Here is a 120,000-nt window from a genome sequence, read left to right on the forward strand (position 1 = left end):
CTTTGAGATATTTCTCTTTAGTGATTATTATATAGAAAGGCAGAGAGAGAGAGAGAGAGAGAGAGAGAGAGAGAGAGAGAGAGAGAGAGAGAGAGAGAGAGAGAGAGAGAGAGGAGAGAGGAGGGGGTTTGATTCCAGATTTCTTCCTTAATTGTTTTTTTGAGTTAGAGAATCCCATTGGATTTCAAGCTCACTTATTTAGTTAGGTTGAGTGACCAGAAAGCCTGGAACCTACCTCTCTCCTCCTTCCCAGGTAGGATTGTAAGTATACACTGCTACCACCCAGCTTTCTATTTTTGTGGTCTAGCCTCAGGTTCTTGAAGTTACACAGAAAGGACTTTACTAGCTCTCCAGCCCCTGTATTTATTTTTATTGATTTCTTTATTTCCTAAGATAGGCTAAACCTTTTATAAGTGTACCGAGATCTTAAAAGACAATTTCTTTTTGAGAATTTCCTGCATACAATGTGTCTTAATGACCACCCCGACTCCTCGCCTCCAACTCCTCCCAGCCCCCCCACATCATGTCTCAATTTAATGTTCTTTTCATCAGCTAGCGCTGCCTAGGTGTATGGGTGTAAGGCCGCTGACTAGAACACTAGCAACCAGGAGCTGCATTCCTGAAGAAAGCTGACTCCCCATCCCCTGTACCTCACTCCAGCAGCCATGGTTTTCCTTAGCATCTTAGCCAGGAATGGAACTTCGTGGGGCCTCCATTATCAGCCCTGGAATGTTGTCTAGCTTGATCTTGTGCAGGTCATGTGCGAGCCACCTCAGCTGCTATGAGTTCCTGAGTACAGCAGCTGTGTCACATCCAGATTACAGTGTTGCAACAGTCCCCTAACTTCAGGCTCATACAGTCTTTCTCCATGGATCTTTTATGACCTTCCCTGACTCTTGGGATAGGGGGGTGTGAGATATGGAATCTATAGGTGAACACTCTCAGACTTTTATTCTCTGTATTTTGACTACTTGTGAGTCCCTATTTTCAACGTCACCCACTGTACAATAGAGCTCTTTGGATGGGGGTCTGAGAGCTGTGCCATTCTATGGTTACAAAAAGTAATTAGCATTTAGAAGGCAGTGTGATAATGTGTCCATTTAGCAGAGCAGTCTTAGTGGTAGGTTCTCCACTAGAGACTATGAGCTCCCAGCTATACGTTCTTGGTCAAATTTGTAGTACCAGGCACACGTGCTGAGTTTTAGATCAACAGATGGGAGACGTGGGCTAAATAGGAAATGACCATTCTCTAGTGCTGCTTTGGATAAAAAAATGAAAATCGTCTTCTCTAAAACCACTTTCACCAATTTGCCACAAGGTAAAAGAAAAAAAAAGAAAGAAAAGAAAACTGAGTGGCTATGGCTTTGAGGTAATGACAGGAGAAAGGGTTCTGGGAGCCTCTTTCCAGGGCTTTCTCCATGTATTGGCATCGATTTCTGCTCTTCTAGAGGACAGACCCTCTAAAGGCTCCCTTAGGGTTTTCTATGCTGCCACTGCTGCTCCCTTTCCTCTCCCACAGTCCTTGTGTTCCTGCAGTGGTTTAGCTGCAGTTTGTCCTTCAGAGATGCATAAACTGGAAACATGGTTTCGGTGTGGTTGTGCTGCACTGTGGAACCTCTGAGGCACATGGTTACTAAGACACTCGTACCAGAAGGAATTAACGCTGGTGTCGCAGAATGATTCCGTTCTCTTGAGACTGAGTTGTTATAAACCAGGCCATACTGTACATTTGTTGCCCCCTTTTGCATGATGTCTGATCCCTGATCCCTCCCATGTTGTGATAAACAGTCTAAGGGACATTTTCAAACAGCTGAGACTACCCAGTCTTGAAGGTTTCCTAAAATTTGATTTAAAAAAAAAAAAAAAAGGAAAGCTGCCACCTTTATAAAGTATTTATAGTTATTTGCACAGCAACAGAAAATGTAACAAATACACACTCCAAAGGAAAATTCTGAAGTTGTTGAAACAAAGGCATAGGGAAAAAAAACATTCCTCTTCTTTTTTCGGCATTCAAAGAGTCTCTGCCCTGTCCTGACTGCCTGGGGCCTTGCTCCAGCCTGGAAAGTGCTTTTCAGAAGGACAACCCAGGGGAACCAGCACCTTTGCTCCTCACTGTGGCTTCAGTCCGGTAGGATCAGGCAAGCGGAAGAGGAATGGCCTTGTCCTGAGTAGCAGCTGACTTTGTGGCCAGAGAAGAAAGGAAATTAACAAGCAACAGTAAGCTCGTCCACTCCAAGTTAAATGACTGCGTTATTCATCCTCACAGTTTCTATTCATTATAGTGGAAAGACATGGTCATGAGAAGAGCAGCCTCGGGCCAATTGTGTAACCTTGGATAAGCTGCAGGATCTCTCTGAGGCTTGATTTCCTAAGTGTAAGAGGAGGGTGATGCATGGTCTGGAGTTTATCATGAGGACATAAGGAAAAAAAAAAAAATCCAAGTATGTGACAAATACGCCAATGACTATTAGGAAATTAAGCCCCTGCTTGAGAAAGGCAGAAACTTTAGGTTAACCTGAGTAAGTCAAATGACTAACAAAATGACAGCATACACCGTGTTAGAAACTCTGAATTGTTCTACCTACACTTCCCTCAGTCTTCTGGTTATAACCGTGACGCCTGCAGCTTGTAGCCGAGTAGTCTTCTTGTCCTTAGCATTGGACAGGCTTGGTCCTCTCCTTAGTGTCTTAATAGAAAACATTTCTAGAGATGCAGACATCAGTAAATGGCAATCAAAGCCACTTCAAAGCATTGCATACTGGAAGGACCCACTTCTCACCGTCATCCACAACCGAAGGCATAACTATTCCTCCATTTATCTGGCATTGTCTTTCCTTTAAAGTCAGGTTTCCTAAAATGGGTTATCTAGTGAACTAATTTCATAGGAAATTACTTCTCTGGGCATTAAGAGCACAGGAGGCATTCTGCAATGAACTAAGTTTGGAATATGGTAGGGGGAGTGAAGCTAAAAAGGATTTCCTCTTTGTTCTGTTCTCTTTTCTCTCCCACAGTCTGAATTTCAGAACTTTTACTATTCTAATGTACATGATGTATGCTCCAAAATGTAATAGAAACCCTTCATTCCCAGACTTTATTTACTCTCAGAAACAGCAAAAGGGGCTGTCATCTAAATCTTCTATTGGTTTAGGTGTAATTGTTTTCTTGGACACTGCAACAGAAGAGATATGGAGGGGGAGGTGTAGAACCTGAGGAGCAGGAATGCACAAATAAACACAAGGAGGTCAAGGTCATAGATTCTACTCTGAAACCGGAGCATGGTGTCAAGAGCCCAAATCTGCACGTGTTACAGGAGATGATTATAGGTTGCTGACAAACTGAAGAGGCCATGCTTTTTCTACCACGATTTGGATTGTAAGAAGAAAAAGAAATCAAACCAACAAAAACTTTTTATAAACCTATTGTGTCTGTGAGCCCCCTTCATCACTTGCAGGCAACAAGACTTTGTCCTAAGGAAGTTACCTCCACTTGTATTTAAAATGGCACACCATGTAACAAGAGCTTGAGATCCAAGCTTTGATGTACCGAAGCTAGTTAGAAAGGATGCAGCGTAGTTAGAGGAAGAGGTGGCAGTACCCATCTCTCTTGACCAAAGCTACCCTTAGTCCCAACTCAAGGTTAAGATGCAAGTTTGTAACAGTTTAGCTCTGTGTGTTATCTACAAGACTGTAGACAAGAAAACATCCCGGTTTTTGTCCACTGATATTTTGCCAGATGCTGGGAGGCATATGTTACCACAGTTAGCTAGCAAGAAGTAGAGAAAAGACTCACTCAATTCCTGATCCCTGACTACTATGCAGATTCAGCTTAGGGAAGGAACACCTTGCTCCCATTTCAGGGAGGATATCCATTCTGAGTTCTTTAAAGATGGTAGGTGACAAAACCCTGGCTATTAGTGTCTGGTTAAACTGTTTTTCCCACAAACACGAAACCTGGGAGCAAGCCTGTGTACATTAGTGTCAGCAATAACTTCTTCCATGGTGAAAGAACGGCTAGCTCTCCTTTAGACAATACTTCTGAACTCAGGAAAGCGAGAAAACGAGGTGGCACCAGCTGCATCTTCTCCTTTAAGCGAGAAACTAAACCCCTTTCTAAAGGCACCATCAGATTTCACCTTGGACTTCATTGCCAGTGTGACAGACATCACTTGGCTCTAACTGGTTGCAAGGGATTCTGGGAGAAAGTTTTTCAAGACTGAGAAGGGAAATCAGGGGGAGGGAAATCTGCTTGGAAACAGGTGCTGGCTTAGCTAGTCAACAGCATTAGCCACAGAGGTTTGGTCGGTCAGGAAAATACCAGTAGAACTTCATCACCCAGTGTGTCACCCATGCCACAGACGCTAAGAAAGTCAAAGAACAATTAAAGTTTGCTGCAAAAGCTTGGAATTGGGGACAGTCCTGCCATCTTTAGAAACTATCTGCTTCTAACATTCTAAAGATGGGAAATACTTTTTCTAATAAACGAGTACAGGTAAAGTGTGAAAGTTACACAACTTTCACAGTCATTCCTTTAATTGTTATTTTTAGCTAGCTTTATAAACTATTATTATCTTTGGTTTATGGTTAACATATCAAAAACATAATTTTAAAGCCATTTTTTTTAAAAACTGAACTGAAATTTGTCCTTGAGTAGAAAGCATGGAAAAATTCTATTCTAAAAAAACCTATAATAGAATGCTTGCATGTATAATCCACTTTTCGGTTTGTTTGTACTGCCTTTTCAGAGTCTTTATACAACTTTAATTGTTTTTGTTGTTGTTGTTGTTCTGTTTTTCTATTTTTAATCATAGCACTCAAACTTGGAAAACCTGTTAAGGCAACTACATGGGATGTTAAAAAAAAAAATCCAGTTAACATATTGCTATGGAAACCAGGAAATGGAAACAGCATCCTAATCATTCATTTAGACAACTATGGTGTATGTGTGTGTGTGTGTGTGTGTGTGTGTGTGTAAAATCCAACTATTCACCTTCTACTGAAAGATGTTATAAACTTTCAAGCTAATCAAGATGGCTTTTTAAAGGCCCAGGGCCTTGTAACCAGTAACGCCAGAGTTTCAGAATGAGCTGCAGCCTTCATGAATATAGCATGATATTTGGAAGGACCGCTTGGATCAAGTTTGCTTGGCTGGAGCCCCTGGACATAGTGTAGACCCTTGAAGGAGATTTGAGAACTGGGTTCTAACCCCGGCTCTCTTAATACCAGCTGGGTGACCTTCCTAGGAATTCGTAGGGGCTGTTTTATTCATCTGCAAAATGATTCCGTGCAGGCCTCCAAAACTGTAATAGGAACTTTCCTTTTCCATCAAACTGAGGAGTGGTGAGTTAAACAGCTCTTGGGACTGAAATAGCTGTCTAGTGTCTGGTAATGTACTGAACACATAGCGCAGTTATAGGCAATGTATGAGACCTTCTTTGTCTTCATTCTGTGTGTAAGAGGTGCCCCCTGCACCTGTATAGTGCCTGTCAGTTGAATGACTCTTAATAACTAGCGAATACATACCTCTATTTCCTTTATCGAATCAGCTCTTCTGACAATTGGAAAGAACTCACATTCTGAAAGGCAATGGAATCCTTAGATCCTTTCTCCTTATTGTATCCTTGTAGGGAAATGCAAAATTTTAGAAATGATTCAAATAAAGGAATCTTCCTAAGCAAACCCTTTACAATTTCTTTTAATATTCGGGATTTGAACTTATCTATTGGATTTGTTAGTTGCTATTTGTCTATGTAACCGCCTTGTATCCATTTGTCTATTTAATTAGCCTGTGTCCGGCTATGAGAAAAAGTGAAAATTAACTAGAAGCTTCCCCTGGGTTAAACTCCTAGGGTTCTTCTAGAAATCCGAGTTATTATACTAGGGGGATAATTATTGCAAAATGAAATCATTGGGACAATCCTTCCATGCACTCCCAACATTGTCTGTGACAATGAGCGCCTTGTTTCCGTGGCGCCTAGATCTCTGTCCACGCGGGTGAGTGCTGGGCCGCCACCTCGGGCGTGGGAGAGGCTGCAGCTCCAGGGTGCGCCAGGGGGTGCGTGCGCTTTGCGCGGGTGACTTTAGAGCACCAGGAGGGGGAGACTCGGGGCCGCTGATCTCCCTCTGCGCTGGCTTCTGACTCCAGAGCTGGGGAAGGAAGAGAAAGCGCGTGTAGCCGGGGCGAGGGAAACTTCTCCACCTAGAAAGTTTCACCTTGCCGAGGGCGGGGGTGGGGGGTGGGGCGGGGCTTGAGGAAGTGCGACCCCCAGGGCTAAGCGTACTGGCTGCGGGAAGGGCGGGGACGCCAACCCCCCCCCCCAACCCNCCCAGGGNGGTGCCAGTCCCCATCTCGGCCCCTCGAGGGACCGCTGGGGACAGACCTAGAGCGACAGGGACGAACAAGACACGTGCTGGGGCCGGTGCCCGGGTCTCTTCGCCTCCAGCCCAGACGCGCCCGGGCGCCGCCGTTGCCCGGCTGAGTCACGGGCCGGGCAGGGCGCGTGTGGGAAGGGGCGGAGCAGTCCGAGGGCGCTCGGCGGGGTTCGGCCCGGGCCGCAGGTGACCCGGACGGCCTCGCCGCCCGCAGCGTCCGAGAGTCCCGGTGACCCCGTGCGGAGCCAGATGCTGGGCGACCGCTGACTCGCTGGAGAAGGGCGGAGCGCGCGGGTGGTCCCCGGGCCGGCTGACTTCGGCGCCGCGCGCGCTCCGTGCACCCCAAGGTACAAACTCCAGCCGCGTCGATCCGGCACCCAGCCTCTCCCAGCCCCTCTGCTTTCTTTGTTCCACTAAGGGAACTGGCTACTGCTCCGGAGGACAAGACCACCGAGGTGGGTGCGAGCCCGGGGGTCTTAGGAAACTGAATGTATGGGGTCGGGGAGGTGCAAACTAGAATTGAGCTTGTTGCTTTAGGAGGAGTGTTGTTGACGGCCACCTGTGTGACTCAAGGGCGCCAAGAGCATTAGGTGCTCCAGGGCTGCCGTAGCACTGCAAGTTTCACCTCTGGGATCTGACTCAGCCCTTACAAAAGGGATCGGTCACCCTGTCTAGGGTGATGCAGCCGGCAGGGTTTGAGCCCAGCTATTTCCTTGTTCCTAACCCTCCCTGCTTTATCTGCCTTGAGGGAGCGCGCGAGGAGGGGGTGGGGGTGTCTTTCCCAAAGGCAGGTGTTTCTGGGATGGTCTGAATTTTTTATTCCTGGCAAACACACAGAGTGTGTGATCCATCATTTTCTATCCCACTTTATCTTTTTGCTGGGACTCAGTGGAGGTGAAATACATTATAACCAGAGGTCAGGTAGTCTGGCTAGAAGCGGTAATTATTAAAAGACCAAAGAAAGTACAATGCAGAATTTACTCCGAATTGTGGTTTCCCATTTCCTACCTTTTTATGTTTAGAAGAGCCATTTGCTAATTTGGCAGTTGGCAAGGGTTCTAGGGACTCATGCATGAATGCTCGTCCAGTGGCTTTTCCCTTATCACAGGCTTCTGTTCAAAGCAGCTCTGGGGCAGAATGAAATATTGTCAACTTTCTTAAGCAAAATAATCAGGAGGCTCTAATAGCCAAGTTAAAACAGTCCATGACTATGAGGAGCTTGTAAACGCTGTAACTGGAGAGAATATAGACAGAACTGTAGGAAGACTGTCTGCGCTTTGTAGCATTGGGTGGAGGTTTATTCTATCGCTTCCAACAGCCAGCCACACACACATACATTGCCATGCAAATGGATTCAGAAGAACATTATTTTCCTTTACAGCTCAACTATTATAGCTGACTAATGAATTTCTTCTGCATGGTGATGATCTGAAAACGATGTACACGCTGTTTCCCTTTACTACTGGGACATAAATTGTGCTTTTATGGGAGCAGTGTTAGTGTTGCCTGGATTATTTACAGGTATATAGCTTTCCTCTCCAGCTGGAAGCTTCCTCGGCTTTGTTCGCAAGTGTAAATTTCCACTGTGGAAAAGGAGTGGGTTCTGTTACACATTACAGACTTGTCACTGTCATTTCAGGTTGTGATATACTCACTGTTTATCTCCTCTGAACAGATAAATAACACACATGAGACGTACATCTTCAATAAGAGATTTGATGGTACCAAAAATGTGTTCCTACATAATGCAATAGGTGCTTTAAAATTTGTGGTCAGTTTTCAAACTCAGCAGGGCCTCAGTCAATAGTTATTAACTTAGCCACATTCCGCTGTAAGCAAGATGGATTTATGGCATGTCGAGGATGATCAGGCAAGTACTGCCTTTCCCAAGACTGCTTTGTTCCTGATCATTGGCAACAGGGGACTTACGCCAGGGATGTACTACGGGCTTTGTGGATCCGAAGGCAAGCTTTATCTATAAAATTAAAAAGTACAAATAGCAGGCAGTCAATACATAAGTCTAACATTTGTACTCCTTTTAAGTCTATAATGAGAGGGAAATAAAGTGTTTATAGCTCATCTCAAAAAGGCAAATACCTCTAGTTTATGATTTCTAAGACCATATAAACAGTGTCCCATGTTTGTCTGAAACTTTTTTTTTTTTAAAAAAAAATGAGGACTGCACTTAGAATTATATTTGAAAAGTCAATTTACAAAGCTGATGATGGAAATAATTCAAAATAGGATGCGTCTGACGTTTCTCTTACAAGTTTATGTGATAAGGTAAAGGTTTTCTCAGATGTGCTTTTCACAGAACAAAGAGGATAGCGCCTAAGGGGCTGACACTCTGTGTGGCTGCCCAAGTGACACTGGCTATTGTGCCTACTGCATATTATTGAGAGTTGCATGTTATTTTGCACTGAGAAAAAAAAGATTATGAAACTCTGTCCTGAGGGCTCAGTATCTGACAGAGTAGTGATCTGCTGTCATGCCCATGGTCACACAGGACTAATCATACATCCAGATGCCCCCTCTGTACCCCTCTGCTCCTCATCTCTGTAACTCCCATTTCACACAGCTTTCTGGTTTCTTCTTCACCGACATGAGGTTTAGGGATGGTCAGGAGGGGGCTGGGGTGTGTACAGGTGTTTTGTCTGGATGCATGTGTGTGCCTGTGCCCACGGAGGCCAGAAGAGAACATCAGATCTCCCGGAACTGTAGTTAAGTTAGTCGAATGAGCGGCCATGTGAGTACCGCGAACCAAGCTTGCTCCTCTGTTAGAGCAATCACTGCTCTTAAATGATGAGCCATTTCACTAGCCTCCCTTTACCCTGTGGCCTGTTGTGTTTGTGCCTGGAGCACCTAAAGTTCTTATCATTATCCCTTAGCAACAAACTGAATGCAGAAACCCAAGTGCGAGGGAAGCAGTTTCCTTTCCCTGACCGGTATATGTTGCAACTCCTGTCAGATTCTGAGCCCTCAGGACAGAGTTTCATGATCCTTTTCTCAGTGCAGAAGAACATGCAGCTCTCAATAGTATGCAAAAGGTACAGTGGCCAGTGCCAGTTTGGAACCATTTTGACTATGAGTTCTTAACACATATTGATTCATGACTAAACTCATTTTTTTTTCTCACCAGAAATAGCAAAGACATTTTACTGTGAGCATTAGCTGTGCTGGTTCTAGGCAAGCATCTGAAACTGGGGAAGGGAAATGAAATGTATCTGCCCTTGAAATGCTTACAGTCTGATTAGGTAGACAGATATTACCTATACAAAATAGAGCTAAAATCCATAATTTTAGGGAACATAAAGACCTTAACATAGCTAAACCTGCTTCTGCTTATTTAATTCTTCATACCCTCCAAGCTGAGCCTGGCTCATCTTAAGGTCTTCACAGTTTAGAGAGCCTCACTCTGTGCTCTTTAGTCCATTCCCAGTCACCAGGTAACATCCTTGCACATGCGCACGCGCACACACACACACACACACCTTCTCTCCCTCCTTTCCTCCTCTCTCCCTCTCTCCTTCCCTCTCTATCTCCTCCTTTCTGTTTTTTTTATTTACTTTCTCTCTTTGTAGAAAGACTTTAAAAAAAAAATCCCACCATTTATTCATATGTGTGGGGTCTTCAGCCCCAAGATCAGATTAAGAGCTGTGAGTGACTTTGTAATCTGCCCTCCCATCAGAAAGCCCGTTCTCAGATATTTCTTCAGCTGCGTTAAATTGTTTAACGTTTATATTCCCCTTGGGTTTTGTTTTAATAAAAACATCCAGTAAAATCTGACTACTTTGCTTTTCAAGGGACAAAATGAAGAAAGTGTTTTTATAAGCTATAAAACATAATTGAGAGAAAAAAATCACACGCGTGGCATTTGTACCAGGAGGTGTGAGCACTGTAAAATGAAGAACAATCAACTTTGGAAATCCAGACCCAGGCATGTGTGTTTCTTTCTGTGGTTGTATGCCAGGGTGTGTATGCAATGGAGAGTACAGATTACTCTCCGTTTTAACTTGCATCAAAATCTGTAGCTACAGGGCCATATAGTAATTCTGTAAAGACCTATGGGCCAGATAAATTATATCGTCAGGGTGAAAACCTGACTGTACTTCTGAGACAGCAAGGCAAAGAAGATGTGAGATGTGGTCAGGGAACTACGGGTGCTAAGAACGCCAAGGTCTTATTGCCCTGATTCATGGTATTTCCCAACATTTATCAGGTCCAACATCAGAAATATTGGTCCATTAGGTTAAGGTTCTTTCTTACTTTCTGCCCTGAGCATGGCCCACTGAAATTTGTGGACAGTAATACCATTATAGTCAATGCTGGTCCTTTCCAGGGTGACAAGTGGATGTCAGCAAATAAGGCAATTGCTGAGGGCGTGCCTGTGTGCAGTGTTCTCCCATCTCCTGTATCTGTGGCCTTTTCCGTTTCCTCTGTTCTGCCTTTGCCCGGTATGAACATTTGCAAACAGACAGTTTAAATGAATGAGACCATCCATTTTTCTTAGGTACTGATGAAAGTTCTACCCCAGAAGAGACAGTCCCTACTTGGCATCCATCATTGGAGCTGTCACGTGACATCTCTGTGTCATGTACCAATGTGTGCTTCTCCTCTGAATTTTCAAGAGAAGCCACACAGCTCCCAATTTTCAACTGTTGACTTGGTATCTTTAAAGTACTATATATCCCAGAGGGATGGAGATTCTGCAGACTAGATTTGGTTCTATGGGGCCTTGGTTGAGCCCTCCCCTACTGTGTGACTCTTTCAGGTACTGTCCAAATGAGCAGCACAGCTAGAGAGGCTTAGCATATTTTCTAAACAAAGTGCTTAGTTTTTTCTAGACTTCTTTAAAAAAAAAGAGAGAGAGAAGAATCCCACTGTGGAAAATTAAGTCAAAAAAGAAAAGGATATTTTATCAGTCATCACCTATTAGTGTATAGTTCTCTGAACTGATTGGTCCTCATGTTTTGCATCAGGCTACGGGCATTTCTAAGCAATGGGATAATCTAGTTATTTTGTTCTTACACTGAGGCCCTAGTTTTCTGAAACCTGAATCCATCATAACTCTGTATGTGAACTTCATTTCATTTCCAAGTTCTCTCCTTCAGAATAAGACTCTCCTCTTGTAATATTGGCTCTTTATTTTGGATCAGACTGCACTCCCCCCACCCCCTTTTTGCTTCTCCTGCTATTGAAACTCAAAACATGCGCCGCCTTGCTAGCTTTGAGGGCCCTTTCAAAGCAGCCAGTGTTGCAATCTATTTTTCTAAAGGAATAAAGGTTGTGTATCACAGGTTATGTACGGACCTGTTTGCTTTAGTCCAAAAAAACTAGATAAAGTGCCCAACTAGAAAGCCATTGTGTAAGAAAGGAAGATTATGAGCTCTATGTCTTCCTACTATTTTAAATACAAACATAATAATTCTCCATAAAGCAGTGCACATGTTAAGATCACAGCCCATTTCCTGTTTTGAAGTGATTCTGTGTTGCCTACTAGTTGGAAATCTGAGATAGCGCCTAGGAGCTCAGATCCAGTTTTGAAGTTATATGTTACAACAGCATGGCCTGGGGATCTAAAAATGACTCCAACTGCTGGCCTTTAACATAAGGTAGTCACGCAAACTCTGAGAGAGAGAGAGGTGGAGTAAATCTGTGTAGCAGAATTAGGGGGGCTGGGCCATCCCCTCAGAGGCCTCTCATGTGAGAAAGTAAAGCCCCACCAAGTTTTGGGTCCCTAAAACAACTCAAACTGACTTTAAAAAAATAAGTTTTGGCTTAGCTTGAGACCAGAGCATTTTTACTCTTTGAGTTTTAAACCTAGGGTTCTTTTAAGGGAAATTTAATCCATGTGTTTTTGATTCACTAAACCTTAAACCATTACCCATAAACTGGATGTCTCTCTGACCTCTTTGATGTCTATAAAATCTTTCAAACCATGGAACTACCCCCTGTTTTTCCAGAAAAGAAATATGAAGTTGATTTTTGCTATGGGTCAGTAAATGGTATCTTTAAAAAATCTGGAATAGTTGTAAAGTATCAACACAGCTTTCTGCTTGGGTACTAACAGGATTCGAAAACTGCTAATACCTTAAAGACCTGCTCCCCATGCTTATCAGTTGATGTCCTTACCAAGGCCAAGGAAATATTTTTGACACACCTCGTCTTTCTTACACATGTATCCCAGATATTCGTCTTTTTTTTCTTTTATCCCCAAGTTAAGCACACAGTAAACAAATACTTAGTTGAGTGTTAAGTAAATGAACTTTTATTGTGGCCCAGAACCTTTTGCCTAATGCCAATCTTTGTATTCAATATCAATATCCATCTGTCATGTCTTGGAACAAGATCTATTCTGAGTGGGTTGACCTGTTTCGGCAAATTTCAAGAATAAGCCATCTAACTAAATATATGACATTTATTGAAATTCATTTTGTACCGTGAAGCAACTGCCTTGCAAAACGTGCTGAAAATAGGAAGGAATTTCTAGGCTAATTTGATTAAATATTCTGTTGTTACCATATGCTTTCTGAAAATTGATTTTCCCTCTCTTACTATTCCGGTCGTCCCTCCCACCTAGACACGTTGACTGATTGAAAGCTATGCACAGAAAAGGAAAGGTATATGATGCATAAGAAGAGCAGCAAGGTGAAACTGGCTCAGACAACATATACTATAGTTATAAATTACTGTCACGTACAAGGCAGGGATAAGGCTGCTCAGTGGTAATGGTGCTATTGGGTTTTATCCCAAACAACAGGGATGACACAATCCTGGAACTGCATTGTCTGGAGAGAAACACCTTGCTGTAGCTGGATTTCCTGTGGGTGATTTCTGGTAACTCTATTTCCCATATGAACTTAACACAAGCATGTAGCTTTAAATACAGTTGAAATGCACATGGATAAAATGCATGGCTGCTTTGGAGAGATGGGGAAGGTACAGGACTTGAAAGGGCCATGAGATCTGTTTCGATGTCAGACTTAGATTTTCTAATTGCTCATTATACATTATCCTCAGAAATCGTTGTTCCTCATCCAGAGCATGCAACTTGTGAGGGAGCAAAATTTGGTCATTTCTTATATTTTGTGAGGATGGGAGAGAAGGGGGGAATTATGTTATTACAATTATAGATTTTTCAGTTGAATCTGAAGGTTTACTGCATCCATACATCATCAGTAAAGCTTGTTTTGACATTTAGTTACAGATAACTGTATATAAGGAGTAACTTATTTATATAAGTCTGATTTTGTTATTGTGCTTGGCTAAATCACTAATAACAATGATTTTTTTATACAACTATGTTGCAAATATTTTAAATCTCCAATTAAAAGGCCTTATACCTTGATAACTGAAGAAATGTGTCTTATATATTTCAGGCACTATAAAATTGCTCAGTTTAAGACATTTGGGGGAATAACTTTTATCACAGATGCAGAAAACCAGTGATAACTGGAGTTTGTGTTCGGTATTAAATCACTGAGAAAGCAGAGGGAAATGATAGGAAAATACTTGAAGGGTCAAGGTGCCATGTATGTCAGTGTCCCATGAGGAGCCAGTCTGCCTGCATCCCCCCTCCCTCCCTCCCTTCCTCCCTTTCTTCTTTCCTTCCTTCCTTCCTTCCCTCCTTCCTTCCTTCCTTCCTTCCTTCCCTTCCTCCCTCCCTCCCTCCCTCCCTCCTTCCTTCCTTCCTTTTTTATAGGTAGTTTTGTTCTTGATAACTTTAATATATTTTAATCATGTTCATCCCAAATTCTTCCCCTTAACTCCTTTCAGATCCATACACACCTCCCTGCACCCTACTTCCTGTCCTTACAAAAAAAAAACTAATAGCCCATCAATTCTGATTTGTAGTGTCATCCTTTTCAGAGCCTTACTCTTAAAGAAAACAGATTCTTTCTCTCCCAGAACCTATCAACTCTCAATAGCACTTCATCTAGGAATAGGGGCTTGTGGTGGACCCATTTCTTCTCCATCTAAAATAACAAGTGCCCTATCTTGTGCCGGTTTGTGCAGGCAACCACAGCTGTTCTGATCTCCGGAGCCCAGTGGTCCTGTCATGTCCAGATGAGACTATTTTGTTCTAGGACTCCCCAGACTCTGATTCTTGTGTTCCCCAGGTGTTTCTACCCGACTCTTCTACTATGCCCACTGAGCCATGGGTAAGGGTGTGATGTAGATGTCCTGTTTGTGGCTGTGTACTCCACAGGCGCTTTGGGTGGCTGTGTTATGTTCTTAACCACTATCCACCGCATGGAGAAACTTCTCTGATTAGATCAGAGAGCTGCATTAATCTGTGGCTAGAGAAATACAAATTTAGAGAGTAATTTGATGCCATGACCATTGATAGAAGTAGGTTCACCATTTGAGCCTTCATAGGGTGAAGGCTCCTGATTATGGGCTCTCAGCCAGATTTGCAGTTAACAGGCATGTGTGTCCTCCTTAAATGAAATCAGAACAAAGTTGTTTACCCATACTATTTGTTGCACAAATGGGTTTATATTGCCTGTTACTGCTGTAGCTCACAGGACTCACAGATTGGGAATGACGATAACTTTTTCTCCCCCAAACCAAGAGGAAAGCCACTAATCTAAATTATTTCATGGACTTTGGGACATCTCTGACCAACAACTCAAGAGGGGGTATCTCACACCTGCCACTGGGCTTTTTATTTGGGTAACCATTGTCTTCTGGGGGGAGCACTGTCCCATGTGTAGTGTAGATCCACCTTAACCTTGCAATGTGAATACATATAGGTGTGTATGAAAGTTATAAAGTAGATTTCTGCATTGCTTCCTCAAACATCCTCATTATCAATTGCCCCCACCCCAACCCCTAACCTCTGCCCTACCCTCCCATCCCTCTTTCCACTTAAACCTCCCTCCCAATCATCCCTCTTTCCTTCTTTATATCATCGGTGTTCTATTAGCCTTCCTCCCTTGGGATGATGAGTAAAGATGATGAACACTTATCAAAATATTTCTTAGCCACTTGTATGTCCTCTTCTGAAAACTCTGTAAGGTCCCAAAGCCCACTTTGTAATTATTACCTTCATTCTAATAGGAAAGAGGAAGATCAAAGTGGGAAATCAACAATGAAATCTCGCTTTATCACTCTCTCTGTCTTACACACACACACACACACACACACACACACACACACACACACACCAGGTTGTGGGTAGAATATAAGCTTTCCTTCTCTTCTGTCACACATGTCTTAATTCTTATAGAAGGTAGACTACCCTCTGTATTATTATTTCAATATGGTTGTGTCACTCAGAAAGTACTGAAATAAGGAACCCTTTCCTTAAGGTGGAAGTAGGTTGAGGTGGTGTAGACCTTAAAAGATGAGTCGAAGCAGGAAATATGTAGTTCACTGGAGCCTTATGGAACATCATTATCCCTCTGACTGTTGGCTTCAGATGTCAGCACCCAGTTTAGACTCTCCATACTGTCATCTGATGTCCACCATGAAATCCTCACCAAAACTTCTCCATGCGCAGGACCCTATGAGGCTTATAAACCATTTCTCCATAAAGTCAGCTGCCTTCTTTATTCTATTATAACACTTACTAATGTAATGATCCAGATTTGAGCTGACCTTTAAGTTTAGCTTGTCTTTGTCTACTAGGAAGAATAGCAGGGATGTAAGACAGAAGCACAGCTATAACTGTCATTGGCATGTTCCAAGCACTCTGCAGCCAACCCTCTACATGGGGTCAAGTTCATCTTGTCAGAGAAAGTTGTTGGCAGTCAACCACACAGGATTATAAAATTTTATACCACTGTCACAGGAAAAATTTATCCTATATAATCATTATAATGTATGAATTATTATTGTGAACAAAAGCTATGTATAGTCTTAAGAACTACATCTATGGTCATTGTCCACTGATATATCATCTGTTCTGGATGTGAGTTAGTGTCCATTCCTCAATGTATCTTGAAGCCTTTCTTGTGGGGTTCACTATAACAGTCCATGCCAGAATGTGTCAGGAATGAGAAATTGATATTTTAAATAAATGTAGACAGTGATCTAAAGATTTGAAGAAAGCTTATCTTACTTCCTGTTTTTTGTTTTTACTTCCCATATTTTTCTTCTCTAAGAGTGTGAAAGGGGCTGTTATCATTTGACCTTGGCCTCACATTTGGGCATAAACCTCTCTCTCCCACCTCCGGGTAAAGGTCACACTGCTCAAAGAGCCTGTGGTTTTGCATACTATCCAGTTAACATACAGACAGCAAACAAATATTTATCATTTAACAACTAGAAGAATCTTTAGGTTTAAACATTACATTAGTTATTGTTGGTTGACGGGAGAACTTCAAGCAGAAATGAATATACATTTTTGGGCTCCTCAAAAATGCATTTTCAGACTAGCCAAAATAAAGGGACTTCTCAATTTTATTTCAGCCCGACTAGCACATATTTAGATTGTCCCTTGACATCTGTATGTCAAGGTTCAGTGGGTTCTAAGCACTGGTCTTCAAGGAGCTTTTTAAAAATGCTCTTTATGTCACCAGAAATGTACAGAAAAAATCCCAGGCAGTTACCCTAATGTCGATGAAAGGTGACAGCTCTTGAATCTGTGTCATACGATGATTAATTACTTTCCAACTGCCATCAAACATTCTGAGTGACTAGATAAACTGGAGTTCAGGATTGAGGCCTCCCGATTCCTAAAGGGTTTTGGTTTTCAGAGTTAGATGATCATTATATCTGATTCATTTCTTCAAGCTCTTTAAGCTGTTACCTCTATTGAAGAGAGAAGAGTGTCTGTTTTGACGTGTTTTCCTTCCCCAGACGTTATTTCTTCCAGATTTTGCTAAATCTAATTCTGAAATAATAATAATGATGATGATGATGATAATAATATTCAGAGACTGACATTTTGTCTTAATAAAGGCTCAGGGAGCTGATGGATTATATAAACATGAGGAATCTGCTCCCCAACCCAGCCTGCTCACTCAGTGGGAATGGACACAAAGGACTTTAAGATGAGAGCACCCAGAAAGCGTCGTCCAGTCCACTGAACGAGTTCTTCTCCTACAGGTCTCTATCCCATCGTTGCCCAGGCCCACTGCAATGACTGCCAACTCTCACCATCCTCTCAAGTCCTTGGTTGTTCTCAGCTTTCGTTGGTCTCAGTGTAAGGTCTCCTTTTATATATGGATAGTAACAGAAACGCCTTTGGTCTCCACGTCACTCATCATACGTCCTTGAGTATTGTCTCAGGGAGCAAAGAAGTCTTTTCAACCTACGATCCTGAGCCCGCTCTCCCCCATGTCTTTGATCACCTTGCTCTGCCTGCCCTGCCCTCCTCTTGCCCCCTCCCCTCCCATCATTAAAAGTCTCCTTGGCCATTTTTCATTCAGTCCTCTTGCAACCAGCTGCTGCCTCCTCAAAAAAAAAAAAAAAAAAAAAAAAAAAAGAGAAAGCACAGACGCCAGGCGTGCTGATAGGATCTTGGAGCCACAATCAGCCAAGGAGTCCCTCTGACTTGTCTTATCTTTTAAGCAGGAGTTCTTGATGAACACACGCCTAACCTGTTTTCTCTACTTTCCTTATTCTTATTCCTTCCCTAGCTCATTTCATTCAAGTAGTCTCCTCCATATGGCAAAGAAAGTCTCCTCATTGCCAAGGCTAATGCATGTTTGTTTTATTCTTACTCTATTCCGTGTGGGATATGCTACAGTCCATGTGTATGTCTGATTGCTTCCCTCCCTCTCGGGAAGTTCTGCCTTAGCCTTGAAAAATCATCCAGGCTCGGCCTTTGTGTCTCCAACTTTCCTCTGTTCACGACTTTTCTTTATACCTTTGGAATAAGGGCAGTGCTAGTCCTTATCAGAAAGGGGTGGGATCAGAAATGTTCTCTCAGATTCTAGAATATCTGCATAGACTCTGCTAGCTGAGTATCCTGAGTGAATATCAGAAATACAAAAATGCTTCAAAATTCAAAACCTCTCAAGTGTGCAGGTACTTAGAGCTGTTTGTATCCTTGATTTTTAGATCATGGATATTTAGCCTGCATCATGTTTAAATGCCCTGCTCTCCTAAGGTGTTCAATTATTGAAACAAAATAATTTGATTTTCTGTTTAGAAAAAAGAATGTTTCTTGTATCTTGTGGCACAGAGTCTCAAGACAAGAGGGGAGAGATAAAAGCAGCTAGGAATCTGGAGCAATCCGGATAAGAAATGGCTATATCCTGAGCAGTAAGACAGGCATGTCTACAGTACTCACATACGGGAGTCCAGTATGATGACTTGAGAACCTGAGAGATGAGAGATGCTGATCTGTGATACAGACTGGAGAGCAGGTGTCACAGACTGAGTACAGGCGCCACAAGGATCTCCAACTGTTCTCTCGGCTTGACTTACTCATCCTGTTTTTCCAGCCTGTTAGCTTTGCTGGCCCCAGCCCTCAGTTCTGAGTGTCTTATCATCTATGTTCTGTTCCTTTTAGATCATACTCTTGACTTGTTGTTGTAACAAAATGCAGAACAGCTAGCAACTTAAGGGAGAAGGGGGACTGTTTTGATTGGGGGGCGGGAGTTAGTGGGTTACCCCAACACAGCCCATCCTGGCAGGCAAAGCATGGAGGGAGAACATGAGGTTGACGTTCAAGAAGCAGAAATCAGTGGATGCTAATGCTCACCTTGCTTTCTCCCATTTCCCTTTCTCTTTTATCTATACCACACTTTGGGTAGGTCTTTCCTTCCCTGTTCTGCCTTTCTGGAAACACACAAACATAAGCAGAAGTGTATCTCCTTAGTGCTTCCAAATCCAATCAAGTTGATCCTGGAGTTTAACCATCATAATATTATCACCCAACTCCCCCCCCCTTTATACCCCATCTGCATGATGACAGCTTCTTAAGTCTTTAGCCTAGACTTTCACCCTTCATTATAAGGCTCTCACTTGATCTTAGCCAAAAGGCCGAGAAGCAATACAAGATTCTCATATCCCACCACATGCCCAACAACTCTTATCCACATACATAGTACTTTAGCTGTACACACAACACAACCACATTGGTTTCTCCACACCCCCATCAAACTTCTGGTCTTCTTGAAACCTACTTGTTTTTCTAACCCCCTCTGTCAGTAATTGGGAAAACCAGTTTCCTTATTATAAAATCTATAATCCTTTTTTATTTACATACCTGATACTTTAATCTCATTCTCTCGTTCTTCAAAATATTACCACAATTCAGCCACTTCAGCTATAAGAGTATTATTTCTGTCACTGTTGAACGGCCTAAGCAGTCTGCCACTGGATTCATTGCCTCACCCTTATGCCACACAATGCCCTGCCACCAACAGTCCTCTGTTACACACTCAAAGGGATTCCATTCAAATATAAGCAGCCCTCAATCTGTACCTTGTATTGGTTTCTCATTTCATTCCAACAAAAGCCAGAATCTCATAGTGACCTGCAAAGGGCTCTACTGTTCTGATTCTTTGTCTTTCTAGACCTCATCTTTTGGAGGCAAAGGCTTAGGGGAAAACTCACCAAACGTGTCTCTTGTTCATTCCTCTTAACTCTGCTCAGAAATCCCTTTTCACCTGTCATTTGACCGAGTTCTCCCTTCCTCTACCTTTTCTGCAAATGTCACCTGCACAGATTTCCAAAGCCACAGACTTCTCCCTGTACCGTTCCTTGAGACAGTCCAGATATCCAGACTATCAGCTTCTAATATACTTTATCGACATCCAGCATGCTTGCGTGTATTGTCACCTGAATGCCCCTACTAGGAAGTGCTTTCCACAAGAACCGGACTATTTGTCTGTTTACTGATGTATGACAAACACATAGCAGGGCCTAAATGAACATGTCCTGAATGCAATCTGAGAAGATGTTGGACAGGCAAAATAAGCTCTGGGTAAATGGATTCTTATACTGTCTGCTGATAAAGGTAAGATGATAGATACCAAACTAGGGAGTCCCCTAGTTTGATCCTTACTTATCCTTGTGCCTAGAGAATTGAATAACCTCTGCACTATCTCACAGCCTTTGGCTCCTTCTCACTTCAATCTCACCATATGGTCACTAAAATGAGATATATGTACTAATTGCCATAGCCATTGACTTCCACCTACAGACAGAATGCAGAACCTTCAGCAAACTGCAGGAGAGGCTTTCTGTGAATGCGATTCAGCAGTTGCAACCATGCCAGCCCCTCTCACACACCGCTGTATTCAGGAAAGCCCTGTACCTTGACCTCACTGCGCAAAGGGTCTGTGCCCTTAGCTGTTCTGAGCAGGTCATTTACTTTCAAGTCCCAGCTAAAGCCATCACCAGTTTGAACAACCTTTACCTTTTCTTCCCCATGTGCTCCTCTCTTTCTATGACTACAGTGCTAGGGAAGATGGGGGATGGGACTCCCCGCCATTTTGACAGAGACTCTAAGTGAAAGGGGCCATTTAAAAAGACCGTTCTCTCTTCTTGCTCTTCCTTTTTTTTCCTCAAATACAGATCTTACACACTCACAGTAGCATGACTGCATAAGCACACACACACACACACACACACACTCTACACCACACCCCTGAGTTATTTTCTCTTCAATTGATCAGTTATATAAATGCAATGCTGAGCACAGTTGTTTTTAAGTTGTCCTAACCTTTAGATTTATTGATTTTTTTTTTTTTTCAAGCATCCAGGGTGTTTACGGAATGTTAGAAATAGGATTCCGTATTTACTTCTCAGTCCTATCCTGATTTCTTAGGGACTGACTTGCTTGCCATTCTCTGCTCATTTAAAGGTTTTTATTTTTTATTTTGTAGATAATGTGCTTAGTTCTTTATTTTACCATGATGTATCGATCTCACCATGTGTGTAAGCTTTTGATTTTTTTCCAACATAATTGCATTATTTTTACTCATGAAAATCATCACCTGTAGACAAATACAGACAGGTTTGGTAATTCCATTCATTCACGGTAGTCTCACAACTTCTATGATGCTCAGAGGAGAAACTATTGTGTACTTCATCTTCAAAGCCTAAACCTAATTCGTTCAGTTTCGGAGTCTGCTTGGTGATGTTAACTTCCCAGGGAACATTCTCAGATGTGAGCAAAACAGAGTTCAGAAGTGAACAGAGTATTAGTCAGAAAGACCCACCTGATACAATCCCTGGTGTCTCCACCCTTGCCTCATTCCTAACTCGCATGGTTTCTCTTTCCCTATGGCAGAGCCACCATGACAAAACTGGGTCTACTCACTGTCTGTTTCCCTGTGCAGCTGTTTAACTTTATGCCTTCTGAAAACCCAGAGGAAATGGACCAGCCAATAGTGTTGCATGACTATAATCCTAGCACTAGGAAGCAAAGACAAAAAGGACAGTTTGAGACCAGCCCGAACAACAATGGTAACAGGACCTTGTCTCACTCAAAAGATAATGAAGGGAGGAAGGGAGGGAGGAAAGAAGAAAGGAAAGAGATGCATTAATCCACCGGAGCACAGAGCTCCCCATTTGGAACTAGACCGGCCTTGTGCCCAGGACATTTTCCACTCCCCACCCCCACATAGAGGAGGGAATGTCTGATTCACTAGTGAGCAATGCTTCAGCTTCCTCTTTGTGTGTCTTCCTCTCAGTGCGAATTCTGAGTGCCTAGACAGGTTCATCGTTTCCAAACCCTGATGTGAATGTAGCAGGAAGGGGTTGCTAGGCTTAATTAATTTTAACTCACATATACGGAAAGATGTGATCTGTGGATTTATTTTATCCACTGTTCTTGGCTTAATTGAGCAAAATCTGGTAGGGAGGGCATTTACGCGATCTGAATTATAAACTTCCATTCATCTATTAGACTGAAAGGGGGGGGAACCCTGCTTTTGGTTTCAAGCCTTTTAGCATGTTCTTAACAATGGGGAATTTCAACCTCCACATTTCCAAGGATAATGAAATGTTCTTGTATGAGCTACCATTTATTAATGGGGTAGATGCCTGTCCATCATTTGGGACTCTGACAATTCAATGAATGTTCTGAATGGTATTTTTCTTTACAACATGCACAATGGTAAAACAAATGTCCATTTATTCTTTTTTTCCCAGAAGTTGCATGTTGTCAGCCATTCTTATAAGAACAAAGATGTTTGCTAACAGATTATGAATTTATGAGGCAAAATCTTGAGGCTAGAATGGTATTCTATTCTTCTTATCTTTACTATTGCCATACCAGGCTTGGACAATGATCTTAATCATATATTGAAAGTAGAAAATGCACAATTGGCTTTTTTTTCTTAGGCTAAAAGTCTGTCATTTTCAACTTCTAAAATGTTGATCAGGAAAAGGGCTGAGATAACCGCATAAATATCAGAACAAAAACCACTAGCTCTCTTTAGTGAAACATTTGTATACCCCAGAAGGGGTGGCTCTAAAGCCCTTCATTATATAGGGCACTAATCCCATTCATTATAACGCTTGTATATTATTCTAGTGCCAAGTTTAACTTCATAACTTCTGTAGCCTTTTATATTAGAATCTTTAAGAAATATAGAGATCTTTTTTATGAAATTCCATGTAATGTTCAAGTTGCTGTCTTCATTACACCTCTTCTCTTTAAACAAAATTTTATGCCCTTTGATGGTTATACCTTCATATAATATTTTAAATCAATTCAAGAGTTCAATTACCCACCCTATTGACCATATTTAAAACTACATGTTTTGGATATATAACAGGAGCAAAAACAAAATAAAAATAGGAAATTGTGTACAGTTTGCTAATATGTACATGTGAGGGAAACAAATTCTAAAAAAAAAAAACAAAAAAACAAAAAAAACCAAAGACAATGGAGTCAGGCCTCAGGCCTGGTGGTATGTGTCTTAGTCCTAGCTATGGAGAAGTTGAAATAGAGAGAGATCAAGTTGAAGGTCTGCCTGGTCCACAGAGAATGTTTGAAGGCAGCATGGACAATACAGAAAGCCTGTCTGGAGAAAAATAAAGGGCTGGGGCTATAGCTACACCATAGAACACTTTTATCACGTATACAAGGCATTTGGTTCAAATTCCGGTACAAATAAAACATTAATTCTAAAGGAAAGAAAGCAAGAAAGCAGGCAAACAGAAGACAGAAAATTATTTTACTCCCAAGATAAATAGAACCTACCCAAGTCTTTTTGTTCCAAGCTTTGTTGGTTTCAAAAGCTGGTCCCTTCTTTATTTTTCTCTACGTGTTTACCACTAGGATTGCAATTTAAATACATCCATGGGACATATTTACACTAAAAAAGAATCCAGTATTTGAGGTTCAAATGTAACTGGGTCTCCTACATCTTCCCTTCCTAAATCTCTATGGGGATATGGGCTTACTTTTTAAACTAATGGTTCCTGTTTGGCTCTTACAGTAGCCTCCGTCTTGGAAGAACTTTAAGGGCTTCAAGAACTTGAAACTGAGTTAGAGGAAAACCACAAGATGGCCAGGGATGGGGAAATAACAAATGGTCTATTTGACTTGTCGAGAGAAGGAAGGAATGAAACCCTGGGCAGGTATTCCGAGTGCTTTCTCCCAGATCACTGGCCAACTTCCTCATTTCTATTGAGAGCTGGCAGAACTAGCTGAGGCACAAATAAGCAGAGGCATTACATCTACTAGGTGTTAGTGTGTGCTGCATAGATGAATGCCAGTGTAGCCCAGGATTTATTTAAGACCCTCGTGGACAATCCACAAGGTGGAAACAAAAGAAAAGCCTCAGGCCAGGCTATAGGAAGAGGCAAAGCACAACCACATCCATCTAGCACCTAAGCTCCTTCCACTCACTCTCCCCTCCACACTCCAGCTCCTTTCCAGAATGTTCTATGCCGTATCCGAGTGTCATGAAGGTACTTTGGGACAAACTAATCTTTAAATATTAAAAATAAGACTGTCTTGTGTGAATTCTGGATTATTTGCCTATGTCCATCCACAAGAGCAGTTGGAGGGGCTGTAAAAATCTAGAAGCTTCCATCTGTCACTTTAGCCCACCATTGGAAATCCCTGTTGTGAGAGTATCTGGGGCTTGGGATGTAGGTCTATGGTAGATCAATTGCTTAGTATACTTAAGGCCTTGGTTCAATCTCAATGAGGGAAGGGAAGGAGGAGAAATGGAAAAAGTGAAAGAAAGGGAGAGGATAAGGGAGGAAAGGAAAGAAAAGGTTAAGCAGGGAGAAATCCTAGACCCAAGATACTCTCACAGCTGTGATTTCCAATGATGGTTAAAGGGACAGAAGGAAGCTTCCAGATTTTCCGTGTCATGCCACTGCTCTTCTGTATGATTATACTTAAAGGGTTAAACTGCACTGGAAATGATTTTTGATGAGGCATATTGTTTTATTGTTATACACTGAGATTAATCTAGAGGCATTAGGAGAAATTCAGAAAAAAAGGTTGTAACAAAATGTTTTCTCAATAGTTCTGTGGCTTCCCTTATGTATTGATTTAGGCTACAGACTTAAGGTATGGAGTTTATCCTGCTGTCTTCAAATCAGCAGAACTTCTCAATACTTGGACAATTGAGTGTCCTGTCATTGATGCTTAAAATATCTGTTCAGTATTGTGTAGCACCATGTACTGTGCCTGGTAACAAAACCAGAATTTGAAATATCATTAGAATTTCTTTCTTTCGTTCCCCCTCTTTTTTTAATTTATGAATCATTTTATTTGTTTACATTTCAAATGTTATCCCCCTTCAAGTTCTCCCCTCCATGAACCCCATACTCCTCCCCTTTGCCTCTAAGAAAGTGCACCCCCACCCACCTACCCACTCCTGCCTCACCCTCTAGCATCCCCCTTCTCTGGAGAATCAAGCCTTTACAGGACCAAGTACCCCCCCCCCCAATGATGCCAGATAAGGCCATCCTCTGCTACATATTCAGGTGGAGCCATGGGTCCCTCCTTGTATCCTCTTTGGTTGGTGGTTTACTCCCTTGGAAATCTGAAGGGTCTGGTTAATTGATATTCTTCTTCCTATGTGGTTGCTTCAGCTCCTTCAGCCCTTCCCCTAACTCGTCCATTGGGGTCCTCGGGCTCAGTGCAGTGGTTGGCTGTGAGTATCTGCATCTATCTTAGTCAGGTGCTAGCAGAGCCTCTCAGAGAACAGCCATATCAGTCTCCTGTCTGTAAGCACATCTTGGCATCATCAATAGTGTCAGGATCTGGGGTCTGTGGATGGAATGGATCACATGGTGAGGCAGTCTCTGGATAGCCTTTTCTTCAGCCTCTGCTCCATTGTTGTCCCTGCTTTTCCTTTAGACAGGGACAATTCGGGGTTAAAAATTTTTAGATAGGTGGGTGGTTCCATCCCTCCAAGGAGGCCCATGTCTGTCTACTAGGTGTGGTCTCTTCAGGTTCTAGCTCCCTGCTGTTGGGTATTTCAGCTGATATCATCCCCATTGGGCCTTGGAAGCCTCTCAAATCTCTGGCATCTGGAACTTTCCAGTGGTTCCCCCACACTCCCCACCCCCCAGTGCTACTTATTTCTATTCATTAGAATTGTGTTGCCATAACTTTATTATGATGATCCTTCATTTTCTTGACTTGTGGAGTTGACACATGCAGAGTAATTGTGTGGCAGTTAGAAGTCAACCTTGGAATTGGTCCTAATCATTTATATTCTTTGAGATAGGGTCTCTTTTTGTTCATCACTGTATGCCCGGATAGCTGGACACCCACTTCTGAATATTCTTGTGTCTCCACTTCCTATCTTGCAACAGAGTCTCTGGCAATTACAGACATGCATGATACTTCATCACTTTGTATGAGTTCTAGGAATCCCCTCAGGTCCTCACACATGCATACCAAACACTTTGCCTCCTGAGCCATCTTGGTCCTTATAATCCTACTTTTAAAGCTAATGGAAAGAATCTCAATTTATAGAGGTCTACAATTATTCCTGGGGATGTGATTCTTGCAAGCCCTCTTAGTTGGAGCAGTGATTTTCTTATGGTTTAACTTCCTCAATATGGCATCTCGGCCATCTTCCAGAATAACAAGTTCTCATTATATAATCAAACATATTGAAATCTTTTAGAGTTTTATATGTCGGGTCATTATTTCGATACATTACTTTCATCTTGAGCTCATGCTACATATTCTACTTCAGAAATACATGGTAGGAGAAAAATGAGAATGTACCACCTTGGCAGTCTGAGCTGATGAGCATGCTTGCAGGATGCCCAATGAGAAAGTATTTATGAGTAATTGTTCAAAAACATAGAGAAATCATTTCTTCCCATTTATTTGAATATTGTACATAGTCCACAGCCATGCCACCCTGAGCATGCCTGATCTTCTCTGAAATTTCTATGTAAAGTTGCTTTTATGCATTTGACCTTATGTATGAACTCCCAAATCCATAAGTATTTTTTTTTACTGGATATTGTTTGTGATTTGCAAGGAATAAAGGAATCATTATGAAACTGCTGACCAAAAAAGGAAGAATGAAAGAAACAATTTTCCTGGCTCCTGTAACCTTAAAACATGGTGGGATACCGATAGCCAGCTGTTAGTGAGAGCTTCCATCTCTTCGCGTTTAAGCTCTTCTGCCCGCAGCATCAGCTTCACACTCAGGCTGGCTCTCCCCACACAGTAGCCAAGATGGTCCTCAGAGACTCCAAGGTGGTATCATCTGTATCTTTGGAATCTCTGAACATGAGGGATTCTCTGCCAGCATCCCTGTGGTTGTCCTTGCTTTGGTCATATGTTCACCCTGACTGAGCACTGGCTCAGGAGACTAGAGCTCATTGAAAAGCCAGTCTGGTGAGCATCCTGCAGGGAGAAGAGAGCATCATGATTGATAGGCAATCTCAGTAGATGGGGTAGTGAGGGTTTCCAAAAGAGCTGCCAGAGGAAGAAACAATAGGAGCTGAGCGGATATAAATAACTGTTCACTTTAGTACTATGCCTTCAAACAGGCATCATGTAATTTTACAAATTTAGAAGTACCGAGGGAATCTTGATTCCATGTGTACCTTTGGCTAACATTTCATTCTCTTTGAACACACATGTCAGCTGAAAAAAATCAGAATAACATTTGCCTTATGACTATAATTAGGAAAATGTATATAACTGAGGCTATCTTGTAAACTAGAAGGTGCTTTCAAGAGAGTAACGTATCATGTGACTTCTGAGAAAAATCAGCCCCTAAAGCAAAGTTAATTGTGTCAAAGTTTATGAAGTTTTTCCTCCTTTAAAAAAATGTAATGTCCCATTACACCTGCTGAAAATTTCCCCGAGGAATCAGACCTTAAGTACAGCACTATGCTTTGCCTGCTGATAGAACTGCTGGCAAGCACAGATGCTACTCAATACAAACCTAGACAATCCTCCACAGTGCTAGATTTGGGGGGAATGCTGTGACCAAGAAGTTCACTAAGAAAACTAGAAACGGGTAGGTAGTAGAGAAGACTTGAATGGCAGGTCCAAAGGTTGGCCTGAGCCCAAATTCATAGTTAACAGGCAGTCTTTCATGAAGAGACTCCTAAATACCACAAACTTAATGACCAAGATGGCACAAAGGTGCTTATTCCCAGGAAATGTTTGTTCAGTGAGCGTATTCTTGCAACCAACTGCAAAAGAAATAAGGAAGTGTTTTATAGGTGATTTGGTTTCATCGGCTATGTGCACATTTCAAGGGAATGAATTAGTCAGTCTGTTTGAATCATCTTTGTATGTTTTATTTAGTAAAAAAAAATCAGTTAAATGACTAGCACTGTTTCAAAAAGAAAAAAAAATGAAGAGAAGTGGAGAGAAAGACATGATGTGCTGATTCAGACACATCACAGGGTTCAATGGATCGAGGCAGAAATATGTGGAAGTGAGAATGTTTCTGAAGTCACTACCATCATAAACATTAAAATTTCTGTCCTAGCCTGGTTTGGCATAGAGCTAGGGGAGAAAGCTGGAGTCATGAGGTAAACATGATCTCATATATTCAGGGTGATGGCATCAGAGTGACGGGTCATAGTAGAAAAGCAGTCCCAGAGATCAGAATTGTCACTGTTGGAACATACTTTGGAGTTGATTGGTTCACTTCAGGAATGCCAGTAAATATTTCATAACCATCCCTGGGTGGGAGGACAAAGCTCTAATGTGCAATATTTGCCAGTCCCTGTGAAATAACACTCCCGCCTTGCTGACTTTTGGTTGTCAAGAGAAGGTCGCTGAAATGTAAGTCGGGAAGAAACTCGCAAAACAGGTGTAACAAAGCCAGTGCCAGGGGACGGACGCACGCTACTGGTTCAAAACTCACTCTACGAGTGGTAAAGATGCTGAAGCCCAAGAAGTTAAGTGACTTACTTTGGGGCATACAGCTTAGCTCCATTGCCACAAACTGAAGCTAGCTTCTGCTACTTGAGATTATGAATGCATTAGGAGCAAAGCACTCTAATTGACCGCTAAGTCCACTTAACTCTATAGCCTGGCTACATTTCCCTTCTTTGAACTTCTCGCCTTGAGTTTTAAGCTGCTGTGTGATTGTCTCTCCTTCCCACCACTCTGTGTTCTCACCGACAGTTGGAAAGTAATTTAATCACCTTCAACTCTTCTCGGTATCTGAAACATCATAGATACCCACCCCATGTTTTCCGAGTCTAGGAACAAACGGTGATCATACGTACCATGGGCCAGACCCTATGCTAACATCTACTTCTCAAAGAATTCAAAGAGCCATCCTCAGAAATGAGGTGGGTCCCATAATGCACCTGACCAGAGTATGTGTCTGTGCACTAGGCACCAGAGTCTTCGCGTGGCACTCGGCTCTTACCAACACATGCCTCTGTGGGCAGGTCAAGTCTTAATTATAGGGAATGGTCCAGGAAATGGCACGTATTAAGTGATTATTGGCATCCTTCTTCCTTACTAGCCTACTTCTGATTTTCTGTCCCATCCAATGAGATAACAACAACAACACCAAAAATAATCTCATTCATACATTTGCTGGGTTCTAGTTTGGTAAGCATTAGCCTGGTACATGACATATGTATAAACCTTAGAACATGTTTCTTATTTTAAAAACGTAGGTAACTCCTCAGATTGTAAAAACAAAATAAAGATAATTCTGAAGCTTCTTTCACAAGAGAAAACCTAAAAGCCATGCACATTCAATACCACATGACTGGGTCATCTTGGATGCAAATGAGTTATAAGGTTGCTTGGTCTTCCCTTAGGGAATCAGCATTCATGTATTTCCCTTCAGTGTTTTGGAGAAAATATAAAGATTGTGTTCTCATTCCTGGAAGATATACTGACATGTGTCATGTTAAGAGAAAAACAGTCTTTCATAAAATGTACTCTGGACTGATACGACAATTTGTCTCCTATCCTTATTTTTCATTCCTTCCTGTTTCCCTCACCAGCACCAAAAAAATTCTAGTATATTTCAGAACAATGAGAAGTACACATAAAAATAGCAAGTTCAACTCCGGTCGCCATATATACTCTAAGATGGTCATGTATCTTCAAACTATCCTCTCTTTTTTTATACTTAAAAACAACCCCGTGAGAATATTGACCTGTGGGCGCAGAGGTGAATGAATGACCTTCAGTCACATAGCTAGACAGGGAAGGGCTGAGATTAGAGCTCTGATGGAGAAACTTCTGCTCAGACTGTGATCTCTCTCGGTGTTAATGAAGCGTCTGGGTGTAGGCAACTGTCTGTTAGGCATGGAATTGCGTCTTGGTTCACGTTGGGTGACTTCTGTCAAGCATACTATGCAGAAGGGGATACTAATCAACCTCCTTCTTCACAGGATGGCTGTGGAGAGAAAGCTGATGGTTTAGCAGAACGCCTGGCATGTGGTAAGCACACAGTGCACATTTTTGTTGTTTTTACTATTATATGGCTTATACCTCTTCCAGTAATTTAGCTTATTGGAGCTTTCCTTTGCTCTCTGGTATAACTGTGGCTTTCTGACTTCATTACACATCCCCTCAAAGTCCATACCCTCATCCAGATTCCCCCACATGGACCCTGAAGACCACTGTGTCCTCAACTGTCTATGCTAGGTTTCTTCTCTTTCATGCACGTGAAGTGGTAGCCACAGCAGGTCGGTTGATTGCATCTTACCTGAAAGGTAAGGCATCTTAGCTTAACGCTGTTCTTTTTCATTTCTTGCTGATCTCAGTTTGCGTGTTCTGCTTTGGTTATTTTTGAACCTCTTCTTTCCAGCTGAAACCCTAGCACCTCCTTTATATCCATTACTTGAAACACATGTTCATGTACTCTGATTTTCTTGTAGAACATGGAGCTAACTATGTTCTGAATCCTCACTGCTCCTGTATTGTCATGTGACCTCTCATCTCTGGCTCTACACGGACCTCTATATGAACCTTGTGACCAGTCTTATGTTCCCGGAATCTTGGAAATACTTGTTTGGGGTATTGCATCATCAGCCTTATCTCTCACTTGTGCCTGTCACCCCACCTCTCAGACTCTACTACTTGCCACCATCCTGCCCCTGCTATGTGCCTCCTACTGGTTCTTTGCTTTGCACAAAGCCCCTGTGTCTGTACAGACACCTCATTCACTGTCCTCCTTGAGGAATGAGCTCTAACCTTGTTTACAGTCTGGTGTCCTCCCAACTCACACAGCCGATAACTCATTTGCTTCTACCAATGGACTGTGAGCTTTCCAGAGCAGGGCACTGTGTTTTTGTTGGTACTGAAGCAGTGTTAGTAAAAGAAGGGAAAGTCTTGCAAATAACATACATCTTTCCTACAATTTAAGAGTGAAATCCAAACAACTGCTGTTGCCTTCTGCTTGTTCTTCCTTGGGTGAACATTCTACTTCCTCAAAACACAAATTCTGTGCACCTTAACAGTCTTTTTGAAAGCTGCTGTTAAATTTATTGAAACAACTCTTTGAAGGTCAACAAATAGTTCTTTCATGTATGAGCTAGGTGCCTCTTGAGACCCTCACCTGGCTTCTGTAACCCTGACACAATGCTAGCTCTTGATGTCTCAATGACCTGAGCTTTGACTCTTCCTTTAGTCCTTTTAATGTAAGTATTCATCCAGATTTAACTCGCTGACCATCTCCCTTTTCATCTTGTCCCACCATGTTAAGCATGCCAACCTAGGGTTTAGTTATCGGCTTTTTGCAGTTTATTTCTACACATAGTCTTGAATTTGCATCCCTTCCTGATTCCACTTGCTACCAGATCACTCAAAGCAGATGTGTCTCATCTGGACCAGTCACATCTCTCATCCAGAATGGCAGCTCCCCTTAGAAGGCTTTCATTATTCACCTTGATTCCTCGGCATAGGTGTTCCGTCTGCTCAGAAAATTCATTCCCCATGAATTCCAAGCACCTGATTCCTGATAAATATAGTGAACCCTCCTAATCATTCCTATGGTAGACCTTTACTTGGCTCCAATTACATAATTAAACTCGGCATGCTTTAAATCTGTATCTTTTAGCCACCTTCCTATTGCTGCCTGCCATGCTGTTGTAACTCAGTCTACTTCGGCCCAGATGACGCCCCATCATCCTTACCTTCCATTTATTCTGTCTAGCCAGGTGTCAAATGCTACATACTGAACTATGCGTCACTGTCTCTTTCTGTTCTTAGGGGCACTGTATTGCTTCTGGCCCTCTACTTCACTCCAGGCCATTATACTTGCTGATCAATGATTTCTTTAAAGCTCCCAATATTTAGAAATGCAAGAGAACCGAAGTCAGAAAGTATGGACTATACTGCTTCTCTTTTATTTACACGGAGATTCGGTATGTAGTAGTTTAATGCCAGACTGTGTTCCAAGGTTCTCTGTACTCAATTATTGGAATACAGTAATGAGTCAGACAGATGTCATCCTCCCTCTTCTGAACCTCACAACATGATGAATATGTGCCTGTCTCTCATATCATAATCCCATACAGGGACCATGTCTCTGTCTCTTGATGCTTGTAGTTTGGGGTTTGTCCTATATGGAGTGTCTTAATGCCAGGTAGTATTGTCAGTTTATGTGTGTTACATAGTAGCCATTTTTTTTTTTTTTTTAGGTTCCGTGAAAGGCAGAAACCATGAGCCATTTTCTATTTTCCTTAGTGTAAGCACAGAATTATACACATATTAGTTGCTTGGTGACTTTTGTGTGGTTTCATATATCCAAGGTTAGTAGTCTTTGCCATCACTGTGGTGCCAAATATGGTTTTAAGCATCATTCCGCTCATGTTAGGAAATTAGTTTTCGTTCTAAAGCCTCTCGTTTGCAAAACAATACCCAACCCCTGTCCATAACTATTATCAGTAGAATTCACATGTTTTTAACCCGTGCCCCTTATATTTTTAAAAAAGGAAGAACAAACCAGTTATGTACGGTTCCTGGGAGAAAAACTGGTCCAATTGCATACCACAGAATACTGAAATAATGTTCTTTTTACTAAAGAGCTTTTTGACTTGATAATGAACAATATGTTGTTTTTTTCCTGGGAAATAGTTCTAAAACTTCAGTTCCGAAGATTAAATTTTGCTTTCACAAATTTCTGCCTGCTGTTTGTTTTGAAGTCCTGGTGATCTCGCATTAAGCATTTGTCTGTATGAAACAATAGGTTAACTATAGCCAAACTATTACCATACCTTTTCCCTGCGCACACACACACACACACACACACACACACACACACACACACAAATCCTATAAACAGCATGTGATTGCTTGCTTCTAGGATTTATGATTGTTTTCTTCCAAAAGGAAGCTAAATTTAGCCTAGTGATTCTACACGCTCCCAAGGAAACAATGCCTGCTGTGATTTCTAGAATAAATGCATCTGAGCCACAGTTCCTTTAGTTGACTAACCAAGAAAGTTTAAGTATCACCCTAGTCATTAGCCACAGATATAATACCACATTAGGCAAGCAGCAAGGGGTTAAGACAGAATGTGCTATGCTTCTTATTGAGCTGCTGAATGCCTCTCGGTTGCTGCGTGGCCTCAACACAGAACATTGTCTGCATCACAGAATGGTCCTTGAACATGACTCGTTCATGGCTTGACTTCTAAAATTAAACTATGTAGAGTCATGTCCAGCCCTACAATGCATCTTTATGTGAAGCTAGCTAGCAGGTTTTTTTTTTTTTTCGTTTTCATTCTATATAAAAAAAAAAAAATTACAGTTAGGAAATGTTATTTCTTATAGCGAAGCTGGAGTCGTGCTTCCATTTTTCTTTGTTTCTAATGATGACTAAAGGGCTCTTGCCTGAATGTGTCTTGGCAGATCAACTCCTCACAATGAAGGCTCCCACCGTGCTGGCACCTGGCATTCTGGTGCTGCTGTTGACCTTGGTGAAGAGGAGCCATGGGGAGTGCAAGGAGGCCTTAGTGAAGTCTGAGATGAACGTGAACATGAAGTATCAGCTTCCCAACTTCACAGCAGAAACCCCCATCCAGAATGTGGTTCTACACGGCAGTCATATTTATCTTGGAGCCACAAACTACATTTATGTTTTAAATGACAAAGACCTGCAGAAGGTATCCGAGTTCAAGACCGGGCCCGTGTTGGAACACCCAGATTGTTTTCCTTGTCAGGACTGCAGCAACAAAGCCAATTCATCAGGAGGGGTTTGGAAAGACAACATCAACGTGGCTCTGCTCGTTGACACATACTATGATGATCAACTCATCAGCTGTGGCAGTGTCGACAGAGGGACCTGCCGGCGGCATGTCCTTCCTCCTGACAACCCTGCTGACATACACTCCGAGGTTCACTGCATGTTCTCCCCAGAAGAAGAGTCAGGTCAGTGTCCTGACTGTGTAGTGAGTGCCCTTGGAGCCAAAGTCCTCCTGTCTGAAAAGGACCGGTTCATCAATTTCTTTGTGGGGAATACGATCAATTCTTCCTATCCTCCCGGTTATTCGCTGCATTCAATATCGGTGAGACGGCTGAAGGAAACCCAAGATGGTTTTAAGTTTTTGACAGACCAGTCCTATATTGATGTCTTACCAGAATTCCGAGATTCCTACCCCATAAAGTACATACATGCCTTTGAAAGCAACCATTTTATTTACTTCCTGACTGTCCAAAAGGAAACCCTAGGTGCTCAGACTTTTCATACAAGAATAATCAGGTTCTGTTCCGTAGACTCGGGGTTGCACTCCTACATGGAAATGCCCCTGGAATGCATTCTGACAGAAAAAAGAAGAAGGAGATCCACACGGGAAGAAGTGTTTAATATCCTCCAAGCTGCATACGTCAGCAAACCGGGGGCCAGTCTTGCAAAGCAGATAGGCGCTAGCCCATCTGATGACATTCTCTATGGGGTGTTTGCACAAAGCAAGCCAGATTCTGCTGAGCCCATGAATCGATCAGCAGTCTGTGCGTTCCCCATCAAATATGTCAATGACTTCTTCAACAAGATTGTCAACAAAAACAATGTGAGATGTCTCCAGCATTTTTATGGACCCAACCATGAGCACTGTTTCAATAGGGTAAGTCATATAGGCTTCTCACTTAAAAGTTGGTATGAAGCAGAATAAACGTCTGTCTTTAAAATTAATAATAATAATAATAATAATAATAATAATAATGACACAGAAGCTATTCTGTGGTTGATGAATATTTGTAAATATTCAAAATACAAATTCTTTGTAAGAAAATTAAGAAATTAATCTTGATTAATGGTTAAAATAGTATCTTACGAAATTAACATGGGGCTGAGGAGGTAGCTCCGTCAGTGAAATGTTTATTGTGTGAGCATGGGGGATTGAGTTGCTTTACAGGAAACCATGTGAAAAAACAAACAAACAAACAGGTGTGGAAGTCTGTGCTTGTAATCCCAGCACTAATATAGGAAATGTCTTGGGCTCACTGGTCAGCCAACCGAGTCTAATTGGCACTCTCCAGGACGATGAGAAAGATGTTGTCTCAAATGAATAAATAAAAACAAACAGGTCCCTAGGGAGTGATGACCAAGTCTCACTTCTGACCTCCATCTACCCACACACAAAAAGTAAGCCCATGCACACACAAACACACACACACACACACAGAGAGAGAGAGAGAGAGAGACAGAGAGACAGAGAGAGACAGAGAGAGACAGAGAGAGACAGAGACACAGAGAGAGAGACAGAGAGAGACAGAGAGACAGAGAGACAGAGACAGAGACACAGAGACAGACAGACAGACAGACAGACAGGCAGACAGACAGACAGATTAATAAAACTAAAAGAAAAAATTACTTTAAGGCTTAGATTTGGATTCCTGCCCAACACTTTTTGTTTTAGATTGATGATCATTACAAATAGTATTTTCACAGGAAAGCATAGGAAAACTATTGGTGGTTTTATTTTTAAAAAGTAGAATTTGCCATTTATAAGTATAGAATTATTTTTCTACTCGCCCTTTGATCACTATGTGACAGAGAAAGAGTACCAACCTGGGGAGTCCGTTTCTGTCTTGGAAGTTGTTGTGTTGGGCCTAGATTTACACATAGAGCATGGCTGTGCCTGCTAACACAGGGATCCTCAGGGACCATACCTGAACAAATAGTGTCACTTTGAGTCCTAAAAACACTTGGGCTTTGGAAACATGTGTCTTGCCCAAGTCGTTTTCAGTCTAAGAAACAAGGTTGTAAGTGCAACCCGGGGAGAGCAGTCTGTATGTACTTGGTAAGAGAACGTATGTCATTCCGCCGAGAGGGATGCGGGGCTCGCGAACTCAGTCACATGTGCCAGCTCCCGATGAGCCTGGGGTACTTTCTTAGATGGAAAGTCACTTCTCTGTTTTACTGAGTTCAGGAAATACAACCTTTGGTGAAACATGGACCAAGCTTCCCTCCTTTCCCCTCCAAAGTCTAATAGTGCACATAACTCGGACACACCAGTCCCAACGAAGACGTACTGCCCACACACATGTTTAATATACATTGTAAACTCTCTAAGGTACAATGGAATTCTTCATCAGGCTGATCTTTTTTCAGTAGAAAATATTACAAAAGAATGGAAGAACACTGAAGGCCTTTCAGAAATGCCAGTGCGATGCTTGTAGCATCTTGAACAAAAACGCTTTGCCTACTGACTGCAGGCTAGTTGAGCAAGACAAGTTTAAAGAGCCTACTAGGAGTTCCCCAGGGCTTCCAGGGCATATGCCCTTGATGCTTGGATTTTGTACTGCTGAACGTTAAAACGAGCCTTGATTTTGCAGGGCGGACTGGTATCTTATCTCACTGTTTCATTTTGTAGATTTCAGCCTCCCACTTGCAAGCATCCTTCCTCAATTTAGAAAGTCTCGAAACCTTCTGAACCTTATCTTACCCGCTTTGCCATTTTGTAGTGTTCCAGGGGGAACAAAGAGGCAAGATTATCCAATAAAATGCAGGCCAGTTTTATCACGAAGGAAAAATGCCCCAAACGCCACACCTGAAATCATTATCACTCCCATCTCAAAAAATTCTTGTGGGAAACAAGGTGTAACTTGCCAACAGTCTTCGTGCAAGGGAAGCCAAGTTTCGTGCTGGCCAAATTCCATAATAAGAAATACCTGTAGACCTCCTCTTCTTATTTTCCTGTTTACCTTCTCCATTTGCTAATGGCTGAAATTCTGCTGAAACTGAGACTACACACATTTCTTTTCACATACCTGGCCCACAGAGAGATTTCTGATAATCAGCGTATAGTCCTAGTTTTGTCTTAAATGGTAGCAAAACCAAAATGCTTTACAGGACTGAGCCAGTTAGGAATAAGAGGATCATCTATGCAATACGATGACTCCGTTTTTTGCTTGGCTGATTAACTTGGCCAGATATCAGATGACCTTCTAATAATATCTGGGAATATAGTCTTTATTTTTAGCATGAAGTTTCATGACTAGAAACACATCGGGCAGTTTTGCTATTAATATCTCTAATATATGTATGGACAGACTTGAATGTGTTCTTTGGACAAATTGAAGGATGCTGTGGTGGTACGTTTCTACTTAGGCTCCTGCCCAGTCCTCAGTGTATGTGAGATGATCCATTAGAGGGACTTTTTGCCCTTCTGTTTCCTTGTCATATGGAAAATATATTTCTACTGCAGGATCAAGCACAAGGATGCCAGGAAAGGACCATCTATTCAGGGATCCAGCAGATGTTTCAGGAGCAACTTGCTTATTGATGGTCAAGTTATGTGGCTTTCTCTCCCCTCACACTTCATGACTGTATCTAGCCACAGTATTTTGGGGCATCTTCTCAGATCTGCAACAGGAAAGATCCCTTTGAGTCATCTGATAATTCTGAGAGCACATTATTCTTTACCTGTGTCTTCATTGTGCTGAAAAGCTTGTCTCTACATATAATGCATATGTAGAGAGCTTATCCCAAGCCACAAGTATGCATCCATGCAATACCAGTGCCATTGGTCATAATAGACCTTCTGTAAGAGTGTAGTCTTGATTTTCACAATGCAAACATTTTTTTTTCTGTTGAATTTGAATATAACTCTTAAAGGGCATATTTACAGTGATATCTAACTTTGAATTCTATCCATTTGCATATCCACAATAATTTAAAATTCATTTTAAATATCTTTCTTGACCTTTTTTTTTTAACCTATTCATAGGCGAAACTTTATAAGCACCTTAAGTTATTATCAGTTCATGTTATTCTAGGCTTGTGCATATTCCTTTAGGAACATGTTAATGTGCAAAATTAAATCATTGAGAAAATGTCTCTCTAATATGGAAACTTGATAATAATTCAATTTTAGAGGGAAAAAAAAACCCCTTCCTTCTATCTGAAGATAAACACGATTATAAATTCATTCATTTAATTCTAATTTCTAGAATCTCCACCAAACATACATAAGAAATTTGTTAACTTGAAAGTCCAGAAAGAAAATTTTAAAAACACATAGAGATGGTTTCTGCAAATTCAAATCAATGTTCTTTTAAATTAATTATTTTATTTATTTACATCCCCATTGCTCCCCCATCTCACTTCCCCCCTTCCAGAGTTCTTCACCTCATCCCTCCTCCCCTTGGCCTCTGAGAGGGTGCTCTACCTCCAACCCCCCACCATTGAGAATAGGAGAATTTTTTAAATCTCACAATCAGCAGCAATCATATTCTGGAAGTATACTATGTATTTTATTTGGAGACCTGAAGTACCACATTTTAGAAATGATTTTTTGTGGATGTTGAGATAGTACTTTATGTAAAGTACTGGTCATTCATTGCACTGTTTTTCTTAGAGTACCATTACCAAAGTTTTGCTCTATTATATAAACATCTGAAAAGGTAAGCTTGCAGTGAATGTCTCCCCAACAACTTGGTCTTCCTTTTTTGTTTGTTTGTTTGTTTAGTTGTTTTCATACATACAGAATAATTTTGATCATTTTCTTTCCTCTCGCCCAATTCCTCCCTACCTCCCTACCCACCCAATTTTGTGTTCTCTGCCCCCACCTCTCTCTTCCTCAAGAAAAAAAGGAAAGGAAAGGAAAGGAAAGGAAAGGAAAGGAAAGGAAAGGAAAGGAAAGGAAAGNAGGAAAGGAAAGGAAAGGAAAGGAAAGGAAAGGAAAGGAAAGGAAAGGAAAGGAAAGGAAAGGAAAGGAAAGGAAAGGAAAGGAAAGGAAAGGAAAGAAAAACAGAAAGACAAAACATATTAGAACCAAGGGGAAAAAAAATCACACCAAAAAACATGGAGTCTGTTTTGCGTTGGCCAGCTTTGCCTGGGCATGAGGGCCTGTCCTAGTGTGTGGTTGTTAGACTCGGTGACACCCTGGTGATCTTAATGATGATTAGTGCATCAACTGAGAGGCACCAATGGCATTTGGTACCAGCCAGTCGAGGGGGGAAAGGCCTGGTTTGCAGCACACTTGCTGTATGACTTCTGACTGCTGCTCAACTCCTCACAGTTTGGATTTCCTCTGTGACATGCAGGTAACGCTACCTAGTCCACAGACTTGCACACAGCGCAATAGGATGACTGTAAAACTCAGAAATCAGTAGAGCCTAATGAGAGGAACATGAAACCCAAGTCTGGGCTCAGTCCCGCATCCCATTGTGTTCTACCTGGTACCCTGAAAACATAATTTACATTCTCCAGGCGGTCCGGCCTCATGCTGAAGCTATCATGTGGACAAGTACAATACCCAAAACAGTCCTGACTTGGTCCTATGCTCATAGTAAATGACAGCTATTGCCATGAGGATGCTTGTCTAAAGAGAGGTGGACTCAAATGACCTGTTTGTTTATTTTAAGAAGGCATATTGTGATTCCATCCCTCATGGGAATCTTTCACTTCCCTCCCTATATATTATGAGTGACCAAACTCCATCCAAGCTTAATTAGTTCATGCTTAAGTTTGCTGACTCTGAGCGGGACAACAATGGAATCAAATTGCATTACACTCAAGGCAGAGAAGGCTGCGTCTTTCTCTGACTTAAAATTTAAGCTAACCATGGCAAAGCAAGATAGCTTGCTGCTGTAGTTAAAGTGAAACTTTGCGTTAAAAACGACACAATACGGGGCCAGAAAAAAAAACAAGTCAACCTCCTAGGTTGTTTTTATTGCCCTTCCTTGTTTCTCAAATACCACTTGCACTCCAATTCAAAGAGTAGCCAACTGCTTCCCAAAATAAAGGAAGCTAGAGGTAGTAATTTTCCATCTCCGTCCTGGAGTGCCAAAGTTAAAGGGTCACCACTCAAAGCGGTCACAGAGAGAAGGGAAAGCAATTAGAACAATTTTCAATAAGAACGGAAATCAAAACAAGATGCAAACAAGGAATATCAGGCAGAGGCTCAAGAAACAAGCCTCCGGTGATGTTTCTTATCACTACCATAAAGATGATGGATGGATAAAATTGAGTTACATTTAAGTTGTAACGAAAGAAAATAATTGCAGCGTTCCATCAGGAAACCACAAGGTCCATTATTGATCTGTCCTCCTCAGGGCATGTCTTGTAATATTTAATAAGATAAACAGAGATTTATAACTCTCTATAGGCCATGTATCTATAATCTCCCACACTATTCAAACTATGGATGTAGGGTGAGCATTAGAAATATAATCCATGTCATTTGATTGGTCTGGCACGGCTTATTTAGACTGCAGTGCTCTCGAGGGAATGCATTTTGTATTAGGAGTGATAAATGTAAAGTCAGATTATAAAGTTGTTTCTTACTTCCTGCGTTCAGGAATGAGGGAACATTACCCTATATGTACATTGTTACTGGGGAGTGATATTAGACAGTTCTCCAAACTTAAACATTCAATATCTTGGCTGTGCAGCAACTGTAATTGCTACCATAACGAAATCTTGTAAGAGAGAAAGTCCTTGAGGTACAAGGATTGGATATAATTTATGTTTTTAAAAATCTAAGTAAAACTCTCTTTCCTCTTGCTTCCTTTCCATAGCCGTTGGCTCTATTCTCTCCCAGACTCAGCACATCACCACCTCCTGTCTTGTTTGAACTCTCTGTGCATACAAAACGGCATAGTGCAATTTTTTTATTTTAGAGAAACTTACAATTTCTTTCCAGAATTTCAAAACACCCTCTGAGTTCATTGGCAACACCCTGGGCAGCATGGGGGAGGGGTGGGAGGGTGTGGTGGTGGGGGGTGTTTTTAAAAAAGGAACAAATGAGAGATTTAGTGCCTTTTGCCTTTCCCCCCATCTTCTTACTAACTCCCCTTAAATCATCACATGTCTGTTCCCGCCCGACCCCCTCCCCAGAAAAGATTTTAAGATATAGCACGATGCTTTCATCAACCAAAAGCCAAAGGGTAAAGTTAAAGTTGAAACTCAGGTGAGACATAAGGCAGTCCTTACCTGGGCGGCACCGACTCAGGATGTGAGGAACAGTATCTCCGTGTGGGGGGTACTTGGGGTTACCAATGCCCCTTGCATTTGAAGAGCATTTCCTGTCCTTTCTGTCTTCTAATGCACGGCATGACTGTGTTAAGTTGCTGACTGTGTTAAGTGGTGATTCATTTGGGGAAATTGCTGTGTCAGACAGTAAGTCCACAGGAAAAGAAATCAATCGAAAAGTTGACTTTTGAAAAAAAAGGCAAAATTCTGAAGCCAGAGCACCGAGATCTGAAGTTTTCATTCTCCACAGTTGGAGGTTGCTGGAAGCATGCAGAACCCCATATGTTGATAAGGATAATAACCTACGTGAGTAATAACGTACTTTTTAAGCTTACTGTAACATCTCAAACCTTGGGTGTCACATCCCTCCTCCAGACTTCTGTCCTACCAGTGGCCGTCCCTCCCTCTGTTCTTACCTCATCTCTCAAACAAGAAAAAGCAAGGAATTTAGAGAAGACTCAGGAATTTTTTTGCCGTTGCTTATTCTTGGTTTGGCACAAATACGAGTACAGTGTGTTTAAAATGAGCGAGCGCCCAGGTACTGCTATACAGTCACACCTCCAGCGCCCAGGGAGGGCTGGAAAGTATCATCAGGGAAATGAAACCAAAGGCTTGTCTACTCTTGAAGTCAGTAAAACTCCCTTGACTGACTTTCTTTCTTTCTTTCTTTCTTTCTTTCTTTCTTTCTTTCTTTCTTTCTTTCTTTCTTTCTTTCTTTCTTCTTTTTAAAATCATGGATGTAGTAAGTGGCTCTAAGTCCCTGGATATGTTCCAGTATGCTCATTATATATTTTTCAAACTAATCTGTTCCAGAAGAGTTCATTTGCATGTGAATCACTGGCTGAGCAATAGTGACTACTTATTCTAAAAGCTAGGCCCTACCTTAGGGAAGCAATTTGTGGGAGCTAAGTTAATGTGGGAGCCGATGGACTGTGTGTGCACAGACACTTCAGGAAGATTTTCCAGTCTTTCAGAGGGAAAGGGAAATGTCTAGTACACGCTATCATAGAATAAAAGTTTCTTTTAACCATCCTCCATGTTCATACATGGCCACAGATGGTTTCTAAGTGACATTATTCTAAAACGAAAAGATGCATCGTTAATTCCGACTCATGTCTGACTCCCCTTATCTTATTTGGGTGTATCGTCGAAGGGATCATCAATCAGAGAACATTAAATGGCAGATGACACTTCAGATTATGCTCTAGGTAAAAGGGGTGAGTTAAGGTCAGTTTGAGTTTGCAAGGCACTGTTTTGTGGAGATGACTTTATGAAAATCCAGGTTTGTGTGTGTGTGTGTGTGTGTGTGTGTGTGTGTGTGTTTTGTCATCACAGAATACATAGGTGGTTCATAGTGGCCTGGTTGTAGGTCAGCATGCCAGGAACGTGTAAATGTGAATGCTAAACTTCCTATTGAGAGTTTACATTGAAAATATCTGTTTATCACTTAGCATCTCTCAAGCAGCTTACCAGCACTCAGGATTTGGGGACAAAGCAGGATTGAACTGGCTCACCAGCTCTGAGGGAATCAATAGTACTTAGAGCTAATGCACTAAACAGGTTACAAGCACTAATGCAGTGGCAGTCAATAGCAAAAGTGAATGCCTCTAAAAATTACCTTGACAATGAAATGTGCAATATTTTCCATTTATTTTCAGCTAATTACATCATAGGCTTGTTCTCCTATCTTATTAGCTTAAGCAAAGTGCCTAGAAGCCTAGCAGTTTTATTTAGGACATAAAATGAGCAGATCTCCTTAAACACCATTTTCAGCAAGAATCTGAGGAAAGAATTTATTATGCAACCAGGATTCAATAGGAAGCCCAGTACTTGTTTTCCGAGTGCTAATTCTGCTAGTAGGACAGTGGTGAGCCAACTGTATGTGACACTTTTCTTCATGTGGCAGTGGGTGAGTGGAGATGGCAGTAAAGAGCCAAGTCACTCCAGTAGACAAGATGTCCTGATAATTCATGAAATATGATGTGAATACAAATGAAGGCAATATCTAAATTGTATGACTGGATCTTAAAAGACTATTCTGGAGTAATAAAGCTAACTCTTACACAAAGCTTAAAATGGTACAAAAATGTGTTCTATCTCTAGAATATTTAGTTTGGGGTAAACGTATACCAAGTATCTAATCCACTAACAATCCCAACCCATCTCATGGCCTTTTGTCTTAAGCATAAGCTGCTATGTTTCACTTTAACCTTTTTAACTGACTTGGAGCCATCAAAGCACATTATTTTCTACTTAACAAAAAATATCAGAAGGTGTAATGCCCTGTTGGGAGTTTACCTTTTTAAAAATAACATATTCTGTTATGCAAAATTGTCAGAACGTTTTAATAGAGCTTGGTGTAAAGTAGGCGATGTGTGCTAGAAGCCACAGACCTCGTTTCAGCTGCGCTCATTCACTGCCTCACACACACACAGCCTAGCACACCATCAGCTTCTTTGGAAGTAAATCGGGTCTCTGCTGGACTGGATTATTTCTTCCTTGGCTCCCTGCCTCTCTTTGTGTCAACACTCAGTATTTGCAAAGACATTTTTTTTTCTTCTGCACATGAAAAGGGTTCTCCCATTACTCATGAGTCCTGTGACAAAGAATCATGCAACTCAGAGAACACACAAATAAGTCCTCTGGAAGCCCTCAGCGTTATGGACACCAAAAGAATTTAAGGCAATGTGATGCTGAGGTGGTCCAAATCACATTGCCCTTCTGTATCTGCAGAGTGTGTCTACCCTTCACAATCACATCCCTTTTTACTGTGTTTCCTGCTCATGAGGATCATGTGGCTGAGAGGCCAAGTGGAAGCCAAGTGCTCCCTGGACTCATGCTCATCTTATGAGCACCTCCAGAATGTCTTCCCAGGTCTCATGCACATCTCATGAGCACCTCCTGAATGCCCAAGTGTGGACCCTTCAACCAGGGCCATCTTTGTGTTACCAACCCTTTCATCTCTGGTGCCCTTACATTAACCGTTTATCTCTCCCGTTAAGTTAATCATCTTCATCTGCTGATATGTTTAATCACACAGATGTCTAAGTGAGGGAAGGTCTCAGAAGGGAGTCACTTGCCATGCTTTGCTACCAAGGACCTGCATTATAGATCACAGACAATACGTAGTGTCAGTTTGTTCTTAGAGGGCTCTAAAGCAATCTATACATTTGAACATGAAAGAAAGAGCATACAAATCACAGGCATATACAATCTGGGTAAAGTTTACGCAAGTGTGTTTATGAATAGATTGTAAACAGTGTTTTCATCATCTGCATAAGCCATGAAGATTTGAAGTGCAGGTGTAAAAATGTCTGCAGGATCCAAAGAAACGCTCACCTTTCTCTGTGTTTGTCTGTTCACTGTTGTTTGGCCAACAACGAAGTAGTGTTTGCCAAGGGAATAGGAGGTATTTAACCTTCAGCGTTTGTTCCTGTGCCTACAAGTCAGGGAGGTCATTGGCTTGCCCCTTCCTGCAGCCTGTAATTACAGGCAGAGGGCTATTTATTTTCCAGTAAAGTGACCAACTCTTGAATGTAATAAGACTGTTTATAAGAGCAAGGGGATGCGAGAAATATATACAATTTTGGAAAAGACAATAGGAAAGTGAAACTATTGTCTTCATATTTTCAATAATATGAGATAGTCTGAGTCTCTAGAAATGACCTAAAGTACAGTACTAAAGGTGAACCTTAGGTCACGTTAGGTAGTTCCAGACCTTAACATTGTGAATTATTATAGGAAGTTTATAATAGGATAGAATATGTCTGATAATTCATTAAATTAGAAAGTAATTAGTGGCTCCACCATCATAGTAAACAAGAAGCAATAACTATATTAGTAAGAATGATTTAGAAATATTTCCACTTTGGAAAAGAGCAGTTACATTGGGTTAGCTGGAGACACTGGAGGAAAAATACCACCATTTCTTGCTCTCCAATTTTTTTTTAAGAATAACTATTATAAAAGCAGTGAGTCCAGGTAGAGTTGGGTATGTAACATACAACTTCAATTTCACTATCGTCCCAATGCTAGAACTATCCATAGGGGTTTGAAAACCACACTATGTAAGTGGTAGTTTAACGATAGTAGGTGAAACTTATGATCTATGTTGCAAAGCCAAAAGTTCTAAGTTGTTGACATGTACAAAGAGAACTTAAACATATGCCAGCCTTAAAGGTGGTGTCACATTGTGGTAAATTGTGACAATTTTTCCACCTACTAAAAAGAAAGTTTCCTATTGACAATTGAAACAAAACAAGAGCAATCACATATTCCTAGGATCTAGGGTAAAGAAGGTGCTGGCCACTGGTGTCATTGTGACCCTAGTGAAAAGACAACAGTCTTACTGAGTGTATCTCAGCTCATGAAGAGAAGAGGTGTCAACCACTTAGGACATGAACACCTGCATTTTCTTAGGTAAATACTGCTTTTGTTTGAAAGCTTTCCCTGTGTTGTGGTTCATGGAAACAGTTAGAACTCCCAGAGCCTTATTTAATCCTCTGTGTGTTAGAGGTTCAAGAAATAGTTAAGACAGTCGAATTTCCCATTGTGTCTGTAATATATAATACATATCTCTCCGAGTGAGTGGATGGATAATTACTTCAATGATGAAGATAGTATGGCTTCATTTTACCTTCCTTGCCTTAGCACAGCTTTTATTTTCTACTCTGAGCTGCAGGCAAATCACAAAATAAATTGCACTATTGTTTGCTTAAGGCTCTCTTTCCTTCAGACCTTATTCCTGTCTGTCAACCTCTGTCCAGTTCCCCAGTAGCTCAGGAGAACCTCCACTGGGATTAAGTAATAGTTTACACAACCTCTCTCATTCATTAACCCATGTTGACATTCTCCTTCTCTTGCCCAGCCTAGCTTAAGGATTCCTTAAGCGCCTTATCCAGCAGCTGGGGTGGGTGCAAACAACGCCTATTTAATAAAAAAAAAAAAAAAAAAAGAATATTTTCAAGGAATCATTTGGCCTGCCTCAGCCCTCTTCATGACCACAATTGCCTTCTATTGCATCTTCAAAGTAAAATCTGGATTCTTTCCTAGTAAACATGTACTTTTTAAATCCTTCATTTATTTCTAAGTATTCATAAAGCAGAAATAGAAGATATTATTGCTTCTAAAAAAAAAAAATCTTTTAGTGTGCTAAAAGTGATGCCAGGAAGAGAAAATGAGAGCATCCTGGATTTGTCCTCATCTCCACCTGATCTGTTTGTCTCCCAAGTACCGACGATGTGGTAATCTTTCTTGAAAGCAAAATGTTTTTATAGCTGCAACTGTAGAAATAATCTGGGGGCTCCCCCAATTTCTTCAGGGCACAATCCACACTTATTTGTATGATACTCAAGGAGCGTCTTACTTGGGCCCTGGTTTCCTTCACGTGGAGTAGAAAGCCAGTCAAGAACTAACTCTTGGCAGAAGGTAGTAGACACCCCTGACTTGCAAGACTGGCCACTTCCTGGCATTTTAGTGTCCACACCATGTCTATGCCAAGCTACCACTGATACAACTTTTGTCACTGATTAAAAACTCGGGACAAACCTGACCATATGGCCTCGTGAACTGGGGTGTCTTTGGACTCTGCCCTATACCTGGGCTATAACTGCTGTAGCGGATATTGTCTGTGAGTCTCCCTCCCAGCCCAGCTGTCCCATGGTCAGCCTTCGATTTCCTTCAAACTTACATTTCTTCTCTGTTTTTTTTTTTTTTTTTAATTCTTGCCTTAGATATTATCTTTTCCAGGAACTATTCTCTAGATTCCCTCCCATTCCCTCTCCCTATTACAGTGTGAATTTGTTATCCATTTCAACCATATCTTGTACCACATGCAGAATAGTGTATTTTCCATTCAACATTGGTATTCTCTTGATATGGGCTATGGATTCTAGCTCCATATATCTGGTGTGTAAGACAATAGCTTGAACAAAATGCATATGATCAAACCAATGATTGTAACGCAGATCCTTGTTTCAAGTAGGCGATTGAAATATTTATTAGTAAAAATAACATTTTCCCTAAACTACCTTTCATTCTTCCCCCTCAAATCTCTAATAACTAACTTACAGAGTAGTGGAGTTTCAATACTTAACACAGGAGAAACTAAAAAGTTCTATTTCTTCTAGCCTATGCTCCATCCCTAAATTCTTATACATGACACATGCACGTATGCACCCCACACAGTTTAGAAAAAAGTGATAAATCAAAGAGAGAGAAATATGAAAGGAGATGAAGATGATGAGGAGGAAGATGGACAGTCAGAAATTATAGAACTTGGTCATTACCCAAAATTGGGAAAGGAGAATTCAAGCCATTAAGAATATTTAGAGGGAGGACAGTTTTGCTCCTTTAGGCCTTCTGGAACATTCCCAGAATTGAATGATACTGTGAGGGTGATGAACTTTGGAGAACATCTAGTGGATAAGGTTCGAGTTACAGTGTCACCATGAGTGATAGTCACAGTGGGAACCTCCCTTGACATTTGCCCTGGAAACCCGAAGGTTTTCACTGCTAGACACCAATCATGGTTTCATGTTTAAAATGATGCATAGATTAACAGAAAGAAGAATAAGTGTATCAGTACCACCCTTATGGACACAGGGCTTCTCTTACTCATAGGCATGAAGGGTGGGCTAGGCAGAGAAGCCCTGTCTTGAACTGGATAGGCCCAATTAAAAAGAGAGAACTGGGTTGGCGCTCAGGATGCCTTGCCCACTTACACAGTTTTTGATAAGTAGTTCATGTCTGAAACCAAATGAGAAAACAGGAAATGAGTCTCGCTCTATAATGCTAAGATGGAGAAGAAGGATACGAGCTAATGACTATTGGCTCCATGAGTAGACTATAGTCATGGGCTTCAGGAGCATACTAGGGCATGACTGAACACTTCCATTTCATCCGTCTTTCGCCTCATCTGACCTTCTGCTAAGATGTTTTTTAGTTGCTCTATAGTAATAGGGAGCCTCCTGAGCCTACAAAGAAGCTGTGGCTCTTACTTTATTCAGGAAAAATGTCTTCCTTTTGAAAGGTTAATGTTGGGGGAGGTTGGTTTTGTGCCTTCTGGCTTTCTAATACTTCCATGAAATAAGTGCATCACAATTTGGTTCCTATTAACTAACTAGAGAAAGAGAGAGAAACCGCCTCATAGCATCAAAACCTGCCATACCTGGAGGAATTTGATGAATCACTGTCTCTCCTCACTGAGACTGAAGCTCAGTGTGAAGGCTGCTAACCAAAACCACATGGGCTCAGCCTGTTTTATATCTGACTCACCTTAGGAAATGATAAAGATGCAAAAGTCTTAGCATTTCCAATTCCAAAGCCCATATCATTGTAGAACGTTGAGTGTTCTAACCCCAAGAGTGGATATATATTTGGTGCAGATGCAAGCATTTGTACACGTGCGTATAGAAAGCCATACCCACACATAAAATGTACTCCGTTCCAAGAATCTTTCCTCCTGTCGTCCAGCTTCTGCCAAGACCTAGCTCTGCATTGGTCTCTGCTGCGAGGTTCTGCAGCTGATGAAGGCCAAGGTGCTCTCATCCTTCTCTAGTCTGATAGCACTGCTGCTGGCGCAGAACTGTAGTTACCTATCTGCTGAGCTCTTTGTTTTACATAATCCGTTATGTGCTTTTATGGGCTGGTCTCTGGTCTCCTTATGTGCATGGTGCCTTAAGAAGATGGGCTGAAGAAAAATGTTGGCAGACATGCCAAGTTAAGAGTGTTTTTACATTTTTAAAGAGTTACATATATACAAGTGAAACATGTCACATGGATCCCATGATCTTCAATGTCTAACATATAATTTATTTATTGCACTCATATTTAACATATAATATAATTATACTGAATATAATGTTTTAATTCTATGAAAACTTCATAAACACATGCAGTGGATCCTAGCCTATTCAACCTCTACTCCCACTCTTTGGCTTCCCCTCCCCCTTCCAGCTTCATGTCCTTCTTTTATAACCCACTCAGTCCATTCAGTGCAGTTTTATACGCACATGAGTGTGGGTCATTCATGAGGACATGAACACAGTCTCCTTCTAGTCCATCTTAAAAATAAAAGGATTCCACTAAGGGTGGAGCCTTGCGAGTCCCTCCCCTCACCGTGCTGGAATTTGTAACTGGTCTTGAGCAGGTATCCACAGTAAAAGTGCAATACTTTTGTAATAAAATAATGGAAAATATGACCAGAGGGGTGTAGCTTGGTAGAACACATGCTTAGCATTTACGGACCTTTGGGTTCAATATTCTGCAGTGGAGATGGCTGGGGTGGTGTGGCAGGAAGGATGAAATGGTTTATGGAAGTCCTATACTGAAGGAAAGAGAAAATCTCCCCTCCCAAATTGGGAGGGAAAGTCATGGGTTTGAGTCAGATCTATTCCAATGTAGCCTGCAGGCAGATGTGGAGATGTACTTGCCCTGAGGAGTACAAGGCAGATGGCTGTGTAGAGTTAGGTCATCAGCAGTAGGCAAGGGTAAGTCTAACACATTGTCCCCAGGTGACTCACCAGTATTGAGCCAGCACCAGGCCACCCACCCAGGAGGCCTGTTTGTGCTGCCTTGATAGCTAGCCTGGCTGAAGGTATGTGGTTCTGCCAGTTTACCTTTAACTCTGCAAGCAGCTTTGCTCTCCTGCTGGGCCTGCAGCTATAGCTAGACTAGGCAGGTGTCACATAATCAGGACCCCTGGACAAGAGAAGACAGCATAGAATTTCTTCATCTACAGAAGTCAATGGGTGCAGAAAGAGTGAGGGACCACCTTCTTTTCATGCTGTGCCCTGAGAATATGAAACTTGAGTTCTCTTCCTAGTACAGGACAAGGTCCAGACAACACCAACTTTTGACCTTAAAGACTAGCGCGCTCTGCCCAAGAGCTGATTCTTCTGCACCACACAGAAAGCCCTGCCTTCGGTGTGGATCAATGAGAAGTTCTAGTGACTGGGGAGTTAAACCCTGGGACTGTAAAGGCTCAGGATCACTGGGGTAAAGGGCAGTGAGCCTGGCTACCATGAAGGGGAGAAGCAAACATGGACCGGGCATAAACTTTCTCTGTAAGAAGCATCGCCTGATGTTGAAGTCCCTGCACCCCTGCACCCCTGCACCCCTGCATTCAGCAGCTCCACTGCATCCCTGCAGGGATGGCATTTAGGAAAGAAAACATAACGGCTGAGTGTTTAGCTAACTAGCTAAAAGAATCTAAGAGAAGGAACTTTCCATTTTGAAAGTTGAGTCACCCACAAAGCCATTACTATACCTTCTGCAAAATACGACTCTGAATAAAGTCTATACGAAAAATTGTATGTTAATTTTCCATGGTCAAAGATGGAAGAACTGGTATGAGTCAGCGGGATTGATTTAACAAAACTAAATAATAATAATAATAATAATAACTTAATAAGTTATCTACATGACTGATTTAAATCAGCTATAGATGAGTTAAATCTGTCCTATAGATCAATTAAAAGAATCGCTATTTCAAATATATCACATGCTTAATTACACTGAATTAAATGTAATTGCATACTCGCTTCATACATCACAGTGTTAATTGAGGGAAACATTTTGAGTCAAACCTACTGAGGTTTCTAGCACTTCAATTTTCTCTTTATTAAAAAAAAAAACAAAATATATATCTGAGTCATGTTTTAAAAATGTAACGGGCAAGTATGACAAAATGATTTTTTAAAAAAACACCTTATACACATAAACACAACACACTGACTTACTTAAGGTATTACTTCAAAGCATATAGTGCAGAGTAATTCTATTTATCTCTAGGATGAAATATAAGATAGAGCCCTGGGAAAGGAGTTTGTAACACCTCTAAGGTGTGTGCCTGTGCATGGTGCACAATCCTGGGAGTGCATATGTTGAGGTCAGGGACATCCTTCAGGGACATAGTGAGTCTAACTGAAAGTTAGCCCTATTTGCTTTGCAGTGTGGCCATCCCTCCCCCCCCCCCCATCAGCTCCTCCAGTCCTTCTGCTAGTGCCCAACTGTGACCCCTGAGCTCAGTCTGAAGGTTGGCTCCAAGCATCCATATCATGGCTCCTTATTAAAATCCGATTGCTAAGGCTCAGATAGCATGCAGTTCTGTAGACCACCCTGCAGCAGTCTCTGGGTTGCCCAACCTTCTCAGCAGGGAGAAAGATAAGGAATGATGTCCCCTCTCCCACAGTGAATGTTGGGGCATTACTTCTTCCCAGAAGCCAGTGTTCTTGCTGCTCCCCCTGCTGCTCTCTGCTTTGGGAAAAGACAAAAAAAAAAAAAAAAAAAAAAAGTAGATATGGACGCGTGCATAATGAAACCAGAATATACGTGACGCTGTTTGTTTCTTAGCTCTAAATTGCACAATCTTTCAAGATCAAGGAGCCCTGTAGAGCCTGTCCCGGCATTGTGCAATGTCTCCACATAGGAATGTTACTGGGCAGAGATAGAGACATAAATCCTTGAAAAGATGAGATTTAGAGACCAATTTCCTGAAGGAAGGGTCTTGAAGCTCACAATATACATATTCCATCGACGCTGATGCCAATTTATTTTTAACCTTTGCATCTGGAACAACAGGTGTACGGGGGCAGAGGCCCTGGTTATGGCGCTCTTTTTCCACTGAAGAAAAAGTCAACAAACTCCTGTAGATTTGTAGGCTCTCTAAGAAAGGTCCAGAGATCACCTCACCTGCTCCCCTGTTCACCCCACTCAGAGAGGTGGACCTGAAAGCAAGCTGGTTACCAGAGGGGCCTTATCTCTGGTGGCTTTGCAGGTGCACAAATCTTACAGCAATGGTTATGAACCACTGACATCACTCAGGCATGATGGAGGGAAGTTGGGTCAAAAAAATATTGAGGAAGTCCCTATGTTTTGATGACAGAGGTGGACAATAATTTATGATCCAAGATGGCTCTACACACACATTTGTGTTTGCATCCCAGGAAAATCCATTGAGAAACTCTGTGCCCTAGGTCAAGTTTGAGGTTTTAAAGTTCCCAGTGGAGTACTGAGATCTAGAAGGAGGAGCAATGTAGGGCCTAATAAAGGAAGGAACCTGGCCCTGATGGAGCACTGCAGTTGGCTTCAGATTTGAAATTGTTCGTAGCTCCTTTAACCGGCTTCCCTTGGCTCTGGGTTCTACAGAATGAATCAGCAATCACCAGTCAAAACTCAATTATCAATTAATCGATCTCTATTGAATAGCTGGTACATCCTAGTTAACTGCTATTCCTCAGAATAATCGATAATACTTTAGTGAAGAAAGGCTTCTAATTAAATAGTGAGCTGGTGCTTTTTATACATCAAAATAAGTGTCCAGAACTGAAACATTTTCTTAATTACAAGATACAATAGATTTAGTCTCTCCTAGACTCTCTCAGTTTGCTAATTGATTGCCAATTAAAAGGAAGAAATCGCCAATGCACAAAAATAGAATATTTTAGGTGGCTTTAAACCACAGAGGCAAAACATCTAAGAATTTTACAATTCCATGCGATGGATGGTCAGCCTTAAGGAATGAAGTCACTACACAGTGATATAACTGAATTTTTGTTAATAATAAGTTAGAAGGCAGGTGACGAGGGTAGGGAATGCATGCTTGCCTAGTATGCGCAAAGCCCTGAGTTCAAGCCTAAGTACCACAAAAGATTAAGTTTCTGAGTTTTATAATAGTAACAAAGAATTTCTAACATCTCAATTATTTTCCCAAACTAATCCTATATATAAAGAAGCCCTGCCGGGCAGTGGTGGTACACACCTTTCATCCGTACATTCATGAGGCAAAGACAGGTGGATCTGTGAGTTCAAGGCCAGCATGATCTACAGAGTGAATTCCAGGCCAGCCAGGACTACAGGGAGGAGCCGTGTCTTGAAAAGCAAAAACTAAACAAACCGAAATGCCCAAGAGTAAACCTTCATTTCTTTTCTTCTAAGTTAGGTTTCATTTTCCTTACTATGTCTCTCCACCCCCTTCAGCTGGCCCAGATTTACCAACTCCCAGCTGCCATCAGGAACACAGAGAAGCCAGCCATTCTTTGATCCTCGTGAACTCCTAACTGCCCTATACCTGAAAATGGTAGTTTCCAGCTTCCTACTCAGCCTAACTTATCCCATCCTTCTGTTATCATTTACTAGTTCTCTGCTTGGCGTGATGTTCAGTCAGCCACGGGCAGTATAGTTTTGAAAGAGCAACTACAGTTGACTGAAGCCCGGACACTATGTATACAAGGGAATGTTGAGTTCCTGCCCAAATGGCTACCGCTACACTTGATGTGTGAGCAAAAGCTATCATGAGAATCTATAATAGGAGCACTGGACCTTGATATGAGCATCAGAGCAAGTCTCGTGGGAGACTGGTGCTAAACTCACGAATAGAGGATATTTAGGAGCTAACTAGGTGAGTGGAGGTGGAGGGCAAACCCTGGAAGGGCAAACCACTTATGTCGGACTTGTTAATGGGAAGATGCCTGCAACACTTGCACAGCTGAGAGCAGGCCTGAACGCTAAGACACAGAGAACACAGAGCCAGAGGGTGGGTAGAAGCCACATAGTATGAAACCTAGTAGGCCATGTTAAAAAGGTTTACCCTAAGCACAGGGGGATGAATTACATCGTCTAAATAGAAAGGAAGAGGTATTGGATTATATGAAAAAATAAAGACATACTGCGATATGGGCAGCTAATCTGACAGTGGCGCTGGTTGAGAAGCTATTGCCCCAGCACAGCAGAAGGGTGGATGGCTGGGGCAGGTATCACAGTGATGGAGACAGAAAGACCAGGGATAGATCTGGGAAGTAGTCTATTGATGAAATCCAGTCCAAACTAGAGGCTCTTGGGAACAGCTAAACCTGAAGTGAGGAAATGCCTCCATCAGAACGGCCTACAGGCAGTTCTGTGTGGCATTGTCTTGATGGGTGGTTGAAGTGGGAAGGCCCAGCCCAATGTGGGTAGAATTGTCATCCCTGTGCAGCTAGTCCTGGGAGGGCCAAGCAAGATAACTGAAGGCAAGCCAGCGTGAAGCTTTCCTCCATGGCTCCTGCCTCCCCTTGGGTTCCTGCCCTGACTTCTGTCAATGATGAACTGTGTTCTGGACTTGTAAACCTTGAAACAAACCTGTCCTCCCCAAGTCGCCTTTGGTCAGGAGTGGAAAGTAACTAGGACGGCTAGGAAATGTAACTGATGGAGTTTCAAGGTAGATCACACGGGAGGGATGAAGGAGAAGGGAACCACGAAGACTCTTCAATGTCTGGCTCGTACAGATGGAGGGATGGAGGAGTCATTCTATGATGTGTATAATATCATAAGGTCAGGAAGGAACCAAAGGGTCAGGCTAAGCCTGGGACCTCTCAGTCATGTGGATGGAGATCACATGTAGAGTCAATAAAGTAGATATCACAGGAGAAACGGATTGCCAGGGAGAGTATGATAACTGTATGGTCCAGACACGTGTGGTCCAGAGGTGACCCTAGAAGCCTTGGGAAGTCTGATGTGGATACTCAGGCATGACTGGTCCTGCACAGGAAGCACAGGTGCTTAGGTCTGAGAAGTAAGAGAGACACCGGAGACTGGATCACTATATAGAGAACAGCCTCTTCGGAACTTAATTATCATTTTCCTGTGTTGTTGAACAGTATTTCTTTTCACCCTTCCACTAACACTTGAACATTACCAGATTGATGCTTGTCTTTCGAGAAGCTGCTTACTGAGATTTTTGATGTGCACTTTAAAAAAAAAAATCTTTCTCCCAACGATGACAGTCTAAAAGGAAGTTCTGTATGCTGGTTCCATTGCCAGAGATTCATATGAGCTAGTTGACTTAATCTTTGCAAAAATTCTGTGTTGTAGGGACTTTTTTTTTTCTGTAGCAATCTGTTTTACAGATGGAGAGAATAAGACACAGATCACCTCAATTTCTGAATGCAGAAAGATTATAGGAATTGTACAAAACGCACACGCACTCAGGACCGAGACTTGGTGAAGGCAGTTGGTATAACACTCACTTACCTCCCCCATGAATTCTCTATAAAACTACTTCCCTCCACTTCTGTGCCCCCCCCAAAACATGCACATATGCATGGTTTTTAAGATATATCATAGAGTGACTTTTTTTTTTTTTTTGGTTAACATCATCATCACCACCATCAATACCACCATCACCATCATCATCATCATACCTGAAATTCATTTCATAGGACTTGCTGCTAAGGCACTATACACTAATGTCAAGAAATGAGACATTGAAAGTTTTCTTTTTCTTCTCATCGGCATCCAGGTTCCCCCGTCTTCGTGAGTGTGCATTCAAACCACAGTGTAACACTGAGATAACAAGCTATGTGTCCCTTTTTTGAGAGTCTGTACACACAACCGTGCCTGGAGCCCCAACAGTCACTACAAGACATTCATGCACAGTTAGGGCTGTTGTTTGTCTGTTTGAACGACTATCCTCGATATTCTGAGCAAACTCTTTTCATGACACACAGCGAAGTTGCCTACCAGCTGGTTTGTCTCCAGACTCTAACCGGGTGGCCATGTTTTACTCCAGACCCTGCTGAGAAACTCTTCGGGCTGTGAAGCGCGCAGCGAGGAGTATCGGACAGAATTCACCACGGCTTTGCAGCGCGTTGACTTATTCATGGGCCGGCTCAACCAGGTGCTCCTGACATCCATCTCCACCTTCATCAAAGGTGACCTCACCATTGCTAATCTAGGGACGTCAGAAGGTCGCTTCATGCAGGTAAGAGCATTCTTAACGGTAGCTGGCTTTGTACAATTATCGCTGAACAATATTTACCTACAGGCTATAGAGGGCAAATCACAGTGGAAGCTAGAGACAAAATCCAAAGGGGCGACAACGAGCCACGACCTACTTTTTATGAAGTGGGTTGCTTGATTTTGTAAAGGTTTTGAATCTTTCAGCCCAAAAGTGACTGCTTTAATCTTCTTGTCTAGAGTCAGGTTTTTTTCCCCCATTCATAACTTTTATCACATGATTGGAAAGTAAAACAAAACAAAACAAAACAAAACAAAAAAGGAACAATTAAGTACTTCCAGGCAATGTTTTCCTGTTTCAGGGGAAAACTGGGCATCAAAGGAGAGCTATTGTGTGGCCCATGCATGTCCATCAGACAAGACATTCACATCATTCACATCCCTGAGAGACACTGGCAGGAATCAGAAAGGGATGCTATCAAAATCCCACTGTACCTCGGGCTCGCCTCCTTCTGCAAAGGAGTGGAATCTCACAAAGAAGTTCAGATAGTTAATTTTTTTTTTTTTTAGGGAAGGATCCATTAAGAAATGCTTCTAATGGCTAGTGACAGTATTTCCATACAATAAAAGTTCACATTTCAGACTTGATGGAATTAGGGTTTCCTAGCTACAAGAATCAGAGCACTGGGCAGAAATTAACAACCCCCCTCAGGTTGGCTATATTTTATTGCTTTAACAGTTATTGGTGCTTTTTACCATGAGTTCGTGAGTAAATTCTCAATTAATGTGGAGGGACGGTGACATCTGTGGACCATCTTGAATATTATAAGGGAAAATGTTTACTTCACTGTCTAATAGAGTTATTAATTGTATGATGTAGTTGATATCCTGATCAGATGAGGGCATCTAGTAGGCCACTTGAGGGTGATGAGATTTTCCTCTTAATTATCCATCCCATTCCTACATACTGTATCTATATTATTTTACAAAGCAGAGTTTTGAAAATTCTCATCATCTTTAGAGTAATATGGATGTTGGTCATTACCATCATTTAAGAACTACAAATCATGGTTCTCGCCTGCTCGTTGGCATGGGAGGACCTCTCTCCAGAGTCATGAAGCATGTCACTCAACCTCCTGTCTCTAAATGTTAGCAAACACCCCGTGATATGATGTCCCCACAGTGTCTCCCCGACTTCTTCACCCGCACAGCCGACCATTCCTCTTTGCTCCCTTTCCCAGTCTAGTGTGCTGTCTGCCTGCATCGCCAGAATTGGTCACTTAAATCTATTCTTGCCTGTGAAGGTGGGGCACATATTCCTTCCACGTACATGCAAGCTTTAACATATGGCTGTTACCTGTTATCTCTGAAATGGAATCCCATCACTTGTGCTTGTGTGCATTCTTCAATTACACTGATCATTGCTATAAAAGTGCAAAGAGTCTGAAGGAGAAGCAGGCATCTGGTAAACTACTTACTCGAGTGTGCCAATGGCTTGCTTCCCTCATCTTTGTTTGTGCTTTTCTGTTTTCTAAGTTCCCCATTCTCTCAACAATCCAGGTCTACACTAATGCAATTTAACAATCAGTTACAATTTGAAAGGTATTTTTTGAGATTATAATATAATTGTATTTCTCCCATCCTTTTCCCCCTTCCAAGTCCTTCCATATAGCCCTCCACACGTTCCTTCAAATACATGGCCTCTTTTTTTCACTTTTAGTGCATGAATATATGTAAATTTATATATGCATATATGTATATATGCATGTATGTGTATAGATATATAACCCGTTACATCTGTAGAGTAGTATTTTCTTAAACATGAAAAAGATCATAGTCTAGGAGGAACAACAATATGAACTAACCAGTACCTGTGTCTCTAGTTGCATATGTAGCAGAAGATGGCCCAGTCAGCCATCAATGGGAGGAGAGGCCCTTGGTCTTGCAATCATATGCCCCAGTACAGGGGAATGCCAGGGCCAGGAAGCAGAAGTGGGTGGGTTGGGGAGCAGGGCTAGGGACTTTTGGGATAGCATTTGAAATGTAAATTAAGAAAATATCTAATAAAAATGTGTTCACAGTAGAAAGTTCTAGAAGGCTGGGAATGGATGTAGATAATAGCTTAATGACCTTTGCAATGTTCCTTGTAGCTGAGACTGCCCTGGACTCTGTCTCCAAACTCTTATCACAAGCTTATCAATCTATATAGCCTATCTTTGGTATCACATGTAGTCAATCTATAAAACTCGTCTTTATGGACAACGTCACATGTACTTTTTGGATGACGTCACATGTACTTTACAAGAAGTTTGGATATCTTAGGCTTTCTTGATATGTGGAATTGAGTTTTTATCGCCAGAATTTTTTTCACCAAATTGTGTTGTGCTTCAATATGCCTAAAATAAACTCTTCATGGTGAGACTCCCAAAGTTTGAAACAACACACACACACACACACACACACACACACACACACACACACAAAAAGGAAAAGGATAATAGTCTATTTCCACATGTTAAAATGATAATAAAATCCCATTTTTAAGTAAGTTACTTTAATAAGAGAGTTTGTACCATCCAAGGGATAGATCATGTGTCTGTAACCCTGTACTCCTTGTAACTAAAATTCTGTAGTTGGTGCATAATTCTTCTGTCTTCGTGTGTTTGGGTGCTGAGAGAAGAAGCTACCTCCTATCATGGTCCAAACGGTGAAAACGAGAACTTATTTCATAACAGGTACTGGCACCACTGCCTGATGGATGTGTTATCCAGGTCATCTTAACATCATCAAGCATAGATTAAGATTTTACTGATTTTCTTTAAAAGATTAAAAAAAACAAAAACAAAAACAAAAACAAAACTGAGCAAGTGAGTGAAGCAAAGGAAACTCAGAACCTGCTTTTGGGGGAATAAAATTTTGATAGAGATTAAAATGTTTTCCTGGCAGCAGTGGTGCATGCTGATAAAGAACCACAGAGAGCACAAAGGACTATGTCTGTGATAGTTGCGTTCCATCAAGTTTTATATAAATAAACCTAAAGCATTTGACCAGTGACAGAATCAGGCAGCCAGCCACACTGAAATCCAGTTTGTTTACATCCAACACAGTAGTGGGGGGAGGAGGGTAAAGACTGTAGAGGAGACATGAGACCTTGAGCTGCCTTTGCCAGGGTGACTGACTTACTACCAGGTTCTGTCAGTGTTTTGGTTGGACTAAAACTCTGAATCTTGTAACCAGGCTAAGTCTCTACAACTCTCGTGTTAGTAAATACTACGGTGTTTCTGTTACAAAATAGAATCAACATATTTTTTTTTCCCCTCCCAAAGCAGCTGCTACACATGAGAAACACAGAGAAATGATTTTACTTCCTTCCTACCCACAAGCCTAATGGCAAAGTTGCTTAGCAGATTTGTTTTTTTTTTTTACCCCCAGAGTTTGCAGCTGTTTCTGCCCTTCCTATTGTGCTGCTGCTGAGCTTAGGCTGGGAACACAAGTTATAGCCCCAGCTGTTGGGTGCAAAGTGAATCAGGTATTTCACAGTGGTTATTTGATTAGAAAGAATTATATTGTTTAGCTAACAATAGTCTGCACATGGCAGAGGAGACATTTTGGGCACGTTGCTAACTTTTAAACAAGTATGTAACGTGTCTCATGCAGGTGCCCCTGAGTCTGAATTTACTAACGTGCACATGCGCCTATAGCTGAGTCTAGATCCATGGAAATATAGCAGGAAGAGAAACAAAAAAAAACGGTTTGGGTTTGTCTGATCACTCTCTTGGGATGCTTTGAAGTAGATCACGAAGCAGTATTTTAGACAGCAGAAGTAAACAGGGGGAGTATGTGTCCTTACAGGGAAACCCAGCCCAGTGAGCAGGGCCATGTGGGAGAACAGTGGATTCTCATGAAGATCACAGGACTAATCACAGGGATTGCCAATGTCTCTCCTTCTGAGCTCCTCATCTAATCTACATCTAAACAATGCTTGCTTGATTTTTTTTTTTTGCTTACAGCACTTATATAAGGCCTCTAATCTCTAAATGCAAAGCATTGCTATTAAAATATTTGTGCATGACTGTCAGGCTGGGCAGAGTCGGTCTGGATCAGGGACGGGGGAGGGGAGCAGAGGCCTTTCCAAGGCCTGCTTCAAACTCAACTCACAGACATTTACTGTGTACTAAAAGTACGCCTGTTAACAGTGTCCACCGCCTGGGCACAGTCACAGCTAACTTCAAGCTCTCTGGTACCATTCTGGTCTATCTGCCTCATCCCAACCCCTTTCCTGTTCTGTTACCTTCATTGATGTTAAAGCTCATTATTTTCTGGTCTTATCGGAACTAGTTGAGTCTAGCAAGAAACTAAGGAGGAAAGATGAAGTTTGGTCATGATTCTTTATGGCCATCACTTAAAGGATCGTGTTGGTAAGGTGAGAGTAATCACTCCCCTTCCGTCAGCCCAGTTCATCTCCTTGCCTCCTACCATCCAACTGCATGAGGCTTCTAGACCCTCGTTTGGTGGGCTATATCAGTGACTTCCATCTGTGGGCAATGATGTGCATCATGTTGAGAATTACTGTTATTTTCTAATAGGTAGACGCATACATATTAGTCCAGAAAAGGAGCATTAGATAGAGACGCACCTGAATGAAGATTAAACTCAAACATCATTTCTCTTTATTAATTGACTCATCTCTTATAAAAGGCATCATTTAAAAATGTCATTTAAAATGAAATACACAACACTGACCTGGATATAGATCTACCTAATGAATATTAGCACTAGTGTCTGTCTGTCTGTCTCTCTCTCTCTCTCTCTCCCTCTCTCTCCCTCTCCCTTTTGAAGAAAACATGCACATTGAATTCAGAAGCTTCCTTGTGCTAAAGAAGAACTTACTGTAAATAAGAATCTTAAGGTCATGCCCATAGCTAAACTTTAATCTGGGTTCTTAAAATTAATGTATACATGCTCTCAAAAGGCATATATTTTGTTCGCTATCAAATCACAGAAATTTAAAGCATCATAAATATTTAAAACCCTGGGAAGATGTGGAACTTTTGTTTGTTTTGCTTGTGGATAATAAAGAGAAAGTAAAATTTATTTCAGTGGGTGCTTTGTAGAAAATAAAATAAAACCAAAAATCAAAGAGACACTTAAACTAGGAAACAGATATAGCATTAATTTATGAACCTTTATTAATTTTAAATATGAGTAGTAGATAAACTCTGTACATAGATGAATTGTATTATGGTCAATGTGTTTTACTGTGAATTTGGAAGTTGCATTAGTTATTTATCTCATCACTGTAACAAAATGCTGACAGAACCAACCTAAGGGAGGAAGGATTGATTTGGTCTTGAGGATGAAGTCACTTACTGCCATGAATATGGGATGCGATCAGCAGCGACTGAAGGTTGTGGTAGAGGCTGCTTTTCACATCTGGGTAGCTGAGTGGGCACAGACAGACAGAAAGCAAGGTCTGGATAGAAACCTCAGCCCCCCCCCCCCCAGCAGCCAGCTTCCTTCAGCCGGACTCCACTTCCCAAAAGTCCCTGCAATCTCTCAAAGCAGTGCCACCAGCTGAGAACCAAATGTTCAAGCATGAGCCTGCGGGAAACATATTCACACCCAAACTCTGACAAAGGTTTTGGCTCTTCCCATTTCTTTTTACGGTGTCACTAGCTTATTAGGGTTTTAGATGTTTGAATTTCTTGTTGACTCTTTTCAAATCATTGAAACACAGACACGGGAAGAATTGCTATTTTAAAAGATTGACTTATTTGTTTATTTTATACGAGTCCACTGTAGCTGTCTTCAGACCCACCAGTAGAGGACATTGGATCCCATTCTAGATGGTTGGGGAATTGAGCTCAGGACCTCTGGAAGAACAGTCAGTGCTCTTAACCTCTGAGCCATCATCTTCCCAGTGGCCAGGCCTTGCGTTTTGAATATGTCTGTCCCTACAATATCTGCTTGATATAGAAGCACTCATGTCCATCTAGCAAAAATAACCAAGCAAAGTACAGAGGAAAGCTCCCCAGAACTAGATTTTTAATGGACTTCATGCAACACAGAGGACCGTATCTTTCCTCTCCTGCTCTGTTTACCTAACTAACTTTTGTATCTGATGTTTCGCCTCTGGCCTCTTTGAATTCTGAGCTTCCAGTGCTAATCGGCATTTCCCACTATTATTTTTCTTTTCTATTTCATTAAACACTTTTCCTTGATTGAAGCAGCAGCTCTTCACGTTATGGCTTCTTTCTTTCTAATAAACATCATTCTGTAGATGCTAAGAAATCTCAAGCTGTCTGGAAGCATAAGGCCTCAGAATCATCTCTTGAAAACGCACATTAAACTCAAAAGTGCATTCTGAAACATTTAAAGCACTAAGTCCCTCATCAAGGCATAAGTGGGCTTCACATTTAAATCTGGAAATGTATTAAAACAATAGACATGACTTGCAGGCATACTACGGACCAGAGTCTGGTCTATACTGGGACTACAGGAAAGCAGATTAAACTCTAAATCTGTAGCTCTCTATCTAGGTATAACTTGGTCTATCAATAGTGTCACCTTTACTCCTATTTTTCTCCTTGAGTCCCAAATTCCAATCATTTGACTCTTTCGTGGATAATTGGTTTGTCCTTACTACTTAATAGAAATCCTGGGCTTCTTAACATTTAAAATAAATCAATATCATAGATGGTGTCAAAACTCAAGAGGAGTTTTGATTACCTTTCAACAGGACTGTAGATTTTTCAATTCTTATTCAGGGAAAATTCACTTTGGTCGTCCAACAACTTCATACAGGTCTCTCTACCTCCGAGAGATCTGCCACGCATGTAACTGTGCTTCATCTTTCAGTCTGTTTCTCCAGTGAGAGTCTACCCTGCCAGCTACCAGCTTCTCTAGGACCCTGCACTCTAGAGGCGTACTCTGACTCTGAGGAAACATCCTTCCAAGCCTTGACTATGGGTACTGAGCAGGGATAGCTAAGCAAGAGTCTCCAGTGAATCTCTTGAAGTAGACTTTCCTCTTACAACAAAGCAAAACAAAACAAAACAAAAACACTTGGTAAAAAATACAAACCTAAACCACAGGAAAGTATTACTCCACACCTTCTAAAATGTCCATAATAAAGAAATGGAAAATGGGACCAGGCTTGGTGGCACTCAACTTTCTTTTCATCGCATCAGCATTTGAGAGGCAGAGACAGGCAGATCTCCGGCAGTTCAAGGCCAACCTGGTCTAGTGTGTTCCAGGACAGCTAGAAATATGTAGAGAGACCTTGTCAAGAAATGGGAATATAGAATAGTACAAACACTGGGAAATAATTTAGCAATACCTCAAAAAAATACCTCAAAAAAAAAAAAAACCACTTATCTTTAAGCAATACCTTAAAGATAAGGTTACCATAAGGTTTTAAAAAGAAAAAAAAAAAGCCTTATCCTAGATGCAGCCCACAAGAGAAATAAAAGTATACGATCACACAGATAGATTCACATCAATATCCACAGTAGCATTATTCAGAGGCAAAACATAGAAGCAACCAAACTGTTCCCCAGTGATGTATATGTGCACAGAATGTGGTCTGTATATACAGCACAGTATTGCTTGGCAATAAAAAAGGAGCAGGGATGAATCTTAAAAACATATACTAAGTAGAAAATGCCATACACAAAATTCCAGACAGTATCAAATTCCATTTATATACAATGTCCAGAGGAAAATAGAGAGATAGAAAGTAAATTAGCACTTGTCAGAGGCTCGAGAAATGGGGCAATAATTGTTAAGAGACGTTGGTGGGTGTTTTTTGTTTTGTTTTGTTTTGTTTTGTTGAGCGAGAAAAAGTATTTCAAAGTTGACTGTAGTAATGATTACACAAATCTGCGTATACTCTAAAAGCTAGGCCTCTATAAGACAGGCTAGAAGCTATAGGAATGAATGGCAGAAAGAGCAATAGACTCTCAGAAACAGAATGGGAGAAGAAGCACACTTGTGTGTGCCAAGTCATGTGGGGAGGGTGTGGCCCTCAGAGGAGGTGGAGTGGCCGTGTGGTCATATTAGAACAGCATGGGTGACAGCGGGTAGTTCTCTGAAGGATGGGGGAAGTCAACTGACAATCAAGGTTGCTGTAGAATAAGGACATTTCTTTCTCGAGTGAGCACTGAAATTCCTATTGGCCCTACAAACATCACCATCACTCTAGCTCTTCCTCCTCCTCCTTCTCCCCATCCTCCTCCCACCTCCTCCTCCCCTCCTCCTCCTTCTCCCCATCCTCCTCCCACCTCCTCCTCCCCTCCTCCTCCTCATCCCCTTTATTCATGAAACTATTGAATTGTCTAAAAAGGAGAGACAGAGCATTTGAGGAAATAGATAGCTACCTAGATTTATTTTTTTGTTGTTAAAATTATCTTCATCTAGGAGCCTGAAGTAGCTGTCTCCTGAGAGGCCCTGCCTACAACTACAGAGGCGGATGCTCGCAGCCAACCATTGGTCTGAGCGTGGGGTCCCCAATGAAGGGGCTAGAGAAAGGATTGAAGGAACTAAGGGGGTTTGCAGACCCATAGGAAGAACAGTATCAACCAACCAAACCCCCCATAGCTCCCAGGGACTAAGCCACCAACCAAGGAGTACACATGGCTCCAGCTGCATATGTAGCAGAGGATGGCCTTGTCAGGTATCAATGGGAGGAGAGGTTTTTGGTCCTATGAAGACTCAATAGATGCCACAGTGTAGGGGAATCAAGGGCCAGGAGGCCGGAGTGGGTGGGTGAGTGGAGGAACACCGTCATAGAAGTAGGGGGAGGGGGGATGTGATTGGGGGTTTCCAGGAGGGGGACAAACTGGGAAACGGGATAACATTTGAAATGTAAATAAAGAAAATATCATATATATAATCTTCATCTGTTTTGAACAAAATTAACTTGTAAGGCTGTCTAGTTGAAAATAAAATCTATATATGGTAGGGAAATTGGTCTTTATGAATCATAATAAATCACACAAAAAAGTATTTTCCAGGTGAAACCACAGTTTTATTTTTCTGTTCATGTATTGTTTTACCACATCTTTTCTCAGATACCTTACTGAGAGAGTTTATGTGGCCTCATAACAGCTATGAGCAAGTAAATTTGGATTTTTCCCTCTCCCCACCCCCCAAACAGTGCATTAGGCCTATATTTTCAGGATCATTAAAGAAAAAGGGTTTGTGACCTAAATACTAAGGATTAGTCATGGACACAGTAGAAATTCAAAAGATAATTGCCAGTCTTCTGTTTCATACTAATTGTTCTCAGATTGCCAAGTGATTTATCATAAGAATTAAACTTACATGCCAAATTCTGTTCTGTCCCTAGAAATATCTCCATGACAACAAAAAGCAACTCCTAATTCTTGTAAGCATTGCTTCGGGAGTATTTTGAGGATTTTAGTGGTTACTCAATTATTTAGGATTCTGGCAATGAGAGAAAGGGAGGGATTAATGATAGAAAAAGTATTCTTGGTATTTCCTTACAGTGGATGCTCCTGCAGAGAAAAGGCTAATGATCAGCTGAAAGTGTATTTGCATCTGTGATAAGGTCTCTGCTCATCACTGTAAAGGCTAAGATTCGCCCCCCTCTTTCCCTGGTCTTCCTTCCTTCTCCTGTTGTCTGTTCACTTTCCATAGCAGACAACATCCATTCTAGTCCAGCAGCTTTTTCATGTGGTCCTTCAGTACTCATTTAAACAAAGGCCTTCGCCTTAGGCACACTTAACTCCTGCAGCCAAGGTTACTGAAACAAGGAGTTGCTGGCAAGAAAATGCATTGTGAAAGCTGTTCTAGCTTCAACTCCCTCCTCAGTGCTCTTTGGGACTTCTGACTTTATATTGGTACTCACTCCAGAGAGCCAAGCAGCTGGGTGTTTAAGAAGGAATCAAATACTCAGATTTGGGCATTAGATAAAGTCGCTGGGAAACCTGACTCTTCCACTCTGCAACTCAATTCTCCCTTGGATTTTATTGAGAGCAAAAGCGGCATCTATCTTCCAGAATAACCGTGATCTCTCCTTGAAGCACTGAGCATAGTGTCTGACTCGGTTACCTACAATAAAGTATCTATCTGTATGGGGTCTCCAGCTGAAAAATCATGAGAAGGCAAAAAAACATATCAATCCACCCAAGCCCAGGGATGCAACGAGCTTCTTTTTAAAAACAAAAGGAAAGGTTAATCATTCCTGGGAAGCACATATAATCAGATACGTGATAAAGTCAGAGATAACAGTCTAGTAATTAAGAAGGGATTGCTTATTATAGATTCGAGAAATTCTAAACCGAGCAAGAAGGTTATATATAGAATTGCCATAAGGCTCGCAACCAGTCCTGACATATCACGTGACAGCAGTTTAAGGAAAAGGAAACATAGCCTTTCAAAGGGTTCTGGGAGATGATCATTGTCATGTAGTAGGTCTGAGGAGACGAGAAGAAACCAGAAAGACAGGTGCAGCATGCAAATATGCAAGAATTGATCCATAATCATCAGAGGTGATCCGTAATCATCAAAGAGGTGAAAGTCACAGAAAACTGAGTATTAAGACAGGCTGATGTGTCTTAGCTTGGGTTTTATGACTGCAACGAAACACCATGGCTAAAAAGCAAGCAGAGGAGGAAAGGGTTTATTTGGCTTTCACACTTCCATCTCTGTTCATCATCTAAGGAAGTCAGGACAGGAACGCAAATAGGGCAGGAACCTGGAGGTTTTAGCTGATGTAGAGGCCATGGAGGGTGCTGCTTATTGGCTTGTTTCCCATGGCTTGCTCGGCCTGCTTTCTTAGAGAAACCCACAAGTGGAACCACCCACAATGGGGCGTGGCCCTCTTCCCTCAATAACTAATTAAAGGCATGTCTTACAGCCAGATTTTATGGAAGCATTTTCTCAGTTTAGTTTCTCTCCTTTCAGATAACTCTAGTTTGTGTGGTCGGGTTGACCTAAGATTAGCGAGCCTACTGATGTTTGTCTTGGTTTTGACTTGTGCATGAGAAAGGGGGTTTGGTTTGGTTTTTGTTTTTTGTTTTTTTAAATTTTTTTTTTGTTTTGCTTTGGGTTTTTTGTTGTTGTTGTTGTTTTCTATATCTTTATTTTCAAAGTGAACTCATGGGTTGGAGAACGACAGAGAATGGGAGGAGCTAAGCACCAAAAGAGGTTTAAGATTGCAAAACTGAATAGCTGAAATCCAGGTGATGTGCTATAGAGGTTTGGGATCTTCAACATCTGATAGGGGAGCAGCCAAAGGAAGGAGGTAGGGGACTGGAAATTAAACTCTTCTTCATTTTGCCCACGAAGGTCACTACTGGGCCCTAAATATAAGAAATAACAGTAATTTTCCATCCTGACCACATGACCCTTGAACCATTATTTAACTTCTGTGTAAATATAACCACCCTGATTAATGGAGGTGTTTTGAAAGTGTTGACTGTTCGGAGTAGAACCAAACTGTCATGATGTTAAACTTTTACGGCTCAATGTGCACTTGGTTAGTTTTTTTCTATTAACAGTTCATCCCATGAGAACAAATTAAGCACTTGGAAATCTTCCTAAATTATTTCAGGCTACTTGACTTCTTTATTGTGTTGAAGAAGAAAAAAGAAATGACCATTTTCCCCAGAATGTGTTCATTTTCTGTGTATTTGAGGCCAAAGCACTTAATCACGACTTTAATCTCCACTTCTGTTTTGTGAATGAGAAAACTATGGCCGAGGGAGTGGTTTGGTTTTTGTGCCTTTTTGTTTTGTTTCATTTGTATTCTAATTTCAGGGTGTCCATCATTGTCCTGAGGGTTCATGTAACAAGCCAGTGCGTTTTGAAATTACAATTTATAAACATTTCTTGGAAGTGTCAGGCAGTTTCACAGTAGATCTGAAGCCCAGTGCTGATCAACCTCTTACTCCACACTCCCTGTGTGCACACTGATGACCTACTTAAGAGACCCTGTGAGCATGCCCAAACCCTCCTAAAAGCTGCAATCAGCTAATATAACAGTTCTGATCTAGTCTCCACTGTCACTTGATTCTAGAAACAGGAAGGGGGGGTTGTATTGCTGGAGGATACCCCTAATGCCAAATACCTGAAAGCAAGAATAACCCCATTTCTCTGAACACATCCTTCAGGCGTTGTTAAAGCCCAAGGCCTTATTTTTAAAGCCAGGACAAATGTAGTTTATTTGTAATAAACTAAAACCTACTTTTATTCTTTTCCTTTTATTGGATATTTTCTATATTTACATTTTAAATGTTATCCCCTTTCCCAGTTCCCCCTCCTGAAACCCCCTATTCCATCCCCCTTATGCCTGCTTCTATGAGCATGCTCCCCCACCCACCCATCCACTCATGCCTTCCCGCCCTCTTATTCTCCTACACTGGGGCATTGAGCTTTTATAGGACCAAGGTCCTCTCCTTCCACTGATGTCCAACAAGGCCATTCTCTGCTACGTATCCGGCTGGAGCCAAGGGTCCCTCCATGTGTACTCCTTGGTTTGTGGTTTAGTCCCTGGGAGCTCTGGGGGTTCTGGCTAGTTCATATTGTTGTTCTTTTCTATCAGGTTGCAAACCTCTTCAGTTCCTTCGGTCCTTTCTCTAACTCAAATGGGGACCCTGTGTTTTATCCAGTAATTGGCTGCAAGCATCCACCTCTGTATTTGTCAGGCACTGGCAAAGACTCTCAGGAGACAGCTATATCAGGCTCCTGTCAGCAAGCACTTCTTAGCATCCGCAATAGTGTCTGGGTTTGGTGACTGTATATGGGATGAATCCCCAGGTTTATTTTGTAAAAGTAATAGTGCATCATGAGACAGTGGTGTGTGTGTTTGTGTGTGTGTGTGTCCAACATTCAGTTAAAATAGTCAGAGTCTATTCTGACCTCAGAAGATCCATAAATACAGTTTAAGAGTAGCAAAACTGGAGTCAGCCCCAGGTTTCCAGACTCCCAACGCTCTACATTTGGAGAAACTGCCCCATGGGGAGGGTTAAAAGGACAGATTGGAGAATAATCCGGGAATGATGGAGCCTGTGTGGTGTCTTCCTCCTGAGGAGAGTTTTGGCTCCCCCAGTTCCCCATGCACTTGTAAGGATTGGTCTGAATGTGCTGCCTGATTGATTGGAAGATCTCTTCCCCTAGCAACTGCTGAGGCCAAAGGCAAACCATGAGGGTCCAGACAAATTGACTTCAAGGCAGGAGACGAAAAGGTGTTGCATTGGTTTCTAACAGGGTGCACTGTGGGTCTTTAGTTGGAACAGTAATGCACTCTTCCTGTGTTTGCAGTAAGTCTGTTGGAATGAGGGTGGTTTCTTCTGTTGCTCAGGTAGTGCTCTCTCGGACGGCACACTTCACCCCTCATGTGAACTTCCTCCTGGATTCCCATCCTGTGTCTCCAGAAGTTATTGTTGAGCATCCATCAGATCAAAATGGCTATACATTGGTTGTCACAGGAAAGAAGGTAAGGCCTGCTTCCATGGGAATTTCCACGGATGAGGTTCTTCTTGGATGGATAATGTGTGGTGGTGTTTACATTCCCCGTCTCTGAGACTTAGATTCATGCCTCTTCCATTTAGTTCTTTCTGGAGCCTTCCAGAGAGCTTCTAAAGTAGAGTTATCTACTAGTCAAAGAGTACTAGGCCTGAGGAGGTCTTCTTTAGAATGTGCATTGCTCCTCAGTCCTGTTTCTCAGTGAAACAAACAAACAAACAAACGAGGATGTGAATTACAGTCCTAACAGAACCCCAGAGCAGGCAGATGATAAAGACGATAAATCCTGGAGGCACACACTGGAATGTGACTCCAGCCTGTAATCCCTTTCCTCTAAGAGAGAGAGAGAGAGAGAGAGAGAGAGAGAGAGAGAGAGAGAGAGAGAGATCTTGATACCAGAACGCCATGTAAGCTTACACAGAACTTTCCAGGGTCTCCGGTGTTTCCCCTACAGCTTAAATTACTTTCTCTTGTTGTTTTAAAACCATCTCGTACAGAGTCATGCGTCTCTACTTTGCAGAACTTCTGACATTATAGGACAGTGATTCTGGACCAGGACAGTAACTTTGATGTTTCCTTAAGGTTGAGGCCGGGAGGGGGGTGGTTAATTAGTTCTGGTTATGCTGCCCAAGATTTCCTGGAGCTCACAGCCCTGTGTCAGCCTTCCACACAGCGGGCATCTCCGGTGCACAGTATATCCGCCAGTGCTACCTTTTTATCATGTGTGTGCCAACAGTAGAAGGAGGAGTTTGACATTTTAAAGATCACCTAAAGTCACTGTTATGGAATTTTTCACATAGATGCTATCTCAATTAGATGCTTCTATGAGACCTTTACATGCTCAATTTTTACAAACCCTTCTAAAGAGAAGCCCTTTCTGTCTCTTTTCTTTGCAGATCACCAAGATTCCACTGAATGGCCTGGGCTGTGGACATTTCCAGTCCTGCAGTCAGTGTCTCTCTGCCCCTTACTTTATACAGTGTGGCTGGTGCCACAATCAATGTGTGCGTTCTGATGAATGCCCCAGCAGTACATGGACTCAAGAGATCTGTCTGCCAGCAGTTTATAAGGTAGGAATATCTGCCATTTGGTAAGCGCAAATTCCAATAATGAAAAAGAATACAAAAATCAATCTATTCATCTACGTGGGGGACATCAGCCACAGTCCCCTGTCTGTCTTAGCTTTGTCTTTAAGATAGCACGGGGACACCCTCTCGTTCTGGATCTGTAGTGCTTGCTTCATGTTCCCTGCCTAGGTCCTCTCTGGCATGCTTGCCCTCCCTTGTGTAACGCGGTGAGGTCGGAGATGACCAGTACTGCTCCCCGGTTCAGATCTGTCCCCTCTGGAGTCACCCACACTCATTCCGCATTGCCTGCTCTAGACTGGGTGCCCCAACTGAAGCTTCCAACTCCACAGAGATAGGTGTCAGACTCACGGCGTACGCGGAGCCCCCAAGCTGAACGGTGCAGACTGATGAACCTCAGACATAGAGAGAGGCTGGTTCCCGGCTTCACCTGTGGGTGCCTTTACATCTTATCTCAATGTCCTTGATCACGAAATAATGACACAGGGAATAGTTACTGGCATCTATACTTCTATAAGCCATATCGTATGGATTTACTCACTCTGAAAATACTTAACTGATCATATGGCAAGACATGTAGTTCAAGCAGAGACTAGTGCGGCCCGCTGTTGAAAAGCCGAACTCCTGGCAGAGATGGTAACCCTGGCAAGGCAGCCATACTCAAAGTGGTGCTTTATTTCTATCAAGTTTGGTGTGACACTATGAAGTCTGAGGTCATTTTTTTTTTTAAAAAACATCTTGGCCTCTGCATATTTTGCTGGAAAAAAAGATTTCCCAAGTGAGGACCCAGTATTAACTTCCCTGTCTACGTGTAGAATAGTTGGACTTTTGAAAATGGTACCTGTGAAAGATTCAAGTTAAAGGGTCGGGCCACATGGTGTACTCCAAGTCGACAGAGTAGCAGAGTGGAAACCAGACTGGAGTGCATGGCTGCTTCCATTTAGTTATGGTTTAGAGGAAGATTTACAGTGGGTGACTGGGCTTTCAGGAAAATCATTTTCTGCTAGCTGTGACACAGTTACCAAGCCTCGGCTTGGTCAGTCACAGAATGAACTGAAAACAGTAGGAAAGTAGCTCCGGGTCTGTAGCGTGTTGTTCAGTCTCCTTTTAAAACTCACGTGCAACTGAGTACTTTATTAAACAAACAGCCTTGACACTTTCAGATACCAGAAACTTGTACTCTTTACTGTCTGTGACAACTATACTGAGTGTGTGTGTGTGTGTGTGTGTGTGTGTGTGTGTGTGTGCATATGCACAGGTTCACACAATTAAACCACAACCGTTTCTTTTCAAAACTATCCACATCACTGTTTACGAAAGCAGGCTATTAAACTGACCAGAAGGAGCACTTCATCTTGACCCTCTTTATTAATCATCAAAGTCTTGTTAAAATAGCTGACAACAGAGCTTGGAGCTTTCCAGAACAACGTAGTTTCGCATACGAGTCCTCCTCTTCCCTCATCTTTGGAAAGTCCAGCCATCTGCAGTTGGTGACTTTAAAAGGTTTCCGTGTATCCTGCACACGTTGATGGGGTGTAGGTTTTATGGCAGAAGAAAAGTAGAAACCGCACAGCTGAGTCTATAAACCCACACACCCACCCGACTCTGTCCATAGCTGTTAGGAAAATTTCATGCCATACTAGACCGTGACATTGGGCGTTCTGACTGGAAAGAAAAAAAAAAGATAAATTGTCCCTCTTTCTTTTTCTGCATTCAACTATACATGCACAAATCCAGCCAATGTATAGAATTTCACTTTCTGATACATACACATTAACCTGCTGCTCAAGGTACATGCTATTCAGTAGCTGAGCTCCTTTGCCGTTTCAGATATGAGCAATTTCAGGATTTTAAACCCAATACATTGTTTCAAATGTGTCCTCTGACCTCATACTTCAAGAGCAGTGAGGAATGTTCAGAAAAGGAAGGGAATTTTCACAGTACAGTCTGAATGCATCGGAGTGGGATAATCTTCATACGTTATAGGACTGAAGACAGTCTCCGAGACACAATAGAACCGGATCATTGATCAGAATCCCAGATAGGGAACAATAGCAGACCAGGTAGGACATTGCCAGCAGCATATTTGTGACTTTATTTGAAAGTTGCTTCAGTGGTAAATGTAATATTTGATGGGTTTTTTTTTTAATGCTTTCTCATGTTTTATTTTAATGGGGTGCACTAACATTATCCTAACATCTCAATGGATTGAGATCTTTCACCTGTGAAGCGATAGGAACGACTTTGTGGTGGTATCTCCCCAGCCAGACAGGTGGGAGACCCGGCTTCTACGGCTCAGTGCAGGACACTCATTTCCTGCCTGGAGAATTTCTCTGCACTTCAGGATAACTCCCAGTTTGCCAGCCCATTGTTGAGGCTATACAAGGGTGTGGGGTCTACGACAGCTTCCTTCCTTTTCCCCTGGAAGAGGGACAGTTCCTTCATAAGCTACTGGGACAGCATTCAGCTCAGAGAATGCTAAACAGAGCGAACCTTTCTAACTCAGGGGCAGGGGCGGGGAGTGGAGTAGTGCAGGTTTTATAGTCACTTGTCACAGTTGTTACTTGTCACTAGTAGTCACAGCTACTAGACAATGCTGTCTTCCTCAGTGACTGCCAAGTCTCTGCCATTTCACTGGAGGCGGTGATGACGTGTGCTGAGTGACAGGCTTCAATTCTGACATGGAACGTGGGAAGGGCTGGAGGCAGAAGGAGCTGGCCCACATCGACTTGGGCAGCTGTTTTGGAAGGGGGGAACATCCTTACAGTGAGCAGCAGCTGGGCAGCAACCTTGGCCTGAAGAGTCCTGGTAGTGACTGCCTCTTCTCTCCTGCTGGACTGCCAATATCATAATAAACAGATTTCCCCCCCCCCCCAGCAGTTCGCATTTGGCTAGACATAGATGAGGTGAGTTTTCATGAAAGGCACAACTGCGTAATGGATTTTTATGGGTAAAAAAGGCGATTATAAAAGCATTAAGCTGAGACTTTAGAGGGGTTTGGCAACAAGGGTGAGTTAAGACATCGGTTTGTAATTATTTTCTTAGGAAGGATGGTAATGTTTGCAAGTTTGAGTTCTCCTGAAAGTTCTTCTTTACTGTAAGAGTGGCGCAGGCCAGGCTTTTTAATAAGTACCTCAGCTGGTTCTGAGTTGCCCTGATCTCCACACTTCTTTTTCCCACCATTGTACTTTACAGTACAATTTACAATATGTTCCCCCCAAAAGAGCACTTCCTCTCTCAATTGTCACACGGCTCCCTGGGAGGAGCTTATTTTTAACATGGAAATGTGTTTTGCCTAAATAATTTTAGCCTCGGAACGCTCGTCATAAATGCCTCGTGTTATGGTATGTGATGGCTGCCACTGTGTTAGAGTAACTCCCAGGGGTCACTTTCAACACACCGAAAAATGAGCCTATTACTCACTGAGGATAAACATCTTCAAAATGAGAGAAAATAATGTCAATAAGTAGAATTAGAAAAACTACTACAATACTGATTTGAGGATCTCTCAGTTTAGATTTTTGCCAGTAGAAATAGTGTATTGTGGGCTGGAGAGATGGCTCAGCGGTTAAGAGCACCAGCTGTTCTTCCAAAGCTCCTGAGTTCAGTTCCCGGCAACCACATGGTGGTTTACAGCCATCTATAGTGAGTTCTGACGCCCTCTTCTTGCACACAGGGATACATGCAGATAGAGCACTCATATTCAGAAAATAAATAAATCTTTAAAAAGGAGAGTGTGTTGTTTGTACCAAATATTACATAATTTCATGTAGATTCTGGATCAAAGTTTCACCATATTTAAAAAGCAACTAAAATTCTAATTAAGAATTACAAATTGGTAGACATTGATTACTTTATTCGGAGACTTGGAGAGGTGCGCAACAGAGCCCCTGCGTTTAGCGCCCAGTACCCATTACAGGTGTAATGCCAGGATCTGGGGAGCAAATGCCCTCTTCCAGCTTCCATATTCAGTGTGTTCACATGCACAAACCCATACACAGGAACACATGCATGTGAATTTTTCAGAATAAAAAATAAATATTAAAAAGTAGTGCATAGTTGGCTTGGTTTCCACAATATGAAAGATAATTACATTCTGCTGGATTTACTGTTGTAGGTGTTCCCCACCAGTGCGCCCCTTGAAGGAGGAACAGTGCTGACCATCTGTGGCTGGGACTTTGGATTCAGGAAGAATAATAAATTTGATTTAAGGAAAACCAAAGTTCTGCTTGGCAACGAGAGCTGTACCTTGACCTTAAGCGAGAGCACGACAAATACGTAAGGAGTGTGGTAACTTTGCTGGGCTGGCCTTGGAAGCTAGGCAGAATTCTTTAACTTGGTTTCCTAAAAAGAGAAGAACAATTGTTCAACGTGCTCATCCAGGAATTCACAAGGGTCTTGACCTGTCATAGCATTTGAAGACGTGTTTGGTTTTCTTCTTGTAATCTCATTTTATTAACAGACTAGGAGAAAGACAAAGGTGACATGGCTTAGAACAATTCAACATCCACGAGTTGTTTTTAGACTTGTTCACTTGATTTAATCTTTATACAGAGTTGGAGTTTAGTATTTGCATTTATTACTGTGGTTTAGAGTATTTGGTGAGTATCCGCGGGTGCATTGCACATGTTGCACTGTGTGTGGCAACTTCAGGGATTCGGTTACCTCCTTCCAATATAGGTTCCAGGGCTCAAATTCAGACCATTAGGCATGTGTGGTAACTGCTCTTCCATCCTGCTAGACCAGCATCTAGGAGTTTTGAAACTACTCAAGTAAAAACTCTGCAGAAATTGCCTGTTCAGTACGAAAGAATGGACCTTCCCCTTCAGACTTCAAACACTGCCCCAAAGGTCTCTCATGAACATCAATAAACAGCTGTCTGTATGTCCTCTGTTTATGATTCACCTGCTAGTCCTTGGAACAATGGTGAAACCATCAATCAGGTCAAACAGTTTTAAGGCTCTTTTTAGATGAAGTCATATTCAGGTCATATTCATTGGCACCCTGCCATCTGGGCATCCCCCAAGTCTTAGGAGGTGACAGTTCCATTCTTGCCTAACATTAAAAGAGCTGAGGCACTGCCTACTTGAGCTAAGCCAGAGATCAGAACTGCTGCTCTCTGATTAAGACCTTATTCTCCTGTAGTCTACATATCCCTTCTAAAATCCCTACATGCCACAGTAACCAGGTAACCCAGAGATTATTTGTTGTAGTACAGTAGCAACAACCAAAGTTTTAACAGTTGAATCTTTATAGTTGAATCTGTACTATAAAGTAAATGTGTCTAATATAGATTTCATTCCAAAATCATCATAGAAGACCTTAATATAATAACTAAAACCAATTAATATCAAGCTTGCTAGGCCAAAGACAAAAGCAAGTTAACTCTAGAAACATCCCTTGTTCTCCCAAACTCTTAATTATTGCAATGTAAATTAAGATCTATAAAGGAAAAAGACAATTCATTAACTACTTTCAGAAGTAACTTAATAAAAAACAAATTATATTTAAACTTTATATAAGTACATATATGTATTAAACTATATAAGATTACTGATAAAAATTCCACCATTGGTAGCTAAGGAGATGCCTTGGTTACTAATGTGCTTGTCAATCAAGTATAAGGACTGAAGTTCAATACCTTACACCCAAGTAAAAGGTTGAGTGTGGTAATGCTCACTGGTAACCCAGCCCTGGGGAGGCAGTGGTAGGAAGTCGCCTGGAGCTTTCTGGCCAGCCACTCTAGCCTAATCTGGGATCTCCATGTCCCAGAGAGAGAGCTCATCTCAAAACCAGGTAGATAGCCCCTGAGAAATAACACCCAAGGTTGGCTTCTGGCTTCTACATGCATACTTGTGCCCCCAACATGACGCAGCCGTAATAATTCTATGGAAAAACTGTCACAGTTGCATTATCCTTTATGGGGTTTAAATAAATTTGTGACAACTACAGTCATAGAAATAAAATTGTTGGCATAAACTGGTAAAGAGAGCTGGCTTATTCATAGCTGGTACATTGATTGCCTCAAAGCTTGCTGACATAGCAGCCATGATGTTACATGTGTCAAGCAACAAAGCGCATAACTCTACAGGTTAGATTAGCAGGCACTTCTTTTTTTAATTTTTTTTATTAGATATTTCCTTTATTTACATTTCAAATGCTATCCCGAAAGTTCCCTATACCATCCCCCCCACCCCTGTTCCCCTACCCACCCACTCCTACTTCTTGGCCCTGGCCTTCCCCTGTGCTGGGTCATATAAAGTTTGCAAGACCAAGGGGCCTCTCTTCCCAATGATGGCCGANTAGGCCATCTTCTGCTNCATATGNAGCTAGAGACACGAGCTCAGGGGGTACTGGNTAGTTCATATTGTTGTTCCACCTANAGGGTTGNAGCCCCCTTCAGCTCCTTGGGTACTTTCTTTAGCTCCTCCACTGAGTGCCCTGTGTTCCATCCAATAGTTGACTGTGAGCTTCCACTTCTGTGTTTGCCAGGCACTGGCATAGCCTCACAAGAGGCTGCTATATCAGGGTCCCTTCAGAATCTTGCTGGCATAGCATGCACTTCTTAGCTGGTGAGTCTGCATGGGTGATATGAAGTTTCCTACAACAGTCGATATAAAGCTTGGCAAAAGCATTCAAAAAATAGAATTACGTGATGTTTCAGCCTTCATGCTTCCATGAAACTGGACTTGCTGTTTGGAGTCATGAGCTCACAATTTGGGGTTTAATATCCCATCACAACAAACAGCCAAACCAGAAAATCGGAAAATGCGTGTGGATTTAAAACATATTAAGCTCTGCCCTTTTTTTTTTTTTCAGGTTGAAATGCACAGTTGGTCCCACGATGAGTGAGCACTTCAATGTGTCTGTAATTATCTCCAACAGTCGAGAGACAACACAATACAGTGCATTTTCCTACGTAGTAAGTTCAAGCAGGGCTTTTCTTCGTGACCTAGGACATTTGGCTTTTATGTCATCTGCTCAAAGGATGGAAGTAACCAGTTCCTCTTTGGTTTTGCTGCCCTTTCAGAACCCTGTAGTAACAAGCATCTCTCCGAGGTACGGCCCTCAGGCTGGAGGCACCTTACTCACGTTAACTGGGAAATACCTCAACAGTGGCAATTCTAGACACATTTCAATTGGCGGGAAAACGTGTACTTTAAAAAGGTATTGTAAATATTTTTGTTTATTAATATCTGTGCCTAATATGCCAAGCCAAGTTCTTTTGCGTTTGTGCAGAGCGTAATAAAGATGTTTTTATGTGATTCTCTCCTTCCAAAATCCACCTGCTTCCTTTTGCTGATTTTTCTCTCCTTCCCTTTTTACTGATTGTCTTGCTATGTTGGTGAGTCTTATCTGAGCTGTACAGTGAACTTAAAGCTCTGGTCGTTGGCAGTACATCAAAATGAGCATTTCTATCAAGATTCAGAGCTAAGGAAGATATGTGGAGGGACAGAAATGGGTGAGGTTAGGTTTGAAAGGTAGTTCTGTTTCTCCTTCTGAGAGTTGAAGGAGCTAAGTTAATTCAAGTACCAAATGTACTTTGAAGCTTGCTTGAACCACCAAATGTTTTGAAGTCACGGATGGCCTTTCAGCAAGGCTAAGTGTAGGATCTAGTTGGATGTAAACAAGCTCCAGTCGGGAGAGCTTTTCTCCTAGGCCATCTCGGGAAATTCCACCGAGTTACATTTTTTTTTTTACTTACTTACAGATGTAATTTTGGAATATGTGTATCGCTAATATCTAGTATCTGCTCTTTATTCTTTTCCTTCTTTTCTTTCTGGTCTTTTGTGTCTGTTTGTTGCTCAGTGTATCAGATAGTATTCTCGAATGCTACACCCCAGCCCAAACTATCTCTGCTGAGTTTCCTGTGAAATTGAAGATTGACTTGGCTAACCGAGAGACCAGCAGCTTCAGTTACCGGGAAGACCCCGTTGTCTATGAAATCCACCCGACCAAATCTTTTATTAGGTATGTAAACGCTTCTGGTGGGTAGAAGAAAAACACAGAGCAGAAGGATCATTTGGCTGAGGAACACCCAAGGGCTATCACATTTTTAATCCCTCGTTTAAACACCGCTGTGTCTCTTTTAAAGGCACCTTTCCAATTCCGTGGGAAATTGTATTCCGGTCCTCGGGGCAGTCTGACTTTATCGATGTTACTTCCTGTCAAGAGCAGTTCTTCCTATTATTCATTTCCTGTTATGCTTTCAACACCTAGATAAAAACAGTTCAACCTGGTGCCATGGTATAGATGCACCTATGTCATATATAGTATGTTTCCATCTGTGTCAGTTCTCTGCTGAGCTACAGGTCGCCTTTCCCCTCTCCTCTCTTTGTGTTTTGCAATCCCTTTACACATATGTATTTCTCCCCTGCACTAGACTCTGTTTTAGTCAGCATCTATTGAGCCTCTCCCACCTTTGCTTGTTCTATCAGTCCACCAACAATAGTCACAAGCATTTTTCTTCTCCACATTTAGTCGGTAAAAATTCAGCCATTTCTATAGCTAATGAAATATAATTTTCTTTAAATACTCTCGAATTTCCAAAGAAGAGTTAACCCTGAACTCTCATTCAATCCTAGCGAGCCCTCTAACATCATAAGAGATTAGTAAGGATAAAGCTGAGTGTATGAGACTGAACCTCTGCACAGCTGGTGGAAACCCTCTGAATATTCCTGTTTTCTATTTTGTTTTACCAGTGGTGGAAGCACAATAACGGGTATTGGGAAGACCCTGAACTCGGTCAGCCTCCCAAAGCTGGTAATAGATGTGCATGAAGTGGGTATGAACTACACAGTGGTAAGTCCTAGTAGCGGCAGTTCTGCCCAGAACTCTGCCTATACCACCAGGCCTTCAGGGCACAGGGACATTTTGGTTTTGTCTAGTAACCTGCAGCAGAGGTCAAATGGTACTTTTATTCAACAGTAGAATCTTGGCCTCACATGGTAAACATACACACACACACACACACACACACACACATGTCTATATACCAATGAAGCAGTTTTCAGACTTTTTGGTATATATACAAACTTGTCACAAGCTAAGGGTCATGTGGGAAAAGGACTCACAACTGAGAAAGTGCCTCCATCAGACTGGCCTGCAGGCAAGTCTCTGGGGACAATTTTTATTATTATTGATATTTGAAGGACCAGTCCACTATGAGTGATACCCTCCCTAGGTCCTGGGAGGGAGAGAAAAGGTAGTTTAGCATGAGCCTGGAGAATAAGCCAGTGTACAGAATTCCTCTGTGGTCTTCCCTGCAGTTCCTGTTTCCATACTCCATCCTTGGGTTCCTGTCCTGACGTTCCTCAGTGATGGAGTGTGATTTGAGAGTTGTGAGATGAAATAAGCCCTTTTCTCCCACATTGATCTTGGTCCTGGAGCTTTGTCACAGCAATGCAAATCTAATCAGCACAGCCCAGGATGAGTTTCTCAAGTGAAAGAAATAGGATAGACATTTTTAGGAATGGGGTGCATAAATACTATTTTTAATCATAATTATGTATTTTTCTTTTCTTTAAACATATTCTATGTGATGCCAATAAGCCAGATAGGTCTAAATTATGCATACAAAAACCTTACATGTGTAGATATTATAGATAGATGTATTTCTTGTAACACATATATAATCAAAAGATGATTTTGACTAATGAAATTAAGAAATTTTAAGCTATTACACACCCCTTGATTAAAATAATAATACAAAACCCAGCACCCGCCCCACCCGTCTGTGTACCTCACTCAGACTATGGATCAAAAACATTTTCCTTGCATTTCCTTACCTCAGTCTTTGTCTCCTTATTAGCGTACAGTGGGTGCTAATAAAGTACTATTATCAAGTATTTCAATGGTATTTTTCATTTCTCTACATTTTTTTTAATTTGAAAGCACAACCTTAACAGTGACAGATCTATTTGTAGCTGTAACAATTTTACATTAGGCCTAGCATGGGAGTCAGTGATAACAGCATATGGAAGATGGAGACAGAAAGATCAAGAGTCTAGGGTTGGCCTCCTCTGTATAGCAAGTTCCAGATTAGGGCTAAATAGAGCATTTCAAAAACAAAACAAAACAAATAAACACCAGTAATCTAAGTCTAAACCTCTGAATGGTGAATGTCTTGTTGTAGTGTTTTTCTGCTGTGAAATGCCACACATCAGTTGGACGCATGCACTCAACTTAGAGTAAAGGCTCTAAGTTCGATTGGGCAAGGGGTAGATTGAATTATAGCACTTTCTTTGAAGTTCTCCCATCCAATATTTCACAAGGACTAAAGCTACTCTGGTCCTTAATTACAGAAAGCAATTTGGGACTAAAAATGTCAAGCCAAATCACTAAACACTAAGGTCATCTCAAATGAGATTCCTCTTGACCCTCTCAGTCATCCACATTGCATCACCTCTAACAAGTGTTATTAGATTCTTATCATATTTCCAAGGGAAGATGCTCCAGGGAGTGACAGCATGAAGTTAAGGACCTTGAAGCCAATCCCCATACATGGCCACAAACAAAGTTAGAATACCGCTGTTATTAATTTAGGAGACATCACTTCTCCACAACCAAGATACAATTTTACTTTAACCAAATAAAAATAGCAGTAACCCTCTTTGGTGTTGGCATGTGACTTTTTAAAAGTTGGGTCTAGGAAATGATTCGTTTACTGAAGACCAAGCCTCCATTATTGAGATAATGGCTGAGCTTGCTTTCATCTCTTTGGGTAACAAAGATGACATATTAAATGCTTGCTTGAAACCTTCAGTGTCAGATATAAAAGAGGCATACCCTAAGAAAGACTCAAACAGTGGTAGAAGATTTTTTTAAAGTCCTAATGGTCTACACATCTGGAAGTACAAACTCCTCTCGTGTGAGTTAAAACTGCAGCATACTGTAACTCTATGCATTAGTACTTGACTGGAGTGAGAAATTTAAGAGATATTCTACCATTTACTTTTTCATTATTCCTTAATTTACTGTCATTTCTAAACTCTTCCCCATTCCCTGTGGCTTATAGAGTTTAAAGTTGACCAAGATGAATTGAATGCATTTATTATTTAACAAATAAAAACTCATGGTCAGGTCTGATGTAGATATATATCCAACCACAATAATTTTTTAATTCCAATAAACTCAGTGCATTAAAATGTAGAAATAATTAATTTAACAAAATGTAGATTAATGTGTTAATGTGTGCTGCGTCCCAGATTATTTTGTGTTTCCTAGGTTCTTATTATTATACAGAGAATTATTATGGTGGCAGTGAAATCTTTCATTTCCGCTTTACAAGATCATAGGAATAAATAGCTCTCAGTACTATGACGTTATGTTTGATATAAAACTAAATATTGCAATATATTTTATCCATATAGTATCTCTGTTTTATCTGATCCCAACATACATTTTTAAATACAGACTGTTTTAACATTATTAAGAAGAAAAAATCACACAGTAAATTCTGTGCTTTTTATGTATATCCTGAGGCCTTTTGCTATTGTGAGCATAAGTAATTGTTTTATCTCCAACTATACTTGTCAAAGAAAAGGAAATCTAAGGGATGTTGTTGCCTGTTTGTCTTTTCCTTGGGGGAGAAACACAGCCCTTTGACTTTAAATATACCACTTTGTGTGGCTGGTTTTAGTCAAGTACAATCAAGAGGAAACTGCGTTTTCCAAAATTCCATAAATCAGAATTTCAAAGAGGAAGATTTGAAATGAGAGATGAAAGGATATAAAATAATAACAGCAGAGCCTTTGTAGCACGGACAGCATTATTTAGAGACGCTACAGAGCCAAACAGAAGCAAGGCCAAGAGCTGTGATGATAGTGAACACTGATGTTTAATGCCTTGGTAACTCCTTACTCCATCCGTTAGATGTGTGACCAGACTGAATTTCCAAGTTCAATGTCTTTGTCTAAAAAATGGAGCCAGGCAGGTGGACACTGAGTTCGAGGACACTCCAGTAGACAGAGTGAGTTCCAAGACAACAAGCTCCAGGATAGCAAGGGCTATACAAAGAAACCCTGTCCCAACCCCTTGGGAAAAAAAAAAAAAAAAAAAAAAACAGACAACATGACACCTTCCTGTAGGAATATAGGGACCATTAGATGAGACCGACTTTGTATTTTGGAACTAACCCTTACCAGTAAACACACTAATAGAGTGCACAGACATTTTCAGCTGTGGTCCTAACCACATGGAACTTTGCAAGTTATAAAGCATATCATGAAACATCCCACACTAAGAACACTTAAATCTTATTTACAAGGTGAGGAAACTGAGTTTCTGTGTGGTGCCTTTACCTCAGTTCTTAAAACTTAAAAGTGGGATCTGAATCAAAAGTTTCTAAGTTCTCAAGGTCCAGCCTCTGTTGGCCCTATTAGCTGCTTTACAAAATGAGAAAGCAGTTCCAACCAGGAAAGTGCCTTGTTGATCTAAAGAAAATCACATGAGCCAACTGCCACTACATCATCATAGCTTATTCGCAGCACGTGAAGCTTGGTTATTTGGAAATTTTTACCTCCATTGTGTTTCCCCCCCCCCCAAAAAAAAAAAAAAAATGTGTTCTTCGACGTTAGGAAGTTAAATGGAGAACATTTGTAACAACTGATATGTTTTGAGTTGATTCTGAAGTTATGAAATAGCTAAGTTGTATAGATGCTGTCCGTGTCCTGCTGACGGTGGGAATTCTGTCTTCTGTAGGCATGTCAGCATCGCTCAAACTCAGAGATCATCTGCTGCACCACTCCTTCACTGAAACAGCTGGGCCTGCAACTCCCCCTGAAGACCAAAGCCTTCTTCCTGTTAGACGGGATCCTTTCCAAACACTTTGATCTCACTTATGTGCATAATCCTGTGTTTGAGCCTTTTGAAAAGCCAGTAATGATCTCAATGGGCAATGAAAATGTAGTGGAAATTAAGGTAAGAGTTGCTTAAAATACTCTCTTAAATGAACTTGAACTGCTCTGTTGGCTTTGCAGCCATGTGAATAGAGTCATTGTATGTGCTCACTGTATCTTATTCTACATCAGCAAATATCAAAGCTCTGAAAACAAATCTCTTTGGCAGTAGACTAAAAGATAAGGGTAGTTATCCATTGCTTTTTAATGAAGCATTTAAGACTCCCTTCCTTGTGTATATATTAAGAAGTAACAAATGCTGAGCATAAATCTATCAAACAGGCTCCCGCCGATGCTGTCATGATGATATGATGGCATGCATGCCCTCGTGGGCTTCACCGACACGTGCTTGTTGGAAGACTTCAAAAGCAAGGGCTACGATGGTAGATGCATTAGTTGCAGTTTCGTGTTTCCTTGTAGTATGTGAAGTTCTATATCTGTATGTAGTCAGTTTCAGGGGTGGGGCGGGCATGCCATGGCAAATATTTGGAGGCAGGAGGTCAGTTTTTCAGAGTTGATTTTTCTTCTAGTATTTTGTTTCTATGTCTCTTTCTCTCTTTTCCTCTCTCTCCATATGTGTGTTTGTGTGTGTATATATAATAATTATATATTATAGTATATAAGATATAAGAAGATATTATATATATATATATATATATATATATATATATATATATATATAAATTACTTCTTAGAGCATTTCATAGACATAGGGTGTATTTTGTCCATATTCACTCCCCACTCCTCTCGGTAACTCTTCCCAGACACCTGCCCACCCCCTTCTCAATTTTAAGTCCTCTTTTTAAAAAAGAATAATAATAATAACCTACCAAATCCAATTTGCATCTCCCTTATTACATTCATAGACCTGGGCCATCCACTGGAATGCGCTTGTAGTTGCCTTACCAGAGACCACACTCTTTACAAAACAAAAATCAGCTGTCCTCCGAAATTCCCACACGTGGCAACAACTCCTTCACTAGGGGCGGAAGCTCCCGTACAGGTTCTGTGCAGACAGCTGTGTGTTCCTGAACGAACAGTTCAGACATGAACTGTTTGGAATGAACAGCCAGAAGGCATGGTTTCACACTGCTCACCCCCACCCTCTGACTCTTACAATCTTTCTTTCCTCACCTGCCTTTCCCCGCTTCCAAGATACGGTCCCCGAGGCTTGGGGAGGAAAGAGTGATATGGATGCTCCATTCCTGGCTTAGCACTCTGCCAGCACTGATTTTCTGCACTTTGACCAGGTCTGGGTTTGTGTTGTAACCGCCATGCAATGCACAAAGTCCCCTGACAAAGTCTGAAGGCACTAATCTACAAGCACAGAGATAAGAATTTAGAGGACAGTTTGATTTTTATACCTATTTAGCAAAGTAATCTCCTCCATGGAACCTGTCAGCTTCCCCGCCATGGGTTCTTGACTACATTTCACAGCAAGGCAGACTCTTACTGTTTTTGCCACTCCAGGCTAGATGGTCCATAAGTTTCTAAGCAGTTCTCTTACCTCTGCGTCCCCGTCATAGGAGCACTGGGATTGTAGGTGCACAGCATTCAGCTTTGGATATTGTCTTTGGGTATTCGACTCATCTTATATCCACTGGGCCATTTCGTAGGTGTGCTTAAATCTAAGCTGATTTATAAACTGACCTGGATTACCACCACCTTGGGAATGCATCAGCTTCTAAAACCTACTTAATACATGGTAATGGATCACCTTCCCGCTGCAGATAAAGATCACTAAGACCCAGGCAGAAACAGTAAGGATTCAGATCATCTGTCCTCTGTTCTTTCAGTCATTTTCACTTCAGATAATAAGAAAGCTAGCAAAACGATCGAGATTTGAGCTTTCCTTAGTCCACTCAAATAGCAAACTAGTCATCCCTCACAACCTGTTGTTTGAGACATTGAGAATGTTTCCTCCTGAGAGAACATCTGAATGCAAATGTGAGCACACATGAGCAGCGGAGTAACCCCTGCTCCCCTGCTCAGTGTGATGTGGGTGGCATGGGTCATCTCCATCCAAGTGGCACTTCCACTGAAATAGTTCTGCTTTCTCAGGGAGATTTTTTTTTTTTTTGGCTCTGAACCAACCCATGCACACACGCAGCCTCACACAGTCACTAACCTCACCGTTGCATTTTGTACAATAATTAAGTAAACCCAGCATGAAATTAAATGGAAGCCTGCTTCACTGAACAGCATGTTTGCCACACCGAAGTTCTTTCTTCTGCTTCTTTAATTAGTTTTAGAAGAAGAGAAAGGGATTTTTATCACTTCTTTCCTTTTTTCCCCCAATAAAACTAATCTAGTGTGACCTTTTGCTTTCAACAATAACAGTTTGCTGTTTGAAAGATTCCATTTGTTTTTTCTTGATGAAAAAAAAAAAAAAAAGGTTTGTGTGCAAATAGTTTTATGCCACCCCAAAACACTACTTCTCTGTTCCTGTGTCTATGATGTCTAAGAGATAAGTGGTTCTTTATCCACCCTTACAAATCTGGTATTTGATGGAAAAGAAACTCCTCTCTGTAAATTAAGCAGCCATTATTCAATGTCCTACAAAGTTGTTGGACCAAGAAAAACATGAGTTGAGATCATCCTAAGTCTGTTAATAGTATTTCCAACATGGCCCAAGTTCCCTAGAGATGGGCACAAAACAGTCCCCTTTCTTCACTATATAAAGTTCACTAATTCTCTAGCAATCTATAGCACTTGTGTGACACAGAGCTGTGCTCCAGTAAGGACAGAACAGTTTAGGGTAATTGTTTTAATGTCCTGATTCACTCCTTTCCCATACACCATTTTCTGTAAGTCTAGGGGGAAATATAAGTGGAAAGTATGATCTTATTTACTGATGCTTTATCCATTTCTAAAATCCATTGCTTTGAACCCTCTGCCTCTCTTGGACACCCAGTAGTGCGTTTTTGTGAAAAGAGTTTCTTGTACTTATTCCACTGCCATTCAAACATGAGTGCAAAGGGTATTCACCTTCCATTAATGACAGTGCTGTGGAGCTAGAGTGCGGCTTGGTTGTAGACCTCTCATCTAGCATGCTCAAGACCCCAGGCCTAACCAATAATACTACAAAAATAAACCCTTTAAACGAAAAACAAGTGAGAGCTGGAAAGGTGGTGAAGTATACAGTCAGCGGTGAAGACTATACTGCTCTTACAGAAAAGCTGAGTTGGGGATTGGCTCCCAGCACCTATGCCAAACCTCACAGTCGTCTGTAACTTCAACTCCAGAAGATCCATCGCCTCCTGTGCACTCAGCTTGTGCACCAAGAAACATGCATGTGCACATAACAACTAAAGAAGAGGAGGAGGGAGGAGCCAGATCGTTAGTGGCCATAGTGCCTGTTTGTAACCCCACTATGGGTAGCTAGGATAGGAAGATAAGGGATTGTAGGCCAGCACGGGCTATTTAGTGAAAATGTCAGAAAACAAAGGAAGCAATATCTATGGGAGAACTTATGCTATGAAATTTGTTGTCTACTGCCAGGAGGTGTTCACATTTCTCAACCAGGTGTACCTATAAGAATCCCTTATTTAAAGAGGGCCATGATAGTTTTCAACCCCAGTTGTGGGATCTGCCTCAGCAACTAGTTGGCCTGGTGACTGACTATGCAAAGGGACCAACCACAGTAGCACCTGGCCATTCTTAATGATAGATCAGGAATCCTATAGATGATAGAGGTAGTTCAAGTCCACCAGGAGTACTTGTGAAAGGTGTTGCAGAGTAAGCTTCTCTTTGGTAGTAACACAGTGTGGTTCCCATGAACAATAGCACTCACGTTTATGAATGATTTTACAGTAACACAAGGTTTTTGTTTTATGTTATTCGATTTAAATCTTATGCAGAGCTTTGAGGTTAGGAGGTCAGTAAGTACTGTTCCCTATGAACAAGTAAATCAACAAGTTTAGAAAGATTAACTTCATTGTTTTGGGGGTCCTCTGGGGAGTAACCAGCGGCACTAAGACTTGCATGAAACTTTCCTGAGTCTGAATTCCATGAAATTCACAGTGTTTCTAATTACTCAGTTTCATTTAATGAATATGAAAATACTTTATAGTAGAGAAACTTTTTATCACGTGACATAGGTTGTGCATACTTATTTGAATGAAATAGCTTTAAGCACTTTTAAATTTTAATTTATTTTAAGTGTGTGTGTGTGTGAGAGAGAGAGAGAGAGAGAGTCCCAGGTATGTACAGGTGTAAATAGGGGTACCTGTGGAGTCCAAAAGAGGGTGGATCCCATGGAGCTGTAACTATAGGCCATGTTGTGAGCCCCGTGTATGATGAGAACTGAACTCAGGTTCTCTAGAAGGGTAGGAAAAGGTCTTAACTGCTGAGCCATCTCTCTAGCCCCACTCTAAACTTTCTTTGAACATCTAAAATTCGATGAATCTTTGTTTTCCCCTCGTTGTCACTCATTGGGCGAGAAGTAGATTTTTGCATCAGATAGAATTTGCTAAGCTTTGTGACTTAGTCCCTCCTTGAAGCTTAGCCCTCCTCCTGTCAATCAGCAATCACAAAATACCAAGAGTTTTACCTGAGAAAATGAGATCATTGTAATTCCAAGTTGCTCTTGTGTCTAAAGAATTGAAGCTCTCTCTCACTTATGACATTTTTTTTTTTTATGGAGTCCCATATATTGTCACTTCAATGCCTACAGAACTGAGCTGACCTTATAAATGTATTCTTCTACTTAACAAATAGTTGATAATCAATAATGGAAGCTTTAAAATCATTTCCAAGGCTTAATAAAGCTACATTTACTTTGAATACAAAAATTAAACTGCATCCATTTTTGTTCTTCCTGCTTTGGTACCAGTTCCTCTTAGATAGCTAGTGCTGCTGGGGTTACTCTTGCCAAATGTATGCCATTCTATCTAATTTCATCTTCAGTGCTGTTGGTAACATACATTCTATTAGTCAGTGCTCATCATGCATTCCTGGATGGTTATGAATCAAAAAGAATTCAACCTTTTAGTTGCTTATTCTTCTGATTCTCCAAGGCGATCATAAGGCTGAGCACATGGGTCCTAGAGAAGGATGTGCATTATTGTCCTCCCTTCCCCCACCCTTAGCTATTATCTAAGCGCTTGAAGCACACGTTAGGGCATCTCATAAATCAAGCCCTCTGGTTCTTTAATCTCTTTCCTCTGTCATTTGCTGAATTCCCTCCAATATGTGAGTAAGGGCCTGCGCCCTTTCTAGACCTAACCAACAAGTTGTCATTTCAAGCCCCAAAGTGACCCATGAGATTTATGTGCTTCTCTGTTGAATTACCCTGTGCAGCTGACCTAGATCAATGGCCTGTTCCTACCGCCTCTGGAAGTACAATAAGGGCACGGTTTGCCTGTGTTCATTTCTTCAGTGGAGCCTTGGAATATAAAGATGTGCCTTCTTTCAGATACTCCTATCCCTAGAATCGCAGGCCAACCCATCTTAAATCCATTAGGCACTACAAGGAAAAGCGGTTTTTGGACACCCTCAAGAGCTTGGAAAACAAAGTTGTAGGGCTGTCTTCTTTTAGGAGCTGTTCCTTGTCCATAAGAAAGACAGTAATAGGTTTGGATAGCTCTCTCCTCTAAGTAACAGCCTATTTAATGAATTACTACTTATTAAGTCTTAATATAGAAAAATGTATTCATGTTTGCACTTCTTTCCCAAGACGAATGACTGCTTTCTTGAACAAAATGTTGATGTTTTAACTTTTAACATTCCTGGTGTTAACTCAAGTTAACTATGCCAAGTTGGGTAATGTTTAATAATCTTCGAGAAACTACATAATTATTCAAAATAATCCAATTGTGCTCTCAAAACCTAGTGAAGGTCATACGGCATCTTCTGGGAATTTCACTGAAATGAATTTATTTATGTACCTTGTTCAACTAAGCAGAATAGAAAGAAATTGCTGGGCTCAAACAGCTAACGGAATGGATTGACGAGGCGGTTCCTTGGATCTCTGGAGAGGAGACCTTGGCTTTGGTATTTTCCAAAGTGTTCAGTGTGGTGCTAAAAGTGAATCATTGCAAACAGCAGTGTTAAGCCATTCAGCAGGTCTAGCTGCTAAACTCGAAGCTGTGTTCTTTTTTGCCAAACGTCCATCCTTTGTGTGAAGACAGTAATAAGATGATTATGCATGACAGTTTTTAAAGTAAGGACACAAACAATATCCCCTTCCCTTTTCTCTAAAACTGAGCCTGATGGAAAAATCTCTTACCACTCCTGCCTGGTGTCCTGAAATGCTCAGACTCCCTTTCGGAGTCTCAACTCAACTCCCATGAAGCTGAACACCATAAAAAAAATCAGATTTCTTGGAAAACATCATCTGTGTTTGCTCTATTCTTGGCTTCCTTCTAGAACTGCCAGCCTTCCTACTGACCTGGGAAGTGTTAATGACCTTTTTCTTTCTGTTTTCTTTTTCCCTTCCAGGGAAACAATATTGACCCTGAAGCAGTTAAAGGTGAAGTGTTAAAAGTTGGAAATCAGAGCTGCGAGAGTCTCCATTGGCATTCCGGAGCTGTGTTGTGTACAGTCCCCAGTGACCTGCTCAAACTGAACAGCGAGCTAAATATAGAGGTGGGGTTCCCGCAAGCCTCTCATGATGTAAATAAGGATGCCGTTGTAATTATGTCACCAGGAGGCTTAAAATAAATCATTAAAGCTCATCTGTACGTTGGCTCTAGCTCATCAGCTCAGCCTCAGTTCCTAGCTGTGATTTGAGAAATGTCTAGGTTTTTAATCACACTGTCTCTTTCCTCTGGGTCAAAAGTGTAATTCTCAGAAGTCATGCCACACTCTTGCCAAAACATGCTGCCATTCTCCGAAGGGACAGAGCACATGCAAGAGTGTCCCTTCTCCCTCTTTTTACCAGGCGAGGAGGCCTTCCCACTTCAGTGGTCACAATGCACAGAACTCTATAAATAAGAAGAGATATATATCCACTTGGCAGAGTAAAGTGGAAACCCAACTGAGGTGATTGGTTTGTTTGTTTGTTTTTTTTTAATCAATCTTTTTGTTTTCCTTTTTTTAAGTTTTATTTATTTATTATCTATATGAGTACACTGTCGCTGTCTTCAGACACACCAGAAGAGGGCATCAGATTCCATTACAGATGGTTGTGAGTCACCATGTGGTTGCCTGGAATTGAACTCAGGACCTCTGGGAGAGCAGTCACTGCTCCTAACGACTGAGCCATCTCCCCACCACCAACCCCCCAGTTGTTGTATATTACCTTCTTTCACGTCTACAACTAAGTCAGATAACAGAACAAGAATGTTCTTTTATTATCTTCAATAGTTTATTTTTTATATAGCTCACGAACCATGAAATTTGCCACTAGAAATGGTCTTAGAACGTTTAAATCAGGGATAACAGACATATATCATAAAATTTGCTTTTCTAATGATATTAAGCGTACAGTTCAGGTGCATGAATTATATTCATAATGTGTGTAGCCATCACTGCTCAGTAACTCAAAAGCCTTCCTGAGCAGATGTTGTGTAACCAACTAAGCAATAATTCCTCACCCTCCTCTCCAGCAGCCCCTATAACCTCTAATCCACTTCCTTTCTTTATGAATTTGCTGACCTGGGTATTTCATTTAAGTCAAATCATACAATATTTGTCTTTTGGCATCTTGCTCATTTGACTTGGCAAATACTTTTGTGGTTCATTCTAGTTTATGGCTGAATGATATCTTATTTCATGCATATCATACATTACTTACCCTAGAAATGGTAGCTTTGAAGGATTCCTGAAATCTTCTGGAAACGTTAAGAAATGGAAATATACAAAAGAATTACAAAATCTGAGACCGAATGTAGAAATTTCAGAATGACCATCAAAGTTAAAAATCAGAAAGCACCGGAGCTGGGAGGAATTCTTCTATGTATCAAAATGGAAATAGACTATGAGACTTTATTGTCCTATAATAATATGGTCTCCCCTCTTAGGAGAAATTTTTTTCTGCTATGCATTCCACCCTCCCAAATGGGGCATAAGTTTCATTTATTCATACTTCTATAGTATCATAATACTTGATCTATCCATTTCCCCTCATGTATTCTTTAGTTCCTAAGATCAAAGAATTTTTTTGTGTATCTAAATCGTGCTTTAGGTAATCAATATTTCCTAATTATCTGGACACTGAGGCAGAACTGAGGAAATTCTCACCCTGAAGGCTGTAATGCACCTTCTAGAATATTGGCCACCAGGGTGCTAATTGGGATCCAGAGAAACTTGGTCCCCCTTCGATAGTATGTTTTATATCCATCTTGGCCAAAATCTGACTTTCCTTCTTATGTATTTCCAGTGGAAGCAAGCAGTCTCTTCAACTGTCCTTGGAAAAGTGATCGTTCAACCGGATCAGAATTTTGCAGGATTGATCATTGGTGCTGTCTCAATATCAGTAGTAGTTTTGTTATCATCCGGGCTCTTCCTGTGGCTGAGAAAGAGAAAGCATAAAGGTGCATATTCTGTTTATTGTCTAAGAAGCTACCGTAGTGATATAGTGATTACGTTCAGCACTGTCATGGAGATATATGGGTTGTCTAATAAGCATTCGTAAAAGGCTGTGAGTTCTGGGCACTGGGTCGAAGTCTCCTGGGACCTGTGACAGCGAAGTCTTTAACAAGCTCTCTCTTTCTCTCTGTTTTAAGATCTGGGCAGTGAATTAGTTCGCTATGACGCAAGAGTACACACTCCTCATTTGGATAGGCTTGTAAGTGCCCGAAGTGTAAGTCCAACTGCAGAGATGGTTTCACATGAGTCTGTGGACTACAGAGCCACTTTTCCAGAAGGTATAATTAATTCAGTTTACTATCCTGAGAAATATCTATACATAGACCTCTGTGAGATGTGGCCTTGTTCTTGCTTTTTGCTTTTTTTGTCCTGATATTTTTATACAAGTAGAAAAAAAATAAGTGTTGACCTCTGCCAAAGGAATATTTAACTTGATGCAGAATTGCATGGCCTTCACTTTAAAGTCAACTCATGCAGGGATCATATTAGAATTTTAGCATCTGCAAGCTCTCTGCTCACATACAGACAGGTTCACTTTAGAATTACTTGAGCAAGGTAACTTATCTCAGCCATGCTAAGACACTGAGATGTTCTCTTTAACCCTTCATTTAGACTTATAAAATATTTTTATTTAAATGTAATTTTAAAGTGCTATCTTTTAGGGGAAACTTTTGAGTTATGCCATTAGTCATCTTTTAAAACATTCTCAATGAGCATATCTTTTACCTACCATCATCTATGACTTGAATATATTTTGAGATGTATCCAAGAAAAACCTCCAGCAGTGCTATTCATCAACAGCATCTGCTTTGCAAAACACCAGACCGACAAATGATCAGGTTGGCCAGGGCATTTCACATTGTTTTACTTAAACATGTCTTGCACAAAGCAAAATGTCTGTATTGTACCAGGGCCATTATCTTTAGAAGTTACAGGACATGAGTCAAGTACAAGCACTTCCTTGTTGAAATATCTACCATTGGATAAATAAAGTGAGTCACAGACAGTGTGGATACTGAGAAGTTAGAAGCTGCTCATCCAAGCCAGTACACCAGCAATGAGATACTTAACATTCCAAGTTTCTCACCGCTTGTTGCCTGCCCTTCCTGAGACTTGGGTTAGTTCTCCAGAGATTATCGAAAGCCCCACGTGACTCCATTCACTGTTAGAAGGAAACCCAATCCTTTAAGAATGTGGACAAACCAAGCTCAGAGCATGCTTTTAAACTTGAGATATAAGTAGTAGTTCATAACCATCTTTAATAGCTTTAACCTGGCATTATTGAGGTTTGCAACTAACAACTCTTTACCAAGCTTTCCTGGGCATGGGAGATGATTGTCTATAAAATGCTTATAGCCCAAGAAAGAAGATCTGAGTTTGTATCACCAGAATGTACATAAAAGTCACATGTCCTGGGCGTGTAGGGCACACATCATCAGAGTCTGTTGGCAGAGCAGCTCCAGGTTCAGTTAGAGAAATAAAGTGGAGAATGATTGAGGAAGACGCCAAGCATTGACCTCTGGCACAAGCACAATATAAACACATACAAGCACACACACCATAACGCTTTCTTGACCTTTAAAGTGTGTGTGTGTGTGTGTGTGTGTGTGTGTGTGTGTGTGTGTGTGTTGTATGAAATGAAAGGTGGGTTAGTTAAGTGGTCCCCAGTGGCAACAACAGATAATATTGTTTGCTTCCAATCAAACAAGAAACTCAGTACTTAAGAAAGCTGATGATGTCGTGACTATTTCTAACTCCACTTAAGCATGTTTAGTATTTTCCACAGAAGCTCTTTTGGTTAATAATACTTACTCAGCCAGACAATAAATCTCAAAAATACCTCCAGAAAAGTTTTGGAAAGGGCCTTTATAGTCATAATAATCTGTAGCTCAAAACAAACCAATGCAGCCTCCCGGGAAGATTCTAGAATTTTGAAGAGGTCGTCACAAATGGACGGTGGGTAAAGGGAAAAGAAAGACTTGTTCTCTGGCTGCCCCTTTCACAGCAAGGAGTCAAATGAGGGTTTTCTAACCTTGTTCCCTCACCTTCCTGTGCATCTGGAGTTCAGAGCTGTAGATTCTCGGGGGCTGAGGAAAATCTTTTGTAAGATACAAAACAAAGGTGTCCTGAAGGACACTCCTACTGAGCCTCCAGTACACAAAGAAGCCAATTCTGACCATCCGTATCTAATCCTGCTGAAATGTCTTGGAGAATTCTGGGTCCACATGGGGGGAAAAACTATCCTCACAACTATAGAAAGAGTTCTGCAGTTGCTATTGGTTAGGTTTGGGATGTGCACGCTCTCATTCTTCTCTTAGGTTGGCCTTCCTTAGCCCGTCTTACTTTCCCTGCCTGCAAGGAGCAGGTGGAAGCAAGCCAGGAGGGAGACGCTTGGTTTCCTAGCCATGATGATACATTGAACGCAAGTGAAGAATATAAAACATTAAGAAGTCCTCAACACACACACACACACACACACACACACACACACACACTGCCAGCCAGTTGCTGTGATTCTAATGTCCAGTCTTTGTTGTGGGTGGTGTTCCAGTGGGAAATGTAAAGCACCTAGTGGCTTCTTTGTCTCATTTAGGTTTAAAAGCACTCAGTGCCACAGCTCCTTAACCTTGGCCTGAAGCTGCCATCTCCCTACAAAAGAAACCTTGCTTAAGGATCACTTTGGTTGTAAAGATGGGCTAGTGGGAAACTGAGCCCTGCCCAAACACCCTCAACTGAAGAGTGGTAGGGCGCACTAGCACAGATCCGGCTGCCTGCTAGAAGAAGCTGTAACACTCTGTGACCCCCCACCATAATGTGGGAGCACTTACCACTGCTGTACAAGACTCTCAAGCCTGAGAATGTCACACTAGTTACTTCTAACAAAATATAAGTGCAGGTTGACAACCATAACCCAAAATTTTTAAGTAAAAGAATAGTTGAAAGCTCTGTGATGTGTGTGCGCGTGCCCGTGTATCTGTAGGTGCATATCTGTAGGTGTGCGTATCTGTAGGTGCATGTGCTTATACCTACATGTGGAGCCCAGAGAAAGATGTCAGTAGCCTTTGCTATCATTCTTGGCCTTGATACCTTATGACAGGTTCAGTCACTGAACATGATGTCTACCTTTTTTTTTTTGCTAGGCTCACTAGAAGCTCTTGGGATCCACCTGTCTTGGCTCCAGAATGCTTTTTGTTTGTTTGTTTATATGACAACTGGGGGTTTGAAACCAAGTCCTTATGCTTGCTAAGATAGTGCTGTTACCCACTGAGCCATCTCCCCAGCCCTTAAGAACTAGGATACTTTGAAGTATCACGCTGAAAAGTTTTATATTTTTGATTTTAAATTTCAGATTGTGTGATCAGGGATGAATGATCAACCATTAAAGTCCATGTCACTATTTCAAACTCTGAGAAAATTCAAAATCTGAACAATCTCTGGTCCCATGTATTTTTGAAAGGGATAATCAACTGTATTGATAGTATGTATTTTTCTATACATATTCCCTTGCCCAGGAGTTTCCATAATACTAATCGTTTCCATTAATAAGTCATCATCTCAAAAGGCATCTTTTTTTAATTTTTTATGTCTAAACTGTTTATTTGCAGGACTGGGCAATGTCATAACCACTTTCACTGCTTCTGAGCCTCTGGTTCCTTTCCTTTTTAGTATAATGCTTTTGTTAATCCTTTGGGACTTTTCATACAATGCATCCTGATCGTTTTTTAGCCTCACTCTTCCTGCTGACTCCCTGTCCTCCCCACCCCATCTCATGTCCTCTTTCTGCATTTTAATAACTTATGTAGATCAATATGTGCTACCCACATATTCCTGGGTGTGGGGCCATAGAGTCGAACATGGTGCTCCCTTGGGTCCTCACACTTAAGGAAAAGTGACTTTTCCCTAGAAGCCATCGCCCGTCCATACTGCTTCTGATTCTTAGAGGAAGATTATGTCTTAAAATGAACTTCAGGCATTGCTTTATGTTATTAATAAAAAGAGAAATAAATACCCAAGGAAACCAATAAGACAGACAGGAGTTCATTGTTAACACTGCTCACTTCACTTTAAAAGGTTTTTTTTTTTTTTTTCTAAGCACTTTATAAAATGTTTCTCTGTCCAAACATCTGTGTGTGTGTGTGTGTGTGTGTGTGTGCGCGCGCGCGCGCGCGCGCATTTTCCCCTATTCACCATATTCACCACCATCTTTTTCCAACCATTCCTTTCCAAAGAGTGTTCCCAGCCTCGCTGAATGCAGTAACTAGCATTTCGTTAATGTTAAAATCCACTATTAATCCCCTTCACCACCCCTGAGGCTCACCCCAGTAAGTGAGATTTCATGCCTGTATCTATTTGCTTTATCTTGCAGACCAGTTTCCCAACTCCTCTCAGAATGGAGCGTGCAGACAAGTGCAATATCCGCTAACAGACCTGTCCCCCATCCTGACGAGTGGAGACTCTGATATATCCAGCCCGTTGCTACAAAATACTGTTCACATTGACCTCAGTGCTCTAAATCCAGAGCTGGTCCAAGCAGTGCAGCATGTAGTGATTGGACCCAGTAGCCTGATTGTGCATTTCAATGAAGTCATAGGAAGAGGTAAGTGTTTCCACTCAGTTCTCTGTTAAGTACAGTTTTCCAGTAAACCCTTTATCTCCTGTTTTGCAGATTAGGAACTTAGACAATGCTGAAGGCTCCTGACAGAGCCTGATAATGAGTTCTGCCCTGCAGAAATACAAACGTGAAAAGTCAGAGTCATGGAGACTGCCCTGTGCATGGAATCTTTTGGATAATATCCCCAACACAAGAGAGAAGACCCCATTTCTCCCTCATTTTTCTCACAGTAACCACAGTTTCTTGGGGGAAAAAAAATCATGCCAGTTTTTGGGGGGGTTTTTTTTTGGTTTTTTTTTTTTTTTTGCTCCTTTATCTCTTCAATCTTACTTTATCCTGAGAGCTGTAACAAAATCTAGTCTATAGTGGCTTGTACACTGCTGGACAGCATCAGGATACGGGGAATTTATAGCCCTCCCCTAATCTAAGGTAACATTTATCATCTCCACAATGCACTCCAATTTCTTCACACAAAGAATGACTGTTTGCAAGAAGCTAGCCAGAGCATCGATAACTTCAAACATTAACACTATTGGAGGAAATATTTGTCAGGAAGAGAAACCAACCAGAAGCCCTGAGATAAAGTCTACTGTAAAATCCCTTTAAACATAGTGGCTTCAGGTTGAGTTACTCCTATTTTAAATGCTCTAAAGAGGTAGCATAGGCATTTACCAGGATGGTGCAGGAGAAAGGGACAGGGTGGCGGTGTGTGAACACTGGTCCTTCTGAGCATCCAGAGCTGAGTTTCTAAGTTGTTTCTTCCTGAAAGGGGTCCTCTGTGCACAAGTGTATGACTGGGTTATATTACTCACCTGTAAATCCAGTAAGTGATCCAGTGTTGGAGGTATAGTCTCACTGGTTATATTCTCAGTGTTGTGTTTTATAAAACAGCAGTGTAATGCAGTGAGAGGGACCATCTCGGTGGGCCTGTGCCTAGGCGTCGCCCTGAATGATCACGCCAAGTGACAGCAGGCCTCATATAAAAGGTAGTTTTAATTTTGGGTGAAGGTCTTCCAGAGAAGAGAAAGGGAGTGGGGGAGAGAGAGAGAGAGAGAGGGAGAGCTGGGATGCGGGGTGCAAGCATTCCTCTTATATACCAGCTTTATACCTGGCCGCAGGTGATGATGTAAGCTGTTGCTAGATCCTACATCCCTAGGAGGAGCCTAATGGAATTCTCTGTAAGCCAATACTCACTCTATGTGTTGTAAAATCAGGACTTTTTTTTTTTTATCATGAAAGGTGATAACATGGTGATAATTTCTCCCAAGTCACAGTCATTAAGAAGCTATCAATATTAACTAACATTTGTTTATATGGCGCGCGCACACACACACACACACACACACACTGAAAATTGTGAGCACTCATGAGCATGGGTTTTATTGTATGCATCTTTGTGTAAGTCACAGAGGGTAGCCCCGTACCTCATATAGCACTCAGGACAGCTTGCTGGACTCCATGAATTAATTGAATGACTTACACAGCCATCAGACACTTGGCACCTCTAGGAGAAATTACTGCCGCTGTTAAGAGGCCACCGTTGGGGAAATGAGTGGGTAAAGTCAGAGGGAAACGCATGAAGTGAGTCACCGTGAATATGCTCCATTTGGGCAACTGTCTTTTGATCCCTGCCAAAGTGGCTTACATATTAATCAGTGACTAACAGGGGAAACCCTAACTCTATAATACATTATTTATAATCAGTTACTAGACTATAGAGGGCTTATTTTACACCTATTCAAGTGGATAAAATTATTTACATGTTTTCTTTAATATTATTTTATCCTTAAAAATAATATATTTCCTTTCATGTAGAAGCTATTATTGTGTCCAATGATACCCCAATGACTTGATGCTTTGGTATATTAATGTTTAAAAGAAGCTATATTACCTACAATTTGCACCATATATTAAATAATCACATTGCTTATAGCATGGAGAGAAGTGTAATGCATCTATATTTATATCTAACACTTGTGCCACATAGAGTGATGTTGTTAATCAAAGTGTCATAAGCAATGTCTTTTTAGTCTTACAGAAAAAAGACTTAATAAATAATTATTGCATAAAGTCATTATAACTCGAGCAAGTTCTCTTTTTCAACAGGGCATTTTGGCTGTGTCTATCATGGGACTTTGTTGGACAATGACGGAAAGAAAATTCACTGTGCTGTGAAATCCTTGAATAGTAAGTCGCTTTTACTACTGAAGGGTACATTTGTGGTTTGCAAATAATGAAGTGTTGATTTGCACTTTCCCTTGTGGAAAAAGTCATTTGCTACTGAAATTGTGGAATTAATCCTGAAAATGTGTTTAGTCTAAACACTTGTTGAGATAGTCCCTCTGAAATTACCTACAATTATTGGAGAACTAATAAGTAAGGCAGTAGGGGCGGTGAATCTCTTAGATGAACTGAGTACCATTTAGCCACGTTCGACTTATAATATTTGTTTTGCAAATGACATTTATGGAAACTATTGGAAGTGTTGGCACATACCATATTAATGACTCATTTTGCCCAGAGACACTACTATAATTGTTTTTTAACCAGCACTCCATTTTAGGAAGAAAAAAAAAAGACAACTGTAGGAATACGAGCAGGAGAGAAATGTGCTGGCAGAGGACTGACAAATCAGTAAGGATGGTAGCCCTCACTTATCCAGGGGTAGGGAAGGAGGTGCTCCACAGAAATAAATTTCCTAAGGAGATGCAATGTGTCCCCTTTTAATGCAATACTTCTTTAAAATGTAGCCGTTACGTGGAAAACTCTTAAGATCAAGTGCCCAGTCTCTTTAAAGACCAAGATATGCTTATGAACATAAACTTAGTCTTTACTGATGCAGAGGCACAATTGCGACATTGTACAAGCCAGTATACTCTGCACATGAGAGGATCCCCGGCTCCGCCTTTGTCATCAGAGCTCACATATTTGCTTTGCTACATTGTAATTTTATACTTTAGAATTTGAAGCCACCTGGAAAATGTTAGCCAAGTACATTGTAGATTTGTATTCGATCTAATAAACATCAGAAGTACAAATGGTAGGCTCCCCTCCAAGGCACTCTGATACCAGAGCTACTTCAACTCTTTCAAACATCCATCTATTCTCCATGATGAGCATCATTCTAGACACTTAATTTTGTTGGATACCTGACTACAAAAATAATTAAAGGGATAGTCTACCTGGAGTCCAGCAGCAAACTATGGTAGATTAAGTATACAGATCACTACATTGGCTTCAAATGAAAACAGTGTTGCCATTTATACTCAGAACAGCCCTCACCCCAACACATTTTTCTGTCCTTGTCCTGTGGTTACTGTTGTCAGTCCACATTTGCCATCATTATCCACGCCTTAGAACATATTTGGTTCTCGAGAACATCAAAGAGATAACTCATAAAATATATGTTAATGCTGTTAACTCTATGTTGGTGTGCCATCATGCCCTTGCTGTGTCTTTCTAGAAGTAATTAGGATGTACTACCCTAACCACTAGCTCTTCTGGGCTCAGTGAGTAACAGCCATAAGCTTAAGGACCACTGCTCAGGCCCCTGCACTCACAAAAAAGCCCAGTATGCCCACAAGTGCCTATAGCCCCAGAACTATAGGGACTAGAAACAGGATTACTGGGGCTTGCTGGCCTGCAGCCTTGATCCAAATTAAGTGGGAGACCCTGGCTCAAAGGAATGGTACAAAAAGAAAATGGATGTCATTCTTGGGCCATTGTGTACACACACACACACACACACACACACACACGAACACACACACGAACACATAACCCACTTAGTTGCAGAGGATGTAACTCAGTGGTGGAGCATTTACATATACAGGGCTCAGTTCAATCCTCAGTACAGAAAAGGAGTTGGGGTGCTACTTAACATAGGCCACATGGTGACTGGTCCTCAAATTCTCCTAGATCAGTAATCACTGAACTATAGGCTACTTAGCTGTTTTCATGGGTGAAGTTCTTTGGGACCCGGGCATTTACTGTCCACACTCCCGTGGTTCAGCAGTAGAGTTAAGTATTTGCAGCAGACACCACATGGCCCATAAAGCTGAACACTATCTAACCAACCACAACAGCACTTGACAGCCTAGGACCTGGATACTGCCCAGATGGAACAGTGTGCTTCCTCGGTTTGTATCTGTATAAGACAACCTAGGCCTCTGCGTGAGACCGGTTGTTTCCTGAACTCTGTGCTACAAATGATGTGGTCAGTGATGATGTGATGGCCCTGCACGGGGTGACGCCATCGAAGCTCGGGAAAACAATATCCTACACTACATGGGATTGGTTTGCTGAGTTCTTTGGACTAGAAGGCCTTCTTCTGACAATCTCCTGCCTCTCTGACCCCAGGCCTCCTTTAGTCTTGAAAATAGAAGTAGGCCTCAGAAAGGAGAACGTCTCCCCCCCCACCAGGGCAAATCATAGAAACTAGAACCCGTGTCCCCAAAAGCCAGGCATAGCCCTTGAAATATTATTCTGAGCATCCTCTTCCTTCTTCTTTTAGAGCTGCATGGCCACAAAATTTTCCCTGACTCACACTGTCTGCTGGCCACTCATAAGACCCTCATTATTGAAAGGGTCCTACTTACACACAGGAAGAAGAGATGCTGTCCCAGAGAGAGAGAGAGAGAGAGAGAGAATGGCCAAACAGACGAGCTTTGCTGGGTTCCCCTTCAGGAGTTTTCATTCATTAGGTCACAGGCTTTTTGATCGAGTCATGTTTTTTCACAACTGTCCATTTTTCCTCAAATCCAAGCATGAAAGGAATAGTTCCCCTGGGTACTTGGATCTCCATTTCTGAAGGCCCCCATGTCTTATAAAGCTTGTTTTCAAAAGATGCTGTGTGGGCCTAGAGAGATGGCTCAGCAGTTAAGAGAACTTCCTACTCTTCCAGAGGACTGGGGCTTTGTTCCTTGAAGCCACTGTGGGTGGTTCACAGTCATCTGTTCTTCTCCCACCACCACATACACAATTAATAGTAATAATAAATAAAACAAAATGTATTTAAAGAAGACCTCATACTTTTCTGTTGTTAATCAGTTCTTAGTTGTAGGATTCTCAGATGTTACCCCAGGATAGGTAAGGAAAGTGGAAAAACAAAACCCTTTCTGCCCCAAACACCATTCGCTCAGACATGTTGTAGAAAGGACATCCTATGATTGAAGCATCCGGACAAGGTGTCACCTGCTGGGTTTGTTTTGTTGTTGTTGTTGTTGTTTTTGTTTTGTTTTGTTTTGCTCTTGCTATCTAAAATTGAAAAAGTATTCATTGTCCTCCGATGAGGCTAAAGTCTCTCAACACTGATTTTTTTCAGGAATCACAGATATAGAAGAGGTCTCCCAGTTTCTGACTGAGGGAATTATCATGAAAGACTTCAGCCATCCCAATGTTCTCTCACTCCTGGGAATCTGCCTACGGAGTGAAGGGTCTCCTCTGGTGGTCCTGCCCTACATGAAGCATGGAGATCTTCGAAATTTCATTCGAAATGAGACTCACGTAAGTACTTTACTAAGCTCATTGACCTTCAAGTTAGCAGTGAGTTAGACATGAGCTGTCATGTATGTGCAGAGAAACCAATCCAGGTTCTCTGCAAGAGAAGCAAATGCCCTTACTTAATAAGGGAGCCATCTTTCCAGCCCGTTTGTTTGCCTACCCTCTTGCTTCTTTGCTTGGTGTATTGGGATGTCTGCATGTGCACGTACATGTTCAAGCCAAAGGCTGACATTGGGTGTCTTCCTCAATTCTTTCTCTACCTTAGGTTTTTGCCTAAATGAGCTAGCCAGTGAGACCCTGAGATCTGCCCGTCTCTGCCCCCTGCTCCGGATCTAGAGGGGTACCATAGCACCTGGCTTTTACATGGATGCCAGGGATCTAAATTCAGGTTCTCATGCTTGCAAAGCAAGCATTTACCCACTGAACCATCTTTCCAGCTCCAACACAAACGTTTGAGTCTTAGAAAAAGCTGCTTGCGAATCCTGCCTAATGATGCCTTCTCTGTAACATCCATAGGCAAATGCTGTCTGAGAAGAAGAGGAATCAATCTTTAATAATTCTGTGTATTGATCATGTGTTGAAATAATATTTTAGAAAATGTAGGTTAAAATATATTGTGATGTTTCATCTATCTTCATTTTAAAGTATATGTGTATCTTACTCTATATGATACCAAATAGTGCTATACTAGACAATAAACAGATACCATATATATGTTTGTTCATGTACACACTAGCTTACAGGGTAGGAACTTTGCATATCTTGTTTACGCCCGTGGGTCCAGTGCTCAGCACATAGGCTCTTAATAAATGTTGGTCCAATAGATGAGCTCACAGTTACAAAAGAGGCCCACACCTCTTGTGGGTGTGAGGCTTTTATGACCCTTATACCAAGACATGACAGTCGAGTGAACTTTGGCCAGGCCAGGGCTGAGGAGAAGGGAATGAGCTCTCAGAACTAAACCGATTGGATGGCCTCCGGCTTGGCTACTGCTGTGCTGGTCCCCATGGGAGTCAACCAAGTAGCTTTGCTCTTCATCAAAAATCACTGTGTAAACATGACACTAAGTAAGCTCTATGACATTAAGGAAATAGTTTACATTCAGCCAAAAGAGTAAAACACCCTCAGGGTATGAAAATGTGTGCAGATAATTCAAATTGACATTGCAGAGGGGCCTTACTTTAACTCTTGTCATCTCTCTGATGAGTCAGTCAGCTTAGATACGACACCTTCTCTCTAGCACTAATCTCCCAGGATTAAAGCATGGTAGAGATGTCCTTCTGTCCATTACAGAATAGAATCTGGCCTCTTAAAACCTAGAGAGTGCCTAACACATATGTCCTAAGGAGATGTCTAAGCTTCAAGATGTGGCCTGTTCACAGGCTCTGTGGACTATGTGTACTAGCAGGGTCTGCAGCAATTCTGTCTGGGTTCTCCCTGGAATATTGTGCTGAGAAGCTCCACAGAAGCTGCTGGAGGAGAGACAGCCCATCCTGGATAGTAAGAGCCTTCTCAGAGCTGTCAGCCACAGTGAAATCTGTCACTTCAGATTCCAGTCTTACTTGTAGAGAACAGTATACACCGCTCTCTGTGTTGCTCCAGGGCTGCTAGGTGATGAGTGAGCTGGTGCATTAGTTCTCATGACCTTCCAACAGACTTCATCAGTGGCTATCCTGACGCATCACTTGTCCTCGGGAATGGTTTGGCTTGTTCTCTGAGCCTCCTACATTTACCAAGTTCCTGATGCCTTGACATCCTTGTTTGGATAGGATTGCTTCTCTCTTCAGAGCTAATTCTTTTTTTTTTTTTTTTAATTGAATATTTTCTTTATTTACATTTCAAATGTTATCCCCTTTCCTGGTTTCCCCTCTGAAAATCCCTTCCCCCATCCCCTCCCTTCTGCCCCTGCTCACCAACCCATCCTCTTCTGCTGCCTGACCATGGCATTCCCCTACACTGGAACATAGAGCCTTCACAGGTCCAAGGGGCTCTCCTTCCATTGATGACTGACTAGCCCATCCTCTGCTACATATGCAGCTGGAGCCATGAGTCCTACCATGTGTACTCTTTGGTTGGTGGTTTGGTTCCTGGGAGCTCTGGGAGTATTGGTTGCTTAGTTCATATTATTGTTTCTCCTGTGGGGCTGCAAACCCCTTCAACTCCTTTCTCTAGCTCCTTCATTAGGGACCCTATGTTCAAAGAATGGCACAGGATTCATTCATTGGATCCACAAGATGGATGGCAGTGAGCATCCACTTCTGTATTTGTCAGGCACTGGCAGAGTCTCTTAGGAGACAGCATCCACAACAGTGTCTGGATTTGGTGACTGTATGTGGGATGGATCCCCAGGTAGGGCAGGTTCTGAATGGTCTTTCCTTCAGTCTCTGTTCCACACTTTGTCTCTGTAACTCCTCCCATGCGTGTTTTGCTCCCCCTTCTAAGAAGAATCAAAGTTTCCACACTTTGGTCTTCCTTCTTCTTGAGTTTCATGTGGTTTGTGAGTTGTATCTTGGGTATTCCGAGCTTCTGGGCTAATATCCACTTATCAGTGAGTGCATATCATGTGTGTTCTTTTTCTTAGTCTACACCCTGCCTTTAGAGTGTGCCTTTCATGTGCAAACCAACCGGTGCCTTAGCTACCTCTACATCAGGCTCTCAGACTCTGAGTTACTATCTACCTATCTTAATCACCCTAGGAACCAGGCATGGTGACTGACCCCTAGACCAGCCCTGCTGGAACTATTGAAAAGAGCCAAAGCTGACTTTGTCCTGCACCTTCGCAAGGAACCTACAATAAAGCATCTTGCTCATGCTTTCCTCTCCTACCTCCTGACTATCTCTGATGCTTTCTGATACAGCCCTGCATGTGTGCTGTGTCATAATAGGGCTTTGGGGGTTTTTTGGGGTTTTTTTTTGTTCTTGAAACTATAAGAAGCAAACTGTCTTTTCAACAGGAACTATCTCCTGATCAATTCTGTCTCATCATGCACATTAAATTATAAAACCTGCATTTCAAAACATCTGCATTTCCCTATCTGGAAAACAGAGCCTGTAACACTTCCCAAGAAGAAGTGTGTACGAAATAACTAAAATTTATAGAAAACATCTAGCCCGGTACTTTGTATACAGTACTACTTAACAAATAGCTGTGGCTCTCCACGGGGCATGAGTTATTATTTGAGACAAGATAAGTCATATAAACATTGCAGTGTTCTGAGCTCACTGTTAGAACATTGAGTGCTTAGTTTATGCTTTTCCAACTCTCTTTGATTGCAGAATCCAACTGTGAAAGATCTTATAGGATTTGGTCTTCAAGTAGCCAAAGGCATGAAATATCTTGCCAGCAAAAAGTTTGTCCACAGGGACTTAGCTGCAAGAAACTGCATGTAAGTAAGAAAATATCTCTATTTGCAAAGTACACATGAAGTGTTTTCTCACTACTATGCCAGTAAGGACATTTTCTCTCTTCTCTTCGAAGAAAAAGAAAAAAGAAGAAAATGCATTTCCCTGACTATTTTGAGTGAATCTGTAAGCCCCTGGGATGTAGGGGGGTGCTTTTAGTTTTATCAAACAAAGCATTTAAAAGGTTGCTCCACAGGGGACCTCAAACAGCTGCTCCATACTCCAGCTTTCCTTGGCCCTTCCCACCAGCAGTTTCCAGTGTTGTGGTTTCACACTGAATTAGAGATTGGGAGAGAGAATTCGATCTCCAGCTTTTGACAGTGAAAGGGGAAAGCTGGTAACAGGAATACCATTGCAGTGGAACTCCCAGCAGCAGCTCTGAAACCAGCCTGCAGAAGCGCTACCAAAAATGGTCTTTGGGAATGAATATACAAAGAACTTTTATTTGTGTCTGGCTGCCCGGCTGTGTAACGACAACAGTCAACAGTTTATAATTGAGAGTCCCAGCTTTCCCTTGCAGAGCACACTGATCCCATGGCTCGTGGTATGTGTGAATGAAAGAGCTATGCTATTAATGTTCTACCTAGGTTTTGCTCAGGGTAGCATCATAAAAGTACGTCAAACAATGGATACATGGTCTCAGTAGAAAGTGTTTGTCTCAGTGCTGTTGTGTAGGTTTGGTTTGGTTTTTTAGCATGACAGCGCTTTGCTTTCTATCTCCCTGCCTCACTGATGGCACATATGAGTTTTATGTGCTGGCCTATTTTAGAGCAAAAAATGGTAAAATAGCACCCATAGCCTCTTCATCCCATGAAATATATTGTAAGTAAGATAACAAGGGAAGATGTAGATGATGTAGGTGGTGCGGTGTGTGGCCTATTTATTTTGCCACCAAAGAAAGCCAGATGGAATCCAACTTTACCTTTTCTGCAAACCTACACCATGCCAAATGCCACGTCATTCACAACAGCTCTCTTCAGCCGGTGGAATTTGGAATGTAAATGTCAGGCATTTCTATTCAGGAATTCCACTGTAATTTAGCATTAGTCAATAGGCCAGAGGAAATTATGGATCACTAATACCGAAGCCACTTTTGAAAAATCTATAGACATTCAGTGCTGTTGTGAATTATTCTACTCCAGTCAGTAATAATTTTTCTCCTGTAGGTTGGATGAAAAATTCACTGTCAAGGTTGCTGATTTTGGTCTTGCCAGAGACATGTACGATAAAGAGTACTATAGTGTTCACAACAAAACAGGTGCAAAGCTACCAGTGAAGTGGATGGCTTTAGAGAGTCTGCAGACGCAGAAGTTCACCACCAAGTCAGATGTGGTAACGTACCCCTGCTTCCTAAATTTCTCTTTCTGTACTCTCTCTCCGTAGTTGTATGGTAACTTTTTTTTTTTTTTTTTCGAAATTCAAAACCAGATTGCAGGGTATCTTCAATTGCAAGTGTAAAACTGGAGTTAGCTGTCCAGGAGGTACCAAACTATATTCAGAAATTCTCTTGTTTATTCAAAAGTATTTGTAGACCGAAGCACCACACTGAGCTATATGGCCAGGTTTCGGTAACCTCTTACAGATCCCCCATCTCCCAACACACAGAAATCTAGACTAGTGATATTTTTATGAGAGTCCAAAAGAAATCATTTGAAAGAATCTACACAATAAAGCGAGGAGGGAGGCAGAGAGGCTGAAGACCCAGAAGGAGAGACTGCCAGGGCAGCCAGGGAGGGAGAAACGTGTCCCAAGCAACGTGGGTGAAGAGAAACAAGTCCTGATTCTCGTGGGTCCAAAAGCCTTGGCCTTGGCCTCTTAGGACTTCCAGAGCATGCTCAGAGCATGAGTGCTGTGTGAAACCCAAGTGGGATGCTTTACTCACACGCCAAGAGTCAGGACAAGTGCAATGTTTAGGTAGAAAAACGTATGATGTTTTCCCCTTAAGGATACAACTACAAATCTGTGCTGTTCATACACAAGCCATCCTGGAAATGTTCCTGAAGGATGTGAACTTCAAAAGGGAAGGTCGGCAGCTACAGAGAGACGACAAGGGATAGGGACTGGGGTTGGTGGAAAGAAGTTATCTCGCTCCCCTGTCAGCCAAAGAGGGGTGGACTTTGTGGGATAAGCCAAAGAAGGAGTGTTCATCCAGTTTCTGAGCCTGTGAGGAAGAGGAAGAGGAGGTACTGACATTTATTCGAGGTGACTAACCGTTTGTTTTTCAGAAGTGCATCACAAGCCATGGCAATGTAAAGAGACTTCGGGGGTCATGAGATCCATTAAAGAAAGAAAGGAAGAGGGAGGGAGGAGAGAAAGAAAGTGATAGCACAAAGTAGAGCCTAATGCCTGAGATTTTTGACAGTGAAAGTTTGTATAGGTGAAGAAGTATAAGAAAATGAGCGTGAGAGAGGGAGACTATAGCCAAGGTGGCAGGTCAGTGCCTAAGATGAAAGCTTACTGATCCTCACACTCAGACTTGACTGCCTGTGTGCTTACGGGAGGGGAGGGGGGATAACGGCTCCGCAGCAGAAGTAGACAAAAGAACTGAGTGGGCATCACAGCAAACACATGTGCAACTCATTAGCTAATAGTGAAGGAAAAAAAAAAAAAACATGTTCACACAAAGATTTACTTGTGAACCATTGCGCTAGTATTTGTCCCAAATCAGGAACGGTCCTAGTATTCATCAACTTGAGAATGGATACGTGAAATATGATGCATCTCATGTTGTGGAGTTGCCTCAGTCAGTAAAGTACTTGCTGTCCAGGCCTGAGAAACTGAGTGTGTCCCTAGCTCCCACGTAAAAGCTGAGCCAGGCATCTGTGGTTCCAGCCCTGGGGTGGCCTAGACAGGGAGAGCCCTGGGATTTGATGTCCATCTCATCCACTCAACTTGGTGTGCTCCAGGCCCAGTGAAAGTCCCTGTCTCCAAAAGTTAAAGCTAATAGGTCTTAGAGAGACAGCTTAACCAGGTAAGTGCATTTACTGCCCTGCCAGCATTTGGTAGCAGCTAACAACCTTCTATAAATCCAGTTCCAGGGAATCCAACACATTCTTCTGGTATCTGTGGGAACCAAGCCCATGATACACATATGTGCAGGCAAAATACTCATACATACAAAATAAAAATAAGGTGGATAGATACCCAAAGTAGACCTTGATCCCTAGCCTTCACACACACACACACACACACACACATACACATACACACAGAGAGAGAGAGAGAGAGAGAGAGAGAGAGAGAGAGAGAGAGAGAGAGAGAGAGAGAGATCTATGGTGTAAAACCATTTGGCAGTTTACAAGAATGCTGCAGTGCTGTTAAAACTCCCAAAATTATGTCAAGTGAAAAAGAGAAGACCCAAAAGATGAAATGTTTAATGATCCCATTTATGAGAAATTTCTAGAAAGCAGTAGAACGATGACCAGAACAGATCAGTTTTTGCCTGTTGCTAAGAATAGGAATGGGGACTGATTACAAATAGGCACAAGGAAACTTCCTAGGATGTTGCAAGTAAGCTAAGACTGGGATGCAATGGTGCGTATAACCTAGCTGAATTTTTTAGCATCATTGATTATATACTGATAAACAGGTAATTCTATAACCTGTAAAGTAGACGTCAGCAATAAAAGGTCCATCCCAAGAGCCACAAAAACTAAAACAAATGCTTAAAGGAAATTGCTGGTATCAGTGCAGTTCCTCTCTCCCTCTCACTGAAAGACACTACACTGTGAACTATAAGCCACACACACAATGCTGCAGTGACCAACAGCCGCTGATTGCACGGAATAATTTATATAAAGTTTTGTTTCAAAGGCGGCATAGTTTGTTTGAATGTTGACGTGGAGTGTTTCCAAAAGCATGTAGTAAATTGAAAGTATCTTGAATCCTACCAGCAAAAACTTGCCTGTGTTTGTAATGCCCAGGTGCAATCTGGCCACACCAAATACTCTCAGTGCATTCAAATCAGATAGGAATCACTTCCCATGAAGTTACTCATGTCCAGACAGCCCCGTTCCGTGGCTCTCACTTAGCATGAGCTCTTCTGTGAAGTTTGTGTTCTTGCCTGTTCAGTCCGGCTGGCTTCTCTCTGTCCCCGTTCTGCCTCATTTCCCAGGATAATCCACCATCTGCAGGTACCAAGCCCTTCCTGAAATACCCCTTTCTTTTAGCTTCTAGACTCTGGGCCACCTGGTTTTCTTTCTACATCTTAACCAAGAAGTTTTCTTTTTTCTTTTTCTTTTTTTCTTTATTGGATATTTTCTTTGTTTACATTTCTAATGTTATCCCCTTTCCTAGTTTCCCCTCCGAAAACCCCCTCCCCCNCCCCCNCCCCCCTTCCCCTGCTCACCAACCCACCCACTCCCACTTCCTGGCCCTGGCATTCCCCTACACTGAGGCATAGAGCCTTCTCAGGACCAAGGGCCTCTCCTACCATTGATGACCAACCAGGTCATCCTCTGCTACATATGCAACTGGAGCCATGGGTCCCACCATGTGTACCAAGAAGTTTTCTTTATTCTTCACAGCCTATCTTCCTCCTGTCTCCTCCTATACCCGCTGAAGTCTTCTATCGGTAGGCAGTTACCTATGCATAATTATAATTGCCAAGGCATCTGCTTAATAAAAGTCTTTGTGTGGATATGTTTTTGTTACATTTTACATAGTTAGGAGTAACACCCCTGTGTGTTCAAATGTTTAAGAAAGGGCCAAATGTTTTACAGAATGGATGTAGTATTTTCGCTTTCCACCGGTGATCCCCGTGAGTTCAGGCCATTCAACATCCTTGCCTACAGCTGACATTGTCAGATTTGGGGAGTTTAGGCCAATCCAATAAAGCTGTACTTTCTTTTTAATCTATATTTAATCTATATTTCTCTAATGACTACTAATGTTGAACATATCACGTGCTCAGTGTGGTCCTTGTGTCATTTTTGATGAGACGTCTCGTCAGACCTTACCCTCATTTTGGTTTGAGTTACTTGAGTGACTTGTGTGTCCTGGATATGGGTGCTCCCTCGGGCGAGTGTTTCGTTGTAGCCTAGGAATGCGTTCCGGAAGCTGTGTCTGTCTAACTTTTGTCCCAAGAGTCCTCCAACTCCCTTCTGATGTCGTTGCCTGAGGTGTATGGTGTTTGGGAGTCTTTTTTTCTGTATTCTAACCCCTCACTATTGCAGACCCTGAATCTAATCAGCCTCTTACAACTCTGCCTTCCTTGTCCCTCCAACACTTACAAAGGTATTTACACTTCAAGGCTGCGATCGTTGTTAAACCATTCGTAATAGCCATTATGAAATAATAATTGGAGTACAAAGTGCTGCCTACACCGCTGCACGGTATGGCAGACACACTTCTGACTTTGGACTTGCAGGGAAGATCCACAGGCTCCGGTGTTTCTTGTACCAAAGTTCCCTTCCCTGTTCTTATTCAGAATCCTCCGACTGAGGATTTGTCAACCAACGTCTCCATTTTTTTTTTTTTGGACAGAATCTTACTCATGTAGCCCAGGCTGGTCCCAAACTTACAGTGTAGCTGAGGAAGTCCTTGAACTTCTGACACTCTTGCTTCTGCCTCCTGGGTGCTAGAATGATAGGCATGCTCTACCATTCCTGATTTTATATATACTGAGAGAGGAACCCGGGGCTTCGTGCATGCTAGGAAAACTCTACCAACTCAGCCAAGTCCCCTGCTAGAGTCTCCTTTTGCCTTAAGTACCTTTGAGATCACAGTCCCCAGGCACGCAGCAGCCATGGCTCGTCAGTTTCAGCCTAGCCTATTTTCAACATTTGAAAACTTCCTCTCACAGTTTTGCTGAAACCGCATCTCCTCATCACCTACTCCACAAGTGACTTCTCCAGTATTAGAAATGCAACAGGAAGAAATACCTGTTCTTTTTGGAGGGAGATAAGGCTTTGAGACAGGGTCTCTAGCACTTCAGTCTGGCCTCAGGCTCTTTATTCTTCTGACTCAGCTTCCCAAGTCTAGGATTAGAGATGGGAGCCACCATACCTAGCTTCATGGGCATGCTCTAGCTACCGCACCACTCCACCCGGACATCTGACGCCATGAGCTCTTGCGTCCGTTTGTGCCTCTTCCTGGAGATCCATTTTCCCCTCCATCCTCCCATAATCTTTCTGGGTGCTCTCTGATTTTTCACAGCAGCTGTCCTGCTTTTCTGTCATCAGTCTCTATTTCAGTTACGTTCTTATTGCACAACACTGCTAACACAGTTCAGTCAGCCCTGGGACCTACCTATCGGGGCAGTAACTGACTTGTATAGGATCCAAGGTCAGTCGGCACTTGTTCAGTGGACTTAAATTTTAACTGAAGTTCTAAAGCTTAAGTGTTTACCCCATAAGTTTCCAGAATAAGAGTTTACATGCATGAAAACTTTGATGAGAGACTGAGTTGAGAGTGAAATTGTCTAGCTCACTCCTGGGAGAGGATTTGTGTTCCCTACTTCGATGATCTTAATGGCTCTTGAAACAGACAGGGTGGCTCGTATTTATAACGCAGGGTGGCTCGGGAGGCAGAGGTGGGAAGGTTGCTGCCAACTCAAGGCCAAAGTAGACTACAGGGTGAGACAGTACCCCCAATCCTAAGAAAAAGGGCAGGAGAGCTCTTGAGGGCTGGCACAGTGGTCGGGTGGGTAGAGGTGCTTGCACACAGCCCTGATGACCTGTCTGCTCGCCATCGTGACCCCACAAAGTGGTAGGAGAGAACTGAATCCTGGGAGTTATTCTCTGACCTCCACGTACTCGCCATGGCATGTGTGCGCACGCACACACACAAACACATAAAGAAATCATTTGAAAAGGGGAGGGGTGACTCTTATATTTGAGCAAAGGAAAGAGCCATTAATGTGATGGCTTTGACAACTCTAACAAGTAGAGAGCTGACCCTGGAGAGCCACAGTTCCCTTCTGTCTCAGGGTTCCAAGACATGTATTGCTCTTTTTGCTAAATATTCTGAGCTATATTTGGTTCTAACTTCCTTTTTGGTATAGATTCTCTTTCTTCACACACACACACACACACACACACACACACACCAGCCTCATGTCCTTCCCATAGGCTCTTTTGTATGGAAATGAACTGGAAATGTCACCTAGCAGAAACTATTGTTCTGTGTCCTCTGCACCGGGTGGCTTGCCTATGCTGACTTACCTCCTTGTCAAGGTTGTCACATGTCCGGTGGGGGTGGGATGGGTGAAACGATATGTTTGACCTGTGTGCTATTTTGAGTAGGGAGCTTTCAATCAAGAAAATGCCTATCTGTGAAGTTCAATAGACACTGCCAGACCTGAGGGTCAGGAACTCTTTAACTGTGTTTGCCACTGTGAATTCGGATACATTAGGGGATTTTAGCAACTCTCTCAGCCCCTCCATGTCTCTCTGCTCTCCCAGGAAAATACTGATACAGCTGTTTCACATTAACCAGGCACTTTAGCATTTTCAGATTTGTTGAAATTAGTTTTCAATAGAAAACTGTTGCCTAGCAATTGGATTAGTTATGCATTTAATACAGATTTTTTTTTTACTTACACTGATTTAGAACTTCCCTTTAACATTAACATTTAGATATATTTACATTTCTCCCTTTCTGCATGTTCATATTTGTTTGATGTGTGTGCCTCTCTATACATGTATTCATGTATTTGTGTGTGTGTGTGTGTGTGTGTGTGTGTGTGTGTGTGTGTGTGTAAACTCGTGTGTACCTGCAAGTGCTTGTGGAGGTCAGAAGTTGATACTTGGTGTTTTCCTCAGTCTCTCTCCACTGTATTTATTGAAGCAAGATCTCTTGAGCCTGGAACTCTCTGTTTAGCTAGTCTAACTAGCTAGTTTGCCCTAGCTAGTTAGGGATCCCCTGTATCCACCTCTCAAAGTTTGGGATTACAGACAGACTGCTATGCCTGCCCCCCTCTTTTTGTGGAACTAGTAATAAGAACTCTGGCCCTTATGATTTCATAACAAGTACTGTATTCTTAGATAGGCTTCCAGTTCCTGTCTCTTTAAATGTATGTATTTTGATGTTTTGCATGTATACCTGGTGCCTACAGAGGCCAGACAAAGACTTGGATCCATAAAACTGGAGATGGCTCAGCAGCCTAAGAGCACTGACTGCTCTTGCAGAGGATCTATGCTCTGTTCCTAACACCTGTACCAGGCATCTCACAATGACCTTTGTCAGTTCCAGGGCATCTGATGTCCTCTGGCCTCCATGGGCATCTTTATCCACATGGTGCAAATATACTCACACCAACCCACAAACATATATAATCAGAATTTTTTAATCCATTTTTTTTTTTAAATTCTGGGAAGTCACTCTTATCGATAAAAATCTAAACTTGTGGCAAAACTATTGAAGGGAAAGATAGGAACATGTTGGTACTTTGACCCTACAAGAACGAACTCAGAAAATGTACTCCACTAACCACCGATTAAATCCTAAACGTCCTGTAGACTTCACCTATTCTTTTTAAAAACTATAATTCTTGTAATCTGAACCTTATCCCATTCTGGTTTAAACAGGCCATGAAATGTATAGCTTTCTAGTTCTTTTTAGAGAAAATTTCCCCCTAAATAGAAATGCTGTGAAGAAGGTCAAGCAGGATGAATTACGGAGAGTTACTGATTTTCCCTTCCTAGGAAGTCACCTGACTTCTCTGTCTTGTTTCATTAGTGGTCCTTTGGTGTGCTTCTCTGGGAGCTCATGACGCGAGGAGCCCCTCCTTACCCCGACGTGAACACATTTGACATCACTATCTACCTGTTACAAGGCAGAAGACTCTTGCAGCCAGAATACTGCCCCGATGCCTTGTGAGTAAGACTCTGGTGGGGTCTTCTGTATGTCTGCAGCTCATGTCTCGGGCAGAAGTACTTGCCATTGTGCCTCTCACAACATTTCTTTCTGAAACAGGTATGAAGTGATGCTAAAATGCTGGCACCCCAAAGCGGAAATGCGCCCATCCTTTTCTGAACTGGTCTCCAGGATATCCTCAATCTTCTCCACGTTCATTGGGGAGCACTATGTCCACGTGAACGCTACTTATGTGAATGTAAAATGTGTTGCTCCATATCCTTCTCTGTTGCCATCCCAAGACAACATTGACGGCGAGGGGAACACATGATGGATAAGAGGACCGCCAGCCCTGTTCCAAGAAGCAGTACTGGCCTAAACCAGTCTATCCCTTCCCCAACAGTTCTCACTGCCTGGCCTTTGGAAGGTCACTTAACATTTGTTGTTGTTGTTGTTGTTTGTTTTGTTTTGCTTTTGCGGTAACTGCACCACTATGAGACATTGACTTGCTATTTCAAATTCCTGGATTCTAAGGAATTTCTCATCTGACAATGCATCAGAAACAGAAGCATGGCCCCCACAGGCTGGGGACCAGTGGCAACCTGCGGCTACAACACTCCTATCTCAGCGGAGCTCTAAATCTCAGTTCAGGCTTGAAGGTTTTAAAAATAAGAAAAATAAGATATATATATATATATATATATATATATATATATATATATATATATATCCAATACAGTGAACTTTGAAGATTTCTCATAGAAAACTCAGAAGAGACACCCTCTTTCAGGATGAATGTCATGTTCCTAGCAGGCTGCTTGTGGGAATTCCAGTGTTTTAAAAATATTTTTGTTGTGTTGTGGTCGTGAACATTTTCCATTTCTGATGCTGTCTACCCATCAGGCAAACATTCCCTTTTAAACGTTTATATACACATTCCTTAGGTTGGAAGACTATCCACAGACAATGCACTTATTTTTAAGCTAGCATGACATGAGGTGTGTTTATAAAGTATCAGGGATTTTATGTATTGTACATAGATGACAATAGGAAGATTGTTTTTTCAAGAAACAACTTTGTTACAGTAAAATATTTGTCATTTAAAACCCAGCTGTTTAGCAAGTAGTGTTGGCTCACACCTATAATCCCAGCATTTGGGAAGCTGAGGCAAGCAGATTGCCATAAGTTTGACACCACATACAGAATGATTTATATGTAGGCCAGCATGGGTTACACTGTCTGTCTTAGCGAACAAAAATCAACCATTTGAGAAAGATTTTGTTCTAATCTAATGAATGTGGACATTTAAATTTTTTATCTGTTTTTTAATGGCAACTTTGGAAATAAGTAACTTGTGGTGATAAATCTTTTTAAAGGCAACTCAGTATGTTTTTAAAGGACAAAATAAACTGACTGAAAGGTTCACTATTTCCAGTCACAACTTGTGTATAGAACAAAAAAAGGGTCAATGATCAAGAAATATATACTCTCTTTCAGGAGGAGGTTTCTCACCTAAATCAATTGGACCCAACACTTCTGGGGAAGTCTCATTTTTGCATTAGGACATAATTTAGGTTAAACAAAAGCATATTTTAGAAACAGACAAAAGCCAATTGAAGATCTCGGATAAATAGCTACTCTGGACAGGACTTTTGACATGTCTTGCTCTGTGGAATTTTGTGCTTACTACTGTATAGTGCATGTGGCTTAGGTTACCCTAGCTGGTTTTGTCCGTGTAAACATTGAAAGTATTATATTTTTATAGAAATGTTTATTTTTAATGATGTAAGAAAAATTTTCGTTAGGCCGCAGAAATCCTGCACTGTGAACGTTTCAGAAGAGGTATGTGAGACCCAGTTCAAGGGCAGAGTGATTTTTTACATGGCTGTAAGTTATGATAAGGAAGTGTACTGATTGCCAGTACACTCCACCCTCATTACGTCACCAGGACTTGAAGCCAAGGGTTAATAGGGCAAGCTATGACATGGGTGTGCTCTGCTGAAACCCAATAGTTGAACTTGGCTGTTGTTACAGGAAAATGATGGCATCAACAGGTCTTTGATGGTGGTGGAACATACCAGAACGCATAAGGAACCGTAGCCCAGATTTATTTCATTTCAAATATTACTGCTTTGTAATTATGAAGAGTAGTGCAAATTCACAGAGCACTGTCAAAAACTGACAGCAAACTGCTCTGTAGAAAGAACTGCCTGCCGTTACAGGGTCAAGAAAACTTATGCGCCAAGAGCAGTAAGAGCTATGGAAGACACCCATACCTGTATATACATGCTCGAGAAAGCTGTAATGTGAAAATCATGTTTTCTATTTATGACTCTTCCTAGGGCAATGTGTCTGGACAGATTGTGAGAGTAAGTCATTCTCCTAAAGAATTAGATACTTGTCACTGCCTATACCTGCAGTTGAGCTGAATGGTACTCCATGTGTTAATAATTGTTCTGATGAATCATACAGTTGAAATAAAGTGATGTAACATCTTGTATACTGTGAGTTGGCTATAGCTAGTCCTGCTTGATTACCTACCTCATTTACATAATGACAGAGGAAGCCTAAGATTGATTTCCCCTGGCTCCATGGCCCAGATGCAGATTCCTTAATGTATGGGCAGTAGCTATATAGATTTGCATGCCTGACTCTCTGGAAGTCTCTGTGTTGCTAAGTGTGGGGTTTTCCTGAGTTTTCAATTCCCTGCATTTTTCTGACAACCTTTCTCCTTCTAGAGTCCTTGGTTCTGGTTTAACTTGGAGCTCTTCTCTATCAAGAGAGCATCCATGGGCCAGAGGCTGGGTCAAAGGAACTTCAATGCACAGTTCACAGAAGCCGGATCTGCAAGTGGCAGTAGGAAAGAGATGTCTTTTTGCCCCATCAAAATCCTCCTTTTGATATATACATGTATCCACCCTTTGGGGCCTTTAGGTATTAGAGAAACTATAGTCATCTTAGCTCTATATTCTCAAAATGGAACAGGAACTCAAAGATGATGAGTCAGCCAACTAAGAATTGTGTAGCACTTTGGGGTAATCTGATTCTTTAAAAATCCAAGTTTATACTGATGTTTATAAAATACAGTAGGGGTTAATTCTTTATTTCCTGTACACAGCCAGGCTTCCAGCCAAGATATGCTGTCTTACACAAAGTTCATTCTTCTGTCTTTTGAAGAGAAAATCCTGTCATCTTTATACCCCTAGTTTTTGAACCCTTAAAATTACTGGACTGAGCCAGCAGTTTCTTTTCCTGACAACCACTTTTTAAAAAAAAGTTCTTAGCTATGTATCTCCTGTGACATTTGGTGAACACCAACACAGGGTGTGTGCATAGGAACCTTCTGAGGAAAGAGATTGTCTTAGGGCTTCTTTTGCTGTGATAAAACATCATGACCAAAAGCAACTTGTGGAGGTAAAAGTTGATTTTAGCTTATTGTTACACCTTATTGTCCATCATCAAAGGAAGTCGGGGCAGGAACTCAAACAGGACAGGAACCTAAAGACAGGAGCAGAAGCAGAGACCATGAGGAGGGCGGCTTCCTGGCCGGCTCTACATGGCTGACTGAATTTGCTTTCATATAGCTCCTAGATCACCAAACCAGAAGTGGTACTGCCCACACTGAGCTGGGTCCTCCCACATCAATCATCAATCAAGAAAATGCGCCTCCATCTCAGGCTTGCCCACAGGCAAGTCTAGTGGGAACATTTTCTCAACTGAGGTTCCTCCTTCTAAATAGAGTCTAGCTTGGGTCAAGTTGACATAAAAACTAGACAGCATAGAAAATAATATGGGCTGGAAGATGGCTTAGTGGTTGAAATGCTTGTCACACAAGCATAAAGACTGGAGTTCAGATTCTGAGAACCCACAGAAATGTCAGGTAATCATGGAAACCAGCCTCTAATTCCAGCTTCTAAAGACAGAGTTAGGGATTCTCCAGAACAAGCCTTTTGAGCAAGGTCTAAATAATGGAAATCCTTCTTCAAAGAGTGATATAGGAAGTCGACTGGCTAGTTTTATGTCAACTTAAGATAAGCTAGCTTCATCTGGGAAGAGGAAATGTCAGCTGAGAAGTTGCCCCTATAAGAATGGCCTGTGGGCAAGCCTGTGGTATGTTTTCTTAATTAGTGATTTATGTGGGTGGTCCAAAACTATGGAAACAGTGCCACCCCAGCCCTGTGTGGTATAAAAAAAAACAAACAAACTGACAGAGGCCCAGCCAGAGGCCTGCCCATGCATGCCACAGTGATGGTGGAGGAGCCACTACAATGAGCAAGAATGTCATGGAAAGAAAGAAGCAGAGCCGTTTGTGCACTTTGAAGAGAGAGAACTGAAGATGAACTGGTGAGGAACAGCCTGAAGCAAGTAGCCTTCACTTGAGCCCATGGTGATGTCTGGACCCATGAAGCTGCTGAGGGCCATGTCTGTATTCATGGCCTGACTACAGCAGGGATCTGTGCTCATGACTCTGGTCCATGTCACCCCCAAAGGACCTGAGGACAGCTATGGTCTGGGTTGCCACCTGGAGCCATGTTGCTGTCTGAGAGCTGCTCTGAGCCACCCCCACCCCTCGCCAGCTGTGGCACTTGGGTGAGCTGTTCCTGTTCAGCACCTGGGCAGTGAGGTCTTAGTGACTTGAACACAGGAAAACTGGCAGACTGACCAACTCAGCTATCACCCAGGCCCACATCCAGGGCTTTAAGTTGTCCCATTCCAACATCTACCCAATCTATGAGCTTCTGGAGCACATGATAGAGCCAATCATGCAGGACCAAAGCTTTGGGATCTCTACAACACATGGCAACTGCAGGATATCCAAGAGGAGTCTGGTGAGGATGCAATATTGGTAGTGTAGCAGAAGCCAGAGTCACTGCAATGAGTATTTGCAAGTCAAGCCCTTTGGACAACAGGATTTACTGTGTGACGCACCATCAAACACTGCAGCTTCCACAGTGAGATTTTTTTTCCCCTTTGGGGGAGAAGATTGCAAGGGTGGAGGGTGAACATGCAAGTACTGGGGGATGAGTGTGGTTGTGGTGCATATTATGAAGTTCACAAAGAATCAATTAAAAGTTGAAGAAGAGGAAGAACAAGAAGAGAAGAAAAAAGAAGGAGCAAAGGGAGGAGAGGAAAAGGGGGGGAGAGTAAGGAGGAGGGGGAGGGAGAAGGGCAAGAAGAAGAGGAAGAACCCGAACTGATGAAGCCATGAGCAAGCCAGTCAGCAACACTCCCCCATGGCTTCTGCTTCTTCTGCCTCCAGGTCCCTACCCTGCGTGAGGTCCTGCCCTACTCCTTTGTTGATGGACTGTAACTAGCAACTGCAACTGCAAGTTCCTCCCCAAGCTACCTTTGGAAATGATGCTTTATCACAGGAATAGAAAACCTGAACTGAGATAGTGAATAAAGGACGATGCCCAACATCAACCACACACTCCCACATGCACACGTGCCATACCAAAGTACGCACACATGCAAAACATGCACAGACACACACACACACACACACACACACACACATGCACATGGAAATAGAAAAAGGGAAATAAGACATTTTGCATAGCTTTGTTTGATGTCCTGAATATTTAATTGTGGAAATGTATTTTCAGCTCATGATCCAAACATCAATTATACATTTACTCTTTGACCTTTAGGGAAGATTCTATTCTTCCATAAATGAAAAAATTTAAAAAAAAAGATAAGATATATAACCTGTAAAAATATACCAAATGTTCAGATGATGACATCTTCCCAGTTTGTTTCAAAAACTAAGAGTAGTGTGATGACAAAGAAATTGACTGTCACTTAGGCCAACAAATACTTTCCAGGCAGCCTCTGT

General features: G+C 41.7%; 1 protein-coding gene across 4 annotated transcripts; it reads left to right on the forward strand.

Annotated features, from left to right (window-relative positions):
• The first annotated feature begins 6,531 nt into the window (after positions 1-6,531).
• Met (MET proto-oncogene, receptor tyrosine kinase) lies at positions 6,532-116,656 on the forward strand. 4 transcript variants are annotated; one of them, XM_029535192.1, is made up of 23 exons: positions 6,532-6,823; positions 13,129-13,191; positions 30,102-30,150; positions 33,567-34,777; positions 55,679-55,870; positions 69,173-69,307; positions 70,233-70,406; positions 74,539-74,699; positions 77,241-77,343; positions 77,452-77,588; positions 78,231-78,392; positions 79,124-79,223; positions 83,124-83,342; positions 89,762-89,908; positions 91,644-91,797; positions 91,990-92,130; positions 96,219-96,449; positions 98,571-98,651; positions 101,788-101,969; positions 105,243-105,352; positions 106,535-106,700; positions 114,048-114,184; positions 114,285-116,656. In XM_029535192.1, the coding sequence occupies exons 4-23, from the start codon at positions 33,581-33,583 to the stop codon at positions 114,493-114,495; spliced, it is 4,140 nt and encodes a 1,379-aa protein (XP_029391052.1). In that variant the 5' UTR covers positions 6,532-6,823; positions 13,129-13,191; positions 30,102-30,150; positions 33,567-33,580; the 3' UTR covers positions 114,496-116,656. The 4 variants fall into 4 exon arrangements, with proteins under 4 accessions (XP_029391052.1, XP_021045848.1, XP_029391054.1 ...); XM_021190189.2 differs by lacking the exon at positions 13,129-13,191; XM_029535194.1 differs by lacking the exons at positions 13,129-13,191; positions 91,990-92,130.
• The last annotated feature ends 3,344 nt before the right edge of the window (positions 116,657-120,000 follow it).

This window comes from Mus pahari, chromosome 2 (assembly GCF_900095145.1).
Source record: "Mus pahari chromosome 2, PAHARI_EIJ_v1.1, whole genome shotgun sequence".
In the NCBI taxonomy this organism is placed as follows: domain Eukaryota; kingdom Metazoa; phylum Chordata; class Mammalia; order Rodentia; family Muridae; genus Mus; species Mus pahari.

What these genes read in the sequence shown, in the direction of transcription:
- Met (XM_029535192.1), top strand. Translation starts at nt 33,581, where the DNA reads ATGAAGGCTCCCACCGTGCTGGCACCTGGCATTCTGGTGCTGCTGTTG. An exon ending in AGCGAGAGCACGACAAATAC is followed by an intron (nt 74,700 to 77,240) that starts GTAAGGAGTGTG and finishes TTTTTTTTTCAG; the next exon opens with GTTGAAATGCACAGTTGGTC. An exon ending in GAATACTGCCCCGATGCCTT is followed by an intron (nt 114,185 to 114,284) that starts GTGAGTAAGACT and finishes TTTCTGAAACAG; the next exon opens with GTATGAAGTGATGCTAAAAT.